The sequence below is a fragment of the Oreochromis aureus genome, linkage group 3 (assembly GCF_013358895.1).
Source record: "Oreochromis aureus strain Israel breed Guangdong linkage group 3, ZZ_aureus, whole genome shotgun sequence".
Lineage (NCBI taxonomy): Eukaryota > Metazoa > Chordata > Actinopteri > Cichliformes > Cichlidae > Oreochromis > Oreochromis aureus.
Window position 1 is genome coordinate 48,554,391 of NC_052944.1, and position 125,959 is coordinate 48,680,349.

General features: G+C 40.0%; 6 protein-coding genes, 1 long non-coding RNA gene and 1 pseudogene across 8 annotated transcripts in view; 3 read left to right on the forward strand and 5 right to left on the reverse strand.

Annotated features, from left to right (window-relative positions):
* LOC120439457 (tripartite motif-containing protein 16-like) overlaps positions 1–2,694 on the forward strand; it is a 2,968-nt gene extending 274 nt beyond the window's left edge. Inside the window, exon 1 of the mRNA XM_039610458.1 lies at positions 1–2,694. This exon is cut by the window's left edge and continues 274 nt beyond it. Within this exon, the coding sequence (XP_039466392.1) occupies positions 1–1,445 (1,445 nt within the window). The 3' untranslated portion in view covers positions 1,446–2,694.
* A 3,564-nt stretch (positions 2,695–6,258) lies between these two features.
* On the forward strand, positions 6,259–33,939 carry LOC116319340 (RING finger protein 150-like). Its single transcript, XM_031738633.2, has 6 exons — positions 6,259–7,343; positions 24,105–24,355; positions 24,694–24,848; positions 27,320–27,416; positions 29,116–29,371; positions 30,324–33,939. The coding sequence occupies exons 1-6, from the start codon at positions 6,887–6,889 to the stop codon at positions 30,440–30,442; spliced, it is 1,335 nt and encodes a 444-aa protein (XP_031594493.1). The 5' UTR covers positions 6,259–6,886; the 3' UTR covers positions 30,443–33,939.
* Positions 33,940–41,086: 7,147 nt separating this feature from the next.
* Positions 41,087–47,745, reverse strand: LOC116319341 (toll-like receptor 13). The gene is made up of 4 exons (XM_039610460.1): positions 47,267–47,745; positions 43,145–45,682; positions 42,337–42,454; positions 41,087–42,247 (listed from the first exon to the last, which is right to left on the reverse strand). The coding sequence occupies exons 2-4, from the start codon at positions 45,612–45,614 to the stop codon at positions 42,001–42,003; spliced, it is 2,835 nt and encodes a 944-aa protein (XP_039466394.1). The 5' UTR covers positions 45,615–45,682; positions 47,267–47,745; the 3' UTR covers positions 41,087–42,000.
* On the reverse strand, positions 41,087–60,984 carry LOC116319336 (toll-like receptor 13). Its single transcript, XM_039610461.1, has 5 exons — positions 60,875–60,984; positions 56,075–58,597; positions 54,830–54,947; positions 54,490–54,748; positions 41,087–41,988 (listed from the first exon to the last, which is right to left on the reverse strand). Exons 2-4 carry the CDS (start codon positions 58,539–58,541, stop codon positions 54,502–54,504), a joined length of 2,832 nt encoding a protein of 943 aa, XP_039466395.1. The 5' UTR covers positions 58,542–58,597; positions 60,875–60,984; the 3' UTR covers positions 41,087–41,988; positions 54,490–54,501.
* A 4,499-nt stretch (positions 60,985–65,483) lies between these two features.
* On the reverse strand, positions 65,484–71,244 carry LOC116319335 (toll-like receptor 13). Of its 2 annotated transcripts, XM_039610459.1 has the most exons (5): positions 71,039–71,244; positions 69,696–69,781; positions 67,242–67,325; positions 66,359–66,476; positions 65,484–66,279 (listed from the first exon to the last, which is right to left on the reverse strand). In XM_039610459.1, exons 1-5 carry the CDS (start codon positions 71,080–71,082, stop codon positions 66,051–66,053), a joined length of 561 nt encoding a protein of 186 aa, XP_039466393.1. In that variant the 5' UTR covers positions 71,083–71,244; the 3' UTR covers positions 65,484–66,050. The 2 variants fall into 2 exon arrangements, with proteins under 2 accessions (XP_039466393.1, XP_031594488.2); XM_031738628.2 differs by having other exon boundaries at positions 67,242–69,781.
* A 5,435-nt stretch (positions 71,245–76,679) lies between these two features.
* On the reverse strand, positions 76,680–81,515 carry LOC116319337 (annotated as a pseudogene).
* A 31,083-nt stretch (positions 81,516–112,598) lies between these two features.
* On the forward strand, positions 112,599–120,380 carry LOC116319344 (protein phosphatase 1K, mitochondrial-like). The gene is made up of 8 exons (XM_031738636.2): positions 112,599–112,739; positions 113,235–113,411; positions 114,372–114,544; positions 114,668–114,768; positions 116,072–116,237; positions 117,058–117,202; positions 118,846–118,980; positions 119,629–120,380. Exons 1-8 carry the CDS (start codon positions 112,629–112,631, stop codon positions 119,758–119,760), a joined length of 1,140 nt encoding a protein of 379 aa, XP_031594496.1. The 5' UTR covers positions 112,599–112,628; the 3' UTR covers positions 119,761–120,380.
* LOC120433968 lies at positions 112,662–114,454 on the reverse strand. Its single transcript, XR_005608869.1, has 3 exons — positions 114,347–114,454; positions 113,210–113,372; positions 112,662–112,766 (listed from the first exon to the last, which is right to left on the reverse strand). It is a non-coding gene; the product is annotated as an uncharacterized LOC120433968 (long non-coding RNA).
* Positions 120,381–125,959: the final 5,579 nt, after the last annotated feature.

Genomic DNA, 125,959 nt, shown 5'->3' on the forward strand with positions numbered 1-125,959 from the left:
TGGAGCAGCTGAAGAAGACTGGACTCCAAGCTGCTCCAGCTGATCACTGCTATGCTGGACCTGAAGATGTGGCCTGTGATGTCTGCACTGGGAGGAAACTGAAAGCCATCAAGTCCTGTTTATCTTGTCCAGCCTCTTACTGTGAGAAACACCTCCAACCTCACTATGATGCAGCTCCATTAAAGAAACACAAGCTGGTGGCCCCCTCCAAGAAGCTCCAGGAGAACATCTGCTCTCGTCATGATGAGGTGATGAAGATTTTCTGTCGTACTGATCAGCAGAGTATCTGTTATCTCTGCACAATGGATGAACATAAAGGCCATGAAACAGTCCCAGCTGCAGCAGAAAGGACTGAGAAGCAGAAGGAGCTCGAGGTGAGACGACTAAACATCCAGCAGAGAATCCAGGAGCGAGAGAAAGATGTGAAGCTGCTTCAACAGGAGGTGGAGGCCATCAATGGCTCTGCTGATAAAGCAGTGGAGGACAGTGAGAAGATGTTCACTGAGCTGATCCGTCTCATCCAGAAAAGAAGCTCTGATGTGAAGCAGCAGGTCAGATCCCAGCAGGAAACTGAAGTGAGTCGAGTCAAAGAGCTTCAGGAGAAGCTGGAGCAGGAGATCGCTGAGCTGAAGAGGAAAGACGGCGAGCTGGAGCAGCTCTCACACACAGAGGATCACAACCAGTTTCTACACAACTACCCCTCACTGTCAGCACTCAGTGAGTCTACACACTCATCCAGCATCAATATTCGTCCTCTGAGCTACTTTGAGGATGTGACAGCAGCTGTGTCAGAGACCAGAGATAAACTACAGGACATTCTGAGAGAGGAATGGACAAACATCTCACTGACAGTCACTGAAGTGGATGTTTTACTGTCACCACCAGAGCCAAAGACCAGAGCTGGATTCTTAAAATATTCACATGAAATCACACTGGATCCAAACACAGCAAACACACATCTGTTATTATCTGAGGGGAACAGAAAAGCAACAAGAATGAAACAACAACAGTCTTATTCTGATCATCCAGACAGATTCACTGATTTTTCTCAGGTCCTGAGTAGAGAGAGTCTGACTGGACGTTGTTACTGGGAGGTGGAGTGGAGAGGGGGAGGAGTTGTTGTAGCAGTTGCATACAAGAATATCAGCAGAGCAGGGAGCTCAGATAAATGTGGATTTGGATACAATGACAAATCTTGGGCATTATATTGTTACACAAACAGTTTTCAATTTTGGCACAACAGCATCCACACTGCCCTCTCAGGTCCTCGGTCCTCCAGAGTAGGAGTGTACCTGGATCACAGAGCAGGTATTCTGTCTTTCTACAGCGTCTCTGAAACCATGACTCTCCTCCACAGAGTCCAGACCACATTCACTCAGCCGCTCTATGCTGGACTTTGTCTTTATGGACTTGGAGCCACTGCAGAGTTGATTAAAGTCAAATAGAGAAGACAGGTTGATGTTGATCCCTGACCATTATATGTACTTGTGTAGTTTCTAAATGAAATTTTACATTTTAGAAGCTGAGAAGTTCAGTGGTCCATTGATGTGTGAAAATAATATTGCACTGATTCAAACTGTACTTACATTTATATACCTTACATCAATATAAATCTGAATGTGTTCTTATGGCTGATAATCATGTGAGTTTAAATTATACTACTCTTCATATTCAGCATGTTTGAAATCTTTCATCACTCTGGTTAGTGGTTTTATTCTGAACTAAATAACACAGGCCTGTATATTGTGGAGGATAGACATGTTTCATTACCCTGAGCTGTGTCTGGCAGGCAGAGCGTCTCCACAAATCTGATGCTTCGTATTTGGAGAAAATGAGCTGAGGGAGACACCTGGTGGACAAACACAGACATGACAAGGAGAAAGACTAAAGTGCAGAGTGGAGACAAACAGCTGGAAATACTTGTTGGAAAGGATTGTCATGCTTCAGAAAAACACACAGCACACACTCTAACAGTCCTTTATTTGCACTGAAGGAGACACGTGAAGAAACCAAATCACACAATAATGAAGTGAACACATTTATAGCCAGTGTTCAAGATGATGGATACAAATTAAAATCATGGAGCATTTATGCATTTTTAGGTCTGTGTCTTACAGCAGAAGCAGCATTTACATGAACTCACTGGCCTTTTTCTACTCAACACTCTCTTCTTCATCACCTCATCTTCCTCTTCTGACTGCTGCTGAGCTCCCACCCTTTTTACCTCCTGGAGATGATTCATATTCACTGAAATTTCACTCATGACACAGAAACTGTTCAGCTATTCCCCATTTATTAGACTATTTATCAGGAACCTCTGTTGATTTTATATGTAAAGGATTTTTCTTCTGTCACTTGAATCTTTTAAGGTTTTTCTCATCGTAGTTTTGGTGAGTTTTTAATTAGATTCACAGCTTCAGAATAACTTTGATGTCAGATTAGAAAGTCTGTGTCCAACCCTGGTGTTTGATCAGATGTTTGATCCCTGCAGGGTTGGATTTTTTATATGAATGTTGAATTTGTTGTTTTGGAATTGAGTTAGATTTTCACTGATGGATGATTCTTTGTAAAAAAGTGGATCTACCAACAGTTTATTTCTCTGATTAAATGTAAAACAAATATATTTTCCACTTTTTGTGTGACAGAGGCAGGAATTTCTCTGTGCTAGATGTAAATTTTTCCAGTAAATTGTTGAAACTGTCAAAAAACCCTTGTTTGTGTTTTGTGATATAAAACACAACCCAGTGTTCCCAGGTAAGGTAGAGAGGTCTGTGTTCACAATGCTCATGTGTGGAAATGTATCAATAGTGTGTGTTGGGAGCTGATAACAAGCTAAGACAGCCAAGAAATATGTTTCTTTGATAATTGCTCTTTTAACAATGCTGGTTAACTCTGTCTGTGGTGGAGTGTGGTTTGTTGCTCGGCTTCACTGGAGGGGTGGAGCAGTGGGTTCAGGGTGTGGTGTCAGGGGAGGCTGGTTGTCACAGTCAGCAAGTATCATCTAATCATACCTTCACTATTTTAGTAGCTGCTGGGGGCGGAGGAGGAGAGAAATGAGCTGAGGGTGAAGTAGCTGGACAAGCGGCCCACGAGTGAGCGTCATGGGAAGTGCAAACACACAACTGTGGCAGTGCCAGCAGAGCGCTGGGCAAAATATAAAGAAAGACGATTGTCAGCATCCCACACCTGAGTCGTGCTGAGTCCTTTACACAGTCCAAGAGCACTTGTCTCATGTTTGAAGTTTCAATAAGTGAATCAAAAAACAGCAAAACAAATGAGATTCATGGTAAGATCCAGAGGATTCCTGAAACGGGTTTCTAGCCTTACGTTTCCAGTTTGAATTAACAACACATTCCCTGAATGCCCTTCATCAGCTTTCAGCTAAATCAGAATAAAGTGTAACACAACTGTTATACGTGGTGCACAGTTACCTAGATCACAGTGAGTCAGTTGCACATGGTCAGAAACTATTCATGTGGGAAGCATCAAATTTAACAGGCGTGCACTGCTTAGTGTTTTTGTGTGATGGGAATGAAATAAGAAGATGTGTTAACACTGACAGTCTGTGTCTCATAGCGATCGTGGAAAACGCATGACATAAATGAAATCATGACCCTGGTTTGGGCAGTGTGAATAAGCTTCACATTGCTGCAGGGGAATCAGCAGGTGTAACGCCGCCACTACAGGAGGTGAAACATTGTTTAAAGGGGGAGGATACTTACTCACTTTGTAAACCAGCAAGAAGACATTGGCAGGGTGTGGTCTGCGATGCCACTGCGGGTGAGATGGATGCACCTGCGCGGCATCTGCAATCATGTCTCGCCGTCTTAAAATCTGTGCTCTGCCTGTTGTCATGTTGTTGGTGGTGTGTACTTGTGGCTGGCAGCGTTTTGTAACGGCAACCGTGTGAGCAAATAAAATGATGCTGAACAGCATTAATATGTCGTTGGGCCTGCCATGGTCATTCACAAAAACATTTTCCTAGAAACAGAGTTTTGTTTAGTTGAATCGACAAACAGTTTCAGGCTGATTTGGCTGATATGGGTGAATATTGTGCAGATAATGATAATGTGAGATACTTGCTGACATGTATAGATGGATTTTCTAAGTATGCATGCAGGTGTCTTCAAACCAAGGCAAGACACGTGTACCCCTTAAACTTCAAACAGATGAAGAAGAGGAGTTTAATAATAAACATTTCCATCAACTGATGGTTCAGTTTAATATCACACATTTCTCTGCATAAAGCTTTTACTGTTTAATCTCAAAGCGGTTTGATTTGAGGCCTGCAGTGACAAAATAATAACTCACCTCAAAGGTGTTAAGCCTAAAGTAACGAGTCTGTGAAAATGTAAGAAGTAGAAAGTAAAACGTTGTCAGAAAAATATATATAATATAATATTTGTACGCTACTTCCTACCTCAGGCTGTAACCCTCGACAACCGTCTGTTTCATTTTGTACAAGTTTGTGTGTTTTGACACCGTCTTTTCAAGGCCCTGATGCTGATCACCACACCGTGTTTATGTGCTAAAAGAGAAATCATTTCCTGCCTTGTTACTAAAACTGATTCTGAAGCACAATTTCACTAACTCAGAGGGTATAGCAACCACTGAAGTTTGTCTCGCAACAACTGTAATCTCCAGATTTGGACTTTTTTTCTAAATTGAATTACGATTTTAATCTCAAAATTGCAAGTTTATTTTCAATGTGACCCATAATATTCTTTTTTAATGTGGCCCTAATACGCCTTTGTACAACAACAATTAACTCGAGAAGCTTTATAAGGTAAAGACCCTACAATAATGCAAAGAATACAGAGAAAACCTAAGAGTCACATGACAATATGAGCAAGCACTTAGGTGACAGTGGGAAGGAAAAACTCCCTTTTAACAGAAAGAAACCTCTGGCAGAACCAGGTTTACCAAGGGGGAAAGTTTTAAGCCTAATCTTAAAGCCAGAGAGAGGATCTAACTCCTGAATTCAAACTGGAAGCTGGTTCTTCTGAAGAGGGGCCTGAAAACTAAAGGCTCTCCCTCCCATTCTACTTTTAAACAGTCTAGGAACAACAAGTAAGCCTGCAGTGTGAGAGCGAAGTGCACAAATAGGGTGATATGGTACTACAAGGTCATTAAAATAACATCGGGCCTGATTATTTAAGACCTTGTATGTTAGGAGCATGAGTTTGGATTCAATTCTGGATTTAACAGGGAACCAATGAAGGGAAGCCAATATAGAAGCCATATATATGCTGACTTCTAAGATACGTTATCACTTAAGGATTTGCAGATTTCACGAGGGGTGGGAGCAGCTTGAGCACCTGAGACCTCCTCCTCAGACTCATCAGATGTGTCTGTGTCTTCCGATTGATGCTGTATACCGTTGTCCTTCTCAGAAACTGGCTCATCCATATCGCTATTCTGACCTATGTCCTCTGCCTCATTAAAAAAGTTGCGGTCGAGAACCTGGCTTATTGTGTCTTTATTTTCTCTTGCTGAAATCTGGAGTGTGTCCTCTGTAACTCACCATCTGATCTGAGTTGGCCTGTACATGCCTTACATGTCTGCATATTTCTATCTGGATGATCTTTTCAGTCTTTGGAAGCAGAATATTAGTAACTATCTATATATAAACAGGTAAAGAGAGAAGGTCCTAAATAAGTTCTCTCTCTGTGTGTTGGTGAGCTTACAGTGTGTTTATGATTTCAATTTTGGCGGTACTTGTTGTTTTATAGTAACAACAAAGATCATTATTTTTGTCAGAGTATTTTATAATGTTGTAACATTTATTTATTTTTGTATTTTATTTTATTTAAATAATAGTTCCTGACAAATTCATAAATCCTGGATGGAGTGAACAGAATTAAACTGTACCTTTATACAGTCAAGAAATGTAAATGTAATTTTAAATGTGGCTTTATTGAAGATTATATAAAGACGAACATGAAAAGTTATTTGGTGAAGAATGCAAAAGACAAAAAGTTAAAAGAAAACATAAAAATAATGTACAGTTAATTTGCTATTAATTAGCCCTCTTCAGAAAAAATTATTAAGGCATTAAAACTATGACCCAGATTTGTAGCTATAATCAGAGTGTAGATTTTGCTTCGTGTCGCTTGGTGGCGCTGTTTAGAATTAATTTCTTCAAATCCAACAGAGCGCTTTAAATTCTTCAGGTAAACAACGTGTGGTGACCTTCAAAATAAAATACCTTAGAATTTCTTTTGTGAAGGTTGACTGTCAGAACACGTGATGGACATTGTTTCATAAAAATATTGAAATTTTTTCGTAATCTGACGAGCAATCCAAGCTTTAATCGAGTATCATAGACGTATAATTAAAGAAAAAGAAAATGATTTTATTTTGCAGAGTCATAACCGGAACTAGCAGTCCACATTTCCGTGACTTTACCAGTGGACCGTGTCCCAGTCAAAACAATGCAGCCGCGCTGGCCTGCTGCTGCAGCTGCACTTAGCTTTAAATCTCCAGCAAATTATTAACGTCTGCGTGCAGTCAGCCCACCGCCTGGTGCTTCTCCTCGGCGGGGTTACGTCGAGTCACTCCTGCGGTGATTTCTCCCCTCAGCTGTGCGCATTTAGGCGTTTATTCGTGGGTGTTTCTCATCGAGTTCACGGCGACGGCTGGAAATGGAAACTGCTAACAGGCGTCTGCTGCTAGGTAGCCTGAGAGTAGTGGAGGGGAGCGGCTAAAAACAGGGATTTTTTTTTTTTTTCCCTTTCTTGTGGAAAAAAGGGAGTATAAGCGAGTTAAACACGCTCCCGGTGGTTTTGCCTTTTAGCATGGTGGGGTAGGAGGCTCCAGCGTTGAAACTATCGGGCTCATCCGACCTACCGACTCACAGCTCGCTCTCACCCCGGGGAGGCTCGTCATGGCCCCGGGATCGCTGGTGGCGGCCTGCCGCAGCCTGGCCCTCTCTACGTGGCTGCTCTCCTTCTGCTTCGTCCACCTGCTGTGCCTGGACTTCACCGTGGCCGAGCGGGAGGAGTGGTACACCGCCTTCGTCAACATCACCTACGTGGACCCGGCCACCTCGGAGCTGCGCACCGAGAAGACTGAGTGCGGGCGATATGGCGAGCACTCTCCGAAGCGGGACGCCAAGGGGGTGTTGGTCCTGCCCGCAGCACCGCTCGACCGCCAGGCCTGCGACCCCAACACCCGCTTTGCGGTGCCCGCTCAGGCCGGGGCCTGGGTGGCGCTCATAGCCCGGGGCAACTGCACTTACAAGGACAAGATCCGCCACGCTGCAGCCCACAACGCCTCTGCGGTGGTCATCTTTAATGTGGGCTCCACCAACACTAACGACACCATCACCATGCCTCACTCAGGTAGATGATGCTCTGCTTTATTCACCCCAATAAATGTGCATTTAACTCGATTTCCTCCCTCTATGAAGTGGCTTTGTTTAGCTTTTGTAAGTTGGGTAGTTTGCTGCTGGGGTGAACTATGGGGATTAAAGGTGACGTGGACAATGTTTATTTTAATTTCTTAATGCAGATGTCATGGAAAGAGTCCAACTCAAGACGTATTTCTGTTATAAGGGATGTGTTGTATCTTTCAGAGTCATTTAGTTTTATGTCAGTCCAAGGAGGAGTGGCACGGTGTTTATATGCAAACTGTCCCCAGATTCTCCTTATTTGGAAATGGTGTAGTTTAGACTAGAGGAACCACTTTTTGCAGAGCTGTATATTTTTATATAATTTTAAAGTTGTGTTTCCCCACTTTCAAAATTCTCCCATCTGTGGAGGTACCGTCTTGCTGCCACCTTCACTGGGCAGGGTGAAGCACTCACACTGGGGACTGCTTTACTATGGATGACACGGAGAAATAGTTAAGTGTAAAATGTAGATGTGTGTACAGGTTAAGACAGTGTTGGGTACAATAGCCACACTGACACACCCATTGGTTTCACTCATTTTTATATGTTGTGGTTGGTGTTTTGGTCTCACCTGTTGGTGTGTTGGGGCAAGAAGTTGCCTCATTTAGATTAGAGCAGGGGTGGCCAACTCCAGACCTCAAGAGCCGGTGTCCTGGAGGTTTTAGAGCTCACCCTGGGTCAACACACTTGAATCACATGATTAGTTCATTACCAGGCCTCTAGAGAACTTCAAGAAATGTTGAAGAGGTAATTTAGCCATTTAAATCAGCTGTGTTGGATCAAGGCCACATCTGAAACCTGCAGGACACCGGCTCTCGAGGCCTGGAGTTGGCCACCCTTGGATTAGAGGGTGAAGTGAATGGCTAGAACACTTAACAAGTTAAGTGTGAAGTTAACACACACATGAAATATCACGGTTGCACCCATGAAGCCATTCACTTTCTGCCGCTTTTCTGGGCGGCGGCAGCCTGAGTAGAGAAGCCCTTCCTCTCCTCAGCCACCTCCTCTAGCTCTCAGCTTTCTCAGGCCAGTTGAGAGACATAATCTCTCCGTCATGTAGGGACATGACATGAGCCTACCCAGGGCCTCCTCTTGTGAGGGCATACCCGAAACACCTCACCCAGGAGGCATCTTAATCAAATGGTTGAACCACCTTAGCTGGCTCCTTTTATTGTGGAGGAGTAGCCGACCCTGAAGCAGGAAACTTGCTTCAGAAAGTACTCTCTCAGACTCAAGACTCCACAGCATTGAACTGAAGCTTGCAGTTCTTGTTCTGCTCCTCGGCCTTTGTGAGCTCATCCTACTGACACATGAACCAGTTCTCCACCTGCTGCACGTTCTGGTTAGAGTGTGCATCTAGCTCACTGAGGTCTTCACATCTAAACAAGGTCCAGCATCTTCAGGGTGGTGGAGTTGGAGAATTGCACAGTCTGATCAGCGTACTGGCAGGAAGCACAGGCGCTAAATGATTGTCAGTAGTTGACCTTTCAAAATAGTCCCACAAGGATTTTTTTTGGTAGTAAATTGAAAAAAGAAATCACAAAATACACACCATGTAAACCAAAGTATGGGATCTTTCCTCTTAATATTTTAGTTCAGTCTTATTGCCACAGCCGTATGAAATCAGGCACCTAGCCATGCAGTCTGCTTTCCAAACAAAGTGGCTCTTTTTAAAGACCTCGCTGAATTTTGAGCATGGTGCTGCAAGAAGTCTGCTCGGGAAAAGTTTATGTTGGCTACACGGGTAAAAACACCCCAGTTCAGGACAGAGTGTACAGTGATTTGAGTTCATTTATATTCATGGTTGTGACACTCTATATGTTCATATTTTATATGAATATTAACATTTTCCTCATGAACTGATGCGGGCGGGCATGCATTTGAATATCTAAAAAGTGAGTTGCACAGCAGATTCAGGCAGAAAATCCAAGATTGTCTAGCAGAAATGTTGGATTTTGGAACAAGGATGCAGGTTTGTTATAAAGAAATCCATCATGTCTAAAAACGTTAGTGGATTTTAATTTTCTTCAGCACCTGTAGTGTTTCTGTTCAGTGCGTGGCTCTACCCGTGCTGTATCCGATTCAATTTGGCAAACGATGCTCTTTGTCTGATAACTTCATTAAAATGCTCCACACTCACTTACTGTGTCTTTCAGCTCGAGTCAAAGAGAGTTTTTGGGCAATAAACTGTTATCTTGTGGAAGTGAAACTGAACAGATGTCTGTAGATGACCTGTATGTAGAAGGATCATTAATGTTGCAGTCATCTTTGTCTCCAGGTCTTTGATGCTCAGATTTGTACCACAAACACACCAGGATACATCTGCCTTTCATCTCCTTTGACATATAAGGCGTTCATTCTGTTAGAGTACTGTACAGACTCCACCCCCTCATTTCTTTATATTTTGCTAGGAAAATGGGAAAGACCTGCCTTACAACATGCAGTATGTAACAGGTGGTACAAATGAAATGAAAGTCAGTTTTTGATATGATGATCTTGATCCGTCAACACAACCTGAATTATCTTAGGAAACTTTCTTGTAATTTCTTTAAGTCGTCTTCAGGAATGGTTCTCCAGGCTTCAGTTTTGGGTCCTTTTAGTTCTGTTCTTTGTTGCGATGATCCCACACAACTTTAACAATGCTGAGGTCTGGGCTCTGGAGAGGCCAGTCCATGAGTGATAATTTTCAACTGTGTGTGTTTGTTTGTTTGTTTTTTTTCCTTTTTTCTATCTGTGTATGCTTTTACTGTATTGGCTGTGTGTTAGGTAAAATTGGCATGCTGAAAAATGAAGCTGTCATCAATCAAACGCGTTCCTGGCAGTACTGCATGGTGGGTTATAATCTGACAGTACTTCTCTGTGCTCATAATTCCATCAGCTTTGAGAAGATGCCCAACACCACTGGCTGAAATGCAGCCCCAGACTGAACTGGAGATCAACTAAAGGGTCAGATGGATCTCGCAGATCCGGAGTCGGGTTTTTGCTTTTTTTTTTATATATTTTGTTTTGAAGCCGGCTATTTCATCTTTTATCCGCCACTTGTATAGTTTCCAAAACATGTTTAAGGACTGAGAGATGCTGATTATTCAGCTAATAACTCCTTAGGGATCACTTTGTTGGTGCAAAATATTTAACGTCTGTCGGACTGTATTTTTCAAACTAAAGAATTGGGAACAAATTATGTGCTTTTGTAACAGGCTGCTAGTAACAAAGTGCCTAAATACAGGATTTAAAATAGGTTCTTTGATAAGTTGTGTTTTTTACGTTATTATGTGTTATTTCATTGGTCCCCTGAGTTATGTTGGTCTTCTTTTCATCCTTAAATGATTCATAGGTCAGTGTTAACAAACAGCAAAACATTTCTGTGAAACTGGTCTGGTACAAGGACTGATCTGAAAATGCGTGAAAGGCAGCCAAAGTCATAAGAAAAATGTTGAAAGACCTTCAGAGAGCCTGCAGAGCTGTTACTCAAGACCAGTATAAGCAAAATAAAGGGAAGTCTGACTCAAAATGTAAAGAAATGAGGACAGGCTTGAGACTTGTGCACAGTGCTGTATGTGTGGCACAGTTGTACTTACAGGCATAGTCGCCCATCGAACAGACCATTTTCAGTCAGAAGACCCCCTCTGTGTAGTAACTAGAGATGGCACGATACCACTTTTTTATGTCCGATACCGATATCATAAATTTGGATATCTGCCGATACCGATATGAATCCGATATAGTGTATTTTTTAATCAATAAAACTGTTTTTTTTAATATCTTGCTGCATTTTGTATAAGTTAATACTCAAGTTTAAATAAACAACAACACTAAAGCTATTCTGTTATACCTGTATGTAAAAAATACACTGTGCCCAAAATATTTCATAGTTCAGCAACACTGATCAATCTAATAAACTTAAACCTACTCCATCCTCCCTATTCTGGTATTTTAAAGAGTACTTAGCAGAAATATTAAGCAACCCAACTAATAGGGTTGCAAACTCCCAGCAAAAAAAAAAAAACAGAACCACCCCCCACCCTCCGCCTCACGATGCTTAATCGATGTAATCAACTTTAATTTGATGCAGGATGAAAAAAAATGCACAGAAATAAATTATTTTTCAAGAATAATTAAATAGATTCAACATCTTTCTTCTACAGAATTGCAGACTGCACAGATGGTACCTTCCCAAAGGAAAAAGTACTATAGCTTACTAGGGTATATTAGACTTAACAGTTACTATATACAGTAATGGACTTCTATACATTTTACATCAGATTAAAACTTTGGGTGTTAGATTCAGATAATTATTTATTAAAAGCTAGACATTTTAAATGAGAATAAGAAAGAAAAGTATGTCTTTGTGCCCCCTTTTCCCTGTTCATGCCCCATCGGCCCCCCTGGCTAAACTTTGCTAGATCCGCCCCTGCACAGTTACCAGCCGTCAGCTACGTAGAAAAGGATCCTGGTGTAGAAAGTAATATTAAATAAATTCTAACAACAGCTTATCAAGCTTAAACGTGCTGCTGTTGTTCAGCCGCTGGTTTCCTCTTTCTGGTGCAAAGTGGACCAAAAACAAAGAAGAGAGACGGACTCGCGACAGAAAAGCCGATCAGCTGATCATTGATCAGTTTCATGACTGAAGTAGCCGCAGGAAGGGGAGGGAGGGAGAGAGAGAGGCAGTCGCTCCATATATCGGTTGTTAAGCTTAGCGTGGGAATGCTTTACAAACATTCAGAGATGAACTTACACACTTGCTTTACTTCTCTCTGGGATAACTTCCTCGGAGATGAAATGCTGGTTTGGTAGCGAGGCTACAAATACACACAGCCGCTCTATCATGTGAGCACACTGCTCCGACTGCTACGGTTATGAGCCGAGTTACGCCGTGTCGCAAGTTTTGTGAGGTGCTTTTTTTGATATTTAATGGATCGGATTACATTTTTTATTTCTCGCCGATATCCGATCCAGTAATTTAGGTCAGTATCGGACCGATACCGATACGTAATATCAGATCGGTCCATCTCTAGTAGTAACAGTCACAAATGCAGACTCGTTACACGTTGAATGGGCTCATTGCTGCGGACTCAACCACCAAGGGCCCTTTCTTTGAAGCTGTGTTTTGTAAAGTTTTGTCAAGTCTTCTCTCTTTTGTTTGAGATTTGAGTTTCAGGATATGGCTCATATAAAAAAGAACATTTTGGAGACTTCTTAACAAGAAAGTAGTAATTTTTTGACCTTTTATTTGCATCCATTGGGTTGGAACAGATAGAAATCAGAGATTGTCTCAGAGTGCTGACTGAAGGTCTGTGATGCTTCTTTATCAATTTATTTCCACTTGTTAAACGATGCTGTCAGTGTCCGTCATCCACACAGTGCCTCTCTGACAGAAACAGACAGGATTCCCAGCTCCGCTGCATCCACAGTGACTGATTATGGAAAACAGGCTCCTGTCATTCGATTATGTCCAGAGAAACTCCATGTGACGTTTGATGTTGGTCACGATTTAGCGCTGAATTACATAACAGGGCTGACTGCTCTGTAGCACCGTAAGTGGTGGTCTTTTGAGTCGCTCTGCTGCTGAGTGAAGTAACAGCTGTTTCTCTGACAGCTGGGAACTCCTTCAGGGATCCCTGGCAGGCCTACACACCCAAATTTAGATGCCATGAATTCAGGAAGGGGGGGGGAAAAAAGCCCTGGGTGGTTGGTTTGCTTTAAATCCAGTTTTTCATGACGTTTTCTGTGTCAGGGTCATTTTCTGCAAATCAGTCTTTGCACAGTTGAGCGCAGGTTAAATCATTTTTCCAGAAGTTCAACAGCTGGCCGGTCATCCACAAGTTCAACGACGCTGTTTGTTGTTTGGACATGTAATCACTTGGCTTCTTATTAAAAGCTGACTCACGTACTTGGTGAGGGCCATCACATAGTTTTTACTTTAGTTTTTGCCAGAAAGTCAGAGATTCTGTTATAAGATTGCTGCTGAGACTTCACAGGGTGCCGGTTTATCTCGCAGGTTGAGCAGGCGACCATATGCCACAAAGGCTAAATGCAGCAGCCTGGGTTTGACTCTGACCCGAGGCCCTGCTTGGCTTCCTCCACTCTTTCTCTCCTCCTGCTTTCCTGCCTCTTCACCGCATTATATAACAACACAGTAACATTTTTGACTGGAAACTGACTTCACTGATCAGCAGAAAAGCTGCAGATTAAATACTCGCAGTAGGTGAGGATGAATCATGATTAATCTGCTGATAAGGCTTATCATGAATCATCTGCAGAAGGCGGGCAACAGTGCAAAATGTTTTTTGTTTAGAGTGTGGTCTTGAACCTTTGTTCCTTTATCAAACAGTCTGTCCTAAACCAAAAGATGTTGTTTACTGTCCAATCAGCTGCGTCCAACATTTATTTGCAGGATTTTTGCTGCACAATAAGGAAAAATTAACTTTCTCCAAATGAAAATCATGAGAATTGCAGTTGAACTGGTTTTTGCTAAACTTTTCTAAGTGGGGTTTCTTTTTTTTTTTTCTTTTTTTTTTCATTGAGCAAAAAACTTTGGTTCTGTTTTGTGTTTTATGAAATGGATTGAAACAAGCAGGAAAATTATTTGCTCGCTGTTAATAATTCCAGTATAATGCTGACATATTTTAACTGATTCCTGCACACTATTAGAGCAGCACTGCATCGATGTGCAGCCTGGACCGCACCAGCAGCTCTCTCTACCTCTCCAGGCTTCTGCTGCTGTTTCAGGAAGTCTAGCAAACACAAACAGGCCTCAAAAATGTGAAGTTGAAGGTATGCAAACACGGGCAGCCAACTAAAAATATGAGTATAAATAAGCTGAAGAGGATCCTGTTCAGCATGCTGAAATGACAAACAGTGAAGTTAATGTTAGAAACATGAGTGCCGAGGGTCTGCAGAGAGGTAATGCAAACATTAGTAAAGTGAAGCAGCGGTCCAAAGACAAGTTTAACTGACTGATTCATAATGTGTGGATGGCTCTAACTTACAGTGGTCAACTTTGTTTATAAGCACATTTAAAAATAACAAGTGTTAACCAAAGTGCTGGACAAATAAAAAAAAAAAAATGAAAAAAAAAAAAAAAACCACAATAGGAGCGATAAAGAAACATAATACAGAAAACAGACTGATCAGGTTTAAGTACGAAGGAGTAAAAATGAATTTTCAGACGGGGTTTGATGATGTTGCGTTTTGGTGAAGTTGTAAGTTGAAGGGTCAGACTTTATAACACTTATTAGTAAAAAAGCATAGCATTATTGAGGCAGTGCAAATTATTTAATCCCAACAAAAGGCTGTAATCTGCTTCATGGTACAACCAGAAGCATCTGGTCAGCTGACCTCAGTGATCTTTTGGGAATGTGCATTAGAAGATCAGAAAGGTAAGAAGGCGCAAACACAATTTAATGACTTAAAAACAAATAAAGTCTTCAGATAGTTTCTAAAATGCTTTGGGAGCCAGTGTGAAGAAGCCAAAACAGGGGAAGTGTGGTCTAATTTGTGTGCGCCTGTCAGGCATCGAGCCATCGCATTTTGAATAAAACAGCTATAGACGAGAAATGAGTGTCTTGATTTGTAAAATACGCAGTAATGAGGTGCTGATGTGACAGAAAAGGCAAGAGAAAAGGGAAGAATTTGCTCCAGTTTTGAAATGTGATTTTGAAACTCTGCTGTAAGCAGTAACTGTTTTAATTTATTTATTTTTAAATAGTTCAACCAGCAGAAGGACAGATGGCTTCATGCCTCTGTCCTTATGTCCAGAATGGTACACAGTGATCATGTAAAAGGTCCTGTCCTACATTTTGCCCAAAGCCGAGCTCACATTTGTCCTTTTCCAGGCAATTCTTTTAAAGGCATGTTTACTACTGACCCTGTAGGCATAATACTCCTCAGTACAAACACTTTGTTTTTGGTGATTCGATTAATTTGTCCTGGATGTGGTTGCTTGTAGCCATTCTGGTGTCTCAGTGGATTTTTGTGTTTTTTATTAGTTTGTGCAGCACAGCCAACCAGTGACAACAACACTTTCTATCTGTACCCATTACTATAACCTGTGAACTGTGTCATAAGCCAAGTGAGCCACTGTGTCCCTGACATTCTGTTTCTCGCCTAAATAATGAAGTTCGACTTATAAACATGAGGGAATCCCAGTCACAAGGCCTTTACTGTTTTCTCCTGTATTCTGTCTCTTCTTTTCTGTCACACCACAACCGGCAACCAACCTCACTGAGCCTGGTTCTTTGAGTTCTGTTCTTGGTAAAAGGGTTTCTTCCTCCCCACGGTCGCCAAGTTCTGGTCACAGGGGATAGTCTGATCATTGGGGTTTTCCTGTAATATTGTTGGGTCTTTACAATTTAATGTATTTAGAAATTGAATTGATTGATGTGGACAAATCAACTCTTTACCTCTTGAAAACCTACGAGGAATAACCTGTTGAGAGGTTTCTGTCATATTTCCGACCTGCTTATAGAAGAAAACGAGGTATGGGTGGTCTTTGCCTTTGCAGCCACCCTTGGAAAAACCCAAACAGTATTCCAGTAGTCATGATTGGATGGATGGATACTTTATTGGTCCCATGAGGCAAATTGTTGTTACAGCGGCATGATAAAGAGTAAAAATAGCGCAGCCTACAATAGGGCTGTGCGATATGACCAAAATCTCATATCCCGATATAAGAATTCTATCGTCCCGATAACAATATAAATCACAAAAATGTAACATTTTCTGTAAATTCTGTGACTCTCGGGCTGCGCGTCATGTAGCTGGAGTCCAGTGTTTTAACCGATGCATGAAACTATACATTTTTAGACATAAGTTGTAACGGCCGCCGTTTTCTTTGTATTTATTACACGGCGTGCTGCGGGGAAAAGCCTGTTCTAACGTTTGAGTCTAAGGTTTATTTTTTAGCACCTGGCGGCTCTTTTTTACTTCTCATCCATAAATAATCTGCTCTTTCACGTGATTCAGTTTATTTTGAAAAATCTCAACAGGATCTTGAGCTTCATTGTGAAAGGTTTATGTGGAACATAAACAAGCAGACACGCGATGGTGTCACCGTCATTGTTGCTAACGACAACACATAAAAACAGGCGCTTGTCCATCCTTAGTGTGGTTATATTAAATATAAGAGAAAGAGAGAACTTTAAGAAATTAATATAGCCACTACAGTGACCATCAAAACGATGAAAAAAATATTGCCGTAAACAGTTTATTTTGCGACACCACGAAACAAATGATAGCATAAAATGAAACAATAGACATTTTTATATCGTCAGCCGATATATATCATTATATCGAACAGCCCTAGCCTACAATAAACAACAAATAATACAGTTAAAATAAAAGTGACACTGGCACTCTGGAAAACTGAGACTTTATTGAGCTTTTTGGTCAATTTCTGCCAAAATAAGTTGATGTGACAGAAAAGTGATGCTAAAACATCCACATGCAGGATTTCTGGTTGTAGAGGGGCTTTAAAAATCTCTGATATCAGATGGAAATCAGTACTGTCAGAGTGAAAAGTCAAGTTGGTGAATTCCTCTGTTGGTCAGGAATTCACTCTGTGCTAATCCACCTGGAAAAAAAAGGACTATGTGGAATCAGCTGCTTTATCGTCCCACCGTTTATCCGGCAGATTAGTTCAGAGCTGCTGATGACTGCGAGCTGAATCAGTCTCACTGTGGTCTAAAGTTAGAAAAATGACATAACACCTGAAATACAGAAACATTTGAGGAGGAGCTTGAAGCCTTCACAGATCTGAAGCTTGTCTGCTATTGGTTCCATGGAGAGATTTACTTTGTTTTTACTGAGTGTTTTTAAAAAAACAAAACAAAAACAAACCCTACTAAAGAGACTGACCAAATTGCAGTTATTTATCATGTAGTTTGGAGGTTTAACTGGAAAATAAATTTGCAGCATGGAGGACAAGTGTGATTGAGTCACTTTTCTCTTTGTGCAACATTTTAGTTAGTTGTCAATAGTTATAAATTATAAGCAGAGAGAAACAAATCTTAAAAACGTTTTTTGGTCCATCCCATAAAAACTTCATTTGAAATTCTGTTTTTGTGTTAAAGGGTTGGGATTGTGTAACTTCTGAGAGATTTCTCACAACAAGTATAGAAATACAAATTTGTGTGGGGGAGAGAGGCACATCGATCCCAGGGGATTATTTTTAGGGCAAGACTAATCAATTTTTGTGTTCGTGTGTTGGTCGGGGTCATGTGAGTTCAGTGCAGGCCTCGAGGGAGTTTTTCCTAAACTGTGGTCAGCTAGACTGTGCTTACTGAGCAAATATACTGATCTTTGAGCAAACATTAAAGTTCAGCCTCAGCTTCCTTAAGATTATAATCTGAAGTATCCGCCATCTGTGTTTATCCAGGTCAAAGTCGATGGACGTTGGTCTTTCAGCTTGGAAGATTCCACATTAATGTAAACGTTTCTCCATCTATAATAAAAACCCTAAAACCTTCAAGTTACACAATAAAATAAAAATTAAATTGAACAGATATTCCTGTTTTAATGAACAAGGAGGCAAAATGCTTGAAATGCATTTATATAATGGTGGCAGTAATTGATCCCTTCATCTTTAGTAATTATGCTGCTACTTTGCAGTTTTTAACAAATTAAATATCCTTTGTTTTTTTTGTTTTGTTTTTTTAGTTAATGTGTCTCCAAGAACACTGTCTGCAGTATAGCACCAAACCATGACAGAGTTTTTACAGATGGGTACAGACCTCCCTCCTTACCTCCTCTGTACATACTGAAAATGATTGTTAAAGCAGAAATTTAAATTTGTGTTCATCTCTCCATCAGACCTGTTACTGCTGATTTTTTTTTTTCCAGTCCAGCTGTGTAATTTGGCTTCTTGAGAGCCACTTTTCCACTGACAGCAGCTGGATCAGCTGAAGGGTCTGACACATGTCTCAGCTCCAGTGTCAGATCTTTGTTGGATTTGTCTTTGCTCCCCTCCTGTGTTTTAAGACCATGACTTTCAGGTGCCCCTCTCCTCATATCTGAGAAAGGTCAGATATAAGGACTGCCCTTAAAATTTGTAAAGACCTTCAGAAAGCCTGGAAACCTAATCCTCAGTCTCACTTTAAACAATCTGGCCTCTTTGAAGCAAAATATAAAAAAATGATGGGCAGGTAAGTAATTTTGCACAATATTATCAAACCCCACCAACTATTGTCTTGAGTGGATAATCTTGGCTAATTACTTGAAATTCTGGGGCAGATCGGGTCATTTTATTCACTACTTTCACATTTCTTTGTTACATTATTTGATCATCACCAGATTCATGTAGCATGGGTAGCTATCTGTGGGTAGCTTGCTAATTTTAATGCTAGCAAACTCATACTGGAGTTGTCTGGCTTGGCTTTTGTTAGCTGATGTGATTTGTGTTGCAAAAGTCAAACAGCTTTTACCAGTTGGTAAGTCCTGTAACGACATGGAGCAAAAATGTTTACGTAAACATGTTTTTGTTCTGTACAATAAAAACAGATTAGTCTCACATTAGGAGTTCTGAGGTTCGAGATTCAAATCGTAAATATATCTGTATGAATCCGCCTTATGCTTCTGATGGTTTTGATCTGTGTGTAAATGAAGAAGAGTGTGGACTAAGCCTTGAGGAACTCCTTAAGCAAACTGTGAAATAGAAAAAACGTACCTTTATGATGGCCACACAGGAATTAGAAGTTGAAGAGAAGTCGGGAGAAATATAATACTGTAGCTGATTTACTGCACCTTACATACCCATTTGCATGTCATGAGGAAGAGATAAAATATTTCTGTTGCTATGCTCAGGATGCTCTGTTACCGCTATTTTGAATAAAGTTACTGTACAAACTCTGACACCAGCCTTTGCTCCCAGTTTCTCCTGCAGTTAATCCCAAGCTTGTTGTCAAACGTTTGCCTAAATGTGCCAATGTCTGGCCATAAACTTGTAATGCGACATTCTTGTGCCACTTGTGAAAGAGTTTCTCCTTTTTGGGTGCATTTTTGTAGTTAAACACTTCAACGTTGCAGATGAACTTGTTTTTACTTGTCAAATCTGTATTGTGGAATCGAACTTTTACTTCAGAGCTGCAGATAAGTCTTAGTCTGGTAGCAAACCTTCCTCTGGGATATTTTTCTGTGCGTTCGGGGTGACACGAGGGTGCGTTTGTACTGAGTCAGGCCTCAGTCACAAGGATGGCCTCAACTCTAAATCAAAACAGCCCAAATGACAGGCAAATACAAATTAAATTTTCTCCTCAGTTGTGCAGAACTGAACTTGCTGTGTTCATGAGTCTTTGTGCATTTGTGTATTTTCAGCTTCAGAATAAGCAGCTGTTGAAGCTTGGAGTTGTGGTTTGGCTCGGAGGTGCAGCTCACAATCCTGCGCCATGAGCATCCTTTAGCAGCACACCGAATCATTACCAGCTGCACACCCTGACCTGACCCCGGAGTTCAAAAATGTTACTCTTTTTTTTTTTTTTTTTTTTTTCTCTTCAAGCCCTTTGAGCCCACAAAAGTGCCAAATATTTGTCCTAGATCAGCACTTCAGGTTGTAGGTCTAACAAGGTTGGACAGTAGTGCAGATCATTGTCATTGATATTTGTGATCCACTAACATTATAAAATATTTTGGCCTGATTGTTTCTGTTATTTTTGTTTTTTTGCCAGTTGTGCGGTCTGCCTTCTTGAGAAGTCAGCTTGGTAAATTGGAAATGGAAACATTATGTAAAGAGGAGACATGGGGCTCAAATTGAGACAATTAACAAAGAGTGCATGTGCACAATAGTTTCACAACATTTCAGCTTTGTGGTGGCAAGCATGCCTACTGGGCGTGGAAGTAAAATGTCAGATATTTGTTCTCTTTCCCTTCGTTAAGATAGAGGCTTCGAAAGAATGTTGGAAGCATTTCAAAGGAAGCTGCTAAGGGCATGACTTCTGGAAGAACTTTGGCGTGAACCAATGAAAGCTAGAGTCTGATTGGTTATCCTGCACCATACATTTAGATATTAACACCTAATGTGAGTGGTAAATGGACAGGTTTTTGTTTTCCTTCTTAAGCACTCAAATGCATTATACAACTTGTTTTTCCTACGACAAAATGCTTTCTAACATTCACACGTGATGAACAGATCGGAGAGCAACTCAGGGTTTAGTGTCTTGCCCAAGGTATACAGTCAGTTATCAAACTACCAACCTTCTGATTAGAAGATGACCCTGCTCTATGTCCTCAGCTATAGCTATCCCATTCCTTTGCTTAATCAACCAAACGTTCCCTTTTCCTTTTAAAGAGGTTTTCCCTACTGAAAAGTCACAGTTTAGTTTAACTCAAGCCAACGAGAATCTTTGATCAACAAGTTTGATCTAGAACTACTTTTAGGAGTTGAATGTTTCTGCCTCCAAATGACAGGATCCCTTATGCCCACAGATATCTCCACCGCTGTCCTTTCATAGGATGGTCTTTTCAGTGAGAAACGCCCCACCTTCCGGGCTCAACTTCCTAACAACAACCCCGCATTTCCAACCATTTCCACTTTTTATTGATTTATTTTTAAAAATCTAGTTCAAGAAAAACTTCTGTTACCACACACTTGAAAAAAATTCTATTAAGTGCATGATGATTAAGTTGATGAATAATCACAAAAAATAAATATTGATCAGATAAATCTGACTATACCGTTTGATATCAGTATCACATTAATCTGGTCCTCTGGACATACGTGAGTACACTGGAAACAGGAGCTTTGAGAAACCTGCACCTTTCACAGACCCTAACAGGGTCACAGAGGTCTGTGCTCTTCTGTTCTCTTTCCCTTCACTCCCCCAGTTGTTGCAGATGGATGCCCTCCCTGAGCCAGTTTCAGATGGAGCGCTCTTCATCTTAAAAAGGAGCGTGTCCCACCCATAGCTTCCAGGTTCTTATCAGGAATCATCTGTTTGTTGGGGTTCTCTCTCTGTACGGTCTTTACCCTGCAGTATAAACAGCCTCCAGATGACTGTTGCTATTAACTGGTGCTGAAATAAAAACTGATAACAGGCTCAACCAGCACTGTAAAGAAAACTTGGCTTAACAAAAGCTTTCCTGCTTTTCACTGCATTTTATTGGGGACCAAGTACACTCCTGTTACTGTGAACTTTTCTGTCAAACTCGCATCAGTTGGTTAACAAACACTTTGACACTGAGAGACTTTGTAATTGTAAGAAATCTTCTCTGTGTGTACTTCAAATCCATCATTTTGAACAACAAAAATCTGTGTTGGTGTGCTGTGGTTAAAAAAAACAAAACAAAAACAAAACAAAATCTCTGATAAGAGAAACTGACTGTGATTAAGAGGTTTCTGCAGTAATACCTGCTGTAGGATTATAGAAATCCTGCAATAATCCTATAGTAGTCGCAGAGTCACTTATATAATCTTGTGTTCAAATTCCATCCCAATGCTGAATATGCAGTGCATCACAGATCGTGTATTCAGAGTATTTTTAGAGAGGCAATCCCTTGTGCGTGGGAGAGGAGCTGGTCTCCATGGTGATGGTGGGGGGATTTGTTGGTGTGGTGCGGGTGTGTTTGTGTCGAGTACGAACTCTGAGGTCACCTCCACAACAAGGTCGAGTGAACACGGTCAGTTTTCTGGACACTGAAAAGGTAAATAAATTAAAAGCATATCAACGCATCCATATCCATAAACGGTGTTAAATAAATATTGAAGTCTGGCTGAACTCATTGCATAACATGCAAGTAAGGTCATTTGAACACTGATAGTCGATTAGTTGATTGGAAGTTATTATTTCTTCACAGAAAAACTGAATTGTCTGCAGCTTAGCCGCCTTAAATTTGTAAATGACTGGAAACAATATATTTGAGTTTTAGATGCTGTTCTGGTAAAACGTTTGCTACTCAACTCTACTGGCCTGGTACCAAACTACTCGCAGCCAGGTACCGGTCCGTGGCCCGGGGGCTGGGGACTGCTGCATTATTTAGTCTGTTCAACATTTAATGCCTTTTAAATTAATTTCACCAGTTTTGTTCTGATTAGCTGCCCCTCATAAACTGAGGGTTTGAACAGCAGGTGGGTGGAGCTTCTATTTTTATAGCCATGTCATGCCAGTACAGGAAAAAAACTTTATCAAACAGAGCGTTTAGAGCAGCCTGAAGCTTTGTGCTGATAACTTCTGAGCTCATTATTTGAGCGGGTACTTAAGCTTCCCAGTTTAAATGTTTGTTAGACCCTGAAAAGGAAACACTTTTTTTTTTTTTTTTTTTTTTGGAAGTTTTCTCACAGGGAGTGGAAGTAAAGCTGGCCTGAAGCTAATGAAAACTCTTCCTTCCTTCCATTTATACTAAGGCACAGTTAAAACAAACGATGGTACGACATTGTCTGATGCATAAATGGGATAAAACTAATTGGAGGAAGTGGCAACTGTGAGTAACAGATAAAGTAGGACTTGCTTGTCTGGGGTTTTTCCTACAGCGAGCTGAAGGTTTAGGAGAAAATGGTCAAACCATGTTAGTGAAGAGTGAAACCCCTTTTGGTTTGGGATGAATTAGAAAGAAGTTTTAGAGCAAACCAAAAAGTGTAGCACATTTGTGTTAGGTTGTGCAACCCTGTTGAGACAAAGTTTCCAAACAATGTTTTATTTGTTTTTTGAGAAGAATGTTTGGAGTTAAAACTCTTGGCTCCTGAGCAGCAGGAGTCAAGAGTTTGTAACTTTTATAAGACTTAAAAATGCACTTGTTCACTCAAAGTGGAGCAAATAAATCAGGCTCTAAAATTGATGGATAGATTCATGTTGTGTTCCAGCCTTTTATCTATTTGGTATTTACCGTAAAAGACTAACCAAATTTTTTGCATACTCGAGTCCACATCCCAAAGTACTCACAGCTTTAGGTCTCATTGAATTTCTTTTAATTTGATCCCATCACTCTGTTCTCTTTCAAAAATGTGTGACTGGAATATTTTTTCATTATATCGGTTTAACTTGGCAGGTTTTCATCTTTTTTGCAGTAAGCAGTTATGTTGTATTAATCACACACATCCATTCACCGTCTCAGAGGATTTTATTTCTCTTAAATTTGTGCAATACAGCCAACCAGTGACAACAAAACCTATTGTCTTCTTTCTGTACTTTATGGATTAGGGTAACATGAACTACACTACAAAGCCATACTAGTGACAGAGAAAGGAGACTTAACCAAAAGGAAGTGTTTTGGATTTAAATATAACTAAATATCCTTGCTTCAATAATATAGATTCATGTTTTATTCATCTTGATATTTGAAATCTATTCCTGTTCTTAGTAATTGGTGGTTGTTGCTCATGGAGCTCTAAACTTTCATTTTTTTAATTTGACAAATATTTTGGGCCAAAATGGTGACATTGATGATCTTTATATATTGACACCTTTTCCTACATCTAGAAAAGAAATGATGAAGTCTGAGTTCCTCATGAAAGCTTTTTGTTTGTTTTTTAACTTTTTTTTTATTTATTTTTTTACACAAAATGACTGGATCTGCATAGGACGTTAGTGAGGATAATCTCTGCCTTGGAAAAATTAAACATATATTCTAATGGTCATCAAAACCACATCTTTATGGATTATATATACTGACGGGCGTTAAAGTTTCATTGCAGCTTCATCGACCTAAGGAGTAAAATTTAAATACTGTTTTTATGTTTGTCACTGACTAAAAGTGTCACTGACTTCTCACCTGTCCTCATCTTCAGGTGTGAGCGAGGTCGTCGCCATCATGATCCCGGAGCCAAAAGGCCGTGAGATCGTATCGCTGTTGGAGCGAAATGTGACTGTCACCATGACGATCACCATCGGGACGAGGAACCTGCAGAAGTACGTGAGCAGGACGTCTGTGGTGTTCGTATCGATCTCCTTCATCGTGCTGATGATCATCTCCCTCGCCTGGCTCGTCTTCTACTACATCCAGAGGTTCAGATACGCCAACGCGCGAGACCGGAACCAGGTACGAACACGGGTCTGCGTCTCCTGCTGTTCTGCTTAGTTTATGAAGACAGAAGGAACAGGTTCTAGTTATATGATGCTATGTTAATGAGATGGTTCAGAAGAAAAGGTTTATCTTTTACAGGATAAGCTTAAGAGTAAATAATACAATTTTTATCACTTCAGGGTTAGTTGAAGCAAAACATTTTTTTAACTTATCTTTTAAAAAGTGTCGTCATTAATGTAGTTCATCTCTGCTGAATAACAAACCCATTATTTGAAAGGGTTCGTTTTCAGCTTGTAAAACATGAATCACAATTTACAAGCTCAAATAAAGTAAAACTCACTGTGTCTCTCCAGCGGCGTCTTGGTGACGCAGCGAAGAAGGCCATCAGTAAGCTGCAGCTTCGCACCATCAGGAAGGGCGACCAGGAGACCGAGCCCGACTTTGACAACTGTGCCGTCTGCATCGAGGGCTACAAGGCCAACGACGTGGTCCGCATCCTGCCCTGCAGGTAACCACAGCCTCAGAAACGCCTCACGTAAATGTGGAAGTAAGGACTGAAAGATGGGGATCGTATTATGTTTGAGGACTGAGTGCTGAGTTTGAATGAAGACTATCAGGATAATATCTTCCATACAGTGTCAGTGATTCTTTTTTTGGGGGGGGGCTAACTATTCAAGCTATTTTAGTATTTTCATGGTGTTTTTGAGTCAGTTGGTGTTCGTCAGGCCACTGTAACCTGCAGGAGCTTTGCTGCCACAGAAGAAACAGTCATCGAGACTGAAAAAGACCTTGGGGAGTCTCCTGACGTCTTCACGCTGCAGCTGTCGCAGGTTATGAGCTCAAAGTGTTAGTCTGTGCAGGGAAATGACTCAGAGCTGACACGACAACTTTACTCTGACTGTTAGACAGGGATAGTGTGTTTGGGTTACTGAAAACAGCAGACTTTTAATGCTTTATTTGCTGGTGGGTTACGCTGTCTATAAGAATATACCATGTTTTAATTAGCAGTGATGTGAATAATCTATGTCTGTGAAAAAATTACTAAGTAATTACTTAGTGCTTTGAAATAAATGTAGTGCTGCAGGTGTCAGTGCTAGAAAGAGGAGGACAAAGATTAGAAGACGTTTAATAGTAATGGAAACTAAATAAGACAGCTGTGGTTTTAACTTGTTCTCACTTCAGTTGGGCTGTTTCTGCAAAACAAAGTGGGCGTGGACAGCAGCTGAAACGAGACCTCTCTTCATGTTTAAGCTTACTGATCGGTGGTTTGATAACTTACTGGGTTGTGCTGCTGCTGTCGACTACAGGAAAAACATGTTGGCTCCACCGCACATCACTGACTCGGTTTTTTCTGCTTGTGTGTCAGACTAGACAGGCTGCAGTCCCACCAGAAACAGTGACCGCATCCGTCTTTGTTGTGAACAGCTGAGCCTGCTGGGGCTAAACTTTAGCCCTTAGTCACACAGGCTGGTTAGCAACCATCTGGAAACCTATGGTAACAAGAGGAAAGAGGGATTTCTGGTAATATTCAGATGAAATCAGTTGCACCAAAACTCTGCTTTTGAATGTTTCAATCACAAGCAGTTTGCCACTGTTGTCTGTAGTGTCCTTGTCTACAAACACTCAGCATTTCACTCTTTGAGCTGTAATGAAACTTGAAAAACTTGGACTTCAAAGTAAAAGTTGTGCCTTACTGTTAAAACCAACACTTTTAAAAGGGTCAGCTTTTACTTTGAGGGCCAATGGCATCTTTTCCATTTTTGCATTGCACTTCTGACTTTTTCACTATCACTCGATGAGTAGTTGCTGGATGTTTGCAGCCAAATCAGCAACTGCAACAGTCGGCTAGTATCCGAAGCAGTCTCGAAGGTTTTCAGCACAGCACTGCATACCTCTCAACCAATTTCAAACTACCATCTGCTGAGAACCTCTAGAAAACACTCGACAACTTGTTGCTGGACACACACTTTTCTCTAGTGAGCAGCGGTTATCAGAGGTTCACTAACCCTCCTCTTGGCCTGCATGAGTGGGACTTTAGCAATCGATTTGACAGCGATTGGGAGCAAACACTGGCAACCTGTGGGGAATACACATTTTTCCCTAGCAACTGGTGGCTGCCAGACGACTGCTAATTGGTCATTAGGCCTTTGTGACTCTGGGCCTTTATTATTCACACATGTACTGCTAAATGCATTTTACAGTCCTTGTAAAATGTTTTATCTTATATGGGTCACTATGAACAGTCTCTTTAGTGGTAAAATACTAAAATATAAATAAAATAAAATAAATTATTGCGGGTTCAGCCTCTTTCAGGTGCTTCACAAGTAAAGTTGTTGTTGACTCTGATGGAAACCCCGTCACTGACCAAGGTGAACTTTAAATTGACCATCAGGCCGTCGTCTGTGCTGAACCCTGGCATGTTTACCTTCTGCTTTTGCATCTTCTTTTGTGAAAACTGAGGGAAGAACGAGAAGCATCCAAATATTTAAAAACACTGATCATCATCACTGGTAAACTGTTCAAATACCAGCCAGAAAACGCCCCGTTTAGTGTTTATTGTTCAGCCCTACGCGAAACTTGTTGAATGGAAGCCGTGATCGTTGCGGGCAGAGTGGACCTTTTATGAAATTGTTGCCCGTCTTGTTTTCATGTGATCACAAAACCACTGTGTGCCGATGGAAGCTGCTGAGTTGCGCTCAGGGCAGATTGTTTTCTTGTGATCAGAGGAAATGTATTTTTGGTTGTGACTACAATGACTATTTGTTTTGACCCCACAACACTCTGGCTGTGCGGCGCACTGTATGAGATTACGAACCAAGTTTCATGGGATAAAAAGCATGTTTGCGCAGATTCTTGTGTGCCTGCGCTAAGTGAAAGCAGCTGTGATGTTTGTCTTTCCTCACAGCGTTTTTCTAATGTTTTCAGATCCACAGCAGAGCGACTGATTTCACCATATTTTATTGTTTTTCTTCTTTGCAGACATTTGTTTCATAAGAGCTGCGTGGATCCGTGGCTACTGGACCACCGCACATGTCCCATGTGCAAGATGAACATCCTGAAAGCTCTGGGCATCGCTGTGAGTGTGAAACTGGGTTTTATATTTCCTAGAGTGAGCACAGAGCAGGATATGCAGCCCTGAAAGGAAGTGATTTTATAGTTTAGGACGTGTTTACGGCTGGTTAAATAACAGGTGATGATAATGTCCTTCCTGGATCTTTTCACATATGTTCGCAGATCTATCGTAGCAGCCCCGAGTCATGCATCCTCTGATCCGTAATGGTAGCTGAGGATAAGACACGGGCGTCAAACATAGGGCTCAGGGGGCAGAATGAAGGCCGCAGTCCTGTCCACTCTTTAGAGTGTGAAAACTGCAAATAAGGAAATTAACTTTTTAGTGAGTTTTGTCCTTAAGAAGGGATCACGTCACAAAACTCCAAACTGTTAATTTAATCTAAGCCAGACGTCTGAATCATTCTCAGTTTCTTACCGACAGAGACCTAACCCACTGTCTGTCCATGCAAGTGATACATAAACACACAGAATATGACGTGTTTTCCATGAAAGTGTTCATCATCAGTTTTGGAAATGCATAATTCATTAAATGAATGTTTTCTGAGTCTGTTTAAACTTTCTCACTTCTAAAGAAAGATGAACGACTTGCAGTTCTTTGAGACACTCAGCAGATAATATCCACTTTAGACCAGAAGTTGGGAAACTCCTGAAGCTGCAAGAAACGATTGCAAAACAGAAAGTGTTCGTTTGTTCAAAAACTGAAGGGAGAAAACATACAAACTTGTATTCGATGACTGCAATTTAAATGGTCCTTTACCAGCTTTACTAGAATTATTTCTTTTAAGATGGTGTAAATTTTTTTGAAACTCTTCTCTGAACCGAGTGGTTTCTGCCGTGGTTCAGGTCTGCTTAGAAACAACATGACCAGGTTTGCATCAGGGGTTAGTGAGGGTGGTCTCTGCCTATGGAGAAACCTATGAGTGAGGGCCACAATATTGATGCTGTTTATCATATGTCCCTGCACACTGGTGTTTTTAACCATTATTTGCGTACTGGTTTATTGTATTTTCTAACTATTATTGAGGCATGTCTCTCAAAGCGAAGAAGCTTTAGTCCACCACTGCAACAACAGAGAAGCACACAGTAAAAGTACACACAAACATCTCAGCCAAAGGTCACCCCACTGACTTACATCTGCCAAGAAAATCACATTTACTTGCATCAGTGGAGAATATTTGTCTGACAGTTTGTTGCTGGCAAACTGTTAAAAAAAAATACCATGGCCCGATGTTGGACTGGCCATTAAAGCAATGAATAAAAAAAGAGTAGAGACCTAGTATAAAATGTTAAATAGTGACAGTTATAACACAAGAGTGTCATTGGTACTGGAACTGTTTACTTTACTACATTAGACATTGTTTTGTATTGTGTTTAACATTTAGGTTGAATTTGTTCAGTGATTTAAAAATTACTTTTTATTATTTTCCAGTAAAAATATTTTTTCTGTGTTGGCAACAGAACTCAGTCAATCTGTGACGCTCAGTGTTCAGAGCTAAAACGTTTTTAAGCTTTGAAGTAGAGGTTAGCTTGTGTCTCAGAACAAAGATGTGAAGTTTTGACATAGATCGAAGAAACTTTGACTGTCACACATGTTGTTGGTTGGTTAGACCCTCACTGTATCTTAGGTAGCATGACATGATGTCAGTGGGCACCTGTTGCTGGACAATCACACTGTGGCGTTCTTTCATGTCGCTCTGCTACAGCTGAACGCAGACTGTCTGGACGACCTGCCTCTGGACTACGACCTGGACCTGGGCCGTGTAAGTGGGGTGGGCGGCGTTGGGGCTCTGGCACTAGAAGCGGTGGTGTCCGGGGCATCCAGCGACGGCACGCTGAGCGAGGGCGGCTCCTCTGTGGTGCTGGACCCCGGCGTGCGGCGGGTGGGGCTCCCACAGGACTACCAGGACCCTGACACCCTGAGGGACAGCCCTGTGACCGCCACCACAGACACCCACACAGGTGACTGTCACACTCCATCTGATGAGTGCTCTTACACTGACACCCAGTGGTGTCTCTGCCCCATAACTCGCTTCAGTCATGGCTGCTGCAATTCACACTTTACAGAGCTATGTGATGCATCCTCACCCTTATAACGCCCTTAAACTTCCTCTTTATTTGATAATCAGCACTCTATTTGAGTGACTGCAAAAGAGGAAGCAGAAATACAATTTTAGCTTAATTTTGTTGAATGAAAGTGTCCCATACTACCATCTGTTATAGAAACATAAAGCTAATGTGACACTTTTGGCAGGATTTTGGTGATGTTTTCATTTCTCTGTAGAAAAACATGTTCTCTTGTCTTGTCCTGGAAGTATTACTACCATGTCTGTGTCATGCTTCAATGTCATCCTTTCTAACATCCTTTCGACTGGTTCTTATATACCACTATTCTGCTCTACTTGAGCACTCAAAGCAAGTCTATACACAACATATCCCATTCACCTACTCACACACACAGTTATGTAAGCAGTTTTTTATACTTCTAAGTGCTTTCTAACATTCATACTCCAATGAACACATAGGGGGCAACCTGGTGTTCAGTGTCTTGCCCAAGAATACTTTAGCATCCAGACTGGAGCAGGGCTCAAACCACCAACCTGCCAATTAGATGACCCGCCTGAGGTCCTGAGCCACAGACATTAACACTGAGTCTTAATTCTAGGTTCTGTTTAGCAAAACCAAGATTGGATTGCTCTCAAATGACTTTACATTGTTATTGTAGACCAGAACAGCTGGTTGTACCTGGCCAAGTTTGGACTGCACCTATTTATCATCACTTTTTGAAGGGGTTTCACACAAGACTTTCAGACAGCCGTGAAACTGAAAACTGTGAACCCACTCTGTAATCTGAATTAAAAACAAAGTTAGGTCTCCAGAAACTCAGGAATAGCCCTCTTTTTCTCTCTTTCAGGTGAGCTCCAGCCAATGGCGAGCAGCGCCTCAGTGGCATCATTTGTCATCGCTGTGGAAACGGGTCTGTCAGATGAGGAATTGTCTTTGGAGCAACCTCAGTTGGTGGACAAGTCCTGAGAGCAGCACAGCAGAACCTAACCAGAACCAGCCCAAACCAGACTCTAATCAGGTTCAGATTAGCTAAATAACAGACCTGACTGTTATATAAAAAAACAAAACAAAATGATGAAAGAGAAAAAAAATGTATCTGAACCAAACCTGACCGCATTCGACTGAGCTAAACCTGAGCTAGGCCTAGGATCTGGTTCTGGTTTTCTCTGTTTCCAAGTGGATGCTAAACCCAGATCCAACACCAGGGTTCTTCTGGGCTCGTCTACATGGATATGTGATACAAGATTTCGCCAAACCAACTTGTCTGGACCAGAAATATTGGAACTAAGTTAAGTGGGTGTTTCCAGTGTGTCTCAGTCCTTTCCTTGGTTCTTGATTTAACCAGGTTTTTTCTCCAGTGCAACTCAGTCTGCAGATGTCTTGGTTAAATGCAGCTCTGCCTCAGTTTCTAAAAACAGCCAGACTCGCATCTTGATATCCTTACGAACCTTTCGTTGACCCTGACAAGCTTCCGCAGTATAGATCGAGTCCTTCATTTCAAATGCCACCAAACTTTTCAAGACTTTTTTTGGTCTCCTGACTTTGAGGACTTTCAAGCAGCATTAGGTTGTATTTCTGTATGCAGTCCGTGAATATAGATTAAGGTTTTGTTCGGTAACTTTTCTCTGGATCTCCTGGAATATTCTGTTACCTGGTTTTCCCGAATAGGGAAGCACAACAGCTAAACCAATCATGATGGACTGCTCGCTTCCTCTCCAGGTCCGCATTATTAGAAAACTCTGTTAAATCTGCTTATTTTAATTTGCCTGCAAAAAGGCCAGGCACTGTTTCGTGATGTGTGTGTGAGTATCTGCGGTGGATGATTTACATTTTGCAAAGGTGGACATTTATTTTGAAAGGACACAAGCTACTCTGAGCAGTGGCTTTTTTTCAGTCTGTAGTTTATGTAAAGAGGTAGCTTTGTCCTGAAATAATTACTACCACAGTTTGACTGCAGTATTGAACGGCAATTACACGCAGTATTGTTTTATTTTAATTTCCCCCCCTTTTTCCCCGTCTGTGTTATTCTAGGCTTCGTTATCTTAACAATACTCTGACAGTATTTAGTTTGGATGCTTTCTGTCCACAGTTGGGTTTCCAAACAGGGTTCCTATGTTTGTCTGCAAGAGCGATGACGTTTAAACCACATTTTGGTTTGTAGATTACGGTTCTCCACAGAAAATTCTGGATTGTTGTAGCGGTGGCATTTCAGTACAAGAGGTTCATATGGAGGCAATACATCGTGCACCCTGGGTAATCGGGTCAATAGACATCCTGTTATGTTTCAATCAGCTTTCAAAATATTTAAAACAGTCAGACCTTAGAAGGTGAAAACAATTTCAGAAAATGGGATGAAAATGTGACATTTTTGAGATTTCTTCTTCAAACCCATAATCACAAAATACAATTGCAATAAAGGTAGCAGTCGAGTCCATACTTCGGCCAGTGCCGGGTCAGATAATGTTTTTATTGGCATGCCATTTGGGAAAATTCTATCACCACGGTGCACGAGAAGGGAATAACAGAAGTTTAAAAACTCCAACGCTTGCAGTCGCTGTGCTGTATTCCTTTAACATCAGAAGTTCGAGTTGGGATCGAAGTTTAGAGTTAACCACGTTCCAGCTGTAGTAGTTGGAATGACGGGCTTATTTTGTTCCCTAGCAAGGTAGAGTAATTTGGCCATAAACAGTGAATTTGTAATCTCCGACTTCTCTGAGGTGAACGTGAGATTTTCAGCTTCAGGTGGAACACAGCACGGGGACGGTTTGTTGTGGTTTGTGACCTCTGACGAACTCGTTGGTCTAAAACGGTTGTTGGAGATTCCTACTTTTTGGATCAACTCCAGCTACAAGAAGTATTTTGTTGCAATTTTTGCATTGATTAGTGTGCAATTAATGTAGAACTGATTTTAATTAGGAATGAGGTATCAACGTCTGCCCAGCCTTTAAGGTACACAGTGGAAACTCTTCCCTTGTCATTCTTCCGTCGCCTTAACCTTAACTAAGCAAACTTTGTGGCAGTCATACATCCAAATGCCACGTAGGAACCCTGTCTATAGCGTTGCCTTGTTTTGCTGTTTGACTGTCCAGCCGTCTATCCGTCTGCCTGACCACACGTGTCTGTTACCATGGCCTCATGCTGCCTTTTTTTTCCTTCTTTTTTTTTTTTAAAGACACATTTACCTTTAAACCCTGACAATCAAGGATTGGGTCCTTTACTTGCTAGTCAGGGATCCTCTCTCTGAACCTTAGGAAACCTAAGAAGCGCTTTCAAATCTGCAGTCAGCACACCACACAGTAGAGGTTAGATACTATTACTACTTCCACAGATCAAGAAATCATCAGCACCTCCTGTGAATTAAAGTACCTGGCATAGAGAAATCCTTTTAGAGCTTTAGAGACAGATTTGTGGAAACGCGTTTCATCAGGATGTGTTCATCAGCTCAAAGCCGAACATGTAAATAAATAAAGTATATAACACAAGTCCACTTTGCCACATGGCATCACTGTCAGTTTGTCAAATTGGTACGCAGACTGTGTAGGGCTGCGGTCGCATTGTGGTGTCGGTGGCACCACGAGATTCCCGAAAATGAGAAAGATTGTTGTCTATTTTGATACCAGAGGAGACGTTTATTTTTGTAAAAAAGACTGATTTCCTTCCCACCCTCCCGAGTCTACCTGTTGCCTGGATGATTCTCAATGTGATTGAGCATTGACCAATTATTATCGATTATTTGTATAATTGTACATACAGTTTGCAAAGGACCTTGATGCTATGAGCCTAAACTGTTGTTATAAGCTTCTCTGTAAAAGGTTTTGGGTCTGATTTGTTTTGTTTTTTTTCTTTCCCCTCTCCTCTTTGCTGTAACCTGATGAAAAGTGAGAGAAATGAGACCAAAGGGCAGACTGGAAAACCAGCGCTATACTGGTCCACCAGGCAAACTGGATCGTATGAGAACTTCCAATGCTTAAATAAGAAGACATAAAAAATTTAAATGTTGTGCAAGGAAAAAATAAAATAAAATCTTGTCCTGACAAGAGTAAAAGACTAAATTTAAGTCTTGTGTTTATTGTTTACTTGTCTTTTAAAACTAATTAAAAGGAAATGCAATTTGATGAACAGACTGATATTTGGAAATTCGAGCTGGTACAAATTTGTCTTCAGTCCTCCCAGTGGCTTCTTTTTCTCTCAGATTCTCAATGAAGCAGAATTTATGTTGTGAAATTCTCCGACTTTAGTTCCAAGACTTCACCTTTCCTGTCTTCATGGTTCAGCTTCAAACCTGAGAAATTAGTCCACACTAAGATCCACCAGTCACCAAGTATCCTGTAAACACTAGCTGACTGAATCTAGAATGGTGGAGGGCTGATAACACATGAAGATGACTGATTTGTATGCCTTGTCCTGGCCTATTTTCAGTGAGTGATGTTTTAATTAAAGTTGCTTTGTGTTATAAGCTTTAACTGCGCATCGACATTTGCACTTTCATCCTCTTACTGTGTGACTGCTGCCATACAGTGGAAGTGAACTGAACTCGAGCCTACTTTGAATCCGTTTCTCTTTTCTTCTAGTAGAGACTGATGCTGCTGTGGCATCATGTTCCCCCAGAGAACTCATAATAGAGGCCAGACCTCAGGTTTCATAAGGGGCTGTGGGGAAGGACTCAAGATGGTCCAGAATGAATGGGTCCATATGGAGCTACAACAACAACAAATTACATTTTCTAGAAAGGGAAAAAAAAAAGCTGAATTTCTTTTTATTTTCAATAGATACAGTATAGGTTGTTTTTTCGATCTTTTATGGGTGTCAGTTGTAATGAAATCACTTTAAAGCACCATCAGCTGTTTTGCAACATCCAAAATTGAGATTTCAGGAATGAAATGGCAGCAGCAGAATTTCTGGCAGCACCCTATTAATGGCCTCTTAAAGGCCCTGCCGTCATGTACCCAAATGTTTAGAGAAATATCTATTCATTTTATGTAAATGGCATTTTAGGTCACAGAAAACGGAGCTTTTATTAAATAAATAAATAAAAGCAGGATTTCTGCTTTTAGGTGTTCAGAAGAAAAACTGAGACTTTGTCTTTTGGCATCATCGTGTACTTCTGATCTGTTTCGACGTCAGATCGGCCAACTTTTTTATAAAATTTGGGTAATCACCACAGGTTACTTTGGCATGCCCTCGACAGCGGCTTGGCCTTTTCATGTGGATGAAAATATTTTTTTCAGATTAATAGATGATGATAATAATAATAATAATTAATAATAATAATAACTGTATGCAGCGCCTTACTTACATTTTTTTTTCTTTGGAATTATAACTGGAGTCAAAAATATTTTTAATGAAACTCATCTTTCGTATCCTGTTAATACATTATTTCAAATTAAGAAATATTTAGGAAAGTTAAGTTTTCTTGCTCATGTTAACTTTAACCTCCTAGGACCTGGTGTCCACATCTGTCCCATTTTGGGTTGTCTTGACCAAAATACAAAATTTTGCTCTACAGGGGCCTGAAATCCACTTACAAGGACATTATACTGCCACTGTACAATCGAAATTTAAAGCGAATGTCCTCCTATGTGGATCTCACTTTATTTCAGGAACAAGAAACAGGTAAAAAAAAAAAAAAGTAATTCTTTGGTTTTACATTCATCAGGTCCCAATCAGCCCAAATAGCACAGAAAAATTAAAAATGCATGCCAGGAAGGAGGTTAATGTGAATGCTTTAATAAAGATTATTTCCTCATTAAAAATGAGGAATTGATTCATCATCAGACAGGAAACAAAACCCAAGACAGCTCGAGCTTTGACGTTTCCTGCTGTTGAAGACATGGACAGAAAATTGCAGCCCTCGTTTTGGACATTTTAATAAATAAATAATAAAATTTTGTAATCAGCTTCATGTAATTATTTGAAATAAGAATACAAAAGAAATAATGTAATCTTAATAAACTTGCTTTTTGTGATCACAAAGGTTTAGAGGTAATCATCTAAACATGAGAATTATATTTTTAATGTTGCACATTAACGTGAAATGGTGAAGACTACAAATCATAAATGAGATGAGGAGGCTGTGATTCCACGAGACAAACCTTGTGATTGGCAGTAATTATATGTATGACATGGAAGTTGAGGTCCGTTAGAAGACTGAGGGGGAAAAAGGAGTTTTTCAAAAAGTCAAAGGGGGGACTGTTGTGTCACTGCCAGTAATGACGTCTGATTGGCTCTTTTGTTTAGGTATTTTTTCTTGTGTACGCTGTGGTTTGATTGGTGGCCCAGATTTTTTTTTTTTCCCCTTCTCGCCTTGCATTTGTTTGGCTTCTTTACAAAAGTCTACTCCTGCTTCAACTTCACCTCACTTCTGTTTTGTGTCTTTACATGTTTCCTGCTTCTGTTTTTGCCTTTTTTCTATCTGCTCTTTTAGATTTTGTCACTTTTTGTTCCAAGTCCCTAACCTTCTTTTTTTTCTTTTTTTTTTTCTTGAAGCAAATGAGCCCTGAGCCATGTTTATAGATTGCTGATTTTAGGTTACTTTAAATACGTTTCTGCTTTTTTTTCTTACAGTTTAGAGAAAGGAGGAAATCCAACCTTTCACAAAGCTGAGAGAATTCATGTGCTTTGCAGCCGCGGTGATGGTTGCGATGAGATCATGTGTGCGTTTCTTCAATATTGTCGTGGATTTTTGTTTTCCAGAACGTTTGTGTGTGAGTGTGTGTGATTGTCCCATGCACGCAAACATAAAACAAATACACATACACACACGTGTAAATACAAGGCGGTATGACGCCATGTTGTTTCTGTGTTTCAGTTGTTGCACGTGTCCTGATTCAGGACAGAATTTAAATAAAGTTTTACCCCAAGTTTTTGTTTTTATTCCAGCCTGGTGTTTGTGTCTCATGCTTGAATGTCGTGGGTTTCAGTTATTAGGCATGCATGCATACACATATATACTCCTTGTTGTATACTGAAACAAACCCAAACCATGCATTCGCCAAACAGACTACATCCCTGACCTTCTAATGTTGTTCTGTGCATCCACATGTTATAGTTGGTTTAATGCATGCAATAAGGTGTCATTTAGATGGCCCTTTAGTGGTTTTCAAGTCTAAACAAGGACAATAGCCAACATTAGTTTATCTAATGGTACAAAGAGTTAGTACCATGTAATTTTTCTTTTCCTTCATTTTACTGGTTTGTTTTGTTTCCTGCTGGAGCTTTTCAAGTGCATAGTATTGTTTACAAAATACATAGTCTCAATTTAAGAAAAAAAAAAATCCAGTTAACTATTTTTATTATTTGTAATTATTATTGTTATATAGATTTTTTTTTTTCATATTTTGCATTACTTTTTTGCTTTATCTACTATAATTTTTTTTTGTTTCAGATAATAAATGGAGACTGTCATTTTTATGCTTTTCAAACAAAGTTAGTGAACTAGAACCATAGATTGTATTTGGTTTCTGTTGTACATTGAAACTTCAAGGTACTGGTTTGACGTGTTTTTGGTAGTTCAACTTTAAGACTGGAAGTAGAACAGAAACTGTACAGAACTACATAGAAACTCTAGTCACAGCTTTCCTCAAGACTCAGCATTACAGCTGGTTGGTTTCCACTGGTCTTCAGGTAATACAGAATCAGGCATTCCTTATTGCTGCTCTGTGAGGAAACCTCTGCAAGAAGAAAAGAATTTAAATCGATTCAAGGTAAACATTAAGAATTTTGGATAGCATTTTACCATAGCCTGTGTTCAGAGTCACCACCTTTACTAATTCACTACTTGATGTTGAGTGTCTTACCCAGTATGAAAGGAGAACAGGAAACAAAACTTTTCTCTCATCTTAAGTTAAAATGGCAAAAAAGCACCAACGATTGTGTGACATCAAGGCAGCACAACTGACAAATGTTCTGAAATTCTGAAATTAAGCCTTTAAATATTATTTGCTCCATGTTAGCCAGTAGATGGTGTTATACTTTCAGTTTTAACCTCCTCATTTCTCTTCTGGCTTCAGCAAATTCATCTCCACACGAATGTGGTCACTGTTTCCGCCACCTACACACACAAGTGAAATGTGTATATATATATACTGTATATATATATCTATATAGATAGATAGATAGATGGATATATATATATATATGTATATATTATGTTTTGTTGTTGTCATTTAGTTAATATCAGTTTGAGCTTTAGTCCACCTGTGCCCCATTAAGTTCGAGTAAAAAACAGGTCCTGATAACATTTTACCTGCTAATAAAGAAGGCGACATATGACACACATATGTTCCAGGTAAATGACTTTAAAGCTCAGTGAACCTTTCAGAACTCTAATGGTGTGTAAACTAGATGTAAATTAATTGATTGTAAATGTAATTGTAAAAAAACAAAAACTTCAAACTTGACAGACATCAGAATAGAGGTGGGGAAATAATTTTCCCATGAGAAACTGGGATTGTTTGGGAGTGCTGGACTAACAAGCTTATAAAGAGAAAGAAAATGCAAAAAAAAAAAAGTCTACAGGATGGAAGCATTAACTTCCATTTTCTTGCAATAGGTCTGGCTCAAAATGTGAACTTCCTAAAAGGACAAACTCTTTTATTACAGCTGCTGGCACTTCTTCATTCTCCACAACATATGTGAATTTTAAAGAATCATGGTTTTTACTGAGCGGTAATGATACAAAAGGCAGTGACATGAATGGTTCTCCTCACTTTTTCTTGTTTGTCTTCATGCACTGTGTGATTCCATGGGACCAGCACCTGCATCTTGAATTTACCTGCAAAAAAATGTCAAGACACACCTAACATCTGTGTCTCTCACTCACTGACACACACAAACACATACATTACACACTTGTGTGCCATCACTTCCAGCATGGCTGTTGACTGACACAACCAGCCGTCTCTGGAGAGGAACTGCTGCCTTGAGGTGTGTCTGTGTATGTCTGAGTGAAGCTTTGTCCCTGGAGATGTGTCTGCAGTAGAGAAACAGTGTGATGACAGCTTTTCTGAGAAGTCCGTATTTCTCCTCCATTTTCTTTGTTTCTTGTAACGCGTTACTGCCCATCTCTGCCAGTCACTGCCAAAGGCTCTCTTAGGCTCAGGACTGTGAACTGTCGTCTGTGAGGCATGAGCTGTGTTTTGTTTTTGACATAGTTCATGGTGGAGAATATCTGCTCACATAGTATGTTGATCTGAAGATTGAGATGACTCCGAATGCATATTTCTTCATGTTTATGTGTCAGGGATGGCATTCAGTGTTTCAAACACGAGTTTGTCTGGTGTTGGAAGGTTCTCAGTATCACTCCATTTGTGATTCTGAACGAGAGCGGCCTTCTGGTGTGAAGTGTGACGCTTATTTTGAGCGACAAAAAATAATAAAATATAATTTTATTTTAATATTTCAAGATCACAATAATCTTCCAATTTAGAACTACAATTTTTAAAAAAGAAAGAACACAAATAAAATATACTTCAATTAAATACTTATAATTTATTTTCCCAAGCCACACAGAGCCACAGTATAAGGATGAAAGAGCCGCGGGTTGCCAACCCCTGTCCCAGTGGTAATCGGACCACTAGGTGCAGTGACTCCCAGGTGAGTGGCTCCAGCAGATCCCAGGAACAACATCCGAGATCTCGGTCCAGAGGAGCGCAGTCCTAGGAACAGCTAAGATACTGTGCAGGACACTCAAGGTCCCAGGCCTCTGGTAGAGGACCCAAGGTTGAAGGATAGACCGCCTGCAGGGGCAAGAGGGGAATTTAAAAGAAAAGAAATTATAATTATAATATATTAAAGTACCTGCTAATAACTAAAGTGGAACAATTACAAATTTGAAATTTTAACATCTCACAGCTTTAAGAAGTGAAGGTGGCTTTTCCATTCAGAACTTGTACTTAGTTGATACATGCCTTGTACAAGCTCGCTACTCTGAACACATCCAGAGCATTATGATCAGAGCAGCTGGGATACGATGTATCGGACTGGCTCTGTAGCGTATTTTAAAGGGATGAATATATTTACTGGAGGGCTGCACCAATAAGCTTACAAAGAGATTAATGCTTCCATCCTCTAGAGCAGTTTTTTTTTTTTTTTTTAAATTTCCATTTGCTTGCAATATTTAACACAATAGCAAGCATAACCATTAAAAATAGAAATTTCCAGCCAGCTTCCTCTTTCTTTTGTATCATAGAATGAACATTCCAAATCCTTCCTGTTTCTGTGAACTAATTTTTCTCCAGTCAAGTCAGAGCCAAGGTTGCATCTTTACAACTACAGCTTAAGAAAACAGATTTCCAGAATCCTTGAAGCCCAATATATGAGTAGAGAGTCACAGGTGAGGGGAGCAAGTAATCTTCTCTGGCTTTGTTTCCAAGTTGCAGTGAACAAACAATGACCATGTCCATTACTTTTAATTGCATAGTTAAAAATGTCTGTTACTGGATGTATTGGACCAACAATTCACCCTTCTCCTGGACAGTGGTCAAATTTCTATCCAGCCGTTCAATTCCTGGAAGCAGAAATGACGAGTCAGGATGAGTTAGTCTGAAAGTTAGTAATCTGGATTCGGACTTCTCTGAGCCGTGGCATTTAGACAACTACGATGTGTTCCACTATTGTATGTGCAGTATTTTTGGAAGAATATGAGCAGAGTCAGTGGCTGAAAACACAATTTTATCACACATTAAAGAATATGCATCACTAGCCCAACCTTGTTTTTCTGCGGTGCGACTACGGCTTCAGTCTGAGGTAAAGCTGGCATTTTTTTTCCTTTTATATGAGTATATGAATTGCACAGTTGCACTTAAAAGTATCTGTTTGAAATAATACACTAATGGGTTTTTTTATTCACACAATCGGGCCCTTTATGATTCTGTTTCAGGAGTTAAAAAAATTTCTTTGTGTTAAATTCAGTGTTGTCAAATGAGTGTCTGGAAAGTATGAATATATACTTAATTATAAATGTTGTGTTAATTATGAAAAATAAAAATTCCAAGGCCTCAGCATCTGAGAACCACTGATGTAGCTGAAGACTGCTGTCAGCAGGCCCCACACAAAAAGCTCTTAGTTTTTAGGTGACAAACTCTAAAAGACAAAGACAAGCCTTTCGGTAACCTTTTTGTTTGTTCTGACTTGTACTGGCCTATCAAGTTTGAGAACACAGGTAAGAGTTCTTTGTGGAGAATTAAAGAGGGAACAGATTTTCTCAAGAGTTGTTTGAAAACCATTGGCTATTGTCTGATAAAATAGCTTTTTTATTATGTTTTTCAAATATTTATCTGTAAACAATGACAGAAGTAAAATTCTTTGACCTGAAACCATGGCTATCATCCACAACACCTACTAATCGTCAAAGGTGGGTAATAGAGTCCCAGATTTGAAAGTAACTTGAATTAGAATAAAATTGACCTCAAATATTGTCGCTACTGGGCAGTTAGGTTTAAGCACAGTACAAGATCCAAATGTCCTAGCCTATCACAATAAATTATGGGGGGGGGGGGGGAACAACACCATTATGACATTTATGGTTATGATTTTTTAAAAACACTTTTGGTGCTGTCAATGGGAACAATAAAAATGATGTAATAAATAAAACATGCAACTACTGTCATGTAAAAACATTGTTTTGCTTTTATTACAGCTTTCTCATGTGACATGTTATAACACATATTATCATAGCATTTCTTTCAAGCATATCAACGATGAAAAAAACTTTTATTTACACTTTAACGGCAAGAAAAAAATAGTAAATAGCAGATGGCACTCCAGGAAAGTCCACCAGACCAGAAAGTGTTCACTAAGGTCACAGGTCAAGGCAGCACAGGGCTGTTTTCCCTTCTAGCACCACCTTTATTGAAACCACAGGAGTTCCCCCCTGCTGGGCATTAGAAGTAATGCATGTTTAGCCGCTCCTGCATTAGCTTCACCTCTGTGGCCCAGAAGCTAGCGCTTTTATATGGAATAAAATTATGAATTTGAACAACTGGTCCCTTAACGCAATTGACACCCTATTCTCAACGAGAAGCCTGGGCTTGTGAGAGTCCGATTATCCTGCAGGGACGTTTCCTGCATGATGGACGGGTGGAGCAAGTTGCGCGTTGAGTGCCTGGCGGGACTGTTGATTGAGGACATCAAAGATATCTCCCTATTCTGAACCATGATAACAGGGTTCCTGCTTATCAGAGCTGGCTTGGCCCTGGCTTAAAGAAAGCTGTTACTGCTGTTCAAACCCCCACAAGACTGGCCGCTATGATTGAAGCGATGGGAAGGGCCTTTTTTTCTCCTCTTGTCCCTGATGTTGTGTATTTTTCACTGTTTTTCTTACCATTCTACCTCTCTCTGACCTCTCTTCCAATGTGATGTTTGTGCTATGTACCTATGGTCGGAAGGGGTCCAGTTTCACTGCAGGTAACTGTACGTGTAACACGCAACATGTATGCGTAACTTTGCATGTGACAAATAAAGGATCAGTTGATTGTTTGACTGACTGATATATACAATCATTGATTTTCCACCTAGATTAAATCTCACTGGATGACTCTCTGGTGTCCAGTGAGGAGGCGCCTGTGCTCAGCAGGGGTTTCTTCTCTCTTGAGAGCTTGCTGTATTTTCTGCCAGAAGACTCCAGTGTGCTGAACAGCCTGTGGCCAACTCAGGTAGCTGCGCTTCTTCACCAGACTCCTAATTTGGTAGTACGGAGACAGCTGCTTGGCTGGTATGTCCTCCAGAAACACCATGATCAACACATCCTTGTGCTCATCGAACAGACGGTAGCTAAAGACACCACATACAGAACAGACAGGTGAATAAGCACAGGAACATAGTGACATCATTGGGTGCAAGGACAGAGAAGTTGACAACACCTGGCCATTTGGATCTCTCTGGAGCACCACTCGCTCTGCAGGTAGTGCTGGCTGATCACACAGATAGTCTTCCTGCTGTTATAGATGGCATCTGTGATGTTTTCGACAATGGGCTTACCTGTTTAAGATAAGAAGATAAGATAAGATCACCAAAAAATGCACAATAGAAATGGCAGGTGAATTGCTTGGGAAATTAAAAGAACAATTCTTGGTCCTGATTAAATTGTAATGGTAAAAATGGTAAATGGCCTGTATTTATATAGCGCCTTTACTAGTCCCTAAGGACCCCAAAGCGCTTTACATATCCAGTCATTCACCCATTCACACACGTGATGGCAAGCTACGTTGTAGCCACAGCCACCCTGGGGCGCACTGACAGAGGCGAGGCTGCCGGACACCGGCGCCACCGGGCCCTCTAACCACCACCAGTAGGCAACGGGTGAAGTGTCTTGACCGAGACTGTCCGAGCCGGGGCTCGAACCAGCAACCTTCCGATTACAAGGCAAACTCCCAACTCTTGAGCCACGATCGCCCCGTTGTGTCTGTTGGTTTTGAAAAATCTGCACTGGCTGTCGTGCTGATTTCAAGTGTGGTTGTTAAGTTTTTATGCCAACTAACAAATATAGAAATGAAAAACAGAAATGGGTCCAAACCGAGTCTCAAAAAAAGAAGTTTAAATTGCTGACAAAGATGTTAAGAGGAAGTGAGTGATGCAGAAGAGAGAGCATGACTTTGACTCAAACAGTCAGAATCAACATTTCAGCTTCTCATTTCCAGCATTTCATAGTGATGAGAAAAGCATCTATACCTGGTTCAAAGTCTCTGTGGTGCAGACAGAGTCTCCAGCCCTGCTGACCCTCCAGCTCTGGAAGCAACTCTCCGCAGACCCAAGCTTCATCATGAACATTGTAGGAGACAAAGGCATCGTAGCTGTGAGGAATACCTTTCTTCCTCCTCTTATTATCATAGAGAAAGGCCAGGAAGAGGTAGTAGGCATAGGTGAGGTGTGACCTCAGGAAGTGGTAGATGAAGGATATAAGAAGAGTAAGCACAACTAGAAAAAAGCTAGAAATGAAGCAGAGAAAATTAGCATCCATCCGACAGGAGTCGATATCAAAGTCCAGGAATTTTTTCCCCTGTTGGCTCACAGGAAATGCACAAGTGTACTGGTGAGCATTAATGACCTGTGTCTGGTTGTTGCTTTGAATCCACTTGTTAAAGTCACTGCTAGAGCATTCACATGTTAGACGGTTGGAAGCTAGATCCAGATAGGTTAAAGCAGGGAGGGAGCGGATCACATTCTGACTGACTAGTGTCAATGTATTGTCGCTGAGTTTCAGCCAGGTGAGTGCCAGCAGTTTGGCGTCAGCCAGGAAATCCAAAGATCTGAGTTTGTTGTTGGAGAGGTCGAGCATCGTCAGGTTTGGGACAGGCCAGAACACTTCAGATGTTAAATTTGAAATCTCACTATTAGATATCTTCAGAGACGTCAGCTGGGGGGTGTATTTAAATGTCTCAGGGTGCAATGACCCCATAAAAAATTTCTCCATCCATAAGTACTCTAAAGATGTCAGACCATTAAGTACGTCTGACGGAATTTCCTCGTGAGTTTCCCTTTTATCAAAGATAATAAGTTTCTTCAATTTGGTTAAATATGAGAAAGGATGTGCATGATGTTGTATGTTCTGATTTTTGGTAATATGGAAGACCAGAGTATTTAAGTTTGTTAGTCCCCTAAAATACTCTTTTACGTAACCCCTACATGACACTTTAAGAGTTTGGAGACTTTTAAGTTCTTCAAATATTCCCGAATGATCAATGCAACTGTCGTCTGATTGTAATTCCAAGTGATTGAGGGAATGGAGTTTTTTGAAGTCTCCTTGCTGCAAATCTGTCAAAGTGTTGTTGTTCAAATACAAATATTTTAGTCTTTCTAAATTTCCTTTGAAGCTATGCTCAAAAGAAAAAATTCCATTCGTTTCTATTTTCAGGGCTTTCAAATGAGGCAGATTTTGAAAAATATGCGATGTGATTCGGGAAATGCGATTGTGGTTTAGATTGAGGTGTGTGAGTGCCCTCAGATTTTTAAAGTCAGAGCTGTTGAGTTCGCTGATGACATTGAAGCTCAGGTCCAGAACTTCCAATGTGGAGAGTCCCCGGAGAGCAAGCGGCACTTTGGTTAGAACGTTCTTCTGCAGGTCCAGGTGTTTGAGCCGTGTCATTGATTGGAGTGCACGATCAGACATTGTGGTCATCTTATTAAAAGGTAACCTAAGCTGAGTAATTTGGGAGCAATTCCGCAGCAGGCTATCTTTTGCATGGATAATTTTGCTACTCCCTATATCGAGACTGTGTAGAGAAGGAATCCGGCAGGCGATATCTATAAGACCGAATTTTATTGGGATTTGCATGAAGTACAGTTTAAGATGCTTAAGTGAGTCAGCAGTCTTTAGCATCTCACTGTATGCCTCAAAAGTAACATTATTGCCATCCAAGTAGAGTGAAGTTAGGCTCCTCAAGAATGTTTTATTTGTTACATTCCATTCAATCTTACTATTACATCTCCTGAAGTCCAGTAACTGCAGATGAGGAAACATGTCTTTTGTAATACTGAACTTTCTGAGTTTACACCAAATTATATCCAGTTCCCTAAGGTTTGAGCTATTTAAAGGCAGGTCAGAGGACTGAAAAGAGGTAAAAGGATTTCCCCCAATGGACAAATTTTGTAAATGTGGAAGTGTTAATACTGGAACAATAATTGCAATTTCAGACAGAGAATTGTAGCTCAGATCTACTGAGGTTATGCTGACCAGGGACTGAAAGGCCGCCTGCGAGATGGATGAGATCAGATTGTTATTCAGAGATAATTCTTTTAATTTGGAAAGACCCTGAAACATATTTTCTGTCACCTTTGAGAGGTTATTTCTAGCCAAGACTAGAACCGTTAACTCTGCCAAGTCTGCAAAAGCTCCATCATCAATGTGTACAATCACATTACTTTCAGCATATACAAATTTGAGCTTAGATAAACCTCTTAAATCTTTGCAGGTGATGTTTGAAATCTTATTTGAGGAGACATTCAGTGATGTTGCATTTTTGGGAATGTCATCTGGAATAGCAGTGAGGTCACGGTCTGTGCATACAATGGATGTATTATTTCCCTTTTGAGGATAGGGAATTGTGCAGTTTTTCAGTGAAAAAGCATGTGTGGGGTTATAGAAACCGAAGCAGAACAGAAATGAGATGAGTAGCAGAGACCAACTTCCTGTAGCTAGCATGGTGAAATGTTGTTTACTTCAGTTTTCGGACAAACTTCGAAGGGGCAATATTTAGTTGTTCATAACATCTGAAAATGATAGGAGAAAAAATTACTCTTTACAATTCAGCATTTACACCTTTTTCAAGGAAGCAATTTTTCATTCAGTGTTTTCATAAAAGCCTTTAAATACATTTACTACTACTAGGGGGAACAAATGAGATTTAAGGCCTGGACAAGTTTGAAACCTTTTGTCCTTCACAATGGAAAATGACTGAAAATAAAAATAGCCAGCTCCTAATTTGATAAATTCTGCACCCAGCTTTGAAGTCTCCAGTATCATTGAATTGCAGCCAGATGATGCTCACTTCACGTTTTTCTAATTTCTTTACTTTTTCCCAACACGCATGCGTTCCCCTTCTCTCTGTACATTACACCGAGTGTAGTCTTCAGAATGTCTACCCCCCTTCCTTCTTTCACATATTGGCATTACCCCAGTCTGTCTTTGCATGTGATTGGCTGCATGGTGTGCCCATAAAAAAAAATCCCTGCCCTGTCTGCATGGATTTTTAGCAAGGCTGAAGTTTAAGCTCCCACATACCAATGGGCCATTAATAACACATGACACATGAATTTATCTCAAAGGCCAGATATAATTGTGTCACGGGCTGGGTGTGGCCCACAGGCCATATATGAGGCACCCACAGTCATCCATTTGAAGTTTCACTGTTCACATTTAAAAATGATGCTTAGCCAGTGTATTTACATGTCATGGCAAAGGGTTAGATTTACAGATATCCATAGGTGATGGCATGGACTTAATAAAAAATGTACATACCTACGTTAGTGTCATTTTAATACACAGTCAGTTTCTTTTTTTTTAAACCCCAAACCATTTTGATTAAAAGAACTCCCAAAAACTCTTTTCTTGACATTAGTGAACTAGCAGAGCTAGGCCAAGCAGATGGCGCCACTTTAGGGAACAAATATGAAGCAGCAGAGATGAGGTGCTACATAAAGGTTACCTTGTATGTAGCACTTTTTGACTCTGGTCATAAACAAATATTGCTTGCTTGGTTGGTAACCTAGAGCAGTTGCTGATTAAGTTCAAAATAAAATAACTTGCCTGCTTTAATACTGCTTAACCTCTACTTTCTAGTCACTCATCAGCCTAAAGTTATTTCATGCTATGGATTCTCAGAAAACATCTCGGATAAAGTACATGGACGTAGATACCCAAACTCTGAAAAATACAGAATTCCAACTACCATATCCACAAACCATAGATAACACAATACAAACCTGCACACTGCTTAACCTATACTTTACTTACTATTCTTTGTGTCATGTGACGTGTAAATGTACCAACACAGTCCAACGGTTTACACTTAAATTAATTCCACCTGAGGATAATTTTGAATTTTCTTACATATTATGATTAGAATTGCAGTAATTCAGTAATAAAATATTAGCATAACTATTTTAGACTTAAAGTAGATCTTACTATGGGTAATTTGTTTTTAATATACTTTTTTTTAGAGTTAAGTTGTTCCATCTCTAATAAAAAAAAGTCCAGTTTAAATTGTCTTGCAAAGTAAATGTTATTTGCATTAAATCTGACCATATATATATATGGTCAGTGGTTTTTCATTAAGCAAGATAAAAGAAACTTACCTATTCCAAAGACTGTTGTTTCTTTCACCAGCTTAATTACAGAAAAAAAGAAGAAAAAAAACAAGCTGTAACCATTGAGGTCAATCTGACAAATTATAATGGAGTAAATTCAGAGTGAATCACTTGTACAAGGAAGAGGAAATTGGATGGTTCACTCCCACAGATGGTGCTACTTCTGCAGTCTGTCTACTCAAACCCAAGTTTGACTGGTCCATGAAGTAAAACGCCGCAATGAAAAAAAAAATTACTTTCTGCAGCTTGCATGCATGTCTTCTTTTTTCCTTTTGTTTTTTCATAGTTTTTTCCCCAGTATTTTAGATGAGCCTCGACCGTTGTCCAATTTTATTTATTGAAAGGGATTTTTCAAAAAATTTGTTTTAGTTGATTTAAACATTTTAGCATTTTTGAAGTCCAGAAAAGTTTTGCTCTGCAGCCTTCCTTCCTGCCCTCACATCTTAAGTGAATAGCTTAAGGCCTGTGTGCACAAATGGGTTGCTTGCTTCCTGTTTCTACTTTGTGGTCTTTAAGAACACTCACTAATAGTACTTCATGTTTCTGTATATCCTGTGTGAAATGTCATGTACATCACTGCGCTAAAGTTCCCTCACCCAGGGGCGTCCAAGACACTGGTCTGTATCTATCCCCATTTGACGAGGATGATGCCATCATTTAGCTTGTCTAGCCACAGAAAATGGCAGCACGTGAGTCACAACGTTCAGTCTCAAAACTGAAAAAACAGAACCACTGACTTGCCTTTATTTTATTACCCTTCTCATATGAAACTAGGTAACACCTCAAATCCACTCCAGGCCTTTTGTCTAACGAAGGATTTTCCCGCACCTGCCCAGGAAACAGCTAAAAAATTTCTGCTCCCCAAGATCAACACGACAGATCTTGGCCTCTGCTGCTTATTTCACTTCTGTTTTTATTTCATTGTAAGAAAGCAAGTGAAAGGTTACTTTACTCTTTACTGAAAATTCAAAAGATATGCCAGTTATATGTGCAACGAAGACCTCACTGCTAATCCAGTGACATTCCCAAAACTAAACCTCACGTCAAATTGAATTTTTAATGATTATGATTGAATTGCACATATTGCTCCAATACTAAATCTACAATATTTGTCTGCCATATAATAACAAAAAGCTTAGGGTATTTTTTTTCTCATTTTTTGCCTCTACAGCGTTCATGGTGAAGCTTGGGTCAGAGAATTGCTTGAAAAGGTGGAGGGTTAGCGGTGTTGGAGACTCTGTCTGCACCACAGAAACTAATGATACAAATGCTTCAGTTTTTTTTTTTATAGATCAAAAGTTCACAAAGCAACAGGACTCCTGTTCCTTACTTCATCTAAATGCTATTGTTGGAAAGCTAAACTTCCTCTTTTCACTAATCCTGAAAGTTTTTCCACACCATTATATTTTTTTCTTTCTATGACTGCTCTTCTATCTACGAATAGCTGCTATGGTGTCGAAACAAGAGTAGCGATCACATTTTACCCCAAAAATGCATTTGGAATGCCAGATCTAGATATTTGAAGACTGACAACTTGGTCAAAAGCTACTCACTGGTTTTAAAAGAGTAGAGTTTAGCTCTGCAGAAATCTCTGCTAGTTAACTGTCATGGCATCCTGGATCAGAGCATATGCAAGGTTAACGGAACAAAATTCTGTTGTAGATGCAAATTTTGGTGACGGATAAGTTACAACATAACCTGGCAACATATGTTGAAGGTCACATGTTAATTATAGTTAGGTCCGTATATATTTGGACACTGACACAAGTTTGTTTTACCTGATTACTGAAACATTCCAATTATAGTCATATAAGTATAGTAAGGCTAGATATTAACTTTCTAATTTTGCATTTGCTTTCTTTTCATCATAACGCTCACATACCAAATGAAGACTTGAGATTTTAATTCAGTTCAATGCATTATTATTTATAGTCTCAACTCACAACAACATTCACCTCAATGTGCTTTATATTGTATAACAGACCTTACAATAATAGGGAAGAACACCAACAATCAGATGACCGCCCCTTTGAGCGAGTACTTGGTGACCGTGCAAAGGAAAAACTCCATTTTAATAGAAATAAGCCTCCAGCAGAACCAGGCTGAAGGAGGAACAGTCATCTGCTGTGAACAGCTGGGGGTTTGAACACCCCATTATGAACATTGTATCATTTGTCTTATACTAAATTCAAGTAATGGAGGGAAGACAGATCCCTGAATGCCTGAACCCTTTTAAAAGCTTCGAGAAACCATTCTGTCAAAAACTCCAGGTTTTATAAATTTAAGGTTTTACCAACAAATAAAATGAGATTTTGTTTTCAGAACTGTCAAATTGTTCAGATTTTGAAAATGTAATTGCTTTTCAGTGTGTTAGTTCACTGAAAATGTTGAAGCTCAGGTCTAAGAGTTCTGGCGTGAAGTCCTCTGAGAGCAGCTGGGACCAGGTAACTGAGCTCAGTGAGATTAGACCAAGACTTTAGCAGGATGTCATTTAGACCGCCAGTTTTCCTAAATATTACATCAAAAACTATTAGAGGAGGAATTTGGGAGGTGATGTCTGTGAAATCTTTACCTATCCACCTTTTTATGACGCATAGCTAAAGATCTTGACTTGAATGAGCTGTTTGCAGTATTGTTTCATAACTTTGACCCAAGTACAGTGATGTTGTAAATGTCTTAGACATTCTACTCAGCGTCAGTGATATAGTTGCTTAAGTCCATCAGCTGCAAATGAGGAAATATGGTGAACAGAGTTAACACCAAATTAGATTTGCTTCCTTTGAGCTATTTAACAGCAAGTCCTAATGCCCTAAGCTTTCTGTTTTTACATGGCAGTAGTATGGGAGCGATATGTGCAACTCAATCGGGATGTAACTAGAACATAATTTGAATGTTCAGTATAGAGAACTGTGCAGTTGTTCAGTGAAGAAGCAAGTGAAGTAACCCTTCACTTGCTTTTTACAACAAAATAAAAACAGAAGTGAAATGAGTAGCAGAGGCCAGCTTTCGTTATCTATCATGCTGATCTCGGGGTGCAGCGGTGTTTTGTTTTTCTTTGTTGAGGAACCTGTTGCTAACGTTGTATTGCTATTCAACTTATCTGAGAAGGACAGCAGAAGAAAGGAAACCATCAAGTGTTTGTTTGATCGCATTATAGTGTCCAGCATTTTTGTCATGGTAACTGTCTGATTCTGATTCTCTGACCCTAAGACATTCTTCAAATTCTCCACTTATTCACTCACAGTGTTTTGTATATAATACCCTATGTATGAATGACCGCAGACAGCTGTTGAAAAATTTCAAATATTATAAGATGCTGATGTCTAAAACATCTGGATTAAGATCATGGGCACCTCAACGTTTATATTTTTTGGGTGAGTAAATGTTACAGTTGATATATACACATTAAAGTTTTGTGCACATAAATGCATTTATAACATTCTGTGGCTGAACTGTATCCCCTTACAAAAGAGAGTTTGAACTGCACCTGTAACTGTGATAATATATAATTATGTCTTGATGCATGCTCAGTCATCCAGGTAAGTATTTTCCTGGAGGTCAGTTCCTTGATAATTTCTTGATTATGCAAATTGTCATAACCATTGATCAGCAACCACTGATCAAAGCCCATTGATCATTCGTCAAAGACCAGTGATTAAAGACCATAAGTACCATTCAGAGAGAGTTGGGAAATGGCTGCAAAACCTCACAGCCCATTGTTCATTCAGTGGGCTAGGTTCAGTTATGCAAATGTAAGGTTGATGAAACCTGCAGTCAGCTGAGACTGAAGAAGTCACTTGGATGAGTGATGAAACGTTTCTCCCACTGAACACGCTACGTCCAAATAAACAGAATCAACCTTTTGGGATTATATAATTATCATTTTCCTAAAAAGCTGATTCTCTTTTGCATTTGTTTTCTTTGGAAAACTTCTTCCTAACCAACCGGTCTCAATTCCTCCCCCCATCAGTCAACACTGGATCCTCGCAGGGCTGCGTTCTCAGTCCCCTACTGTACGTACTGCACGCCTATGACTGTACATCATCCCACCAAACCATCATCATCATCAAGGGCTCATTTCTGATGGAGATGAGACAGAGGTAGAGAACTTGTCCCGCTGGTGCTCAGAAAACAACCTGATGCCAAACGTCCTTAAAACAAAAGAACTCTTGGACTCCTGAATCATGGACTTCAGGAGGCACAGACATGTCTACTCCCCTCTAATTATAAATGAAAAATAGGCGGAATCTGTTTCCACCTTTAGGTTTCTGGGCACCCACGTCTCTGCTGATATCACCTGGACCCACAACACCGTCACCCTGCTAAAAAAGGCAGCGGCAGCAGCTACACTTCCTCCATGTCTGGATCAGAAGGTGCTGCTGTCCTTCTACTGCTCCTCAGTGGAGGGCTTGTGTCAGAGTAAATTGTTAAATGTTGTAATTGTTTTACTTAAATTTGTAAACCGTGCCTTAAACTGCATGGTTAGATATTCTTCTGTTCCTCCCCTACACATCTGTGATGCTGGGGGAGGTAATTAGCTGTAGCTGTTTAACTGCAGGCACATTCCATGTGAGATTCTGGTTTCCTTCTCTTCTGAGGGATGTTCACTCCCGGCCATTTAGGGGCTCGTCTATGCTTGCATATGGTGAACCATTAAAGTTAAGCTGTATACGGGTGTGGGGAGATGACCTTTGGATAACCAGGAAATGTGGTTAAACAGTTGTAAGCAGGAAGTCATGTACAGACACACATTCTCGCACATGCATGCACACACATACAGGGCCCGACACACCACAGGGGGATTTACGATGGGTGGTGCTTGTGTAAACTGTAACTGTATTCAATAAAAAGGCTGCATGGAAGGCTGTTTATTTGAAGTTGGCTAGGAAACAGGTGAGGAGTGTTCAGCTCCAAGAGCTTGGGTTCTGACCAGCCTTCCCTTGCTAGCAAGTAAAAAACTGGCTCCGTCGTTGTCTTGCTTTCTTCATGAGTGATGAGTCTCTGAACTAGCGGGCCTGCTGAAAGCGCAGACCCAACAGCTTGCTCTCCTACTGCCTGGATTTTTGGTATGCAGGGGCCACAAGGAGAACAGGAAAGCTACACAAAGTGTAATTAACATTGCCCAAAAAAATCACTGACTGCCCTCTGCCACCCATGGAGGTCATCCGCAGATCCTCCTATCTCAGGAAAACCAGTGCTGTCACAGGTGACCCCTTACACCCCAATCACCACCTGTTTGACCTGCCCCGCCTCAGGTCACTCATGTCCCAAACCTCCAAACTCACAAACAGCTTCTACCCCTGGGCCATTCGGACTGTCAACAAACACTATCCCCCCCACATCCCACCCCTGCCCACTCACCTCAGCAATCTGTGCCACAGTCTGACCAACCCCCATAACTCATGCCACTCACATATGAACTCTATACTCAGAAAAAGTCCTTTGTACTAGTTCCAAACACACCTTCTGATCCAGACATGGAGGAAGTGTAATAACCTTTTGTCTTTCTCTTGATTATATATATTTCTCCTGTTTGTTATTTATTCCTGCTGTCTAACTATTTATATTCTATTCCTACACAGTTGGCGTGGAGCACCCATAATATAGTTGTACATGTACAATAAAAGCGCTACTATATTCTATTCTATTCTATTCTTTATTAGAGAAACTGCATTTGCAGATGACAGGGGAATTAAAATCAAACAATCAAGATGTGATGACAGTGCAGTCTTTCACCTTTGATTCAAAGTTTGACTAAAGTATTGCATTAAGTGTTTAGAAATTAGAGACATTTTAATATACAGTTTTCCATTTTTAGAGGTTCACAATTGATGAGAATTGACTGACAAGCTGTTTGATGGCAAATGGGAGGCCTGTGACCTTAATATTATTATTAAGTTTCACTTTGTCAAATTCATTTGAGTCACTTCAGATCAATGTTTAATTAGGCACTTCATGAGGAAGCTGTACAGTTTGCACCCAAGACTTCTGCATTTACATAGTGCACTGCGGTCAGCATCATAAACTGATAGCCTCCCTTGTTTGGTTTTATTTTATTTACTATGCTTCTACTATGCTACTATGCTTTGTATTTAAGCACACTGATCTGTTTTTTGTGTGTGTGTTTTTTTAAATGTTGTCACTGTGCTGGTGTAAATTTTACAATGCTGCTCCAGTTTAAATGTCTTAATATGCTGCACTATAGTTGTTTTATGTTGGTGACAGGCGGTTTATTTCATTGTTTATTATTATCTTAATTTTCATCAGGATAATGGAACCTTCAACCTATTTCAAAACTCTGAAACTTCTGTAAAGAGACAAACCACTGAATTACCTTTATTTTAAATACACTTTCCACATGCCAGTAAAATGATATAGTACAAAAACTCATACCATTCCACATAATCAGAGCATCAATAAAAAAACAACAAAAAAGCATTAGCTGCTGACTGTCACTCCAGCCCTCAGGTAGTGTGATCGTCAGGTGACGTATCAAGGAAGCCAGCAGTGTGCTGGCTAAGCATTAGGACAGCAAGGATACATCCGTGTGACCGTGTGACAGTTTAGTACAAGTAACAAGAAACCATACATGTTATATTTTTTGTAACACACAATTAATCATATCTGTAAATACAAATAATATAAGATGATTAAGTAGAAAATACATTTAGTCTTCTGGCAGAAGACTCCAGTGTGTTGAACAGCCTGTAGCCAGTTCAAGTAAGTGCTCCTCTTCATCAGTCTCATTATTATTTTATTATATTATATTATAATAGCATTTCTTTGTAAGCACATCCACTATGAAAAAAGTTTATTCACAGTGTTATGGCAAGAAATGTCATTCAGTATATTTACTCCTGACAGGATGAGCACAACAAACATGCTAATATGTTACAATTCGGTACATGCGTTAATAAAAATGCACATATAATTCTTGTTACATTGAGTTCTACATTTATAAAACAGACAACATGAAATAACACTTGACACTTTTGACCGAGTCCATAAACTCCAGGAAAGTCCACCAGACAACAAAGTGTTCACTGAGGTCACAGGTCAAGGCACCATAGGGCTGTTTACCCATAGACTTCAAGCCACAGGAGTTTCCCCCTGCTGGGCATTAGAAGTAATGCATGTTTAGCCGTTCCTGCATTAGCGTGACCCCTCTGTTTATATATACAATATGTATATACAATCTGTGATTTTCCCACCTAGATTAAATCTCACTGGATGACTCTCTGGTGTCCAGTGAGGAGGCGCCTGTGCTCAGCAGGGGTTTCTTCTCTCTTGAGAGCTTGTTGTATTTTCTGCCAGAAGACTCCAGTGTGCTGAACAGCCTGTGGCCAACTCAGGTAGCTGCGCTTCTTCACCAGACTCCTAATTTGGTAGTACGGAGACAGCTGCTTGGCTGGTATGTGCTCCAGAAACACCATGATCAACACATCCTTGTGCTCATTGAAGAGACGGAAGCTAAAGACACCACACACAGATTAATCAATGTAGAAGCTGGTGACATCATTACATGTAAGAACAGAGAGTTGGTAACCATACCTGGCCATCTGGATTTCTTTGGAGCACCACTCACTCTGCAGGTAATGCTGGCTGATCACACAGATAGTCTTTCTGCTGCTATAGATGGCCTCTGTAATGTTTTCTACGATGGGCTTACCTGTAAAAACAAAAATCTCACACATCAAACATGTCAGCATTGTGTTGAATTCACTTTTGATATCTAAAATGACACAGGTAAGTTACATAAAATTTAGCTTTGTACAAGTTAAAAGATTTTAAAGGTATTCTCACTTCTGAGAACAGTGAGGTCTAAAGTAGGGCCTAAATTACCTTCACTTTAACCTTGGTTGGACTTTTTTAGCAATGGTGAGTAAGCAAAAAACTATTTTTTAAGTCAGAAGGCATACACTGATGCTGAATAAAACTCCTAACTAATGAGGATCTATAATTTTCTTTTGTGAAATTCTTAAGTTTATACTTTGTTAATTGGGCAGCTACATATATTTGTATTGGTTTTGAACAGTTGATAAGCACAACAGAGAACAGTGGAGATGAATGACTGTCTCTGGCTAAACATGTTTTAAGTCTGTCTAAAAGTGCCCAATTTAGTAATGGCAGCTGCTAAAAGATTCTACAGTATTCAACTTTTATGTTTGCTGAAATCTAATTTAGTGAAGATTTTCTTAGAGGCATGTAAGTGCATAATACATCTTTGGTGCTTTTCTCTTTTCAATGCAGTAAAAACACAATGAAAGTAATTTCATGTTTAAAGATTTTAAATATGGAAGAAACTTTGTTTTCAATTTAGTTAAAGCTTTGGGTATGGCCTTCTAGGGCCTTGTTCATGGTTCCAGCAAAAAAACCCAAATAATCTTAACTGTAGTTCTTCCAAAATAAACCTTTCATTTGCCCAGATGTAGGATGCTTTGACAGTTTAGTAGCACATCTATATACTACTTTTAGAGGTTTAAAGATCAGTTTGTAGCGTTTGTCTAAATGGTCAGTGTTTTAGATCTAGCATTCAAACTGTGGTTTGTGAGTCAAATGTCATTGGTATTTTTGTTTTGACACCATAGACGCTGTTTATATTTTTGCAGTGCTGTCAAAGAGAAAAAAAAGACACTGTGGTGTCAAAACTTGATCTTTTTCAGTACCACTGAAAAGAGGAAGTTTAGATTCGCAACAACAGTATTTCAGTGAAAAGAAGAGACAGTGTTTGTGTGTTAGCTTCATTAAATAATAAACTAGAAATAGCAAAAAGAGGCTAATGAAAAGCATCTATACCTGGTTCAAAGTCTCTGTGGTGCAGACAGAGTCTCCAGCCCTGCTGACCCTCCAGCTCTGGAAGCAACTCTCCGCAGACCCAAGCTTCATCACGAACATTGTAGGAGACAAAGGCATCGTAGCTGTGAGGAATACCTTTCTTCCTCCTCTTATTATCATAGAGAAAGGCCAGGAAGAGGTAGTAGGCATAAGTGAGGTGTGACCTCAGGAAGTGGTAGATGAAGGATGCAAGGAGAGTAAGCACAACTAGACTAGAACTAAAAAGGAAGCAGAGCAAGGCAGCATCTATCCAACAGGAGTCAAAACCAAAGTCAAGGAATTTGTTTCCCCGTTGGCTGACAGGAAACGCGCAAGTGTACTGATGTGCATTAACAACCTGTGTCTGTTTGCTGCTTTGAATCCAATGGATAAGACCATAATTAGAACATTCACATGTTAAAAGGTTAGCAGACAGATCCAGATATTTCATGGTTAAAAGGGATTGGATGACTGTTTCGCTGATTACGAACAATTCATTGTTACTGACATCGAGCCACCTGAGTGCTGGCAGTTTGGCCTCTGCCAAAAAATCCAAAGACCTGAGTTTATTGTTGGAGAGGTCGAGCATCATCAGGTTTGGAATTGGTAAGAACACGTCAGATGTTAAAACTGAAAGCTCGCTGTAAGTTATCGTAAGACCTTTCAGTTGTGGTGTGTGTTTAAATGTGTCTGGGTGCAAAGATCCCATGAAGTATGCCTCTGTCCTTAAGGACTCTAAAGAAGTCAGACCACTGAGAACATCTTTGGAAATATCGTAATAACCTTTATGAACCTTGATATGAAGTTTCCTCAGTTTGGGTAAATTTGAGAAAGGCTTATCCCTTTGTTCGGAGCTGTTATGTGGCAGGCTAGAAACAACATTTAGGATCAGAGTGCTTAAGTTTGGCAGTCCACTGAAATGCTCATAAAAATAAATATCACCTTGCATAAGAAGGAACTGGAGGTTATAGAGTCCCTTTAACCCTCCTTCCTCCACATTGTTACACATGTGTACATCTAAACTCAAATAACGAAGGGAAGACAGATTACTGAAAACTCCTTGAAAGAGATTTATAAGCTCGTTATTTTTCAAATACAAAGAGTCCAGTGTCTGTAATTTAAATTTGAAAGAATAATCGAATGATGAAATCTTATTGTTTTCAAGATTTAGGATTTTTAAATTGTTTAAATTTTCAAAAACACACTCATAGATATAGGATATACGATTGTGGCTCAGATCGAGTATTGTTAGGCTTGTTAAATTCCAGAAGTAAGGACAGTAAAGTTCACTGATGTCATTGATGCTAAGGTCATAGACTTCCAGTGTGGTGAGTCCTTGGACGGCCACTGGCAGTTCAGACAGATAATTATTTTGTAATATCAGGCTTCTGAGCTGTGTCATTGATTGGAGCGCATTATCAGCCATGCTGTCTATATGGTTAGATGATAAATTGAGGTTAGTTAGGTGAGAACAAGACTGCAGCATGTTCTCCTTTAAGGTGTGAATCTTACTACTGCTTACATTCAGAGTTTTAAGAGAATGAATTTGGCAGGCGACGTCTATGAGACCATCATCTATCCACTTTTTTATGTTATCCATCTGAAGCTCTTGAAGAGAGTAAACAGTCTGCAGAATTGCTCTGTACACCTCAAAGCTAAGAGAAGTTCCACTCATTTGCAGTCTCGTTAGGCTCTTTAAAAAAGTCTTGTTTGATACTTCCCACTCGATGTCCCCGGTCCAGCCTCGCAAGTCCAGAGACTGCAGATGAGGAAAAATGTCTCTTGTAATGCTGAACTTTTTCACTGAATCCAAACTTAGAGTGAGTAGGTTTGAGGTATTTACATGGAGGTCATCTGACTGAAACGAAGTAAAGTTGTTGTAACAGACAAACAAATGTTGTGAAGTTGGGAGTTTAATAATCTGATCAATATCTGTAATTTGATGCAGAAGGTTATAGCTCAAATCTACTGAGTGTACACTGACCAGGGGCTGAAAGGCCACAGGGGAGATAAATGAGATCTGGTTCCAGTCCAGAGACAGCGTCTCTAACTTGGAAAGACCCTGAAACATGTTTTTTGTCAGTTTTGCGAGCCTATTTATACTCAAGATGAGAACCTTTAACTCTACCAAGTCTGCAAAAGCATCATCATCAATTTGTGAAATCCAATTTTTTTCCAAATTTAGAACTTCGAGCTCGAATAAACCTTCCAAATCCATCCTGGTAATATTTGAAATGTAATTTGACTTGAGATTTAGCAATACTGCATTTTTGGGAATGTCATCTGGAATAGCAGCGAGGTAACGCTCTGTGCAAGTGACTGACACATTTGATTTTTCTGTATAGATAATTGTGCAGTTTTTCAGCGAAAAAGCAAGTAAATGTTCACAATGAAAGAAACACGAAAGAAGTGAGAGAAGCAGCAGAGGCCAAACTCCTGTAGCTAGCATGTTGATCTTGGGAAGCAGTGCACTTAGAGATGGGGGTATCCTGTTGTTCAATACACCTGAGTTGGGCAGGATAAGAAATAAAATTAAAGGTATTAGTCTGATTACATTACAGTGTCCATCATTTTAGCACAGAATAAAACAACGTGAGATTTGCTGCAACTAGTGATGAAAATTGGTGATTCTGATTTGTTGTTCCAGTAAACCTCTGAGACACACCTCTAACCAGTATGTCTCAGAGGTTTACTGGAACAACAAATCAGAATAGTGAACTGTTGGAATCCTACTATACATTTAACATCAGTGAAAGCTTCATCTAACCCAGAAGGTTACATGAAGAGGATGCGGATTCATTGAAACCCACCAACTAGACTAACATCAAGACAACTAGTAGCTCAGTGATACGCAAGTAACTGCTATCACAGCTAGAGAAGGATGAAGTAGAACACAAATACTATGGCAAGGTGGAGCCAGGATTTAAAGTCAGGACTGAGATATAATTTTCTCCACCCTCCAAGACCAGGTGGCAAGCCCCCAAAACAACTGGTATGTTCAATGTGAGAGCAATTGATCTGAAAGAGAAGATGATGGCTAAGTTGGCTAAACCTGGCCCTCTGTGCTTATTACCAAGATTACGTGAAGTACCCTGTAAATGTCTACTAGCAGATGTGAATGCAGCATTACCGTTAGTGAAACCAACTAGCTGGTTTATGCCACAGCTACAGTGATCCCTGAGATACTTGACTAATAACAGCCACAAAGAACAGCAAGACTAGAGGCCAACATCAAGGCAGCACAGAGGGAAGTCGATCCATTCGTCCACCCAGTCTCCTCTGGTTGTCTTCATCAGCATCACAGGGGGTGCTGGATCCGGTCTTAGCTATCATAGGGTAAGACACGGGGTATAACCTGAACAGGTCACCAGTCTATCATAGCACTAATGCAGAGGCCATCTCTCAATACTCAAGTACGCAAGTCCATACTTCGTAAGTTCACACAGGAGTCCAAACTTCCTGAGAACGCAGCACAATCATTCTACAATTGGAATGGGAGTGTACTTGATGACATCACAGCTCCAGAGTTTCTGGCAGTTTTCTGGCATCCCGCCTTAATTATACTGTGATTAATATTTTAATCTCCTTGGTGAGGTGCTCCACTGGGAGAAGGCCCCAGGGCAGACCCAGGATACGCTGAAGAGATTATATTTCTTGGTTGGCCTGGGAACGCCTAGTTGTTCCCCCAGATATGCTGGAGGAAGTGGCCGGGGAGAGGGAGGTCTGGGCTTTGCTGGTTATGCTGATGCTCCCGCAACCTGGCACCAGATAAGTGGAAGAAGATGGATTGATGGATGGATTAATCTCTGGCTCCTCCACAGCATGTCTTCTATCATGTCTCCCTCTACTCACTCCCAACCAGTTGTGGCAGATGGACATCCCTCCCTCAGCCTGGTTTTGCCAGAGGTTTCTTCCTGTTAAAGGGGAGTTTTTTTTCCTTTCCACTGTCACCAAAGTGCTTGCTCTTAAGGGCTTGTCTGAAAGTTGGGGTTGTATTATGTATTATTGTCTTGGTCTTTAGTTTAGAATATAAAGCACCTTGAGGCAACCACTGTTGTACTTTGAGGCCATATAAATAAAACTGAATCGAATCAAATTCAAAGGGTAAATCTCGGAGATGATTTGCTGTGGGAGAATCAGTATGTTTGATTTGGCACAGATTTTGCATCACATGTTCTTCCTGACACAACACTGTCATCTATCTGGGCCCAAGGATCACTATGAGTCAACCGCGTAATAACTTGACTTGAAAGGGAAATGAGCTAACCATTACACCATGGAGCCACTTGCTTTGGTGACAGTATGGGCTGGATTATCTCATGGACACAGCCTCAGCCAACTCGAGGGTTTCATCTAAGTAGCATAAAAAATTATTTTTCCCTTTAATTGTAAAAATTTTAATTTGTTTTTTCAAAATCAATCATACTTTTTTTTTTATATACAAAAGCATTTTCTTGGCTGTTGTGTCAATATTACTCTCAAAAAGAACAAAGAGCAAAAAACATATAAATGCAACATAGATAATAGTGAGAAATATAAGACAGTTCAGTGTGCTAGGTTTCCATCATTACAAAATCCAGTTCTGAGAAAAACCTTGATGCTGCTTAACTGATATTAGTTTTTAATCACTCAGATTTTTTTAAGTGTGTGTTTTAATGTCAGCTACATCTCAACAGCTTTAAAGGAAAATAACAGATCTTTTGATTTAATGTGACCACATTTGTGTCATTTTTTTCCAGTGAACACGAATGATATTGTTAGGGTTTATAAACACAGCCTTACCTCTTCCATCAGTTTATCCTTGAGACATGACACTGGCCTAAACTCAGAGTGGATGCGCTGCAAGTGCTATTAATCTGAGGAAGACAACAGAGGAAATTGTTTGTTTTCCGTCTGACTAATGGGGAAGTTAGACTGTTAAATAAGAAAAGGTTTTGGCTCTCACTGCTGTATCGTATCGTTTCCTGTTTCTGTTACGATGCTGATGTAGAGCTCTTAGATCGGGTGATCTTATACTCTTGGCCACACCAAGGTCGAGGCTGGTTCGTAGAGGTGATCGTGTGTTTGCGGTCGTAGCGCCTAAATTGTCGAATGATTTGCCTCTCCACATTAGACAGGCTCCTACCCTCAATCTTTTTAAATCCTATCTTAAAACACATTTCTACTCACTGGCTTTTAATACTGTATGAGAGTTATTTACTTATTTATTTGTTATTAGCTATTTGGCATTGATGTTAATTGATATTGCTATTTTATTGTGTGTTATTTTATTGTGTAATTTGTATGTTTGCACAGCACTTTGCTCAACACCACTGTTGTAATTAAAAGTGCTATATGTATAAATACATAGAAACAGAAATAGATGTAGCCTGTTTAATTAAAAACCTTTAGATAAAGACTTATTTCATTGTGTAATCTTCACTATTTTTGTCCAAAACACACTCTCTGTTGCATCATCTGACTCTTGCTTGCAACAAAAGAGGGAGTTTACACAAGTCAGATATGAAAAGTTTATTTATTAAAGTTTATTTACAAAAGGTGGAAACAGAAATGTCAGTAAGTCAGGGTGGAGATGAGGACAATTGACAGCTCCACCCATAAGTCACATGATGATAAAATGTGCTTATCAGTGCACCAGTGAAATCTCAGTTCCCATTTACTCACCAACTCTCGCTCAGTAATTTGGTAGTTACAAAGTATTATTTAAGGAAATGGAAGATGGAAACGCCATAAATTGATGAAACTAAAAAAAGACATACTATGATGAACATTAAGTTCTAGACAGAGCATCAGCCATCACATTTTCTGAACCCTTCAGATGTCAGATGTGCATATGGTAAGGCTGTAAGTATGTGCCATGTCATCAAGTGCTGAGTTGGGTTCTTTTGCCACGAGAGGACTCTACCACTACCCAAATATACTTCAAAATGTTTCAAAGCCAAAATTGAAGCGTTTCCTTCTCCAAAGTAGAATAATTCAACTGGCAGGAATAAAACTTGTGGGAGAAGTAGCTCAATACCTGCTCCATCCTGATGCAACAATACTGCTACAGCGTCCACTTTGCTAGTGTCTACCTTCAGCTGGAAAGAATCTCTGAGATAGGGACTTGCAAGCCCTGGAGCAGAGGCAAGGATAGCCTTGACATGATTGCTATTGTGATTTAGCAATCTATAAATAAAATTGAACTGAACATGTAACTGGGGTTTTTAAAAAAAAAAAATTTTTTTTAAGGTAAAGTAGACTGGAAAGGAGAGGGAAGAGGGAAGTCCATTGGGTCGACAGCAGGTAAAAGAAAGGAATGGTAGCCAAAGAGTACAAAAATTCACTTTATCAGTTAAGCACATTTGATATATTCACCATAAAACAAGCCCAGGGTATTAAAGAAAAACAACCAAAACTAAAACCAAGCGAGCAGTCCAACCTCATGTATTATATGCCCAGTCTTGATGCATGCTCAATCATCCAGGTAAGGAAAACCCAAAAAGTTGATTCTGTTCATCTGAACGTAACGTTTTCAGTGGAAAAGTTTTGTCACTCATCCAAGTGACTTCTTCAGTTTCAGTTTTAAGGCTGGGGAAACCTTCAGTCAGCTGAGACCAGGGAAGTACTTGGATAAGTGATGAAACATTTTTCCCACTGAAAATGCCATGGCCAGATGAAAGAATTAAATTTGGGGGATTATGTGCACAGGTTCAAGAGTCTAAAGTACTAACCATCAACGTAATCAGTCTTTCACTGGTTGTGTCTCACTGGGAAAGTCCTCCTCCACATCCGACACCAGTTCCACAAGCAATTTAGGAGAGAATTATAACAATAACGAGAATAATAGGTAAAGCAAAATGACTCAGTTTTTTCATTATCATCACCGATAATCATAATAATAATAGCAATAACTATGAGCAATGGCCAACTGCGAACAGTAACAATAATGACAATGACAACAATGGAGGTTCTAGAGGTAACCTTAAATTCTTCAACCATTCTTATAAATAGTGGGGACAGGGTTTGCTAGAAATGTTGGCAGAACGCAGCAGGGACGCCATCTGGGCTAGATGGCTTATTATTGGGGATTTGATTAAGAATAGTTCTTCTAGAGCTATAGGTTTATCCAACACCTACATTGATCTTGTGTTAAAATAGGCAGATCTATAGCACTAAGAATTTTTTTAATGTCTTCCATATTTGGGTCATGGTCAGAAGTGTATAGATTAATATAAAACTTCCTAAAAACATTATTTATATCTGTAAAATTATGAAAAGGTTTCCCTGCTGAGTTCTTGATAACTGTAAATGTTGTTTTTTTTCTTTACTTTTCTTAAGTAGCTTTGCCAGGGTTTACCTGATTTATTATTGTATTAAAATTTGTCTTGTCTCAACTGCTGTATAAAAAACTGGGTTTTTGTATTTAACAAATCATTTGACTCAAGTCTGTGTTTTCTTAAATCACACAGTAGCTTCTAAGAAGGGTTGGTTGTGTAATTTCTTTCCAATGATTTCATTTTTTTTTCAAATTGTTTGTAATTCGGTGTCTTTCTTCTCTTCACAGGATGAGTATGAGATAATCCTGCCCCTTACAACATCTTTGCCAGTTTCCTATTATATAGTTGGAGAGATGTTCCGAGAATCATTTATTTAAAAAAGGATGTCCATTGTCTCTTTAAAAAAAACTATTGAAGTCCTGGTCTTTTAGCAAAGATGTGTTCAAGCGCCCTCTGGTGGTGGATTATGTTTGGAGGGGTTTTTTTCAGCTTGAAAGAGACAAACACATGATCACTTATTGCCCCTTGAGTGGAACTGTGTTTCTGATATATCTGGATGAAGGGAATCACTGGTTAGGAGAAAACTCAATTCTAGATGATTGATAATGATGGACTAAGGAAAAGTAAGTGAATTCTTGATCATCAGGGATATATATGGAGCCCCGCAAGGGACATGGGAGAAAAAAAAAATAAAGATCTCAAAAGATCGCAAAAGTAACTTGGGATCTCACAAAACCTTTGCATCCTTCGCAGGTCACATTTGAAGGCTGAGTCGGTGTATCCTTTGTGGCCCAACCTATCCCAGACTTCATTGCGTGGCCCAGCCAATTCGTTTCCAACAATGGCGGCAGCTACTTAGTTTTAATATTACTCTTATTACTCTTTCTGGGTCACAAAATAAACTTTTAAGATATTTTCAGGCATGAATGTAGCTGTGTAAACTTCAAATATCTGCTCGGTTTATCAAGACATCACATATTTGCAAAAGTGCTCCGTTGTTTTCGGAGACGTGTGTTACCCACCAGCTCACAGCTAATGCCGGGCTCACACTGTGCGATTTTTTCAGTCGCGCGATTCAGCTCCTGCTCAAACTGTACGATTGACTCGCAGGAGTTAGAAGTTCATAGGTCACGATGCAGGGTCTCACACTATACGACCCGATGCTCTGATGCGACCTGAGCGCTCACACTGTGCGTCGCTCGCTCTCCCTCTGTCTTTCACTCACACAGACACGCACACCACCACCATCAACTTCGCTAAATTGCTAATGAAAAACATTGATCAGGCAGCTGTGATTGAGCAGCAATCTCCATCCAACTCCTGCCACGTTTGTTGCGGTTATGGTAATTTTTTGAAGCCACATCAAAAAGGCTCGGGTGAGCCTTTTTGGGTGAGCCAGTTGTGCTTCCATCGCTTGTGTCCAGACAATACGCTGTGCTGCCATCCTACTCAGTCTTTTTCGCCGACGTTTATGCGTTTGCGCGTGCGCAGTGTGAGAAACTGCGGTGACACCCTCACGACGGTCGTGAGGATTTCAAACATGTTTGAAATCCTCCCGACCAAGCGATTGATGATCGGGAGCTGGTCGTGAGGTGTTAATCGCTTCTCGTTACCCCACGTACACTACACGATGCACGACGCACGATGAAGGACAAACTCGGGCCGATCGCCAAAACGGTCGCACGACTCAAAAATCGGCTCAAAATGGGCCAAAAATCGCACAATGTGAGCCCGGCATAACAGGAGGTCGAGGCCCACTACAGCCACTGACGGGACATCAGGCCTCGACCTCCCGGTCGGCTTCTAGCTGGCAGCCTGTGAAAGATGCGGCCAAAACATTTGCGAGATCTTGCAAAAGTTCATCTTTTTTTTTTTCTCCCAACCTCCAACTGTCACAAAGGCCATAATCTTTCATGTACTGTTTTAAAATGACAGTGGATTGCCATGTTTTACTATTATTACTATTTTTTACTTTTCTTTTTTTTAAAGAGTTGATTTGATTAATAGTTAAGTATACCAATATAAAACATGTGTACACTCAATTGTTATACTTATATTTGTACCTTTAGCTCTAAACAGAAATATTCTTAGACTGTATATGTAGCATCCAGTCGAACTGAGAAGGCCAGAACTGATGATTGTTGAATGACTTTTATTATTCCTTGCCGTGTAACAGACAATGAACCAACGTAAGAGGTACACAAACAAAACAATTACCATGCTATTCATGTAACACCATTTTAACAGCTCATTACATTGGTCTAACCGTTTTCACTTAAAGTATACAATACAAATGATACATTTCTGATTGAGCTAGTTTTTGTTACAATATTCACTTCCGGTCACACAGGAAGTTACCAAACAAAAAGCACAAACGTTATATTACGTGTATATGAGCTAGCTTTATATATCCACCTTTACAGTATATATAAGATGGATGGAGCCACCACAGCATCATCCACCAGCTGGAGAAGTCCCATTCTGAAGCCTCTAGTTGAGCATTTTTGCAGTCTTCATTTTGTTGTTTTAAACGTAATGGACTGAATCTGACATGGATATTAAATGATAAGCAGAGCAAGTTGTCAGTCTCACTGTAAAAGCATATCCCGCTTTATTCTCATTTGCAATAATTACATCTGTCTTTTACAAACAATCAGTGATTTTTACACCTCAGGTAAACTTCAGTAGAGGACTATGGGCTATCCAGTGAGGAGGCACGTGTGGTCAGTGGGGTTTTCAACTCTCTCGAGAGCTTGTCGTATTTTCTGCCAGAAGATTCCAGTATGTTGACCAGCATGTGGCCAGCTCAGGTAAGAGCTTTTCTTCACCAGACTCCTAATTTGGTAGTACGGAGACAGCTGCTTGGCTGGTATGTCCTCCAGAAACACCAGGATCAACACATCCTTGTGCTCATCGAACAGACGGAAACTAAGCACCACACACAGATTAATCAATGTAGAAACTGGCGACATCATTACATGTAAGGACAGAGAGTTAGTAACCATACCTGGCCATCTGGATTTCTTTGGAGCACCACTCACTCTGCAGGTAATGCTGGCTGATCACACAGATAGTCTTTCTGCTGCTATAGATGGCCTCTGTAATGTTTTCTACGATGGGCTTACCTGTAAAAACAAAAATCTCACACATCAAATATGTCAGCATTTTTCTGGTTTTAACAATTTATAGTTAAAACAGCACTGGTGAATAACATAAACGGTGGCCTTTTCTATGAGTTCAAAGATTTCAAAGATATTCTCACTTTTGAGAATGGCAGAGTCTACAGTAGTGTCTAAATTCCAGTCACACTAGCATTTGGTGGGACTTTTTCAGTAATGGACAAATAAAGAAGAATTCAATAAACTTCTGGGGTAATAACTGGTGCTGACTCAGACTTTAATTTTAATATTTTCTAGAATTCAGGTGTTTTTGTACTTCTGTTTTCTTTTATGTGAAACACAACTTCACTTTTCAGCAACAAACTGGACCAATCTTAACTGTAGTTTTTTCAGAGTAAATCTTTCATTTTCCCAGATGTAGGATGCTTCGACAGTTGAGCAGCACATCTAAAGTCTACTTTTAGAGGTTTAAAGATCAGTTTGTAGCTTTTGTCCAAATAGCCAGTCTTAAAATTTCTAGATCTAGCATTCAAACTTGATTGGTATTCTTCTTTTGACATCAGATCAGCCATTTGTATTTGTGTAAAGGTAGTGGAGTAAAAATTTGAACAAAACAAAAAGCAGTGGTGTGAAACCCTGATCTTTGTCAGTACAAGTTTAGATTGGCAACAATAGTGTTTGAAGAAAAGATGAGACAGAGTTTGTGTTGTAGCTCCATTAAATATTGATCTAAAAATAGAAAAAAAAGAGGCTAATGAAAAGCATCTATACCTGGTTCAAAGTCTCTGTGGTGCAGACAGAGTCTCCAGCCCTGCTGACCCTCCAGCTCTGGAAGCAACTCTCCGCAGACCCAAGCTTCATCATGAACATTGTAGGAGACAAAGGCATCGTAGCTGTGAGGAATACCTTTCTTTCTCCTCTTATTATCATAGAGAAAGGCCAGGAAGAGGTAGTAGGCATAAGTGAGGTGTGACCTCAGGAAGTGGTAGATGAAGGATGCAAGGAGAGTAAGCACAACTAGACTAGAACTAAAAAGGAAGCAGAGCAAGGCAGCATCTATCCAACAGGAGTCAAAACCAAAGTCAAGGAATTTGTTTCCCCGTTGGCTAACAGGAAACGCGCAAGTGTACTGATGTGCATTAACAACCTGTGTCTGTTTGCTGCTTTGAATCCACTGGATAAGACCATAATTAGAACATTCACATGTTAAAAGGTTAGCAGACAGATCCAGATATGTCAAGTCTGGAAGGGATCGGATGACTGTTTCGCTGATTACAAACAATTCATTGTTACTGACATCGAGCCATCTGAGTGTTAGCAGTTTGGCCTCTGCTAGAAAATCCAAAGACCTGAGTTTATTGTTGGAGAGGTCGAGCATCATCAGGTTTGGAATTGGCAAGAAGACATCAGATGTTAAAACTGAAAGCTCGCTGTAAGTTATCGTAAGACCTTTCAGTTGTGGTGTGTGTTTAAATGTGTCTGGGTGCAAAGATCCCATGAAGTATGCCTCTGTCCTTAAGGACTCTAAAGAAGTCAGACCACTGAGAACATCTTTGGAAATATCGTAATAACCTTTATGAACCTTGATCACAAGTTCCTTCAATCTGGGTAAATTTGAGAAAGGCTTATCCCTTTGTTCAGAGCTGTTATGTGGCTGGCTAGAAACAACATTTAGGATCAGAGTGCTTAAATTTGACAGTCCACTGAAATGGTCATAAAAATAATTATCACCTAACAGATAAAGAATCTGGAGGTTATCAAGTCCTTCGAACCCTCCTTCATCAACACTGACACACTCGTGTAAGTCAATATCCAAATATTGAAGGGAAGACAGACTATGAAAATCTCCTTGAATGAAATTCATGATATCAACATTTCTCAAATTCAAAAACTCCAATGTCTGTAATTTATCATTGAAGGTCTTTATAAATGACAAAATCTTATTGTTTTCAAGATTTAAGATTTTCAAATTGTTTAAATTTTCAAAAACACACTCATAGATATAGGATATATAATTGTGGCTCAGATCGAGTATTGTTAGGCTTGTTAAATTCCAGAAGTAAGGACAGTAAAGTTCACTGATGTCATTGATGCTAAGGTCATAGACTTCCAGTGTGGTGAGTCCTTGGACGGCCACTGGCAGTTCAGACAGATAATTATTTTGTAATATCAGGCTTCTGAGCTGTGTCATTGATTGGAGCGCATTATCAGCCATGCTCTCTATATGGTTAGATGATAAATTGAGCTCAGTAAGTTTAGAGCAAGACTGGAGCATGTTCTCTTTTATGGTGTGAATTTCACTATTTCTCACATCAACAGTTCTTAGAGAATGAATTTGGCAGGCGACATCAATGAAACCATCATCTATCCACTTTTTTATGTTATCCATCTGAAATTCTTGAAGAGAGTAAGTAGTCTGCAGAATCGTTTTGTACACATCAAAGTTAAGAGACGTTTCACTCATGTGCAGTCTCGTTAGGCTCCTCAAAAAGGTCTTGTTTGATACTACCCACTGGATGTTCCCTTTCCAGCCTCGCAAGTCCAGAGACTGCAGATGAGGAAAAATGTCTCTTGTAATGCTGAACTTTTTCACTGAATCCAAACTTAGAATGAGTAGGTTTGAGGTATTTACATGGAGGTCATCTGACTGAAACGAAGTAAAGTTGTTGTGAGTAATAATCAAACGTTGTAAAGTCGGGAGTTTAATAATGTGATCAATATCTGTAATTTGATGCAGGAAATTGTGGCTCAAATCTACTGAACGTATCATGACCAGGGGCTGAAAGACCACAGGGGAGATAAATGAGATAATGTTGCTGTTCAGAGATAGGGTCTCTAATTTGGAAAGACCCTGAAACATGTTTTTTGTCAGTGCTGTGAGTGAGTTTTCACCCAAGTCGAGAACCTTTAACTCTACCAAGTCTGCAAAAGTTCCATTATCAATTTGTAAAATCCAATTATATTTAACATATAGAGCTTCAAGCTTAGATAAACCTCTTAAATCCATCCTGGAAATATTTAAAATGTGATTTGAGCTGAGATTGAGCAATACTGCATTTCCAGGAATGTCATCTGGAATAGCAGTGAGGTGACGCTCTGCACATGTAACTGACACATTGTTTGGATTTTCAGAATAGAGGATTGTGCAGTTTTTTAGTGAAAAAGCAAGTGAATGTTCACAATGGAACAAAGAAGACAGAAGTGAGAGAAGCAGCAGAGACACACTTTCTGTAGCTAGCATGTTGATCTTAGTGGCGGTTTTCACTTTCTTGAGGAAGATGGAGGTGGGGGCATACTGTTGATCAATACACCTGAAGCAGACCAGAGAAGAAATAAAATATCAGGTAGGTCTGATCACATCACAGTGTCTAATAGTTCGGCACAGATTGATATAATGCGACATTCGATGCAGCCAAAAATGATGAAAACTGGTGATAGTCTGAGAATTGATCTACCTATCCATGGGTCATTGGCTCAATCCAGCACATATATCAAAATCAGGCCCTGCAGGGCAGAGCCCACTCTTCACATATTTCAAAGAGACATGCATATCACTTTAGATTCTCCATATATTTTGTCCTGCCCAGTTTTACTTGTGGTTAACAAGCTAGATAACACAGAATGAAGTTTAAAGGAAAGGCAGGCAGCTGAACTACAGATGGGAGACTAAGTTGTCTTGCCCCAGCAAATCACTGTTTTCTATGAAAAACCCATTGAGGAACCCCAAAGGTCAAACCTGGTGTTGGTGTCTTATCGGCACCCCCAAGTGGGATAAGTGTGGGTCTGGCCTGCCCACAAAGCCCCACAGTTCACTCACACCTAGCCACAATAGGTAGCTGTTTCCCTATTATTTATAAAAAAAGAACCACCATTCAAGGAAATGTGAGTAATATGGAACATTCTTTGGTCTATATCTGGGATGACTCATTCAAAATATCAGTAAATGGAAGTTAAAGGGCATCTTACTGCAAAAGAACTCTAGTGTGGATTCAAGTTTTTTTGTTTTTCATTGCTCTGTTTTTCTTTATAATGGGGAACATGTGTGCCACACAGTGTGAGACCTGCGTGGACAGCCCACTGTGGTTCCCATTACTGCCATGAAATGTTTGGCACATGTGGACGACATGGTGCAGATGGGGCCCCAGTAGAGCACCCCACACCTACACGGGTATGTCACACTTGAAAAACCAAACTTACCAAAGTATCCTAAAGGTTTAGCATTTGTAAGACTAGCAGGTAAAACAGAGAGTAAGCACAGATGAAGCTCCTCAACACAAGGAGCTTATAAAACTTTCTGACACAAATGGCTTTTTTTTGGTCATCATCTTAATATTGATGTCAACAAAAAAAACCTAATGAAATGCAGGCAAAACATATGTAAAGTAAGAAATATCACCACGTTACTTTTCCATCAACAGCTCTATTGAAGCCTTATTTCCTCAGTGGAGGAAGTCAATCTAGACGTCATAATCATCTAACAAAGGAACAGATATTTTTAATTTAATGTGACTGCAGCTGAAGTCATATTCTTTCCAGTAGACATAAGAAGTATTGTTACACAGCCTTACCTCTTGCCATGGTCTGACCAGCCCTGGCCGGGCGACCTGCTCATTTGTGTCTGTTTACATTTTGACAGACTGCTGCCTAAGGATTACACACTGAACTGTTGTTATTTTTTTGCACTGTAAATAAATTTGCTGTCTCATCGCAAAGGAGATCTGCGGTCGAGTCCGCTCCATCCGCACTCCTTGACAGAATGATCCAGCCACCTACGGACTCAGCAGACTCCAAACTTGTGAAACGTGAGTTATGCGTCCAAGCAGACCTTTTGGACCGCCATGACAAAATGTTGCATCACCTCGTGAAAGAACAGAACACTCTGCTCCAAGCTGTCTCAGAGATTAAAGGTATGTTGCAACCCGCACCTGCAGCGGCAGCAAATACTCCACCTACCTTGCCTCCACTAAGTGTGGCAGCTGCCTGCCCGCTGCCTCCCTCTCCTCCTCCACCAGCATGTGAACACACTATACCTATGCCTGAAACGTTTTCTGGGGAACTGGACAAATTTGTGTGTGTGTGTGTGGGGGGGGAGGGGGGTTGACTCAGTGTGCTCTGATTTTCAGGCAGCAGACACAAGCTTATACTACCGACTGTGCCAAGATCGCTCTCATTGTTCAGTTATTGACGGGTAGAGCTTTGAAGTGGGCTCAAGCTGTTTTAAGCACCAATCCTAATGTTTCCTACCCAGATTATTTGGCCAAGTTTAGGTGTGTTTTTGACAAGGGCTTTAGCCCCGAGACGGCTGCCCACCATATGTTCTCTCTGAAGCAGGGCAGAAGGAGTATGGCTGATTTCTGAGTTCTGGACCCTGGCAGAGGAGACGGCCTGGGAAGAGAAGGTGCTAAGAGGAGCTTTCCTGAATAGCCTCAACGAAAGGATAAAACGTGAGTTGGCAACTGAAGACATGCCTGCAACTTTGAGTGCCCTTGTCGATATGTGTATCAGGCTGGATGATCACATGCGGGAGTACAGGGGGCAGTCGGAGGAGTCTCATCACCCCATGGGGTCCTCGAATGCCTGGGGGCATCCTGTTCCCTCTGAGTGGAAAAGGGTTGAGCAGGAACCTGGAGATGACGAGGAACAGCCAATGCAGCTGGGGCGAGCAAGGTTTAGGACTGCTAGATGGAGAAAGAAACGCCAAACGGGTGAGTGTGTTTTGTGTGAGAGAGAGGGACAAGTTGTTGATATTTGTCCAGTCCAGTCTAAAAACCCTAGACCATCAGTGTCAGTGAGAGTATTATCAGGCGCTACTAAAATCATGTTGCTCCATCTCAGTTTCCCCGCGAAGCTTCTTTTTCTCTCGCGCACTCACTCATGTGAAGCCTTAATAGACTCTGGAGCTGAGCAAAGCTTTATCTAGACAACATCCTCATTTTCTCCAAGAACTGCGCGGAACACATTAAAGACGTGCATCTGGTGCTGCAGCGGCTACTAGAGAATCGACTGTTTGTAAAGGGAGAGAACTGTCAGTTTCACATGCAGTCTGTCTCGTTTTTGGGCTTTACTGTGGGACAGGGGCAACTGAAGGTGGACCGTGCTAAGGTTAAGGCAGTGGTGGAGTGGCCGGAACCCAAGAATCAGAAAGCGGTCTAGAAGTTCCTGGGGTTTGCCAACTTTTACCAACAGTTTATCCACAACTTCAGTAAAGTGGTGTCACCTTTAACTCATCTCACCTCTCCCAAACAGCAGTTCCTGTGGTCACTAGCAGCGCAGCAGGCCTTTGACCTGCTGAAACGCCTGTTTTCCTCTGCACCTGTTCTAATCCAGACAGACCTTAATCAACCGTTCGTGGTGGAGGTGGATGCCTCGGACTCTGGTGTGGGGGCAGTCCTCTCGCAGCGATTGGAAGGCACATTGCATCCGTGTGCCTTCTTCTCATGTCGTCTGTATCAGGCCGAGCGGAACTATGACGTGGGAGATCAAGAGCTGCTTGCTATCAAACTTAACCTTAGAGTAGTGGTGTCACTGGTTGGAGGGGAGCGAGCACCCAGTTCTTGTTTGGACGGATCACAAGAACCTTGCCTACCTTCAAGCGGCTAAACGCCTCAATGCCAGACAAGCCAGGTGGGCCTTGTTTTTCACCCGTTTCAACCTTGTGATTACTTACAGGCCAGGCTCACGCAACACTGAACTCAACGCCCTCTCACGTCAATTCTCACTGGTGGAGGATGCAGAGGAAAAGGACAAACCCATCCTTCCCGCTTCCTGTATCATCAGGGCAGTCACCTGGGAGGTCGAGAGGCTGATCAGAAATGCCCTGCAGCAGGATCCAGACCCTGGGTCAGGCCTGGCGGGCCGGCAGTACGTCCCTGTGGTTGTTCGGGGCAAGGCGATCCACTGGGCACATATGGCAAAGTTCTCCTGCCATCGGGGTCAGAATCGCACCGTTAGATTCCTCCAGCGTCTATTTTGGTGGCCTTCCCTTGCCAAGGACGTCCGGGAGTATGTGACGGCCTTTTGTGCCCAAAACAAGGTGCCAAGCTCCCCACCGTCGGGCCACCTGCGACCACTCCCTGTCCCCAAACGCCCATGGTCGCACATTGCCGTGGATTTCGTCACTAGACTGCTGCCGTCAGCAGGTAATACCACCATACTCACCATCATAGACCGCTTCTCCAAGGTGGCACATTTTGTGGCTTTGACCAAACTTCCCTCTGCCTTGGAGACTGCTCAGCTGCTCACACAACATGTGTTCCATCTACATGGCATCCCTCAAGATATTGTCTTTGATCGAGGTCCCCAGTTCACCTCCCAGGTGTGGAGGGAATTTTGTTCTGATCTGGGAGCCCGAGTCAGTTTGCCGTCTGGTTTTCACCCACAGTCTAACGGTCAACCTGAAAGGGCTAACCAGGAGCTGGAAGCCATGTTGCGGTCCGTTGCCTCCTCCAACCAGTCCTCCTGGTGTGAGCAGTTGGCCTGGGTGGAGTATGCCCACAACACTAGCACCTCGTCGGCCACAGGGTTGTCTCCCTTCGAGGCATCCATGGGATACCAAGGCCCACTCCTTTCCATCACAGAGGGTGAGTTGGCAGTCCCATCTGTGCAACATCACATGCGTCATTGCCGGCGAGCATGGCGGGCTATTAGGGCAGCATTGCTCAGGACAGCGGAGCAGAACAAGAGACCAGCAGCATTTTTTTGCACTGTCAATAAATTCATCGCAAAGGAGATCTGCATTCAAGTCCGCTCCATCCGCACTCCTTGACACCTCTTCCATGTTTTTCCTTGTTTCATCAGCTTTACCAGACACAGCTCAGTCTGCTGGTAGTGTCTGACAAAAGTGAATATATTTTATATCATTTTGACTCATGATGAAATTAGACTCTAGGTGAAACTGTACTGCCTTGTCAAGAAAAATACACACACCGGCCACTTCATTAAGTACACTTTGCTAGTTCTGTCATAGAACGGCTGTGTGGCGAGCAGGTTTCAGACCCAAACGCATCACAAAGATGAGTCCTAAAACTGCTTTATTGCTAAACTCCTCTCAAAACACAAAAAACACTGGTCAGTAGTCAGTAATGATGTCACGTCTGACATTGGAAGCCCCCAGGCCTGTGTCGAGCAATGGAGGCGTATCCGAATGAAGCCTGAGTGGATACCTGTATCGTTCTTCACAACCAAAGAGAAACGAGGCCTCATTTCTCTGAAACGACATCATTGTCTCATTATATGACTCGAGTTGCTGAAAAGATGCCGGAATTTGATTTATGCGTGAACTGTATCTGATATGATTTTCCGAATCATCACAAGCTTGCAAGGAGAACATTATGGAACCACCAAAAAGGTGAAATATATCAGCAGCTGGGGAATATTTTGACATGATATCTCCCAATAATAATACATGTTTTCTCAAATCAATTAGAGACAGTTAGAGCTGTATGTGCATGTATGTATTTAATACAGGATCTCAAAGCAGGAAGTATGAAAAACACCGAAACAGAGACCGAGGGCCCTGTCTCAATAAGCATAGTTGCTTTCTCATGTACTCGTGATACGTTATCAGTCGGAGACCAAGTACTGTTTCAATTCAAAGCCTAGAACGCGAAAAATTCCCAGATGTGTTCTTGCTCCGCCTGTTTTATCGAGCATGCATAGGTGGTGACTTGTGTGTACTTGGTACAGCTAAATATCCCAGAATGCATGCAACTCAAACGCATGTGACGTGTAAGTGAACCAACATAGCCCAGCAGTTTATACTTAAATTAACTCGACTTGAGGGTAATTTTCAATATTTCTTACATATTATGATCAGAAATGCAGTAATTCAGTAATAAAATATAACCATAACTATTTTAGACTTAAAGTAGATCTTACAAGGGCATTCAGTATTTAAAATAGGTAATTGTTCAATTACTGTAGATTTTTATATGCCTTCAGTTCTCTAATAAAAAAGTCTAGTTTAAATTGTTTTACAAAGTCAATGTTATTTGCATAAAATCTGACCATCTATTTATATATACAAATAATATATGTGGTCAATGGTTTTTCTATTAATCAAGATAAAAGAAACATACCTATTCGAAAGATTGTTCTTTCTTTCACCAGCTTGACTACAGAAAAAAAAAAAACCCCAGAGGTAAATCACTTGTACAAGAAAGAGGAAGTTGGATCGTTTCCTCCCACAGATGCCGCTACTTCTGCAGTGTGTCTAAATAAGTCCAAGTGTGACTGGTCGATGAAGCAAAACCGCTCAATGAAAAAAAATTTGCTTTCTGCAGCTTGAATCGATGTCTTCTTTATTCCTTTTGTTTTTTCTGAATATTTGAGATGAGCCACGAACATGTCCAATTTCATTTATTGAAAAGGATTTTTTAAAAATAATTTTTATTTGATTTAAACAATTTAGGATTTGTCAAGTCCAAAAAATGTTTTGGTCTGTCATAAAAAACAATTATTCAATTGCAAGCAGTGACAGCCAGCCTTCCTCCCCTCACATCTTACAGTGAATATCATTAGGCCTGCGTGCACAAATTGGTTGCTTGCTTCCTGTTTCTACTTTGTGGTCTTTAAGAACGGTCACTAATAATATGTTTCTGTATATCCTGTGTGAAATGTCAAGTGCACCACTGGGCAAAAGTTCCCTCCCCCAGGGGTATCTAAGACAATGGAATGTATAATCTACTTAACCTCTGTCTCTCTTCCACAGCATGTCTTCTATCCTGTCTTTCTTCTCTCACCCCAACCGGTCGCAGCAGATGGCCCCGCCCCTTCCTGAGCCTGGTTCTGCTGGAAGATTCTTCCTGTTAAAAGGGAGTTTTTCCTTCCAACTGTCGCCAAAGTGCTCGCTCATAGGGGGTCATATGATTGTTGGGTTTTTCTCTGTATGTGTTACTGTAGGGTTTACACTACAAAATAAAGCACCTTGAGGCGACTGTTGTTGTCATTTGGTACTGTATAAATAAAATAAAATTGAATTGAATCTATGACATCCCCATTTGAGGAGGAGGATGTCATCATTTACATACAGTTTGACATATTTTCTTTTTCTTTTTTTTGGATTAAAACTGTAAACTGAACAAGCCATAGAAAGTGGCAGCAAAATTTATGGTGAGTCAAAAAAACAAAACACCACTGCTCTTAGCCTCTGCTACTCATTTAACTTCTGTTTTTATTTCATTGTAAAGAAATAAGTATCACAAAGGAAAAATCATTCATTGGTTTCAGGTTGGGTTTCATCAGTGTTATCAACTAAAAATACTGTCTCTCACGCTTTGTCAGAAACACTAACAACTGTCAGTTCGCAGTAACAGGAACATAGAGTATGAAGGAAACCAGCAGTGAGCTCTTGTGACTACAGTAAGACTAAATGTCATTCAGTATATTTACCCCTGACAGGATGAGCACAACAAACATGCTAAGTTGTCAGAATTCGGTACAGATGTTAATAAAAATGCACATATAATTCTTGTAACACTGGGTTGTCCATTTATAAAACAAACAACATGAAATAACACTTGACACTTTTGACCGAGTCCATAAACTCCAGGAAAGTCCACCAGACAACAAAGTGTTCACTGAGGTCACAGGTCAAGGCAGCACAGGGCTGTTTGCCCATAGACACCTACAAGTAACCTTATTGAAACCACAGGAGTTTCCCCCTGCTGGGAATTAGAAGTACTGCAAGTTTAGCCACTTCTGCAGTAGCTTCACCTCTCTGAACCAGAAGCTAGCTCGTTTATATGCAATCTGTGATTTTTCCACCTAGATTAAATATCACTGGATGACTCTCTGGTGTCCAGTGAGGAGTCACCTGTGGTCAGCAGGGGTTTCTTCTCTCGAGAGAGAGAGGTTGTTGTATTTCTGCCAGAAGACTCCAGTGTGCTGAACAGCCTGTGGCCAACTCAAGTAAGAGCTCCTCTTCACCAGACTCCAAATTTGGTAGTACGGAGACAGCTGCTTGGCTGGTATGTCCTCCAGAAACACCATGATCAACACATCCTTGTGCTCATTGAAGAGACGGTAGCTAAAGACACCACACACAGATTAATCAATGTAGAAGCTGGCGACATCATTACATGTAAGAACAAAGAGTTGGTAACCATATCCAGTAGCGGTTTTTGATACGGGCAACACGGGCGGTTGCCCGGGGCGGCATCACGGGCATCGGCAAAAAAAAAAAAAAAAAAAACTCATGCTGCCCCGACGGCAGCCAGCGCATATTGGGAATGGCATAGGCACCGATTGGTTTTCTATCGCCCATTTGCTGGGAGTAAGGGCGCCTCGTTTTGCGGTGCGCCTGCCTGCTGCTTGCGGCACAGGAGGAGAGGGCGGGCGGCGGGGATTCTCTGGCTGGCTGGAGCAGCGTCTAATAACCAACTCGCAAAATAAAACAAAATAAAAACAAACCAACAAACACGAAAACACCAGACATCATGATACAGACTTATAATTTGCACCGATGTTTTTTAGAAATTCTATACGCGAAAAGTGAGCGCGAGAGCCCTCCGCGCGCCTGCTCGCTGCTGAAGTCAAAGTAAACTTTATTGTCACCTCCGCTACATACAGTCCAGTATATAGAGAGACAAGACGACGAGGCTCCAGTTACAGCAGTGCAAGTAAACAAACAATATATATAAGAGGGGTAAGAAAATAAATATACACTTTAGGACAAAGGGATCAATGACAATTTAAAATTTATAATTTACAGTTGTGTGTGAGACTTTAAATCATCAAACCTGTCGAAAGGGGAGGGGCCTGCTGCTTCCAAATAGAGCACATTTCATTCATAATGTTGTAAATCCAAACCCATTATGTATTCATGATTTGAATCCTGGGTTGTGTGAAATCCCAGAAATAAACCTTAGACAAAGTGAATCTGTGAACTATGGTGTAGGTCTATTAGGTTATGTTGTGGTGATCCTCGAGTTGGGGGATTTGTGTTGATACTGGAGTGCAAAATTAAAACTAATGGAAGATGGACAAGAAAAGTTCAAAGCCATCAGATGCTCAGTTTAGAAAAAATAGAAAAGAAGAGGAGGACAAATGAGCAAAAGATACATGTAAGCAGATGTGTCATTGGATAATGGCAGGTCATCCTGAAACAATCAGAATCATACTTTATTAATCCCTAAGGAAATAATGTGGGTTACAGTTGCTCCAAGAAGAAATGGTAAAAATAGTAACAGTAACAGACTAAACTCCAAACAATACATTATATTACAGATTTTAGAGAGGGAGTGTTCGCCCGGGGGCGCCAAACAGGCTAGGACCGCCACTGACCATACCTGGCCATCTGGATTTCTTTGGAGCACCACTCACTCTGCAGGTAATGCTGGCTGATCACATAGATAGTCTTTCTCCTGCTATAGATGGCCTCTGTAATGTTTTCTACGATGGGCTTACCTGTAAAAACAAAAATCTCACACATCAAACATGTCAGCATTGTGTTTTGAATTCACTCTTTCTATCTAAAATGACACAGGTAAGTTACATAAAATGCTGATTTCTACAGGTTAAAAGATTTCAGATGTATTCTCACTTTTGAGAAGAGCAGGATGTAAAGTAAGGCCTAAATTCCATTCACTCTAACCTTGGTTAACCTTTTTTAGCAGTGGTGCGTAAGCAAAGATCTATTTTTTAACTCGTTGAGGCCTACACTGATGCTGAATCAAACTCTAACTCCAGTTAATGAGAATCTGTAAAAAAAATTTCTGAAATTCTGAGGTCTATACTTCTGTTAATTGGGCAGCTATATATAATTGTATTGAATTTGAATAGTTAATAAGTACAACGTAGAACAGTGGAGATAATACATCTTTGTTGCTTTTTAATGCAGTGAAACAATGAAAGTGAATTTCATGTTTAAAGATTTTAAATATGGAAGACACTTAATGTTTCCAAATTGGTTAAAACTTTGGGTACATGTGGCCCTCTAGGGCCTTGTTCATGGTTAAAAAACACAACAACAAAAAAAACCAACAAGAAAAACATCCAATCTTAACTGTTGTTCTTCCAGAGTAAGACTTTCATTTCCCCAAATGTTGGATGCTTTGACAGTTGAGCAGCACATGTAAAGTCTACTTTTAGAGATTTAAAGATCAGTTTGTAGGTTTTGTCTGAATGGTCAGTCTTGACATTTTTAGATCTAGCATTCAACTGCGGTTTCTGGGTCATGTGTGATTGGTATTTTTGTTTTAACACCATAGACACTGTTTATAGTTTTTGCAGTGCAGTTAAAGAGAAAAAAAGATACTGTTGTGTCAAAACTTGAGCTTTTTCAGTTCCACTGAAAAGAGGAAGTTTAGATTCGCAACAACAGTATTTCAGTGAAAAGAAGAGACAGTGTTTGTGTGTTAGCTTCATTAAATAATAAACTAGAAATAGCAAAAAGAGGCTAATGAAAAGCATCTATACCTGGTTCAAAGTCTCTGTGGTGCAGACAGACCTGCAGACCTGATCTTTGTCGGTATAAGTTTAGATTGGCAACAATAGTGTTTCAAGGAAAGATGAGACGGAGTTTGTGTTGTAGCTCCATTAAATATTGATCTAAAAACAGAAAAACAGAGGCTAATGAAAAGCATCAATACCTGGTTCAAAGTCTCTGTGGTGCAGACAGAGTCTCCAGCCCTGCTGACCCTCCAGCTTTAAAAGCAACTCTCTGCAGACCCAAGCTTCATCATGAACATTGTAGGACAAAGGCATCGTAGCTGTGAGGAATACCTTTCTTCCGCCTCCTATTATCATAGAGAAAGGCCAGGAAGAGGTAGTTGGCATAAGTGAGGTGCCACCTCAGGAAGTGGTAGATGAAAGATGCAAGGAGAGTAAGCACAACTAGACTAGAGCTAAAAAGGAAGCAGAGCAAGGCAGCATCTATCCAACAGGAGTCAAAACCAAAGTCCAGGAATTTGTTTCCCCGTTGGCTGACAGGAAACACACAAGTGTACTGATGTGCATTAACAACCTGTGTCTGTTTGCTGCTTTGAATCCACTGGATAAGACCATAATTAGAACATTCACATGTTAAAAGGTTATGAGATAGATCCAGATATGTCAAGCCTGGAAGGGATTGGATGACTGTTTCACTGATTATAAACAATTCATTGTTGCTGACGTTTAGCCACTTGAGTGCCGATTGTTTGGCCTCTGCTAGAAAATCCAATGACCTGAGTTTATTGTTGGAGCGGTCGAGCATCATCAAGTTTGATCATGTTGATCTTGGGAAGCAGTGCTGTTTTCACTTAGAAATGGGGGTATCCTGTTGTTCAATACACCTGAGTCGGATAGAATAAGACATAAAATTGAAGGTTTTAGTCTGATTACATTACAGTGTCCATCATTTTAGCACAGAATAAAATAACCTGAAATTTGGTGCAACTAGTGATGAAAAATTGGTGATTCTCTGAGATAAAATTAAATAAAAAGGTGGAGATCAGTTGACACCTCAGAATCACTCTTAAGTTGAGTGTCATACAGCCACAGATCTAGTGATACGATTGCAAAATCGATCGTCGACCTGCAGCCTATGACTTCCCGATGCTACATGCACTTATGGACACCTTTATGCTCAAACATGGTGTTTCTAATAGACAAAGATTGGTTTACTCAGAAGTCCAGTAACAGTTTCTCCTAATCATGCCCCTTCGGGTCTAAATGGCATTCCCCAAATGAGCATTGAGTCTCCCAGTAAGATGACAGAGTCCCGAGGTGGAGCAACCTCTAGCACCACACACAGGGACTCTAAGAAGGAAGGGTACTCTGAACTGTCATTCGACGCATAAGAGCAGATGACAGTCAGGACCTGTTCCTTGACTTGAAGGTGCAGGGAACAAACTCTTTCGTCCACCGGGAAAAACTCTAATGTACAGGCATCGAGTAGAGTGGATACTAGGATACCCAGCCCAGCCCACTGCCTCTCACACGTCTTCCGTAGAGATTTAGTATTGGGATGAGGGGGGGTGACTCGTCCATCAGGGTGAGGTCACTGAGGCAGTTGAAAAACTCCTTGGTGGCAAGTCCCCTTGGATGAATGAGGTTTTCCCCCATTCATCCAATGAGGATTATGTAGGGCTGGTTAACACGTGTCTTCCAAGTTGCGTGACGATCGCGGGGGGGGGGGGGGGGTTGCCTCCGGATCGGCAGACTGGGGTGGTGGTACCCATCTTTAAGGAGGGGGAACAGAGCATACTCCATCTATAAGAGGATCCCACTCTTCTGCCTCCCAGGGAAAGTTTATGCCAGGGTGCTGGAAAGGAGAATCTGACTGTTGGTTGAACCTCGGATATAAGAGGAACAACGTAGTTTTCATACCAGTTGTAGAACACTAGACCAGCTCTTTACCGTCTTGAGGTCTTGAAGGTGCATGGGAGTTTGCCCAACCAGTTTACATGTGTTTTGTACAATTGGAGAAGCCATACGACCATGTCCTTCAGAGTGTTCTGTGTAAGGTGCTTCAGGAGTGTGTGATGTCTGGGCCACTGCTAGGATCAAGCCATTTGATCCTTATACAACCATTGCAAGAACTTGGTCTGCATAGCCGGCAAGAAGTTGGACTCATTCCAGTGGGTGTTGGACTCAGCCAGGGCTGCCCTTTGTTACCAACTGTGTTCATAATTTTTATCGACCAAATTTCTAAGCATAGCAAAGTGGAACAAGGCTTCCGCTTAGGCGGTCTCAGAATCACGTCACTGCTTTTCACAGATTATGTGGTTCTTTTGGCTTGATCAGGTGGTGGCTTCCAGCTTGCACTGGAGCAGTTTTGCAGCTGAGTGTGAAGCAGCAGGAGTGAGAATCAGCACCTCCAATCGGAAAAGGGTGGAGTACTGAATCCGGGTCAGCGATGAGTTACTGCCCAAAATTAAGTTATTTAAGTATCTTGGAGTCTTGTTTGCGAGTGAGGGGAGAGTAAAGCAGTAGATCAAACAATGTTTTGGTGCTGCAACTGCAGGGACACTTTACTAGTTCATCATGGTGAAGAGAAAGCTGAGCGTAAAAGTGAAACTCAATTTACCAATTGATCTATGTCCCTACCCCCACCCATTGTCACAAGCCTTGGGTGGTGACAAGATACAAGTTGTGGAAATGAGCTTTCTTCGAAGGGTCCCCTCCCTTAGAGATAGGGTGAGGAGTTTGGCCTTCTGGGAGGGACTCAGAGTAGAGCCACTACTTCCTCACATCGAAAGGAGCAAGTTGAGGTGGTTCGAGCATCTGACAAGGATGATTCCTGGGCACCTCCTTGGTGAGGTGCTCCACCGGGCCGCAGGGCAGACCCAGGATACACTGAAGAGATTATATTTCTTGGTTGGCCTGGGAACGCCTAGTTGTTTCCCCAGATATGCTGGAGGAAGTGGCTGGGGAGAGGGAGGTCTGGGCTTCGCTGGTTATGCTGATGCGCCCGCAACCTAGTACTGGATAAGTGGAAGAAGATGGATGGAATGATGGATGGATGGATGGATGGATGGATGGATGGATGGATTAATCTCTGGCTCCTCCACAGCATGTCTTCTATCATGTCTCCCTCTACTCACTCCCAAGCAGTTTTGGCAGATGGACATCCCTCCCTCAGTCTGGTTTTGCCAGAGGTTTCTTCCTGTTAAAGGGGAGTTTTTTTTCCTTCCCACTGTCACCATAGTGCTTTGCTCTTAAGGGCTTGTCTGAAAGTTGGGGTTGTATTATGTATTATTATGTATTATTGTCAGGTCTTTACTTTACAATATAAAGCACCTTCACCGTAAAAAATCAAACTTGCAATTGCTGAGCTTACAGTCATTTCTTTCACAATTCAACAATAAAAGCTGAGGTGCCCCATAAAGTCAAATACATTAAGGGTTTCAACTAATCCTTTAACGTTTTGGTGCAAATGTTGGTCTCAGATGAAATTTATTGCTGGCAAAATGAATGAATTCAAGTTTTACTTGAGTTGAAGCTGTTGGCGCCTTTCTGTGCCTGAGCACGCATGCGCATCTCATATTTTTGGATACTACGGGGTCTACTTTGCACTTTTGCAAGGACTGAAAGCCACCTGGCTGTCTGCCTTAATGCGAACACGAGGCTTTTTATACCAGGAGCTGGATGTAGCTAAGGTGTTCATCTCAACTTTCTTAAGGCAAGTAATGTTTCTTTTATTGTGTATTTGTGTGCGTTTACTACATCATTTTAGGTTTATAAATGAGACTGAGTCTTATTTGATTTCCTTGTTTTAGGTCTCAAACATAGTCCAGCATCGACGAATCATCAGTTTGGAAGGGTTACTGATATTTGTTCGCGACGACGAGACCAAACTCTTCTTAACATGTCTGGTGAGTATGCTAATCTACTCAATCTTCAGTTTTGGTTTACAGAGACTTATATGTACTGTTGTTAATTTTGCATAGGATACAGATCCAGTTGAGAGGGCAACCCAAAGTGTTACAGTGGGCATCCTCACTGTTCTGGAGGACTACGTGGAACCCAACTTGCAGTCCACAGGGGTCAACACTTCCACTGTTTTGGAAGAGGACATTATTCTTGATGATCTGCCAGACCTTCCCACTGCCTTTGCCTGCCTGTTTGGCCTACTTTATGGGCTCAACATGGAGTTTCCCAAAGAACTCAAGTACACATTTGTTTGCTGTATCGAAACCAGATAGAAGAGTTCACATCCTGCCATCTGATGTTTTGAATCTGTTTGTTAGTGACTATCAATCAAGATTCTGTCTGACAATACCACACCTTTAAAATTGGATGAGTAACATTATTACAAAAATTTGACTTTTTTTTTGTTTTTGGAAAAGGACTTTATTTGTGGCTGAATGTTGTCAGTATGTTAAAAATGGCTGATCTCAAAACATTGTCAGTGGTGCAGTTGTGTTTGAACACAATAAAGTTATTTGAAAATCAACATTGTGTAAACATTCATTAATATAACAGGGAGCACCTCATGAAAACTATAAAGGATACTTTTTCTAGACTTTAGGAAATTGATTGGCAAAACAAAAAAAGAATGTTGTGTAAACTTTAGGAATTACATGGTTAAAACAATAAAATATGAGTTAAGAAAAAGCACAGTTATTAATCTTGTAAACACAAAAACATTAGTTGAAGCAACTTTTCTCCTAAACTTGAAATTATAAGTTATCCATCAGAACCTAAAAACGTAAATGCAGTGGGTTGCCTTGAGTTTTTAATTTTTTGCAACATTTTTTTTTTTTTTACAGTGTTGAGGCAACTGTTGTTATAATTTGAGGCCATATAAATAAAACTGAATCGAATCTAATTCAGAGGGCCACCGCTGTGGCAGAATCCATATGTTTAATTTGGTACAGATTTTGCATAACATGTTCTTCCTGACACAACACTGTCATCTTATCTGGGCCCAAGGACATCATTATGAGCCAACCGCTTAATAACAAATCACAGATTCTTGACTTGAAAGGGAAATGAGCTAACCATTACACCATGGAGCCACTTGCTTTGGTGACAGTATGGGCTGGATTATCTCATGGACACAGCCTCAGCCAACTCGAGGGTTTCATCTAAGTAGCATAAAAAAATATTTTTCCCTTTAATTGTAAAAATTTTAATTTGTTTTTTCAAAATCAATCATACTTTTTTTTTTATACAAAAGCATTTTCTTGGCTGTTGTGTCAATATTACTCTCAAAAAGAACAAAGAGCAAAAAACATATAAATGCAACATAGATAATAGTAAGAAATATAAGACAGTTCAGTGTGCTAGGTTTCCATCATTGCAAAATCCAGTTCTGAGAAAAACCTTGATACTGTTTAACTGATATTAGTTTTTAATCACTCAGATTTTTTTAAGTGTGTGTTTTAATGTCAGCTACATCTCAACAGCTTTAAAGGAAAATAACAGATCTTTTGATTTAATGTGACCACATTTGTGTCATTTTTTTCCAGTGAACACGAATGATATTGTTAGGGTTTATAAACACAGCCTTACCTCTTCCATCAGTTTATCCTTGAGACATGACACTGGCCTAAACTCAGAGTGGATGCGCTGCAAGTGCTATTAATCTGAGGAAGACAACAGAGGAAATTGTTTGTTTTCCGTCTGACTAATGGGGAAGTTAGACTGTTAAATAAGAAAAGGTTTTGGCTCTCACTGCTGTATCGTATCACTTCCTGTTCCTGGTATGATGCTGATGTTTTGTGTAGCCTGTTTAATTAAAAACCTTTAGATAAAGACTTATTTCATTGCGTAATTTTCACTGCTTTTGTCCAAAACAAACTCTCTGTTGCATCACCTGACTCTTGCTTGCAACAAAAGAGGGAGTTTACACAAGTAAGATGTGAATTAAGAAGTTTATCTACAAAAGCTGAAACAGAAATGTCAGTAAGTCAGGGATGAGGTGAGGACAATTGACAGCTCCACCCATGAGTCACATGTTCCCATTTACACCAACTCTGCTGCTCACCAACATCCCTAGCAATAATTTGGTAGTTATGAAGCATATTTAAGAGAATGGAAGATGGAAACACCAGAAATTGTTTAAACTAAAAAAAGACATACTATGATGAACATTAAGTTCTAGACAGAGCATCAGCCATCACATTTTCTGAATCCTTCAGATGTCAGATGTGCATATGGTAAGGCTGTAAAAATACGAGCCATGTCATCAAGTGCTGACTTGGATTCTTATGCCACGAGAGGACTCTACCACTACCCAAATATACTTCAAAATGTTTCAAAGCCAAAATTGAAGCAAGAGTTTCCTTCTCCAAAATAGACTAATTTAACTGGCAGGAATAAAACTTGTGGGAGAAGTAGCTCAATACCTGCTCCATCCTGATGCAACAATACTGCCACAGCGTCCACTTTGCTACCTTCAGCTGGAAAGAATCTCTGAGATGGGGACTCTCAAGCCCTGGAACAGAGGCAAGGATAGCCTTGACATCCTCAAAGGTTGTCTGATAATGATCTGACCATTGGAACTTATCCTTGGGACTTAAGGAGTCAGTTAGAGGAGCAACCACTGCAGAGAAATTCTCACAAAACCCATAATAATAACCCACCATTCCAAGAAATTGTGGAAGTTCTTTCTCAGTAGTGGGAGAATAGAAGCGATCAGTAGCTTCTACTTTAGTTCTTACTGGATGTACCTGGCCCTGTCCAGCCATCTTACTCAAGTAAGTCAAAGTGGCCTTAGCAAACTCACACTTGGCAAGGTTCGCTGTAAGATTTTCCGAAGTTATGGAATCAAGGAAAGCCCAGATGCCCTTAAGATGACCTTGCCAGGTGTTGCCTTTAAACCACTATATTATGTAAAACACAGCACACCCTTCCAAACCAGAAACCACAAAACTCATTAGGCGCTCAAATATGGCACGAGTATCTCTCAACCCAAAGGGCATAACTGTAAGGAAAAGATAGTATAATATTAAAATAAAATTTTCTTTTCTTAGGCAGTATTATTCAAAGACATAGCATACAGGCTTGACCCTTAACCCTGACCCTTTTTTAGTTATGTCACAATAGGCCTAGGCTAGGAGTGTATCTTCTTCACTAACCTTTTGTTTATTCACCATATTGCATTTAACCATTAGTTATTAATCTCTGGCTCTCTTTCACAGCATGTCTTTTTTTCTGTCTTCCTCCCATCACGCCCAACCGGTAGCGAAAAATGTCTGCCCCTACCTGACCAGGGAGCAGCTCCCTAAGTTTTGCCACAGGTTTCTTCATGTTAAGAGTCTTTTTCATTTGAGTGTTGCCATGTGCTTGCTCAAAGTGGATCTCTTGATTGTTCAGGTTTTCTCTGTATTATTGTAGGGTCTCTACCTTATAATATAAAATGCATTAAGTTGATTGCAATTGTGATTTAGCAATCTATAAATAAAATTGAACTGAACATGTTGCTGGGGGGTTTTTTTGTCTTGTAAGGTAAAGTAGTAGGTAAAGTAGCCAAAGAGTAGAAAAATTCACTTCATCAGTTTAGCACTGTCAATAGAAAATACTTATTTGATTCATTTGCAATAAAACAAGCCCAGGGTATTAAAGAAAAACAACCAAAACCAAGCTGGCAGTCCAACCCTCATGCATTATGTACCAGGTCTTGATGCATGCTCAATCGTCCAGGTAAGGAATCAGCATCTGGATGCAGCATTTTCAGTAGAAGAATAGTTTTGTCGCACATCCAAGTCACTTCTAAAGTCTCAGCTATAAGGCTGGGAAACAGCTGAGTCAGCTGAGACCAAGGAAGTCACTTGCATGAGTGACGAAATGTTTCTCCCACTGAAAATGCCACGTCAAGATGAACTGAATCAAATTTTGGGGATTATGTGCACAGGTTCAAGAGTCTAAAGTACTAACCATCAAAGCAATCAGTCTTTCACTGGTTGTGTCTCACTGGGAAAGGCCTCCTGCCCATCCGACACCAGTTCTACAAGCAATTCCATGCTGAATCTCGGGTCTCCTTGGCATCCAGTCTGTACAGTCCATCTTTTTGCTTCCCTTTGCTCTGCTATAGCTCTGCTGTGTGCCTGCTCTGGACTATGCTGATATCCCTCAATTATATTGTGACTTTGCAGGTGCTGCTAATTTCCTTCAAGAAGTGGTAGCTTTTAAAAGTTTTTAAAAATTAAAACAGGAGGCAGGAGATGGAAAAGAAGGGCAGGAGATGGAAAGGTAGGTGGCAGAACAGAAATGCAGTAAGGTAAGATGTCAGAGACTTGAAGGAAAGAACAAAACAAAACTGAATAGTCACTTAGAATTAAACATTTACTTTTTTGAAACTTCAAATTATACCAATCAATTAACAAATAAATAAATGATACGATAACGCACAAAGACATATCGGACACACGTGCACAAACACAAGCCTGTGTACGCTTGCTCATACAAGTTAATATGCAAACACCTAATCAGACAACACCAAGCACCACTCTTGTCTACATATTGCACCCTTATGGAACCTCTCACCAAAGAGGTTAATTTCACATTGCTCAACACAGTTAGAGATCCAGAGGGTAGATTTCTATTCATTAAGTTATCTATACTTAACAAAAAGTTATGTATTGTAATTGTATATGGCCTAAATGTTGATGACCTCTCATTCTGCCACTCATTTTTACTGCACTCTTTGAACACCTAGATTGCTCACTTGTTCATGGGGGTGACCTCAACTCCAACATCATGTGTCAGGACAAATGACCAAAAATCCTCCAGCCTCTGTCTCCAGCGGGGTAGCAGGCAGGGATGCCCACTCTCACTGTTTGCAGTTGTTACTGAACCACTAGCAGCAGCAATTATAGTGATTAAGGGCATAAAATGCAAGAATGTAGAACATAAAATCAGTCTTTATGCGGATGATGTGTTGCTTTTTTTCGCCAGCATTAACTGTAATAACCACTCTCTCTGAGGGTATTACAGTAATAAACTCTTTCTGAAGAGTTTCAGATTATTCGATAAACTAGTTAAAATCTACAGTTCTTCCGATTAATTGCTCCTTCCAGAATTCTTCACTTCAATCTGGAAATATTAATGTTTTTCCTAGGCTTGCAGATTTAACTAAATAAAATCACATCCCACTTTTAAAGAAAGCTAAAGACAATTTGGCTATATGGAAGACTCTACCCATATCAGTTCTTGAAACGTCGTTTCAAAAAAACATGACGGTTTTGCCAAGAATCAATTATTTATTCTTGATGATCCCAAGCAAACCATCACCAGACTGGTTTAGATATCTGGAATTGTCTATTTTTAAATTCCTTTAGAATAAACCCCCTTGTAATAGCTTAAAAACACTACATAGGAACAAGGATGAAGGAGGACTAGATCTACCTAACTTTCAACACTTCTTCTTAGTCAACAGGCTACAATTCATCTCACATTGGTTAAAACACACCCTCTTAGATGAGCCCTGGCTAGACATAGAACAGGCACTATGCAATAGAGATTTCGAACCTACCATTCATTAGCTAAAACAAACGATGTGTATGCTTTAAAAGCATCAATATCAGCTCCTCTCTCACAGCATGGTGGGAGTTTCTAAAAATGATGTAGTCTTCATTAATCCCATTCAAATGTACATCCATCTGGAATAAACCTGACATAATACAGAACAATAACATGATTAACTTCCTTGATTGGAGCTGTAAAGGAATTAGATGCTTGGAACATCTATTGAAAAGAACAGACTTTATTCCATTTGACAGATTAGCTAAACAACATGGAATTAAAAAGAATAGATTTTTAGAATATCAACAAATTAAATCTATAGTAAAAAAGACATTTAAGCCTACTCAAGTCAAATTACAAACACCAACAAGTGTGGTACAATTCCTTGGTCTCAAAATCCCAAAATTACTCTCTAAAATATACAGGACACTCTCCAAAATCGATGAATCAATATCCCTTCCTATTGCCAAATGGGAGGCGGATCTATCAGTCAGCTTGCACAACAACTTCTGGTCTCAGATATTTTAAAAAAAATATTGAAATTGATTAGAAATCCCAGTCTACAATTAATACAATACAAAATAGTACACCGAGGACCGAGGTCCATACTGCTGCAGGACCGGGGGTGGTCTGCTTGTCTCCACCCCAGAGAAAAGGGGACCATCTGGGGGCGATTATCAACCATATAAAATTGTAGTGAATTACTTTTTCTAAGTGTAATGCAAGGACATTTTAATGTCTGTATTTACCAGAGAAAGTGGTCAATAACTAATTGCCACGCAGGCAATTAGTTATTGACCAGTTATTGATATAAATAATGGTTTAGGATGTTTTACATGCATTTATACACTTCTGACCATGACCCAAATATAGAAGATATTCACAAATTTCTGAGCGTTATAGATCTGTCTATTTTAACACAAGATCAAGGTAGGATGTTGGATAAACCTATAGCTCTAGAAGAACTATTCTTAATCAAATACTCAGTAAAAAGGCATCTACCCCAGATGGTGTCCCTGCTGAGTTCTACGAACAACCCTGTCCTTGCTATTTATAAGAATGGTTGAAGAATTTGTGATTAGGTCTAGAATTCCTCCTACCATGAAAACTGCAATGATTAACCTGTTGTTAAAACCAGATACGCAGTCAATGGTCAGTTAGAGGTGTGTGTGTATGTGTGTATGCATTTAATACAGGACCTCAAAACAGGAAGTATGAGAAACACAGAAACAGAGACCCAGGCTCAGCACCGAGAAACGTGATGCAGGAAGAGAGTGAAAATCGCATGGTAGACATGACAGGGCCAAGAGACAGAAAAGAGGACACCAAACCCAAAGACAAGAAAATAAACATGAAGACAAATCTGACTAACCACAGGAGACTAGACACAGGGGGACATGTGATAACAGACACCTAAAGACTAGATAATAAGACTAAGAACAGAAAATACAAATACTGAGCATAGCAACATGATAACTCTAAGAACCAACGCATGAAACCCAAACCTAACCTTAATAGCATCACAAAAACCTTAATGACAGTGATACAAAATACAAAACTATAACATAAGGATAACAAACAAGAAAACTCCAAAACATTCCCAAAACTGAAAACCATGGGTCACAGACTCAGGACCAGGACAAGTACAGGGTTGGACTTCCTTTTTTTTGCCTTCAACACTGCATTAATTCTTCATGGCATAGATTCAATAAGGTGCTCAAAATATTGGGTGGTTGACAGGAAAAAAAGACAAGAAAAACCTAAAAACAGAAGAGGGGATTACAAATTGAGGAGGAGGTCTTAAGAAGAGAATCAAATGGTGGAGTACATCTGAAGACAAATCCATGACAGAGGAAAAGTGGGATAAGAGGAGTGTGATAATGTTTTTCTTTTTTTTCCTCAGCCCCTGCATTCTCCTCTATGCTTCCTTGCTCCCTCCTCTTGTAATTTATTCATTGGTGCCTCCTCTGGTAGAGCAGTGAGGAGAAAGAAGCGGGGAACCAGATGAAGACTTTTTCTCCACTTTGGGAGTCTGCAGCGATGGACTGTCGAACATTTACCATGCCTTTGTCAACCAACACTGATGTATGTGGATCCTAAACAGGTATGAAGGAAACATATTACATGCCTGCAGTAATATTCCTGTGACAACTTTCTGTAATACCCATGAGTGACTTTAAAATGCTTAAGTTATTGCTTGCTCTTTTAATTATATTTCTATTTATATAGAGACTTGCCTGATCATTCTGTAATACATCAGTAGTTCTATTAATAGTTAAAAGTGGGAAAAAGCTGTAAAATGTCAACTTAAGTGTAATTGTAATGTTATAAATGTGGGACTCCTTTCAATTTTGTCTCAGTTAGTTTCATTATATATAGAGAGCTTTTTTGAAACAGTAGGTCGCTTGTATTTCCTTTTTAAAATCAAGTCATGACTATGGATGCCTGTGTCAAGCACAGGAGGGAAGATGCAAACGTGAGTGGGACTGGGTCTCATGAGAATTCATGTGTTTGGCAGAAAATAGCTGCCAGACAGGGCTGAACTACTAATCTGAAGTCTTCACTCCTATGTGTGAAGGGGCATTTTTTCTTGTTGTGTGTCATTTTTTGGTCATATTATGGCAATAACTTATGAATACGTTTGCCTAGTGAGACCGCTATCTTTCAATCAAGCATGCATTATCTATAGCCTCCGCTCGGCTTATTGTTTTTAATCATCTGTTTATCTATCTGTCTCATCAGGTTCTCAGTATCAACTGAAAAATATCACCAAAAAATTGCTCCTTATTTCTACTTGATACACATTAACCATCATCATCATTATTATCATGGAAAGCTCAAAAAATCTTTTAAAACGACAGAGAGATATCGTCCAATCAGAGGGTCCAGTTACAAGGGAGCATGGGCTTGAAGACGACCTCTGCAACACAGATGCTAATACAAAACTTGAACTGGAACCTAACTTTAACCTCAACCTCAATCTTACCTCACCAAGCAATCCCCGTCCATTCATCGAATCCTCAAAGCTGCATGGGGGACAGAAAAAGGATAATATGACCAAAGGAGGTGAAAAACCTGGGGTGAAAGTAGCAGTAAGTATGTCAGCAGGCATCCTTACACCCACTGTGACATCACCAGGAGAGAGAGATGACCCATCATGGCAAAAAAGCAAAATCCCATCTTTGTCTCGCTCACCGACAGCTAAGCCAACGGTTAGATGCAGAGATGAGCAACTGCTGAAATCACCAAATATCAAACATGCCCCAGGACTTAGCACCAAGATGCACACAAGTCTAAAACCACAGCAGATGGAGCAAACAACAACGGCTAGCAGCCCCAAAAGTACTGAAAGAATAAAAATACAGAGCCTGAACTCTACAAAATCTCTGACAGCTGGACTAACCACAAAGACTACAAATAAAATAACAGTCAGTCTAAGTATGCAGTCAAACCAAAAAGAGGATGGGGGTAAAGTGTTCAAGACACCATCGCCAAAAACTTTACACCTACCTGTAAGCCCCCAAATTCCTAACCAGAAAGCAAAGGCAAACGCTATCAGTTCAAAACTGGCAAATCAAATACCAACAGTGGAAGTCAACCAAAATCCACCAAGCATAACCAGCAAGTCAAATCCAAAACCTGGGCATGACTCAAGAACTCATAGTTCTGAAACATCCTCTACAGCTACAAAATCACAAAGTCAGAGGGGAGAATCAGCACTTCTCAGTAACAAGAGCCCCCTATTGACGTCTGTAAGTCCCAAGCCATCCACACAGAGAAAAGCCACCAGGACTATTAACAGTAACACAACACAACCAAAGGAGAACCTTGAGAGTAAAGATTCAAGTGTTGGATCCAAAACCAATTCTAAATTCAGTTCAAACTCAGTCAGTCTGGTTTCTAAAACTGGCACTGAATCCAAAGCCAGTCACAATTCTAAATCTCAGATTGGGTCAAGAAATAGTTTAGATTCCAAAAGTGATTCAGCTTCCAAAACGAGTTCAGACTCTAGGGATAGTTTAGATCTTAAAAATGACTTCCCTTCCAAAGCCACTCCCAACTTTAAGTTAGGGATGAGCTCCAGAGATAGCACTGACTCTAGAAATATGTCAGATATTAAACCAAACAAAATTACTCAAGAGTCTAAGACAGCTGGGGCTTCTAGAACAGGCATAAGGTCAAAGGATGACCAAGATCCCAAATATCTGCCAGACTCAAAAATCAATCTTCAAACTAGCCCAACTGCAGAATGTGGAATTGCTTCTAGTTCTGATGTCTCTTCCCATTATAAAGCTGAGCTAACACAGTCAACTTCTATATCTACTTTAACAACCTCTAGCTCTAAAGTAGACCTTGTCAGATCTGTTTCCCCATCATCCAGTCTGTCTAGGACCAACGATGGCAACCTCAAGTCTTCAGCATCCAGTACCAAACAAGGTACGGACCCTAAAGCTGGATCAAACATTCCCAAGTCTGGACCAGTTCACCCTACTTCAAAGCTAGCTTTGAGGGATTTGCCCTCTTCCTTGACACTGTCTCCAAGACCAGGCTCAGCAAGTAGGAGTCCTGGATCTTGTGCTGGGAAAACTCTTGATTCAAATCCTGTTGGACCACACAGAGCTGCCCAGATAAGCCCTGGCTCTACTTCAGGTAACTACTGCCACAATTTAATTTTATGTAGACATTTTGCAAAACTGACATCTTATGGACATCTTTGGAATGTAATAATCAGTTTGAAAAAATAAGCTTTAGTCAGGGTCCAGTGTGGTACAACCTCCACCTACAATATTCCAGTGTGGTATTCTATAGTAAAGAAGTTTCAGGTCAGATAGCTTTTAATACAGTATTTAAGATTTGGGCATTTATGATTGTAATAACAAAAACCCATTATTGTTTTTATTAAAACAAGTGATACCAAGAAAAAACCTAACAAAAAAATCAAAAACAAAGGACAATTAAACAAGTATCAATCAATTTTTCTGTTTTTTAAAAAAATACCATGTGTATGCATTGTAGAAGGTTTTTCATCTTTTGTTTTTGGTCGTACTAGTTCGTATTTGACAGCAAAGTTTCTTTTCAGTGTCATGATTAAAGCAAAAGAAAAAGAGAAGAAAACAATTAAGTAACAGCCCAAAACTAGATTCACAACAGTAATGCCGAAAGGTCACAAAATCAGCACTAAGATGAATTTACTTTTAAATATCCAAGTGGTTATTGAAAAAATATAAGAAAAAAATAGAGCATCTTAATAATAATAATTTATGCTTTTTATGCAATTCATATATATGAGCTAATATTTATTTCTTAATTTCAGGTGTTTCTGCAATTTCAGGCCCACTGGCTACTTCCAGCCCCAAAACCAGAACCACCATTCCCTTGACTACAATGGGAGGGTCCACAAATGAACCTGCAGCATGTGTAACTGTGGAAATAAACCCCAGCAGTGTATCTCATAATACCGCTCTGACTCGGGGTCTCACTTTTGATTCTATCACTAAGACACAAGCAAAAATGGGTGCTGACGTCAAAGAAAAGCATTTAAAAGTGCCTGAGAGAAAAGCAGCAGCTGTAGGAGGAACATCAGCATCCCAGGGGGCTGTGACTGACAATCCAGCACGGTCAACAGGAGGTGGTGCAAGGATACCAGAGGGTCTGCTGAGTAAACCTGGCCACCTGGGAGAGCCAAATGCCACGACTGCTGGTAGCAACATCCCATCATCGAGGACAGAGAGTGTGGAGAGTAAAAGCACAGAGAAAAAGAAACAAGAGAGGGGGAGACAGAGAGTGGATCAGGGTAGTTCTCTTTACCCTGTTTCCACCATTACAGCGAACCACAAGAAGGTCAGGGATATGGCAACCATGACTGACCCAAGGGAGAGGCTTTATCCATTGGCAGGAGGGCAAAGAGAAGTTGCTGTCCAAGTGGAGGTGGAGGTTGTGGAACGGTCAGCATCCACCAGTCCCAGCTTCTACCAGGGAGGTATCACGTCCTCTCTCATTGGCTCACCTAGCTGTCAGTCGGGTAGTTTGATTTCGCCAACAGTTCCATCCCTTTGCTGTATCCCAGCTGGTCAGAAACCTGTCCAGCATATCTGCAAGATTGACATTGAGTTGCGTAGCCAGTCATTACTTCCGTCAGCTGTGACAAACAAGGCAAACTCCCTGCCTGCCTGTTTGCGTACGTACAGCTTTCAGAAAAGCCCTGCTCTCGTGTTGGCGCAACAACTAGGACAAAACCAAGACAGAGTCGTTAGCACTGACAGCATGTGGAAATATGAGGAGCAAGAGGAGACAAAGATGGTGCACAAGGAGGTGGAAGAAAATGGGGATAAGGAGGAGACAGAAAAGCCACAGGAAGTAGCATGGGATGAGCAAGGGATGACATGGGAGGTGTATGGCGCCTCTGTTGACCTGGAATCTCTGGGCACAGCAATCCAGTCACACTTGGAGTCAAAGATTCGGGAGCAGGAAAAACACATCAGGAATCTGAGGAAGTCCATCTGCTCTGACAGTAGCCTCAAAGGGATAAAGATGAAGAAGAGGAAGAAGAGGAAAGGAGGGATTCTGAGTTGCTGCAGGAAGGCATCCACTGTGGCAGACTGAGAGTAGTCTAGAAAGTTCAAACCCCTCTGAGATATGACTCTAAAACCGAAATTCTCTTAATGGAGAAGTTCGCACTGTATGCACAGAACATTTGTGTACTACACTTACCTATTCATATCACCCCATGTGATTAGACATCTTACACTTTGTGCAACCATCACTCAAAATAACCCAATCAGATCTTCTGTTCTTCCCATCAAAGTAATCTTCTTGTGCACATCTGAATCACTTTGACAGCAGCTACTGTATTTAGATTGTTCTACTCTGACCATTCTCCGAGGACAAATGTTGAAACTGCATCAGAGCTAGAAGAGGTCCAGAGATGCACAAGGAGCCAACTTTGAAGCACCCAGCAAATAAATGTATATTAAGTAAGGGTCTTGCTTTTTGTGACTGTTAGAAATTTAGTATCACATGTTTAATTGAAGTGACAAAAACCTGTTGGTTTATGTTAAAAGAAGAGTCAAATAAATGATTTGTTTAGTTTCTTTCTCCATCAAATTAAATAAGGGAGCAGTTAATGATGATTTATATCATATATTGTCATTTTGGCCAGATGCTGCCTGCATTTTGAGGCACCAGTCCTAACAATAGTGGCTGCCAAGAGTTTATGGGTCCATTTTAGAGACTTTCAAGTGTTCACATTACGATACTGGAGAGTTCCTACTGACATTTTTTTTTTTTTTTCAGTCATGGAAACCAAGTTTGTGTACTTTTTGGACCTTTCTTAACACCTTGTCTTGCTTTTCTCATCACTCGCTTATTCGTTTAGATTTCATTTCTCTTTAAGTAGGTTTAGGTACTGAAAACCTCTTGCTAGTAGTAGGCAAAGTTCATAGTTCAATGAGCGGGTTCACTGATTGAGCGGAGACTTCAGAGCTTTTAGAGCAGTCATTCTGTGACTCCTTTGAGAACTGGACTCTTTCCATTGTTGTTTTATTTATTTTTTTTCAACAAAAAAACAAAAACACTATCCTCTTCCTGTTTTGACTGAGCCTTAATTTTTCCAGGGGATTTTGTACCTGGAGATGGATCAAAATGCAGAGTAAATGCACAGCTAATGGATGCCTAGTCAAATCTGTCATTCCATCTTAATGCAGCCCATCTTAGCATAATGACTGAAAACAGTAGGAAACTCCTGGAGGTGAAAGGTAACATTATATTAGCTACTAAAATCACTCGCATGTACACAAACATTGCTACTTCTACCATTTTGCTGTGACTTTGACCACTCCCACTGCTAGTTTTCCAACAATATCAGGTTTAAAAATGTATCACAGTTTCATCAAACAGCGGTAAGAGCAGGAGTCAGTGGCACTCCTTTTTGTGTACTTCTTCCAGTGTTTCATATTCAAACAGCCAGTGGTTGTTGACGTGGAGCAGAGAGGACAGCAACTCTGCTGCTGCTGAATATTTCATCCACATTCTTTTTGACAAAGCACTCAGGCAGCCGGGATCCCAGACTGCCTCAAGTGAGCCCCTGAATTGTTTCCGGCAATTGCTGTATCTGTCTTCTTTCCATTTTATATCATCTGGGCTTCCCCTTCCTTTCCTTTCCTTTCCTTTCCTTTCCTTCCATCTTTGATTACATGCACTTTCTTTTCCTCTTCTTCATATTCCCTTCTATGGTTGTAATTTTGGTTATGTCCCCTTTTTTGCTTTTGCATCACTCTTTTCTTTTCTTTTCTTTTCTGGACGATGCTTCCCCCCCCCCCCTACCTTTACACCTTTACCTTTTCTGTTTTGTAATTTTTTTTATTTCTGTCTTTATTTGTGTCTCCTTATTCTGTTTTTTTTTTTCATTTTGCCTTCTGTTCCTTTTCTACTTGTTTTCTTCATAATTTTACGTTCCCATTTTCCAGCTTTCTTTTTCTCTTGTGCCTTTCATTTTATTTCTTTATACCTGTCTTTCCCTCTCTTTTCTTCGCTACCTTGCCTTTCCTTCCTCTCTTTCCAGGTCACTGCACTTTTTTATTGCAGTAGTTGGTCTGTACTGATATTGGGCAAAACAACATGTGCTTCTTTCATCTGCATCATTAAAATATATATATTTTTTTATGTTTCATGTTCATTCTCTTTTACTTTTCTGTTCTGCCATCTCAGTGATGTTGTCCTTTTGGAATCAAAATCTTTCTAATGTCTCTTTCCTTCTGCGACATTTCCATCCACCTCCACCCTCTTTCATAACTCCTCCTCCTTCTGCAGTGGAGTCATGTTGTTGACGGAGCACCGGATTGCTTCTTTGAATTATTCAGAAACATTAAAGTCACCCTCATGTTAACAAGAGTGTCTCCACCATGATTTATTCAGCTGGTACGTAGGAAACACTGAGCAGACATGGTTTATTAAAGTATCCTCAGAAATCTGCAAAATGTTCAGGAATACAAACGTAACATCATGCTATTTTTTATCATGCTATTTATGATTTAACCCTAAAAATTATATTATGCAGTCACTAATAATATTAAATTACAGGTTTTGAAAGGTTAAGAAATTCATATTAATTATAAACATTGCTTATGATTAATAAAAATGTTTTGTTTATTATTTAATGTTTATTGTTTCACAGGTTTCTTATAGAAGTTTAGTCTTATTGAGAATAAAAATCATTATTATAAATAATACAATTATCTCACTAAATTAGTCATAAAATTTAAAAATGCAATGTTCATTAATAATCTTCTGAGAATTAATAATTAATGGAAAGTCAGTGAATATGACGAGACAAAATAAGAGGGCAGAAGGCATCCAGGCTGATTTACGGTGCCATCATCGCGCCATGGCTCTCTCCTTTCTTCTTGTTTTTAGGTCGTGCTGTGAAGACATGAATGTGATTAAAACTCAACCACCGTTTTACTTCTTTCTCTTCCCCGTGTTTTCTAATACCTTTAACAGTAATCCAAATTACATGACTCAGTAGAGTCCCTCATTGGCCTTGGTCACTGCTTTCAGAGTAACAGTGCTTTTGATGTCAGGCCTAGATACACAGAGGGTTTGGTTACTTTTTCAACTCTTAGAAAACCTCAGAACATAAAACTTTGACTTATTATTATAATCCCTGTAAACCCTGGTGTGTTCATTGCCAACAAGCTTGCACTTTACCAGACAAATAATATGTCTCACTGTACAGTTAATTGCACTAACAGACCAGTTTTGGTCACTGTTACTTGGCTGCACTGGTTAATTGTGAACCAAGCTATCTAGTGTTAGCTGATATGTAAGCACTCAAACCTCTTCATTTAATATGGTTCCTTCATGCTCCAAAAACATGCAAATTATGTACTAACAACCAAATTGGCGACATGGCATCCAAGAAATAATCTTGGGTTGTATTTTATGAATTATAATTGAAGTCATCCATTATCATTGAGATTTTAGTTCATTGTGTGCATGAAAAGAAAAATGTTAGTTTTACCTGTGTATGATAATACCGTCTCAACTCACGTTCCCATATAGCTTTAGAAGTATTGAAGAGCACTGTTGCTTCAATACACTCTGGTGGTGAGATATAAATATATCACCTGTGAAGTGGCATTTCAAGTGTTTTTTTCCACTAATAATTCTGCATTATTGGGATTTTTAGTGTTAGTCACCTTGAAAAAAAAAACTGAGCCCATGCAGGGAGTACTCATTCTCTCAGTAAAGAGGACATCAGTGCTTCTGTAATGTTGACTTTGGAGCTACTTATTGATGGAGTATCCCTGATTATCTTATCGACTTATTGCTCAAAGTGACTTTGTGGTTTTAGCCTTGAAAATGCTGACCTTGTCTTTTTCCAAGAAAGAAGGTCAAAAGAAATATTCTATTTTAAAAAGTAAAATCCTTGTAAAATGATGTTACATTGCATGGATCACAAGGTACATTTACACTGTGTATATAGAGGAAAAAGCACTCAGTGAGATAATCATCCATCAGTGATATTTCCAAAGACCACTTTTGTGCTCTTGCATTTTTAGAATTTTTAGCTTGTAACCCAACAAAAGTTTAACTCCAAGACAGCTGCATGTTGTGTCATGCAGTACTGCATGGTCAGAGCAGAGGGCAGTAGGCCTTCTATGTTTACACTAGATTACACTGTAGCAGTATAATCAGTTTAGTTTTGTCTGTTAGAAGTCTATCGTCCTGTTTTCAAAACTGAAATCACATCACAAATGTGAAAATCAGTAAAAACCTCATTACCCACAATTCTTTATGGACCTTCAAACTTCACATTATACTAGGCCTTGGCAAACATGAGCACCTTGACCTTTATCGTTAGCATCGAAGGTGAAAGTTGTTGGGGGTTTTTTCCCCCCCAAAGTCAAAGCAACAGTGTTTTGTTTTTGCCCCCGCCCCCATATCATGCCCTTTGATGTCACAATGATGCAATAAAAGGATGACATCAGCATGCAATAAAAACAAATCAGAGTTTTAGTACAGCTGTTGCCTTTCAGGGGGAGTTGCCCTTGTTTACTAATGGGACATCTGATAACAGACTGCCACACTATACTGAAACTGACTAAGACTTTCAACTTTGCTACCAGCAAGGTTTAACTAACACCCACTCTAGCCCTGCAAGGAGTAGCAAGATAAGTGATTTGAAATAAATTCAGTATCCACCATCTGCAAATCTGACTGGTTGCAAATCTTTGCTCCGAGCAAAACAGAGCAGGCTAGTGTGACCTCAGGACTCGACTCTCTCCGGGGAGGCAGCTGAATATTGTGAAGTGCCACAACAGCAACTTCACCATATTCAATATTAACATGTTTAAACCAGGATAACTGATCTGGGGGAGTGAAGCATTTTCCTTTGGGCCTTCACTGCAAGGCAAATACCGACATGAGAAAAAGTACAGTAGAAATTACAATGCAGTCTGATTTACCTACAAATACTTCAGTGCAGGCAAACTAGCATAAGGATAAGTATGATTTATTTATTTAGTTTTTTTTTTTTTTTAAATCAGGAAGCCAAAAATAATTTGACTGTAAATGAATTGAAATACTGCAAATTTTTAATAATGTGCAATTTTGGCGAATCCCCCTCCCTCCCCTTTGTGACACGCCATAATACAATGAGTAAATACTTTTCCACCACCACCGAGCCTATTACAGTAGCCTGGCACAATTTCATGCACGATTATTACCATGTTACTGTTCAGATGATGAATTAGAGGCAGACAAAGAAAAACACTGCAAGTGAAATTTTAATATTTGTTGCACAGTCAGTGAAGAGTGCCCATCAGTAAGCAGGAGCAGGTGACTTAATGGCATCATGCTGCCATCGCCTCTCCTTCCTGCTTTCAGGTCGAGCTGTAAAGACATGAACAGGATTTGAATTCAGTCGTTCATGTGGGATTGCATGATTGATGTCCTTTTCAGATGTACGCTGATACCTTTTAACAGTAATCCAGAGGTCATTAGTCCGTCCTGCTATCGGGTGGTGGCATATGTAGAAACTTTGATCAGCCTTGGTCACGGCTTTCAGAGTCACGCTGCCCTCTGAGTCAGAGCTCCCGCTGACATACACAAAGTTGCAGAAACCTCAAAACCTCAGCAAATTAAGCCACAGCTTTACCTGATGGGACTAAAGCCCTTGTAGAAGCTGGCGTCAAAGTTGGAGGTGATTTCTTTGGTGGTTTGGTTTCTATATAAACAGCGGAATGTCACATCCTCACCCTCCAATACAGGAAGTGTTGGAGCCTCCAGGACTACTGGAGTCGCTGTATAGAGAAAGACAATGTAGTCTGAAATCACAAATTTCAGATTTGCCATCAACATTTAGTCATTTTATTTAAGCAGATTTCATTCAGTGATAAAGTATTTTAAGATAGCATCTTGTTCAGGCCACAGTTTAATAATTTAAAGTGAATTAAGTGGCTGAAATAGGAATGTTTCTAGAGGTTAGGGTTCACTAGTGGGGAAAGAGTGCATCATCTCTAGTGAGGAGTATGCTGTGGTGGTCTGTTTGTGTGAAGAGAATCGAGTTAAAGAAAAGCTGTCGGTTTATTGGTGGAACTAAAGTCCTACCCCCTATATGTCTTTGGCCTGTGGGTAGTTGCCAAGGACAGAATCCAACTGATTCTGAAGGGTGGCGTGGCTCTGGCTTTGTCCATCCCAGCGCAGACCTTACCACAGAGTCTTATCATATTAAAGATAGGAAATATTGTACATGTATTCATGGTTTAATTTTGCCTTACTGCACCGGAAGAGAAAATTGAAGAACTTTAATTTCTGTCAAAGCAACACAGTGCCATCTTTAACATAGTATTTCTTTAGAATATATTTATTTTTATCTAGACTTAAAGAAATGTTAAGACTGATTTAAAAAAAAAAAATTTTCTTGCTGTTCACTGCTGTAAAGCTAATGTAATATTGAAGGGTTTACCATTGTTGGTGATGTTGAGAGCATTGCTCCTCTCCCCCTTTTCAGACTCACACCAGTACAGCTTGTGAGAGGAGGGCAGCCCTGTATCAACTTTGCAGGTCAGGAGGCGGTTGGAAGACAAGTTCAGTGACCTACATTCTTCGATTTTTCCGCTGTGACTGTCAAACCTTCGAAAATAAAAGTCAAGAGCTGCATTACTTTTTCGAGAAGTGTTACGCTGTCATTTTCTGGTCAAGACTTTGAGTATGACACATGACAAGCAGGCAAGTTTAATACCTGCAGACAGGAATAGTTTTTACTTTAGTCACATTAAACATCAGAAAATGGGAAGAACAGATTTAAGTTATTTTAATCACTGATACCAGGTAGTTTGTTTTATTTTCTAGTGGCAGAAACAAGTCGCCATAAGTTAATTTCAAGTATTATCTAAAATTATGACTAAAGTGATCACTTGAAAAAGATAAATCACTAACCACTTAATTTCCACTGGGATTGATCATTTGGCAGCTGGCAGGCCAAAGTTGCCATTTCACCAAAGAAGAACTGAGCCCGTTTGGGACTTAAACATCAATGGACACAATTGGAGAGTCATCTGTGTTTGGAAAAAAAAAAAAAAGAGGCAAAGTAAGAAATACGAAAAAAAACAATTCCCTTTATAGAACTGCTGTGAATAAGTTAAACATCATTACATTAAGTGTGTTTTTATTCACCCCTTTATATGGAAATTTTACCAAATCTAATTATTGGATAAAATGTTTTTCACCCCTCAAATTCAGTCCATATCAGTTTTACATTTTAAAACAAGTTCTCTTAATAATTTACCCTTTTTTTTTTTAAAGTTTAGAGTAGTGCTTCGTTTTGACTGACATTTGTGCTGGTTTTGCCAAATATCTCCGTTTGATGACATAACCTACTGCAGAAATGGCTGCACCAGTAGTTGCTGTAACTCACCAGCTACCCAGATGATCTTATGCCAGAGATTACCAAGAACAGGCAAACTCTCACCAACACATGTGTAAACTCCCTGATGTTCGAGGGTAACAGGACCCAGTGTGTAGGAAATGCCTGTAGATGCTAGCTGGCTTGAGACAACCTGAAGGAGGAGATGAGAAAAAAGGAAGAGCACAAAATATATGTGGATAGGAAAGTAGTTTAAGAGATTGCAATTAAAGGAAATAGTTGAGAAAGCTTTCATTGGTTGGTTTGAAAGTTAGGCAAGACCTTCGTGCTGTTCTCTTCAGGCCCCATCTTAGTCCAGATCAGCTGCAGGTTCATCTTGTTGCTGATGTTGTAAATGTCCAGATTCACACTGCAGGTAATCTCCGTGGTGTCACCCACATGGAGGTACCATGCTGACTGGGCATTCATCGAAGTTCTCAGTAGTTTATAATCTTTTCGACGCTCACTCACTATAGACCAAACACAGCAATTAGCCTCAGGAAATTGAAGGGACTTAAAGTATCAGAGCTTACCAGCACGGGAGGCATCAAGGATATTGCTCCTGTTCCCTGATGCAGATTCACACCGGCACATCTTATTATCTTTTAATTTAATCTAATCTAATGAGTCATTTCTGTTTTAATGGTGCAAGACAGGAGGCGGCCTGAAGTCTGTGGATCCACACACTGATAGTCCCTGTATCCATGTCAAAGGTGGAATAATAAAAGCAAGGTGAAGTATTTAGTTCATCCGACTTTCACTCTACATTTCTTTTCTTCAGATTTCATTGGAAGTTTTTGGATAACCAAATCTTTTCCAAGCAGACTTCTCGTTTTAAGAGTGATTTTGGGATTTTGCATCTTGGCAACTGAACCTACCACCCAAGCTTCAGCTGCCACCTTGTACTGATGGTGTTTTCTGTCTGTTTTTTATTTTATCAGTCAAAACTAGATACAGGAAATATGACAAAAGAATTACCAACCTCATCATCTTCCACTGACTTTGATTGTTAGGCAGCTGGCACCCAACAGTGATCGTCTTTTCACGGAAGAAGTTGACCCTGTTGATGCTGAGCAAGTTTATTGTGACTGCTGGAGACGAGTCTGTCATGAAGATAAGTTTGACAATTACCGCACTGTGGTAAGTAAGTCTGCTCATGTAAGCAAAAGTTAGTGTATTGAAAATAGGAGATGGAAACTTGAGTTTCACACAGTGCTAGTAGGGGATTAACAGAACACCTACAGACAGTACTCAGTGTGTGCGTCATTGGACAGCTATATAATGCAAGCCTAGACACGGCCGGTTTCAGACTTCAGAAAATACTGTTACAGGTGCTGTCAACTTAATGAGACAAGGGAAACTGGGCCAAATTATTCAGTTTTTCCTTTTACACTTTTAGTTTGAGTAACTCACTGTTTTGTGTGAATAACTGTTAACAGTAAAATTTGTGAACAAAATGGTCTGGGCTACAATAGTAATTAAAATCATTGCTAACCAGTAACCCAGATTAAATGGTGCCGATCCGTAACGTCAGCATTAGGCGCGCTGCCACCTCCCACACAGCTACAGACTCTCCCAGGTGCTCATGAGTAATGGGACCCAGTACATATGAGATCCCTCTTGAAGCTGGTTGGCTCACCAGCACCTGCAAGAGGAAAGGGTACAAGAGTGACAATTTTCTGTCTGAATGATCAATTCAAAAAAAAAAAAAAAAAAAAAAAAATCTTGGTAGGGACTTTATTTCCCCACTAGATGGGGCCATTTAACTTGTAGTCATGTTGAAGAATACTTTCCCATCTCTTCCTTTCATCATCAGCTTGATTAAGAACTAAACAAGTGTACCAAACAGTAGACAAACTTTATAAACACATGCCTTAACTTGTATAAAACAACTTAATTCATATATTTTAGTGTTGCACTTTAAAACTGTTATAAAGATTCTTTCCAGACCTTAAACTTTTCCTCCAGGCCCAGTTTTGTCCACATCAGCTGCAAAGTCACATTGTGGCCGTTTCCTGGTTTGTGCACGGTGCAGTTTATCACTGCAGTATTGCCCACAGTGAGGTTCCAACTTGCAGATATTGTCATATCTGTGACGATCTCTACAGGGTCTTGAAGCTTTGGGCTCGTTTGGCGACACTGAATGTCTGGACAGACAATAATAATAATAATAATAATAATAATAATAATACAGTGTTACAGAATATAAATAAAAGGGACAAACTGTATCAGCAAGTGGCATGACCTAACCCACGAGCTGGCTGGACCTGCATATCAAAGACTGTAGTGTGTGTTCCAAATAAGTCAGCAAAGCCATAACACTGACCAACAGTTAATTTAAGTGCTTGTTGTTTCCTCTACCATAATTAGCTACAGTTCAAACAGCCATTATAGCACGTGGTGGCAACATTTCCAACGGATACCAGTCCCAAATGCATATGCAGAACAACAACATGAAAAGAATAGGAACTGAAAGGTGGTTGCATTTGATTTAGTCAAATTTCTATATTTTTAAAAACTTCATACAAATGTTTATACAGTGTAAATTTTTCTGTAAGTTGCCCTATACACAGACACATGTGACCATTTTATACTAAATGAGATTAAAGTATTAATAGCTGCTTCAGCTTGTGCATAGTGAGTAAAATGTGAGCCCATGTGATTTTCTTATGCCATTGCCCGCAGTCAGTTGTAAGCACTGTTTAGTTCATTCATGTTGTTTGTTTATTTATTTTATTTTTTCAATTGAGTGAATCCCAATTTAAAACCAAAAAAGTTAAATGCCGAGCTCGAGTTAAAGCTTCAGGGTAGGATTCTGTTCTGTGATCAGAGAGGGATGCACGTTTACTCTTGAGTAATATGCTCATGAAACAGTGCCGATCAGTAAGTTTTGAAGTTGACATTAGGAAACCAGCATGTGCTGGCTGTTAAGGTAAACTAATGAGCTGGTTTGAGCCACTGCACCTCTGGTGACATCAGGTTATTGAAACTAGACCCTGGCAGTTGAAGCCAGACTCCAGCAAAACTTTGTCACGATTTCTCAACAAGTGGAATAAAGTTAGTATCTTTAACAGATAAAATTTAGACACTAAATATTAAATTTAAGAGGAAATGAAATAAATTATGTAGACTTAATAGTCAAGATACATTCATGGCATACAATTACAACTATTGTGTCATGTTGAAATGGGAAAGAAAACAGATTTTAAAAAGACAAAACAAAACGTGTAAACACTTCAGCTGTAGTATTTCTACTACAGCTTCAGAAAGGCTTTAAGATTTAACATTTATGATTTTTCTAGTTTTTAAATTGTAAAACCAAATATTACAAACACATCTTTCCATATAAATCACCATTTAAGGGGGAAGTTGCTTTTCTCGTTTTATGCATTTTAATTTAAATAAAATAAACTTCCTTATTGCAGAGTAGAAAAATCTAAGATGGTCAGTGACAGCTGATTTAATGTTTACTTCTGAAAGATACAGGATCCATATAAAAGTTGACCAGTCTCTAAGTAAGCTTTATTACAGTTACTTGCCCAACAGACCATACTCACTATGAGCTTGTGATCCATCGATGCTTACCAAGTTCAAGGTAAAAATGGACAGACAGAACTAAAAAATATAAATAAAATAAAGCCAGTTGGAAAGAGTCATTAAAGTTTCCACAATCATCTGAACTCTTTGTAAATAAGCAGAAAAACATAACTTACAGAGCAAGATGACGTGCCTCATGTTGTCAACTCAGTGTAAATTTAATCACAGCTCCACCAGCTTTATTTCCAAGGGACCTCCCAAACAGTCAAGAGGTCAATAGCACTGGAGCCTCCTGACTGGCAGGCTAGTTGAAGCTGGTTGATTTTAAGCTTTAGGGTTAAAGTTGCACACTAAAAGTTAAACAAACTGATTCCAGAAACAAGTGTTTTCCTGAGTTTGTAGCTTCTTTTTGATTTAAAATGGCAGTAAAGATGAAGACAAATTTAAAAGAATTAAAGAAAACAACATGACCACCTGCCCAATATTATGTTGGTGTCCGTTTGCTGCCAATACAACCCTGACCTGTCAATGCGTCAAATCTACTAGACCCCTGAAGGTGTGCTGTGGTATCTGCACCAAGGTCGTAGCAACCAATCCTGTAAGTTGTGAACTGAGGCCTCCATGGATCAGACTTGTTTATCTAGTACAGCCCACAGATACTCAGATTCAGATTTGGGGAATCTGGAAACCAAGCCAAAACCTCAACCTTCTTGTTGTGCTCCTTAAGCCACCCCTGCTTTGGGGCAGGGTGCATTATCCTGCTCTAAGACACAACAGCCATCAGGGAATACCATTTCCATTAATGGGTGTACATAGTCTGCAACAATGCTTAGTTTGTAGGCCTCTACATGGGTTTCCCTGTAGTCAGACAGCTTTCTATCAGAACCAGCATCAACTTTTATGCAGTCTGACATGCATTGGCTTGAGTGTTGAATCAGAATACGAGGGCCAGCTTTCACTTCCCATATGGAATCAATGAGCCTTAGCCACCAATGACCCTGTTGCTGGTTCACCACGGTTCCTTATTTTGATAGATGCCCACAAGTGGTGCAGTTTTAGAGCTGCTGACCCAGTGTAGCCATCAGTTTAGCCCAAATTAAATTCAAATCCTTACACTCGCCCATTTTTGTTCTTCCAACATCAACTTTGACAAAAAGTTCACATGCTCCCCACTACATCCCGCCCACTAACAGGTGCCATGATGGAGATCGGAGTTATTCAGCTCACCTGCTGTAGTGTTATGCCTGATCAGTGTACATTAAATTATCTAGTGATAATTCAGCTGTTCTTCAGGATGTTTATTAAGTAGCCGTAGTTGTCATTTTGCTCTTTGGGGCCATGCATGGCCTTTTGTGGCAAACTTGCAGTGGTCTTTCCCACAAAAAGACCATATAGGGCCACATAAGCCATCCCATGTGGGCACTTTATAAACTGATATTCAATTAAGCAAATAGTATAAACAACAAAAAATATTAATGGGAAATCTCAAACTTAAATTTAGTTCATAATACATTTGCAGATGTTATTTTCACAGCAATTAATTTTTCCTTTAAAGCCATAAAATGCTCCTACAGAGCTAAAGTGAAAGAGGTCAGAATGCTGATAAGGAGGTAGCTCTAGACAAGTGTATCAGTTTTGGGGCAACGAAAAAAAAACCCTTCTTGACCCACACTCACAAGCCAGTCAAACCTATTACTCACCTGGCTTGGAACTGTGGAGCAGAAAGAGGTTTCTTTGAAAGTTCTGCTGGTGAGCAGGTTTGCAGGAGGGAAGCATAAACACTAGTGATGGGTCCAGCAACACTGACGCACCGACGCTTGTATCAAGCTCACCTAGCGATGCCTGTATCGGTGCGTGCGTCGCTTTAAGAAAAAGTCACGTGATCGATACAGCTGCTGTATCGCTCATTGCCAACGCGCCAAACTGTGTTTAAAAGGTACCGCATCCGTGTCTGTCAACGGAATGAGTCGCCACCAAAAAACACACAAAATTACTCTCGTAAAGATAAAAAAAAAATAAAAAATAAAAAATAAAAAATAAAAATAAAAATACATCTCTCCCCAAAAACAAAATGGAGCCCAAAAGAAAAAGAAATGTTTCTGCTGTGCGGGATCATTTTGATCTTTTCACTGCAAATAAGGTAACTGTTTGTCTTTGTTTCAGTGTAATCTATCAGAACAGGAAAAACAGCAATGTGACTTGAAGTGTAAATTATTTATTTCATTTTATGCAGGTTAAATGTCGCATCTGCTCTGCGTTTCTTACACAAACAAAAGCACCTCCTCAGTGTTTAGGCATTACAGAGCCAAACATGAAAATGAGGAGACAAACACACCGAGAATGAACACTGGTAGGCCTATATAGACACTGAATGGCTTTATCATCATTTTTTTTTATTAATATGTGTTTTATTATTTTCAAATCAAGCAAGACTGTTCTGGACCAGGCAGTCCTGAATTTTATTATAAGGGACTGCCAACCCCTTAGTATTGTGGAGAGTGTCGGAGAGAAACATTCCAAGATCAGAGGATCCTTTAACGTACTGGGGGAATAGGAAGACATCTTATCTGAACCTTTTCCACCTGGCTTTACAGTTTTTATGTACCCCAGCTTCATCTGTGCCTGTGAGTTTTCCAAAGCTGGGGAAATGGTGTAAAAAAAAAAAAAAAACGCAATAGACTGAATGCAAAAACATTGGATAAACCTATTTTTCTGAATAGAAATTTATAATAAACTCTGAGTCAAATGGGTAATATTACATTCACAATACTTTCATTTTAATTTTCACTTAATGTCATTCACAATATATTTTAAAGATGTCTACAATATTTGTAATATAAAAGATATAAAATGATTCCATGGAAAATACAATACCTTACAGTGTATACAAGTATGACTAGGTCATTGAATCAGTGTCTGTTGTGAGTCTCAAGTAAGTTGCCTGCAATGATATTTAAGGTCCAGCAGGTGTCAGTATGGAGCAAAACAGCAACACTGTGTCGACACAGTGTCGATGCAGTTTGGGGAATGTGCTGAAACGCTTCACGAGGCCTCATCTACCCATCACTAATAAACACAGGTAGAACAGCCACATCAGAGAAAGACCAATAACAAGCCTGACTGACACACCAAAGCAGGAGAAGTCAAGCAGGAGAAAAAAAAAAAGAAAAAAACACATTAGAGTAAGTAGTAAGACAAAGTGCTACCCCTAAAGTACATACACACTTTACCACTAGTATTGCTGTAACAATGAAATGCCAAGTGGAGGAACAGCCAGTCTTTTTATTGTAGATGAATGATGAGTTAATGAGAAACAGCTGTGTGAGTAAGGAGCCAGCATGAGCTGCTTGGAAAGCTAGAGCCCCCTGGAGGACTTCCCACACCTGGTGACAGTCTGCCACACTCACACCAGAGTAGGACTAAGAAAGGGAGAGCAAGAGAAGAAAGAGAGGTGGAAAAGCCTATGTATGTGTGGCTCCAAGTTATTATGCTTTTAGTTTTATTTAATTTTATTGTTTCTTACTTACATACATTTTCTTACACATTCCACACTTTTCCATGTCAGATGAGGTACACACTCGACAGATCGCCCATATGATCTGGTCTGTGACTTTGTTGTTAGATGGTTGCTAGGCAACACAAAGACGCATGGTTAATTCAGATGCGTTCAATTAAATTTCTTTATTCAGCACCAAATTACAATAGCAGATACTGTGGATGCATAAATATTACAAATGCACCATTTTAACCTGTTAGTTGATGGCTGCTAGGTAACGTGATGATGTCACAATATCTGATATAGATAAGAACCTTCATAGCGACCTATGATGTACATGTGTGGCAATTTTGCTTCTTCTTCTTCTTCTTGTTATTATTGTTGTTGTTGTTGTTGTTATCATTATTAAGTTTACACCTGCTTTATTTTTTGTGTGCTCTAAATCATTTTGAATTGCTCTAGCTTTGTATGACTGGAGCTTCACACGTTGTTGTAGTAGTTGTTGTTGTTGTTTAGCTATAAAAAAAAAAAAAAAAAAGCGTACAAAGACATGCCTCACACCTTGTGTTTCAACTGGCTTGGCTGCCAAAATAGTCACAACCTCCACATGTGATTCAACAGTGACGTCAGGACCTCTCACGTTTTGATTGGATGGGTGCGGCTCAGTTTAAATACCCTCCAGCCGAGCCCCTTAGCTTCGACAGCAACAGCGCAAGAGCGGCTGAAGGCTCGAAGCAGCTGCTGGGACTCTGGACACCTGTTGCTACAGAGGAGGCACAAGGTGGGAAGATCAATAACAGAAATACAAGAAACAGGAAGAAAGTGATTTTGTGCAGCTGCCGTTTAGTTTTTGCTTTACTTTTAAAGTTGCTAGTCCTACATAGTAACGTCATATTCATTTAAACTTGCTACAATCTTTTAGGTTCTTTTCTCTGGTATGCCAAGACCTGATGTACAAAAATATTTTTAACATATAAAAAAGCTTAGACAAATGATGTTTCTGTAATTTGTATCTAGTGAATTTCCTCATTTAATATTTTTTTTAATTTGCTATTTTTTTTAATCTCATGAATAAAATGCTCAGTTTTAATTAAATTCTGGTCTAAATTCTAATAACTGACCTAAAACTGTTACTGTTATTTGTGTCAGTGCATGTGACCCCTGGATTTACTCATGTGTGAAACCAACAGGCATCGCTCTGTTTTGTCAATAATATGTGTTTATTTGTGCCCACACTGTTTTGAAGTGCCGAGTTTACTTACGCACGTCCCAGAGCTGCAGAGTGAAATTTAATCCAAACATATTGACAGGTTCATACTTACTACTGGCAAGATGCAAATTATGTCAAAGGTAAATGGGGGAAAGGTGACAACTTCAGTAGTCCTACATGTCTCTCAGATTATTTAGATGAAACCTAATATAGGCTACATATCTTTTAAAAAGTGTCTCTTTGGAAGGAAACTACTTTCCAAATGAAGTAATACCTTTTGTACTTTTAGAGCTCATGCCCATGGCCTACTTGTAATAGATAGGGGATGAAGGGCTAAGGAAACACAGCAGGGGGCATGAGGCTATTTGTGGACATACTCATATATAGAAAGATGATGAGTGATGGAAAAGTAGAGAGAGAATGAGAAACATAAGCCTTGTTAATGTCATTTACGTAGGATTGAAAGATTAAACTCCAAATGTAGCCAACATCTGACAGCTTCTCAGTCTAATAGGGTCCTAGAAACTACCCTCAACAAACTCAAAACAGATTCTCAAAAAGTATAATGTGAATTAGTTTATCTGATAAGATTATAACTGATTTTGTTATCCGTGTCACATTGTTGTGCACTACAAACTGCAAAGTTATTTGAATACTGATTTTATTAACATCTGGACAACTGGAGGGAAAAACCAGTAAAATAATATTTTAATGTAAGCTTTTCAAGTCATGCAAAGTTGTTACCTTAACAAAAATTTAAACATCACATATCATAAAATCTGTAAAAAAAACACAAGAATCAAAATTTAAACTCAACATAACCACAACAATGATATTAACACTGCTAAATAAAGGGTTTGAAGGTTAACATTAATAATTCCACTAGTTTCTAGGAAAGAAAGTTGTGCATATACAGTGCAGTTAAAAACCTTTTTTTTAAATTATTATTATTTTCATAATAAGAGGAAAACCTCTTTAGGAGGAGGTGAATTTATTTACTGCACCAAGCCGCAGCCCTGTTAACACGATTTTTGTTCTTTCTTTTTAGAAGTCCATCACCTGGCTAGGTCTTTCCTCCTTTTGTAAAATCTCCACAGCTGTTAAAGGTGCTCAGTCATGTCATCTGCAGTGCTGTTCAATATGCTGCGTTGTGGTCGCTCCACAATCGCCAGACAAACCTTCCTCTCCGTACGATCCCAGCCAGAAACCTCCACAGCCTCTGGACAGGTGAATCTGTGACTTGCATGTGATTTTCTGTTTCAAAATGAATAATTAAACAAACAAACAAACAAACAAATTTTAAAAAATTCATGTAATCCTACTTTCTGAAGATTAGAACAGAATTTAATTAATTGTTCAGATTAGGTTTTGGGGTTGTTGTTTTTTTTGCTTGTTTGTTTGTTTTTTGCATGATTACAAATCCAGAGTTTTCTATTTACTATTACACTTCAATCTCATTGCAAACACCAGAAATATGATTGAATATTTTGTCAATGACAGGGATAGTGTTAACAAACAGATCATCTTTTGTCATTAGATATAAATGTTATGACTATTTTGGAAAATGAATTAGTTGCTGATGAGTAAAATAACCATGTATCATCTTCTTTGAAATGACAAAATTCTCACAATCTTATAATAAGAAAAATAAATCCCTGATCCGATTTCACACAAACAAGCTAGAAATTGAGTCTAACCTTGTCCGGGATGATCGTCCTGTAGATGGGTGGGGCATTGTTCGGGATGGTGGGCGTGCGGCGGGGAAGTGGATCAGTCGGATTGGACGGTGACATCAGCGTCCGTCCAGTGACCTGGGACTCATTTGGTATTTGGGACAACAGGATAGAAGAACCAATACTACTGCCCTCCAGTATCAGATATGGAAGACCCATTCCACAGGTAGGAAAGAGCAGTAGATGGATAAAAGAATAAATAAACACATCCATCAGCCACTTTATCAGGTACAGCTGCAAATGCAAGTATTTCTCAGTCAGTCACATGGCAGGCTAAAGGCTTTAGGCTGAAGTTCAAACTGATGCTAACATTTCAGTATGAACCAAAATCTCTGAGAAAAGTTTCCACCACCTTGTTTAATCTAAGCCATGAAAAACTGAAGTAGATCTGAAGACAAACTGCAGTTTAGATGGGTACTAGCACCGTGTACCTACTAAAGTAAAGCACAGATATGTAGAGCATAAGTTAAATGGATATACTGAGAAATGCACAAATAGTTAAGCATTGAAGTCTACAATTACTGTTTTCAGTAGCTATGTTAAGGGCATGGTTACAGGTTCAAAAAGATTTTAACCTAAAATGTTACTATCTTTCATTAATAGAATATTAATAAATATTCCCCTCTGATAATTTGAATTATTTTGTTAAATACCTTTAAACTTTTTCTTTTGTGTCCTTTTTTGACTGATGGTATTTTGTGTTTTGTTTTGTTTTTTAAATTTATTTTACATTTTTTAGGTATCTGTAATTACAATAAAAATAGACATTCAAATGCTGACAATGACAAACTGGGAGTTGCAGTTTGATTAAATTATTGAAAGGATGCATTTGATGTCTTCAACGCAATCTCGCACCATGACAACCAAAGTGAGACCATAAAGCTACTTTTAGAAGACTTTAAAAAAAAAAAACTGCTAAAGTTTTCAAAATGGCTGATGATTGATTTTATTTTGCTGAAGATGACTGAATAGGAGGAACAAGAAATAAATAAGGAAGCTGTTCAATTGCTTTTTTTATTTGATAATTTGATGGGGAAAATTGTGAACGCATGGGTGGAACACATGAAACAAACAGCTAATCAGTCAGTTCAGTTAACTGACCAAAGCATGTCGTTCTCCACCTCAGGTCAGTCTGTCTCGTGTCGGCAGCACGTCTGTTCTGGGTCTTAGGAAACAGAACGAGGACCGTCTCCGCATCGGCCGTATCCACGACAACCTGCTGTACTTCGCTGTGTTCGACGGCCATGGCGGCCCGCATGCTGCTGACTACTGCTACACCTTCATGGAGAAATTTATCAGGTTAAACATAATCCCTTTAAATATGAGAACATAAACAATTGAATACTGGGAAAGTTGTGTAGTCATTAATGACTGCACTTCACAAAAACAGACAAACAAAGCAACTGAATTTTTTTGGTGCAGAGATGCTTTGGAAGAGGACGATGATCTGGAGAAAGTTTTAAAGAAAGCCTTTTTAGATGCTGACAAGGCTCTACACACACATCTCAGCTACTTCAACAATGGTGAGACACAAGCCATTTCTCTAAAGCCGTAAAGATTAAAGAGCTGAAGGCCATAATGGTAAAAAGTGATTCACGTTTTGAGTTTGTCAGGCCATATTAGCAGGCACAGTTTGACTTGTTTTACTTGTAAAAATCTTTGAGCTATAGGAAGTTACACAATATTTTAATACCAACTATGCCCTGTAGTTTCTAAGATATAAAAGGAAAAACTAAATAGAGAACTGTGACTTTATTGATAAAGAGGGAATCACGGTGATTTAAAAAAAAAAAAAAAGGTAAGTATTGGACGACTGAATTTTAATTGTGATGCTCTGAAAGTAATAAACGAATAGTTCGTGATTGTTATTCATTGAGAATAATAATGATTCCCTTTGGGAAAAATAGTTAAAGTTATAGCATAGTGGATAAATCTGGAGACTACATGGTGCAACTGTAAATTTACTTGGGCCACAAATAAACCTAAACCCATAACTGGTTTAAATTTGGATCCCTCCTTCAAGGTTGTCTTCTTCTGCGACCAGGAACACGTCCCTCATTTTTATATTTCCTGGCTTCTGCACCGTGAACTTGTGTGAAGCCCTGTGCACATATAAAGAGATTTAGTGACTGATGGTTGGTCACTAGTGGACTTTCCAGGCTCCAGTTGCATAGGTAACCATATCTGCACCATTTTCTCATATGTCATGTCTTCATTAGCAGCATCTCTTGTTGGTAGCTGCTTTAATTGAATCACAATGTCTCAAGTTTAAGTTTTACATGGTACCTGCACATTGTGACTACAAATCACTGAATTTCATTGACATGCTAGTCATGCTAGTCTTTGCCTGTGTGGAAACACTTGAGGAATGAAATTCAGAGTGTGCTGGAATGCGCTGAATGTGACTCACAGCGTACTCAAAAAACTTTTGAGCCCCACCAACATAATGTTTACTCACCACTTGCCCTATTTGCCAGTTTTGTCTCCATTTAGCTATAAGATGCTGTGACACAGTGCACAAGTGCAAGTAATCAGAACTGATCTCAAAGTAGCTGGAAACAGTCCAGAGGTGCACAAGAAGATGATCTTGAAGTGTATTTTTAATGTTTTGATCACAACTTCTATCTTAAGTTGATAGAAAATCATTTTAATTTTTACAATTTTGACACTTGTGTAGATAATAATGCAATGCGTTATAATTTATATATGTATAAATAACCAAAACAAAAAGCGCATAAAGAAAAAACTTAAGTTTAGTACTTTCTGTAAGGCATTTTGGACTTTATAATATATCAATCAAAAATTTGTGCATCTATTCCTCTCCAGCTTCCTTCCTGACAGCTGGCACCACTGCAACGGTTGCTTTGCTACGTGACGGCGTGGAGCTGGTGGTCGGTAGCGTTGGTGACAGTCGGGCAATGTTGTGCAGGAATGGAAAAGCCAACAAGCTCACCACAGACCACACACCTGACTGCGAGGACGAGAGACACCGGTACATGGTCCCCACTACTACCATAAATGTTATCCCTTTGGTTAATGATACTTTTTCTACAGCTACAGTGCTTCTACAATTACTGTGGGCACTATTAGAGGCAATCAAATGACACTGTTCTTGCTACCATAAAATTATAATATAAATCAACACAAAAAGCAAATTAATAATTAAAGTAATGTTGACCTGTTGCTTATTATAATTACATTTTAATAACATGCAGGAATATTTGAGGGGGGTTCAATCAAAACCACTTACAGTCCAAAGTGATTTGTGCAAATGAAAGAGTGCAAAAGGGTTCAGGTTTCCCAAAAGCAGCTGGTCAAATCACTGTGTATAAATACACCCTGCAGCATGTTGGCGTGCCTACAGCTGGCACAGAGTTGGTGCTCCAGGACATCCCTGCAGAAATTAGATCTGGTTCATCCAGTACTTGAAATGAGATGTGCAGGGACAGATGTTTGGATTTACCTTCAGCTAAAAGCTGCCGGAATTATGTAACAGCAGACCAAGTCTTGTGTGACTTGAACTTTATCCAAAGCTAGTTAACGCTTTGGTGTCTGGTTTCTCATTCTGTAAAATGCAGAAAGATAAAGTTTTTAAAGACCTTAATTGTTCCAATTGTTACTATTTCGGAGCCACTTGGGGCAGTTCTTTGTTGCTCATAATTGGCATATAACTAAAAAAAAAAAGTAGGCTGAGCCACAAAAATAGCTATTACTGTACATATTTAGTATACACCTTGTGATATGTAAATATTATTTCAGCACATGGACTTTCAGAATAGAAAAGGTAATCCTGGGTGTGCATTTGTGTTCAGGATCCAGACGTTTGGTGGTTACGTGACGTGGAACAGCGTGGGTCAGGCTAATGTTAATGGGAGGCTGGCAATGACACGTAGCATCGGAGACTTCCACCTCAAAGCTAGCGGCGTCATCGCAGAGCCAGACACCCAACGACTGACTGTAAGTTTTCCTGCTATTTCCTTAGACCTCTGACCTTCAAGTCAGTTAAATAGTTTTCAAAATACCAACTTTAGACTTCATAACAGGACTGGTCAGTGGCGGTCCTAGCCTATTTGGCGCCCTGGGCAAACACTCCCTCTGGCGCCCCCCCCCCCCCACACACACACACACACACACACATATGAAGACAGAGAAAATATAGTATGCAAACGGCTACTAAACAGACATCATAATTCGTCATACAATGAGAACAGGACAAATCAACAATTGACACTGACTAATTACTATTATATTAATATTATATTATTGTATATATTGTTTGGAGTTTAGTCTGTTACTGTAACTATTTTTACCATTTCTTCTTGGAGGAGCTGTAACCCACATAATTAAGAAAGTATTCTGAAAGTTTTAGGATACATGACCTGCCATTATCCAATGACACATCTGCTTACCTGTATCTTTTGCTCGTTTCTCCTTGTAGGAGCCATAATTAAATATTGAATTTTAATGATCACTGGGTTTTCATTTGTTTGGTTGCTATGGTGATGTGTAACAGGAGTCACGTGGGTGCTAGCGGTGACATTAAGAGGGCGTTGTCAGTCTGTCATTCACTGGTTTGATTTTGACAGAGCAGGGCTGGGTAGCTGTAGTTTTTGTTGACCGCAGCACAACGAGTTTCCCCTTGTTGCATTAGAGCCTGTGATGTTTTAAGAGTTTGAATCATGAGCCGATCACATTGCTCTGTAAACTTTTCAAGCACTTTAATAAACAAGCAAGCAATTCCACCTCTCGCATTATTGCGTAAAGTTGACAGCGCGTCAGGCAAATAGGCAGGCTCAGTCTCCGGCCTCTAGCGACTGTGGAAGTCGCTACACTCCTCTTCTTTTTCTTTTTAAACTTTAAAAACGGGTTGTGTGTGAGACTTTAAATCAACAAAATATAAAATATACATTTTAAATTGTTATTGATCCCTTTACCCCGAGTCCTAAAGTGTACATTTATTTTCTTACTCTTAAATATTTATTGTTCGTTTACTTGCACTGCTGTAACTGGAGCCTCGTCGTCTCGTCTCTCTATATACTGGACTGTATGTAGCGGAGATGACAATAAAGTTTACTTTGACTTCAGCAGCGAGCAGGCGCACCGAGGGCTCTCGCGCTCACTTTTCGTGTATTGATTGATTGATTGATTGATTGATCATGCTTTATTCATCCCGAGGGAAATATAGAAAAACATCGGTACAAATTATAAGTCTTTATCATAATGTCTGGTGTTTTCGTGTTGTTGGTTTGTTTTTATTTTGTTTTATTTTGCGAGTTGGTTATTAGACGCTGCTCCAGCCAGCCAGAGAATCCCCCGCCACCCCGCCCTCTCCTCCCTGTGCCGCAAGCAGCAGGCGCACCTCGCAAACGGAGGGCGCCCTTACTCCCAGCAATTTTTAATTTTTTTTTGCCGATGCCCGTGATGCCGCCCCCCACCACGATGCCGCCCCGGGCAACCGCCCGTGTCGCCCGTATCTAAAACCGCTACTGGGACTGGTGATGTCACAGTGGTTACATCCATATTTTATAGGGTATTTCATCAGGTGTAACGGTACTTTCTACGGCTGAAATGACAGAAAACTCACCTAACTTTTCCTGCAGGTCCAACATGCCAACGACTCGTTCCTGGCTTTGACCACAGATGGTATCAACTTCCTGCTGAGTGATCAAGAGATCTGTGACATCATCAACCAGTGCCAAGACCCCACTGAGGCTGCTGATGTCATCGCTCAGCAGGTTCGTCATTGTTATTTCATTCACTTTACATAAATGAGAAAAAGGAAAGGAGTGAAAATGTGGGTTTTTTTTTAAAATTGATATGGCTTCTCAGATTCACAAAATTGACAAGAAATACATTTGTAGGACCATTTGATGAACCTTTAGGTGACTTGGCAAAGGGAAGCTGTCAGTTTACTGGACAATCTACATTTCTGCCCTCACTTGCAGATTGAATTGGCTTCTTCCAAATGTTGTCTGGGCTAACATTAGAGGTAATTTTGTTTTAGAGGGAGCTGAGAGTAGAGTCACCACTCCTCCACATTGAAAGGAGCTAGTTGAGGTTGTTCAGGCACGCTTCATGGGTGGGGTGTGGCTGCCCTACCAGGAGGAGATCCCAGGGCAGATCAAGACACACTGGACAGATTATGTGTCTTTGTTCATTTTGAAACACCCAGAAAAGCAGTAGTCTACAAAATACCTCCATCCATTACTTCAAAAGTCCTAAAAAATGTCATATGATTAAGCTAGCTAACCTTAGCTGATGTAGCGCTCCATCCCTTTGTTTAAATATGATCACTTCAGGATATTAAGCATTAAAAATAGTATTATGACACAAATAGTCACCAATGCTGCTGACATAAATAATGTGATATATATATTTTTTAGGCATTGCAGTATGGCTCGGAGGACAATGCTACAATCATCATCATCCCATTGGGAGCCTGGGGGAGACATCAGAGCTCCACCACAGTGTACAGCATGAGCAGGAACTTCGCTTCAAGTGGGAGATGGGCATAGACGGCACAAAGACATAATAACGTCACAAAGCTCTGGAATTAAGTTGAAGATGACTATAAGGATACAATAATCTTTTTAAATACTTAAAATGATCCAGAACCCCTATCAAATTTATTTGAAAATGTTAAGAATATGTTAGCACCAACTTTCCTTTGTTAGCGCCCAGCTGACTAGTCAGTATTTATACAGTGTATAATGATACATATATATATTTTGTACATACAGAGATTTGCTGTAGTGTTTGTATGTACATCATGTTTATAACGCTGTTTGATTTGTGTTTGGAAAAAACATTTTAAAATTTAACACGTCAGGTTGAAGTGAAAAATACACTACAAAATATCTGTAACTGGGTCACATATCTCACTTCAGTGTTGATGAGACACTGAATCCTCACCCAGCTCCACATTCTCACCTCTGACCTTTGACCCATTGGCACAGAGTAAAGTTTGGTACTTTAAACTGAAACATCATGCTGTTGCTCTATTTTATTATCAGTGTCACTTTCTTACACAGACTTGTGTCAGTTTTGTTCACAGGTTTTGTGCTCATAATTGAATTTTAATGTTGGCTAAATTGTTCAATACAATGAATTAAAAATAAAGATATTTGAAAACAACTTTATGTTTTGTATTTATTTTCTCTACACTTTTTCCCCAAATTTATGTTTGCATTTTCTTTTTAAATACATTTTTGTTTTGTTATGAAAATGGGGGTCATTCAAAGTGTGTTATGAGGTCATCTATTGATGAGGTCAGAGTCTGACTCCTGTCACTTTTCTTTGCTAGAGAATTAAGATCCTGTGAAGAGTTGCATCAATACAATTTTTCCCAGTTCTGATTTGTTATTATTTGATACAGTTATTAAATGAAAAACCTGCATCCTTAAAGTTGTTCAGTGCTTCATGTGAAAGTAACACTGTCATGGTCCTGGGTCTGCGTGTTTACATGTTTGGTCTTTTAAATTTGGTTTATTTGGTATTTTAACGTTTCTGTTATTTTGTGTTCCCTTTCTGTGTCCCTGGTTTGTCATGTTTTCATGTCTGTTTACGCCCAGTCCTAGCATCAACTTCATGTGTTTGTGGTTTGTTACTTCCTGTTTTATTGTGGGGGGGGGGGGGGGTGAGTTTATAAGCTACAGCACTAAAGCTGCCTATTTAACTTTACCCCTTTGTCTCTGGGTCCTGCTTTGCCTGCCACACAGCTGGACGTGACAAAAACACCGTCTAATGGCTCTGTCATATCTCATGGTGGGCTGCTGTTGTATGTATCCAAATCCAAATTCAATGTTATGCATGCATAAAAACAAAAACAATAATATACTAAATTGATTAAAATGTTAAATTACAGAATTTGAAAACAGGTTTTTAAAAATGTTTTTCGCTTTAAAGCTGTATTTCAATGATTTCTTTAATAAGTTCTATTGCATTTCACTGCAGATTACTTATTAGGGGTTTTTTTTCTTGTTTTTGGCAGGTTTGGTTTTCAGTATCGTGTAGGATCAGTGCAGCTAGTAACTGAAACGGTAATGTTAGCGTCAGCAAGCATAATCTAAAACTTCCTGGTTATAAGTAAAAAATCTGGGATTTGAATTTCTACTTTACAAGTAATTAAGCTTTACAAGAAATACTTATGTTTACTCTGTTAGTGACATATACGATCTGATGGTGTGCTGGTTGTTGTCTTGTTTGTATTTCTTTCTGCTACCACAAGCCTGAATACACACAACTGGCCTTTCTGATTATATTCATGTAGCATTGTGATTTCCCAACACACAGTGCTGTCATGGAAAGATTCTCCTGGATGGACTTTCCTCTCAGAATAGCAGCACAGGAATCTCCTGCCACCTTGTGGCTAATGAGGTGTTCCGGTGCCAGTGAGTAAATATAGAAACCATTGAGATTCCTCAAATTTCTTCACGTGGCCTCAACTTGACACTGACGTTCCAACCGCACACTTGCGCACAGAGAGAGTTTCATAAATACCCACAAACACAGTGACACACACACAAGAACTTGACCCAGAAAGACTTGTGATGGACGGCGCGTTTGCTGACCTTCAGAAAATGTTGTAATGTTAGTTCCTCTGTGAGTGAGTGCCTGTGTGTGTGCATGTGTTTCTGTGTGTGTTTGTACTCGTGTGAGATGGCCAGTTAGAGATTTAGAAACCTGGCAGACCTTTAAAGTTTAAAGGTTGGTTTGAACTTGGATTTAACACTCAGGTTAGAATCAGAGGATTAGAAATGTGGAGTTCAAAACCAAGAGATTACAAATTATAATGCACTATTTTGCATATTTGTGGCAGGAATTCACAAATATATATTTGCAACAAGGGCCACCTGGCACTTTGATACCTTCTGTCGTGTCATTGGCAAAGGACCTTTGAAAAGGAAGTGGATGGGTGAGGAGAGGGGAGGTCTCCTTTGTGGGAATTTCAGGAGACCATTTATACACTCTGGTGTGAGTGGGTATGATTTGTGGTCAGAGATTTGCTTACTTTTTAGTATCAGATTATTTAGCATTATAGGTGTTCAATTTTAATGTGTGTTTTGGATTTTTTGGTGTATCTGCAAGTTTTTATGGTCAAGTTCATCAAGCCCTAGATCTACTCTGCGTGAGAAAATTGGTTGGTGTTGTAGATTTATTTGGTTGTTTCATTTTTACAGTTATTTTTAAACAGTTTAATAAAATGAACTTTTTTATTACCTGTAACTTTTTTAAATTGATAACTTTGTTTATGTTTTGCATCGGTCTCTTCTGTTTTCGTTCGTGCCGCTTCCATGTGACACATGGCACTAATTCTAAGCAGTACTGAGAGCCGACTTGTTTTGCAGTGCTTGGCTCACGGGTGAATTGATTGCAGTGTTCCTAAAATAGGGTGTAACAATTTGCAATGCAGTGCCATTCGTTTTCACCTTTTGGTTTGATAGGTTGCAAGTTACAGCTTAGATATTCCTTGATTTTATAACTGATGCTGTCTGGGAATAAATGGGGAATTTTATGTGATTTATTGGCAAAATAAATATTAGTTATTGGTTTATTTGGGGTATTTTATCTTGGTGGTTTATACTACATATTATTTATACTTTTCTATGGCTTTAATTCATGGAACTCCCAATCCTAAAGCTCAGCCACCCTGTTACTTCTCCCACAGTGTTAAAATTGAGGGGTGTAGTAACTTGTTATGTCCAGTAGGGGAAGCTGCTGTAGTGCAACCCAGAGGAGAAACGCACAGACGAACTAAGCAGCTTGGAAAGAGAAGCAACTGGACTTTTAAGTTTCTTGAAGACTTTTCACCTTCCTGCATAAGTAATTTAAAGTCAAAATATATTTAAATCTAAAATATATTTAAACCTAAAGTAAAAGTACTTATTCATAATTCTATCCATTATTATCCATCATGATACATTTACTCATGCATACTTTAATGTTGCTGCTAAACTGTTTAATAGTAGCAATAGTACCACCTAACAGTGGTACCCTGCTAGTTGGCACCAGATGTACCAGTCAATTTACAAATTATTATTTTATCAATGTAAAACTGCATCTACCTGTTGGCCCTACGACCTGCTAGACAGGGCATTGACCCTGGCAATTGACAGAGTTGGAAAACTGTAAACAAGTGAGGTCAAAAGATAGTGGATAACAAACCAGTGTTGCAAAACAGTGCTGTTTCGCAACACTTTGATGTAACCAAAAAAAAAAAAAAAGAGCTTCCTAGTCTTCGCCTGTGTTTCCCTCCATGTAATGCTGCTGCGTGGGCATATGTACACCTAAACTCTATTTGTCGGTAGTTTTATGTTTAATTTTAGTAATAATTCTAAATGGTTATGTGTCTTTCATTCAATCTTACTTCCCCTGTGTAATTATCCTTATTGCTTTCACCTGTGTCTTATTAAACTCCTATGTCTAATTCACTTGATTACTTTCATGTGTGTAAATAGTGCTCTCGTCTCCTTAGTCTTTTACTCAGTATCTGTGCTTTTGCTTTTCTTGTGCCGATCCATAGTTTTCAAGTGACATCAGAGCTGGGACACGCCGACCCCGAGGGCAAATATGTATGTTGTCCCTTGCCCTCCAGCCATCTTTTGAACATCTTGGATTTTAACGTCGCCAAAATGTCAGATAGCCACTGTGCTATCAGATGCACTAATCAATGTTTTGTGGCACTGGCGACGGGACTGAACTGAAAATGTGCCTTTTATTTATGGGCAGAACAAACACAAACAACAGCGCAGGAAGACACTGATTAAACAGACACAACCTAAATATAGAGGAAACGAGTATAAAGAACCTGTGAAACCTGGTGAAATGCAGACAATCCAGCAACAAACAGAGGAAGAGGAAGGGCTTAAAGCACATCTGGGAGTAATCACACACAGCAAGACAGGGAGACTGAGATGTGAAATACAGGGGAGACATAGAAACAAAATCTAAATCCTAGAAACAACAGAAAATAACTAAGAAAAAAGAAATACAAACATGAATAACACCAAATCAAAGAATATAAATTAATCAAAAAAACAAAACACTGGGTCACAGACCCATTACTGTGACATGTTCATCTATAGCTGCCAGAAGGGCAGAGTATGTGAGCACACATTTCCTAACCCCGCCTTACAGGCCAACTGCAACAAATCCCTGCTTCTCTCAAGCTGAGTGGCGGGTAATTTAAAATGTAGGAAAGATTAACCTGACATTAGAAAAAAAGTCAACCGACTTTATTGTTATGATTCCACATTAATATGACTAATACTACTGGAACTTTTCTTGTGTTACACTGTAAAATTCCAAGTCAGCAAAATGTAAGATTTATACATGTGATAGTTAATTTAACATATGTTGCATTTACCTTTAATGATAAACGATTTCTTTTTCTTTACCTCTCACACAGTGGCTTTATTGGATAATAATTAAAATGGATCATAAATCTGTAAAATTCATAGTTTTTATTTATATCTTTGTTAGGAAAGTGTTTAGAGATCAAGACAGTGATGTTTTCCCGTGGACTACTATTCAGGTTTTGCAGACAAGTGATCACTAGCCACGTGCCAGACATTTCAGACACGTGACAATCACGGCACAAGTGCAGGATCAAGTCAATAAACTGAGTGTCACATATAACTCATCTACTAAACTCAAAGCACCTGCACAGTTTTTCCCAGGTGTCATTAAGGTCCTTTTCCATTAGTATCTACTCGGATCGACTCGGCATGGTTCCCCACGATTTTCGGGGTTTTCCATTAGGTCATAGTACCTGGTACCAAGTACTTTTTTCGTACCTGCTGGCGGGGTTTCTAAGCAATCCGAGCAGGTACTAAAATGTGATGTCGTCAGGCTGAATGCCGCTGATTGGCCGGTCAGAAGCACCTCTCCATGAGTCACGAGAACTTCTTGTTCATGAAAATCAAAACCCCCATTTTTCTTTTTTCTTTTTTTAAACCTGTCAATGAATTAAATGGCTACCAAAACACAACAGCTGGTCCCCGAGACTGAAGCCACAGATAGAGCAGCAGTATATTATTGCTTCGACATCCTTTTTTGTAGGTAACTGTCAGGCACGTGCAGAGGGGGTGGGCTGGAGGGGCTTGAGCACCCGCCCCTTTCCTGATGGGTGCCCAGAGTGTCCTTTTGTTGAGGCAACTTTTTAAAAAATTTTTTTTTTTTTTTTTTTTAATGTGTGTGTGCGTGCGGAGTCCTGTCTGTGCCCCTCAACAATAATATTTAACTATTAATCACAGTTTTGCTAAATAAAAGGATCTGGCTTGCATCAGTCACATGATCACTATTAACCAATGATCGCCCTTGACGGCAGAACGCGCTGGTTACGAGCCGGGAACGAGCTCATAAAGAGCACGCGCATTTTTAGCGGTCCGGAGCTGTAGGAGAAACACAAATTACCTCAGAGACACAGACTGATGCGACAAAACCAGTAAGTAGGTGTACAGCGCACACTGTAGTCTAAAGCACACAGGAGTATCAGCTTATCACGTACACGTTGGTAAGCTGTCTTGTATGGCAAGCCATCAGTGCCATAAATCGCAACTTTTCTAACGCGTTTGATTAAGAAACGGCGAAAAAAACGGCGTTCTGTTTCGACAAACGCCGTTTTTTCCGACTCTCACATGGCGCCCTGAACGCACCATCCGAGTGACGTAAAAAGCGGCGTTCAAAGACACACGGAAACGCCGTTTTTTACGC

Bases quoted from the DNA above. Each gene is read 5' to 3' on its own strand.
- LOC116319340 (XM_031738633.2), top strand. From the start codon at position 6,887: ATGGCCCCGGGATCGCTGGTGGCGGCCTGCCGCAGCCTGGCCCTCTCT. The intron at 24,356-24,693 runs GTACGAACACGG...GTGTCTCTCCAG, and splicing joins ACGCGCGAGACCGGAACCAG to CGGCGTCTTGGTGACGCAGC. The intron at 27,417-29,115 runs GTGAGTGTGAAA...GCTCTGCTACAG, and splicing joins TGAAAGCTCTGGGCATCGCT to CTGAACGCAGACTGTCTGGA.
- LOC116319341 (XM_039610460.1), bottom strand. From the start codon at position 45,614: ATGCTAGCTACAGGAAGTTGGTCTCTGCTACTCATCTCATTTCTGTTC. The intron at 42,455-43,144 runs GTATAGATGCTT...TATCTTAAACAG, and splicing joins CCACAGAGACTTTGAACCAG to GTAAGCCCATTGTCGAAAAC. The intron at 42,248-42,336 runs GTGTTGTCAACT...TGGTGTCTTTAG, and splicing joins AGAGAGATCCAAATGGCCAG to CTACCGTCTGTTCGATGAGC.
- LOC116319336 (XM_039610461.1), bottom strand. From the start codon at position 58,541: ATGCTAGCTACAGGAGTTTGGCCTCTGCTGCTTCTCTCACTTCTTTCG. The intron at 54,948-56,074 runs GTATAGATGCTT...TTGTTTTTACAG, and splicing joins CCACAGAGACTTTGAACCAG to GTAAGCCCATCGTAGAAAAC. The intron at 54,749-54,829 runs GTATGGTTACCA...TGGTGTCTTTAG, and splicing joins AAAGAAATCCAGATGGCCAG to CTTCCGTCTCTTCAATGAGC.
- LOC116319344 (XM_031738636.2), top strand. From the start codon at position 112,629: ATGTCATCTGCAGTGCTGTTCAATATGCTGCGTTGTGGTCGCTCCACA. The intron at 116,238-117,057 runs GTACATGGTCCC...ATTTGTGTTCAG, and splicing joins TGCGAGGACGAGAGACACCG to GATCCAGACGTTTGGTGGTT. The intron at 117,203-118,845 runs GTAAGTTTTCCT...CTTTTCCTGCAG, and splicing joins CAGACACCCAACGACTGACT to GTCCAACATGCCAACGACTC.
- LOC116319335 (XM_031738628.2), bottom strand. From the start codon at position 71,082: ATGAGCAGGTCGCCCGGCCAGGGCTGGTCAGACCATGGCAAGAG. The intron at 69,782-71,038 runs GTAAGGCTGTGT...GGTCTGCTTCAG, and splicing joins TGGTCAGACCATGGCAAGAG to GTGTATTGATCAACAGTATG. The intron at 66,280-66,358 runs GTATGGTTACTA...TGTGGTGCTTAG, and splicing joins AAAGAAATCCAGATGGCCAG to TTTCCGTCTGTTCGATGAGC.